Source organism: Carassius carassius, chromosome 39 (genome assembly GCF_963082965.1).
Source record: "Carassius carassius chromosome 39, fCarCar2.1, whole genome shotgun sequence".
Lineage (NCBI taxonomy): Eukaryota > Metazoa > Chordata > Actinopteri > Cypriniformes > Cyprinidae > Carassius > Carassius carassius.
In genome coordinates this window covers 19,105,144-19,223,860 of record NC_081793.1, presented here as the reverse complement: position 1 = coordinate 19,223,860, position 118,717 = coordinate 19,105,144, and the positions used below count along the sequence as shown (strand labels likewise).

At 36.4% G+C, this 118,717-nt stretch overlaps 10 protein-coding genes and 1 long non-coding RNA gene across 20 annotated transcripts; 3 read left to right on the top strand and 8 right to left on the bottom strand.

The window, feature by feature from the left end:
• Positions 1-2,468: 2,468 nt before the first annotated feature.
• LOC132121084 (gamma-aminobutyric acid receptor subunit pi-like) lies at positions 2,469-20,907 on the bottom strand. Its single transcript, XM_059530265.1, has 10 exons — positions 20,682-20,907; positions 16,361-16,438; positions 10,454-10,554; positions 10,131-10,198; positions 9,325-9,542; positions 8,870-8,952; positions 5,510-5,647; positions 4,950-5,102; positions 4,058-4,251; positions 2,469-2,948 (listed from the first exon to the last, which is right to left on the bottom strand). The coding sequence occupies exons 2-10, from the start codon at positions 16,411-16,413 to the stop codon at positions 2,613-2,615; spliced, it is 1,344 nt and encodes a 447-aa protein (XP_059386248.1). The 5' UTR covers positions 16,414-16,438; positions 20,682-20,907; the 3' UTR covers positions 2,469-2,612.
• A 21,082-nt stretch (positions 20,908-41,989) lies between these two features.
• Positions 41,990-48,736, bottom strand: LOC132121564 (vertebrate ancient opsin-like). Of its 2 annotated transcripts, none has more exons than XM_059531085.1 (5): positions 48,259-48,734; positions 46,757-46,967; positions 44,877-44,994; positions 44,447-44,686; positions 41,990-42,499 (listed from the first exon to the last, which is right to left on the bottom strand). In XM_059531085.1, exons 1-5 carry the CDS (start codon positions 48,605-48,607, stop codon positions 42,239-42,241), a joined length of 1,179 nt encoding a protein of 392 aa, XP_059387068.1. In that variant the 5' UTR covers positions 48,608-48,734; the 3' UTR covers positions 41,990-42,238. The 2 variants fall into 2 exon arrangements, with proteins under 2 accessions (XP_059387068.1, XP_059387069.1); XM_059531086.1 differs by lacking the exon at positions 41,990-42,499 and adding an exon at positions 43,391-43,674 and having other exon boundaries at positions 48,259-48,736.
• A 5,059-nt stretch (positions 48,737-53,795) lies between these two features.
• On the bottom strand, positions 53,796-64,609 carry LOC132121563 (galanin peptides-like). Of its 3 annotated transcripts, none has more exons than XM_059531084.1 (6): positions 55,536-55,878; positions 54,876-54,959; positions 54,734-54,788; positions 54,561-54,650; positions 54,270-54,323; positions 53,796-54,161 (listed from the first exon to the last, which is right to left on the bottom strand). In XM_059531084.1, exons 2-6 carry the CDS (start codon positions 54,957-54,959, stop codon positions 54,103-54,105), a joined length of 342 nt encoding a protein of 113 aa, XP_059387067.1. In that variant the 5' UTR covers positions 55,536-55,878; the 3' UTR covers positions 53,796-54,102. The 3 variants fall into 3 exon arrangements, with proteins under 3 accessions (XP_059387067.1, XP_059387066.1, XP_059387065.1); XM_059531083.1 differs by having other exon boundaries at positions 53,798-54,161; positions 55,455-55,878; XM_059531082.1 differs by lacking the exon at positions 55,536-55,878 and adding an exon at positions 64,480-64,609 and having other exon boundaries at positions 53,799-54,161.
• On the top strand, positions 60,152-61,223 carry LOC132121083 (CD59 glycoprotein-like). Its single transcript, XM_059530264.1, has 4 exons — positions 60,152-60,201; positions 60,288-60,354; positions 60,590-60,721; positions 60,882-61,223. The coding sequence occupies exons 2-4, from the start codon at positions 60,300-60,302 to the stop codon at positions 60,977-60,979; spliced, it is 285 nt and encodes a 94-aa protein (XP_059386247.1). The 5' UTR covers positions 60,152-60,201; positions 60,288-60,299; the 3' UTR covers positions 60,980-61,223.
• LOC132121562 (zinc finger protein 668-like) lies at positions 62,529-66,849 on the bottom strand. Its single transcript, XM_059531081.1, has 2 exons — positions 66,704-66,849; positions 62,529-64,742 (listed from the first exon to the last, which is right to left on the bottom strand). Exon 2 carries the CDS (start codon positions 64,730-64,732, stop codon positions 62,801-62,803), a length of 1,932 nt encoding a protein of 643 aa, XP_059387064.1. The 5' UTR covers positions 64,733-64,742; positions 66,704-66,849; the 3' UTR covers positions 62,529-62,800.
• LOC132121561 (zinc finger protein 62 homolog) lies at positions 66,816-74,811 on the top strand. 2 transcript variants are annotated; one of them, XM_059531079.1, is made up of 5 exons: positions 66,816-66,959; positions 67,561-67,718; positions 68,940-71,823; positions 71,934-73,025; positions 73,102-74,811. In XM_059531079.1, exons 3-5 carry the CDS (start codon positions 69,152-69,154, stop codon positions 73,991-73,993), a joined length of 4,656 nt encoding a protein of 1,551 aa, XP_059387062.1. In that variant the 5' UTR covers positions 66,816-66,959; positions 67,561-67,718; positions 68,940-69,151; the 3' UTR covers positions 73,994-74,811. The 2 variants fall into 2 exon arrangements, with proteins under 2 accessions (XP_059387062.1, XP_059387063.1); XM_059531080.1 differs by lacking the exon at positions 67,561-67,718 and having other exon boundaries at positions 66,817-66,959.
• An 815-nt stretch (positions 74,812-75,626) lies between these two features.
• On the bottom strand, positions 75,627-80,356 carry LOC132121560 (uncharacterized). The gene is made up of 5 exons (XR_009426279.1): positions 80,099-80,356; positions 77,861-77,965; positions 77,218-77,355; positions 77,072-77,124; positions 75,627-76,977 (listed from the first exon to the last, which is right to left on the bottom strand). It is a non-coding gene; the product is annotated as an uncharacterized LOC132121560 (long non-coding RNA).
• Positions 80,357-81,766: 1,410 nt separating this feature from the next.
• On the bottom strand, positions 81,767-92,718 carry LOC132120985 (E3 ubiquitin-protein ligase BRE1B-like). Its single transcript, XM_059530190.1, has 21 exons — positions 92,696-92,718; positions 91,441-91,584; positions 91,046-91,213; positions 90,639-90,969; positions 88,843-89,034; positions 88,598-88,719; positions 87,974-88,120; positions 87,562-87,636; positions 87,045-87,164; positions 86,685-86,864; positions 86,461-86,596; positions 86,042-86,163; positions 85,439-85,701; positions 85,015-85,132; positions 84,756-84,905; positions 84,425-84,637; positions 84,074-84,199; positions 83,846-83,986; positions 83,652-83,753; positions 82,238-82,914; positions 81,767-82,087 (listed from the first exon to the last, which is right to left on the bottom strand). Exons 1-20 carry the CDS (start codon positions 92,705-92,707, stop codon positions 82,738-82,740), a joined length of 3,039 nt encoding a protein of 1,012 aa, XP_059386173.1. The 5' UTR covers positions 92,708-92,718; the 3' UTR covers positions 81,767-82,087; positions 82,238-82,737.
• Positions 92,719-94,450: 1,732 nt separating this feature from the next.
• Positions 94,451-98,885, bottom strand: LOC132121559 (phosphorylase b kinase gamma catalytic chain, liver/testis isoform-like). The gene is made up of 10 exons (XM_059531077.1): positions 98,731-98,885; positions 97,888-97,991; positions 97,634-97,809; positions 97,495-97,549; positions 96,887-96,952; positions 96,601-96,764; positions 96,380-96,470; positions 96,134-96,287; positions 95,914-96,039; positions 94,451-95,703 (listed from the first exon to the last, which is right to left on the bottom strand). Exons 2-10 carry the CDS (start codon positions 97,980-97,982, stop codon positions 95,458-95,460), a joined length of 1,173 nt encoding a protein of 390 aa, XP_059387060.1. The 5' UTR covers positions 97,983-97,991; positions 98,731-98,885; the 3' UTR covers positions 94,451-95,457.
• Positions 98,886-100,340: 1,455 nt separating this feature from the next.
• Positions 100,341-104,878, top strand: LOC132121558 (chromobox protein homolog 1-like). 2 transcript variants are annotated; one of them, XM_059531075.1, is made up of 6 exons: positions 100,341-100,522; positions 100,985-101,042; positions 102,165-102,339; positions 102,412-102,562; positions 102,736-102,830; positions 104,719-104,878. In XM_059531075.1, exons 2-6 carry the CDS (start codon positions 100,997-100,999, stop codon positions 104,861-104,863), a joined length of 612 nt encoding a protein of 203 aa, XP_059387058.1. In that variant the 5' UTR covers positions 100,341-100,522; positions 100,985-100,996; the 3' UTR covers positions 104,864-104,878. The 2 variants fall into 2 exon arrangements, with proteins under 2 accessions (XP_059387058.1, XP_059387059.1); XM_059531076.1 differs by lacking the exon at positions 100,341-100,522 and adding an exon at positions 100,537-100,852.
• A 3,768-nt stretch (positions 104,879-108,646) lies between these two features.
• LOC132121556 (endoplasmic reticulum membrane sensor NFE2L1-like) lies at positions 108,647-117,563 on the bottom strand. Of its 5 annotated transcripts, none has more exons than XM_059531070.1 (6): positions 117,370-117,563; positions 115,655-116,507; positions 114,843-115,070; positions 114,589-114,678; positions 114,041-114,199; positions 108,647-110,219 (listed from the first exon to the last, which is right to left on the bottom strand). In XM_059531070.1, the coding sequence occupies exons 2-6, from the start codon at positions 116,204-116,206 to the stop codon at positions 108,852-108,854; spliced, it is 2,397 nt and encodes a 798-aa protein (XP_059387053.1). In that variant the 5' UTR covers positions 116,207-116,507; positions 117,370-117,563; the 3' UTR covers positions 108,647-108,851. The 5 variants fall into 5 exon arrangements, with proteins under 5 accessions (XP_059387053.1, XP_059387056.1, XP_059387054.1 ...); XM_059531073.1 differs by lacking the exon at positions 117,370-117,563 and adding an exon at positions 117,021-117,337; XM_059531071.1 differs by lacking the exon at positions 117,370-117,563 and adding an exon at positions 116,813-117,002.
• Between the last annotated feature and the right edge of the window lie 1,154 nt (positions 117,564-118,717).

Sequence of the window (118,717 nt, the reverse complement as noted above, 5' to 3'; positions counted from 1 at the left end):
AAAACATTATATTACACATTAACAGTTCATTTACATGCTGAAATCCAAATTTGACCAGTCAATACAGAATTTAAGAATGTATTATAAACTACTATAAAGACTGCCAAGGAATGTGCATAAACTGTGTAATCAGAACAAACTGTTATTTTCATTTTTGGAAGGAAGTGCTTATGTTAAAACACTGGCTTTTTGGCATCAACATCAGCACTGACAACATACTATCCTAAGGGCAGTAATATGCTGCAGTGACAGATGTATTGCCAAGTGTGTCTTTCTGTAGGATAAAAATACATTTTGGAAGATTTCAGAGAACTGGACTCACCAGTTAGAGGCAGTAGGACTCTTAAGATGCCATTGCCATTGATGGATTTTGTGGCAGGACATTACAAGCATTCGCTAAATTACACATCATTATTTGTTTTTGTACAGTACAGAGAAACATGGCAGTTACATTTTTCAAAATGTTAATAAATGTTTCCAGAGAGTATTGAGCACTGGTAAATGTGCAAAGTAACAACTAAAATTATTTTTTTAATCAAAATGTTTAAACATGTTCTGTCATGAAATAGATTACTTTAAAGCCAGTCTTATGGATTATGGAACTATTTATTGTGTCCAAATCTGTGGAAACAGATGCAGAGCTCCTCATGCATGGAAAACAACATGACCTGTTGTCTCTCTAACTATTGTATGCAACTTTCATGCATTATTAAAATAACAGTATTAATAATAAATATTATCTGGTCAACATCATTTGCAATATTCAGTCAGTATATACAAAAACAAAATGCTTCTTGGCAAAGTAATATTGCCTTTGTAATTCAAAATCTCAATGCAAATTGAGAACATAAAAATATCTGTACAGCTCGAGCACAAAATATATTCACCTATAAGTATGACATTCACAGTAAAATAAAATATTTACCCACAAAGGTCAGGTGAATAACATGTTCTTGAAAAAGGTCATACAAACCAATTCGCTATGACATATTGATAACAAAACATGTTGACAGTGGGGAAAATGAACTGCAAACTATATGCAAATACGAGCAATTGACATTAACAATGCATAAAAATCTGCCAAGAAGTCTTGTAAATGTCAGTGTTGAATATGCCATTGGCAAATTTTCACATCAATGTTTCAGTTTTTGCATTTTCACAAAATAGTCTGCTATCAAAAAAGAATGTAGTGCGGTTCTTTAAGGAACAGTTAACCCAAAAATTTAAATGTTCTCACCCTCCGGCCATCCAAGATGTAGATGAGTTTGTTTCTTCTTCAGAACAGGCTTGGAGAAATTTAGCATTACATCACTTGCTCTGCAGTGGATAGGTACCGTCAGAATGAGAGTCCAAACAGCTGATAAAAGCTTTCTCCAGTGAAAAAAGATGTCTTGTCTTAATCAAGCAGCAAAAAAAGTCCAAAACAGTTGACTTTTTCACTGGAGGAGGCAATATTATTGGATTATGGATATATTTTGGCTAAAAGCGATGGTTTAAAGTTAAACGCCTTAATGATGGATTTGTTTCTCACAAACATGCATCTTAACTGCTGGACTAGAGTTGTGTGGATTATGTCAATGTTGTATCAGCTGTTTGGACTCTCATTCTAATGGCACCCAATCATTGCAGAGGATCCATTGGTGAGCAAGTGATGTCATGCTAAATTTCTCTAAAGCTGTTCCAGTGAAGAAACAAACTAATCTACATATTGCATGGCCTGAGGATGAGAAAATTTTCAACATATTTTCATTTTTGGGTCAACTATTTCATTAATATCCAAACTTTAATTAAGTCAGAGAGCTCAGATCAGATAAATGCATTCCATTGACAAAACAAAAATAAATTAATAAATACAAAAATATACAGAGGAATAAATAAACAATCATGCAAATAATACATAATAATTCTATCCCTAAGAGAATATTCCCATAAATCACAAGGGGAAAATTAGTAAAACCAGCTTTGTCCTTGGTTGGCAGATGATAATCAAGACATACCAGTACTGAATTTGCAAAAACCATATAGTATATGCCACAAATATATATAACTTGTGAAGTCAGATTGCAATTATGAACATTAGAAATACATTAAATCTTTGGTCCAGTTACTATTACTATAGCTGTCAAACATGCTGATGCAAATCTGATGTTCAAATCATAAATTAAATATTATTATTATTTCCCCCCAACTTTCAGTTTTTATGAATTGCTTATGTTTTGTTACTTGTGTGAATAGCTTTTGTTTTTTTTAATTGTTGTACAGATGTCATAAACTCATACTGCAATTTACAGCTAGACTGATTTTGTTGCAGATTTAAGTTAATCTAAAACTCCATCTGAAAATGAAGGCCACATTTTCCTGACACATAGATGTAGATGCTTCTTTAAGGTATAGACATGTTACCAATATATCCAGATAGTGAGTCCGAACTCACTCAGATCCTGCATACCTCAAGGAATGACACATACACAGTCATACTCGAGTTGAACTGAAATGCATGCTGACATGTAAGAGTAAAAACCCTTAGGTAAACTGTGACACAAAAAGGGAAACACATACAGTGCAGTACAGTACATTACTATAGACCCCTCGACACACAGACGGCAGGAGCTTTAGAAGTACAAGTAGTATGTCCAGTAGAGGAGGTTGATCATGATGAAGGAGAGGGGGAAGGTCCGCCTTGAGTAGTTGTCGATGTAGTGTGGGTTTTCCACTTTGCAGCAGTACAGACAGCGTACGATTTGGCGTGCCGTCGACATGCACTTGGTGCAGCGGGTCTGTGGCTGCGAAGAGCTGATCTCCTCCTTACTCTCACTGGGGGTGGGGTTGCTAGCGCTACCCATTCGGGACAGCATCTCCTCACGTTTACGGGCCCGCAAAGCGTGGCTGCCAATGGAGTTGACGATGCCGTTCATCTCATTCTCACGCTCCTGCATTTCCTGGCCATACTGATGCAACAATGAGACGTAAATGTGTTTGATTTATTGTTATGATTATGGCAACGGTAATTATATAATTGGCCATTATGTTATCATTACTATACTGCAAAAAATAGCTTTTTGAATTTATTCAATATTTTTAAAGAAATAGTTCACCCCAAAATGAAATTTGCTGAAAATGTACTCACCGTCAGGCCATCCACGATAAAAATTCATTTTTGTTTTTATTTCCTCTGAACAGAAATTTTGCATTAAATCACTTGCTCACCAACGGATCCTCTACAGTGAATGAGTGCCGTCAGAAAAAGCCCAAACAGCTGATAAGAAACATCACAATAATCCACAAGTAATCCACACAACTCCAGTCCATCAATGAATGTCTTGTGAACTAAAAACCTGCCTTTTTGTAATAAATCCATTATTACAACGTTTTATTTATTTAATCATTGTTTACGGCTAAAATGCAAATCCTCTATCCATAATATTGCATTTTTCAGTGACATCTGTCGTTAAGTGATGGACTGGAGTCGTGTGGATTAGTCATGTATTACTGTGATGTTTCTATCAGCTGTTTGGACTCTTATTATGGCACCCATTCAGATGATCCATTGGTGAGCAAGTGATGCTAAATTTCGATGAAGAAACAAACTCATCTACATCTTGGATGGCCTAAGGGTGAGTTAATTTTCAGCAAATGTTCTTATTTTGGCGAACTATTTCTTTAAGTGAAGTGGTTTTGAATATTCTTCATATTAAAAATATATTTTTAATTAGTTAATGTTTTTTTTTTTAGATCAGCTCAATTATATTCAGTAGATTCTAATATATTCAAGTAAGTGTTTTGAGTAAATGGAAAGACCTGTTAATGTTGAAGAGCAAAAGCTGGAAATTATGTGTCACTGCAGTGACATTTGCACATCATAAACTTCTCATTGAGACTTGATACATTATAGTTTAGTACATTTCAGTTAATGCAGCAAAAATTTATTAAACTGAAGCAAACTTCAATTTTGCATACATTTAAATGGAATGAACAAAATAAACTTCTATAACAACTCTGTTGCTATATGTAAATTTAACAAGCAGCATAAATAGTTTATTTTGATAAAGGTTCTTACCATATATGCATTGGCAGCGTTTGGCTGGTGTAACGTGCAGAAATGTGCAACTGCGTATTCAATCAGAGCGCCAAAGATAAAGCTGAAGCAGATGCCCAGATACACATCAATGGCTTTGATGAAGCAGTTGGCATTGGGTAAAGAGGTGCGGGCTCCCATCATCAGGGTGGTCATAGTTAAGACTGTGGTCACTCCTGTGAGTTAACGACAAAAAGTATTGAGTTATTGTTGAGTTCTTGAGTATTGGGTTATTGTGGTGATGAAGAGAGTATGATGTTATATCAGAAACAAGCTATCACTTGACAACAGTGTTGCATAAGTTATTTAGATGAAAAAGCAAATCCAGATCCACTACATGTTGATAGAGTAATGGATTATGTGATCTGAAACTATAAATATAAGAACAAAATCTGTTCTTTTGCTAAGTGATTGAATCAGCAAAGAACACTAACTAGAGATAATGCTTTACCCCCTTTGATTTCAATAACTTTTTATATGCTTCTGCCTGTCCCAAAAAGAATGAGATAAATAAATCTTGTGCGGTAAGATTTTTAAAATGTTTTTGAAAGAGGTCTCTTATGCTCACCAAGGCACTTTATACTGATCAAAACAGTAATGTAATGAAATATGATTACAATTTAAAATAGCTGTTTTCTAGTTTAATACATTTCAAATTTAATTTATTCCTGTGATGGCAAAGCTGAATTTTCAGAATTTTATGCAAAAACTTAAGTATAAATGAAATCTCTTTTAGAAAAAATAAATATAACTTATGACCCCAAACTTTGAATGATAGTGTAAAGGACCTCTGTTGAGATTGGTGTCATACTGAAGAGGTGTTGATATATTTTGATCTCATGTTAATGTGGTAACGATTGCATTTTGATCCTACCTATGCAGATGCGAGCAGGTACTGAAGATTGACTGATCCAGAATGAGACCCAGGACAGGACCACAAGAGCACTGGAAGGCACGTATGTCTCCAGAATGAAATATAAGATGCTCCTCTTGAGTTTGAAGTGGAAAATCAACTTTGGGTAATTACCTGTTACATTATTAAAGAGAAAGTAAAAACATCAATACAGCACATAAAGTATCCAGCATTAGGTGTGTGCCTTGTATAGTGTAGTAATACCGATAAATGTTGACCTTGTGGGGACATTTTTTGGTCCCCATGAGGAAAAAAGCTTATATAATATAAAGAATTAAGTTTCTGTAAATCTAAAATAGCAGAACGTTTTGTGTGAGGGGTAGGTTTAGGGTTAGGGCAAGGGGATAGAAAATACAGTTTTTGAAGTAGAAAAATCACTAAGTCTATGGAATGTCCCTACAAAAAATAGAAACCTCTGTGTGTGTGTGTGTGTGTGTGTGTGTGTGTGTGTGTGTGTGTGTGTGTGTGTGTGTGTGTGTGTGTGTGTGTGTGTGTGTTTGTGTGTGTGTGTTTGGACATACCAGTCTCATAAACGGCTTCAGATTCAGAGGTGTAGTGATCCTCAAGGGTGTACTGAGCCAGATGTAAATGATCAAGACCGCTAACTGACTGGTTTCCTCGTGTCCAATAGAAAACCACATCTTTCACATTATATCCCCCTGTGAAAAACATAATATAAATCGAGGAGACGGTTATCACTACATAATAAGTAATTCCAATGCTGAGCGCTGTTATATTTCCACCAAAATACACTTCCTGTATACAACAGTAAGAAAGCATTTAATTACCACTAATTTTATATGCAATGCTACTAGAGGACTATACTGTAATATAGGCATTATCATAACATCAATAATTCTGAACAGATAGTTCAATCATTTATAGGCTAACTTGAAATGTTAATGTATGTGGGTTCCCTGAAGAAAGTTGCTAAATAAGGACTGCAACAGTTACATCCTTGTTAGCCATTTTTTCTCTCTCTCTCTTAAAAAAAAAAAGACAATTACACAGTTACATTTGCAAAAAGCAGATAGAAAATGAGCATGAAATGCAAAATAATAAGCCGAATTAAGGTTAAATACATATCCATTTTCAGATGCAGAACATCAAAAAAATCTGAAAAAAGTTTTAATCAAATCATTAAATACGAGAAAATGTTTTTTGTTAAATACATTTGTCACTCTTTCTTATTTTTTGATGTGTTGTTGTAAAGTCATATTATAATATAATATAATATAATATAATATAATATAATATAATATAATATAATATAATATAATATAATATAATATAATATAATATAATATAATATAATATAATATAATATAATATAATATAATATAATATAATATAATATAATATAATATAATACTGTTTTGATCTACTATTCGTTTCATAATGTGATTTTTGGTGAACTGTATTAAAACTAGTTACGGTTAGTTTGACGCACACACATCAATCAATCAATCAATCAGTCAATCAATAATATAACCCTAAGTAGAGAAAAATAAAAAAATATATTGTCCCAATTTTTTAAAGTGAGAACTTTATATTTTAAACACTGAACTAGGAAATGTCCCCAGTTTCCATTTCAGAAATCTGGTCACCAGGGTTTTTTTCTCCCTTATAAACTAAGAAAAAACTATTTAAAAAATGTTCTCCTGGGTTTTAGAGCCACTAAATAAGAAGCTCTATTCTTACAGCATTTTGTATTTATATATATAATATATAATGTGCACCTCAAGATGGCACTGTGTCATGCACAGTTTAGTATGAAAAGGCGATATCAAAAAAACAAAAAAAAAAAAAACCTTGCTCAGATTAAATATCCGCACCTCTACCAATCTAGAGAATAAAACATTGTGAAATATGCTGCCATGATTCACCCAGCAATTAGTTATTTCATCAGACAAGAAGCACATACTGATCTGTGAAGAGTAAATAACAAGCTGTCAGATTTTTGAGATTTCAGAGTTTTTTTTAAAGCTTGTGTTGCCAAGTTAACTTTGTTTAGGCTATAGTCAAGTCATTTCAAGTCACCTTTATTTATATAGTTCTTTTAACAATACAGATTGTGTCAAAGCAACTGTAGTATCAAATAGGAAAATAATGTGTCAATGCTAAAGGAGAATAGAAAACATTACATTTTCCCTTAAAGGCAGTTCATCATTGAATTCAGTGATTAATTAACATGCTGGTCCAAGCTGGTTTATGCTGTTTTCATGATGGTCTACAGTAGCTGGCTCATTCGTCTATTGCTGCATATTGTGCGAGTTATCTATCCGGTATTGCCAAAAAGCACATACAGTAGAGATGCCAGTATCCAAAACACACCGTGTGCTGGATACCACATGTCTCTTCAGCAGGGTCCTTGTCTTTTGGTCCATTCAACTGGCCAAATCATCAATCAGAGGTGACAGAGTAAATTTTGAAATATTTTGAATGACTGCTGCCTTGACTGTCTTACAGTGGCTTTAATTCTTATGTGTATAAATAATATAAAACCTCTTTAATATTCATACATGCCAAGCCAAACACTCACACAGCAGTCTTAGGTGAGTGAGCAAATACAGAAGATCTTGAATGCAGATTAATTTTTGTTGTTCATGCTGGTATTTTCAGTAGAACTTGACCCCTGACTGAGTCTGGTTGCTCCTAAGGTTCTTTCCTCCATTCTGTCACAATGGAGTTTCGGTTCCTTGCTGCTGTCACCTATGGCTTGCTTAGTTGGGGACACTTAATTTCCAGCGACATCGTCAACTTGATTGCAAAGATATTATTTAAACTGAACTGAGATGGATGATGACATCACTGAATTCAGTGATGAACTGCCTTTAACTGAAAATGTAATGTTTTCTATTCTCCTTTTTCATTTACACACCATTTTCCTATTTGATAATGTAAAGTTGCTTTGACACAATCTGTATTGTTGAAAAGCACTATATAAATAAAGGTGACTTGAAATGACTTGACTATAGCCTAAACAAAGTTAACTTAGCAACACAAGCTTTAAAAAAAAAAAAACTGTCTGACAGCTTGAGTTATTTACTCTTCACAGATCAGTATGTGCTTCTTGTCTGATGAAATAACTAATTGCTGAGTGAATCATGGCAGCATATTTCACAATGTTTTATGCTCTAGATTGGTAGAGGTGAGGATATTTAATCTGTGAGCAATTGCTTTGGTCCCATATGCTGTGTGGCAGCCCTTTAAGATACATGCAAGTTTCAAGCCTTTTTCTAAATTTGTGTAGTACATGTGAAATATTAATTTCACTAATGATAGATGTTCCAGGTGTACACACCATAAATATCCCTTAAATTGTTAAAAATTAATCTGCATACATCTGCATGCCGCATGCTCACTCACCTAAGACTGCTGTGTGAGTGTTTGGCTTGGCATGTATGAATATTAAAGAGGTTTTATATTATTTATACACATGAACATTATGTTAATATGTTGCATTGATTCTGAAGCCAATGTAAGACAGTTAAGGCATCAGCCATTCAAAATATTTAAAGGTTTACTTTGTCAGCTGGTGTTTAATCCGCTTGATGATTTTTCTATATATTTTTTATTATATAAAAGAATAAGAAATATATATATCTCAAATTAACTTTATGAAAGATAGAATTTTAAGCATGTTATAAATTATAAATACCAGTATATTTGAAGCTCTACAATGAGTTTTTAATATTTCAGAATAAAACAAAATAATCATTACAATATGATGCATTTATCTGATATGGTTATTCATAAAAATGCAGTCATGTGAAGCCTAGGCCTAGGCTAAATTTTGTGACAACTTAATTACTAGTGAAAACACACAGGGTTGTAAATATCTTAACAATCTGTATATAGAAATATTATTTGAGACCTACAGCTTTCAAGTTGAAGGGTGCACGTCTGTCTGTCCATGGGATATTTGGTTAGATCCATATTGCAGGCCACCGTAGTGGTAATTCTAGAGAAATAGAGAGAGAGAAAAAAAAAGATTGATGTACATGAGAGAATGTTGGTGCTTATATAACGCTGGAAATCAGCTCACTGTCTGTGGGTGCTCCTTTCAAGCTTATTTTTAGTGCCACCTGCCCATCTGTACAAGCTTTGAGTCCCTTGCTGCCGCCTCTATTCTTACCCTGTTTTCTGACATCATGAACTCTTCCACTGGCCCATAACTATCCCTGCCTCTTTCTAGCTGTCCTCTCATGCCCTTATCCCTCCATCAACTCTCCAGTCAGTCCTTTAACAGTAAACCCTTTCCTCAACAATCTCCTTTCATAAGACCCAGTAGCATCTGACTGTAGAACAGATCCGGTGAATGACACCTCACTACCTCAGGGCATACAGCACAGTTCCGTTGGGGAATATCCGGATCAGTCTGTTTTCGACAGTGATGTCATGCAGGAAGGATTTCTTGGAATCCACAATGAACGTATCAGGGACCCAAAGGAGCTCTACCAGTCTCCCATCCAGACTCAAGCTCTTATTGCCATCAAAACACAAGCGTTCGTCTGTCCAGCGCTGACGAAGAAAGATGGTGGCCGTGTAATCCTGGGGAGATTGAACAGAGATGCTCATTACAGATATGTGCACCACAAGCTAAGAATTACATCATAAATTCAACTTTTATATAACTCTGTTCAAAGATCAAAGAGGCTCTTTAAAATATGGGCCAATGATGTGACACTTTTTTTCTATTGAGATAAAAAAGGAGCATTAAAATGCAATTTATACAGACAATGACTTGAACACATCTCTTCTTTCTGAATTACTATTAATTTGGAAGTTTTTGTGGTGATTAAAGTTTGGTGTAAATTATATTGGTAATAAATATATTATATTATACTATAGATTAAACGTGTATTTAGAAAAAAAGATAAGGTGAATTTTATTCAGAAGGGTATATGCATTATATATGTATAAAATATATAGAAACAACATGAATAATTAAATGAAATTTCTAATAACTTGGCAATTATTTTTATTAACTCCGATACAAATGAAGAATTTGTCACTGACCCCATGCTTTCATATTAGTTGCATGAAGAAAACATTTGCAGAAAAATGTGGAATATGTTGTGATAGTTTCGTAATTTTGAAGTAATATTTAGATGCCGGTGTTTTGTAAGATTATCATACCATGTTGATTTCTGATATGGTGTCTATGCTGGCGATATCCAGACTCATTCCTACAGTAACAGGCCCATCTGAAAAAAATTAAAACAGCACGCACTGCATTCACTACAGAGTGATAACACTGCTAACGGAGAAAGACAGCAGAAAAAAGGGCTTAATTTACATGCGTTACAAGAGTGGACTGCATCAACTCAAACCTGGAGCGTTTCCGCTGAGTTTACATTTGTTTTAATTGCTGTTGTTGATGATAGGATATTAAGATAAGATAAAAATCCACTTATGCAAGATAAATGTTTGTGTAAATGTAAAAGCTTTGATCGTCATACTGCCAAAGAATGGCCTAAGGTACTTGTTGTATCCCTTCATCAGTTTCTGAATGGTAGGAGGCAAGATCTCCTCTGTGTTGGTGACAGAGCCATCCATGCTCCTGTAAAAACAGCAGAACACAAAACACACAAATAAACACACATTAAGCACTGCGCAATTCCAAAAGTCAGTGCAGAAAAGCAATGTTACTTCCACCAAGCCAAGGCATGTTTTCGACTTAATTGCCGATAACTTATGGCCTAGATTTGAAACACTGTGTATTTTTAGATTTCATCTTTTCTCTCATTAAAGCACTGCGGCTCACTGTGGCGTGTGCGATTTGAACATCCTCAGTGATGGTAGAAGCACTGTGTTCTTTCCCGCAGAGCAAAGTCTCTGTTTCTACAGTGTAAAAGGCCCATGAGCTTCAGATATTATTCAGCTTCAGGGTAACAACACCACAGAGCACAGCAGCACTTGTAGGAAATACTTCAAGAGACGTCTAAGGGGAAAAGAAAACTGTTTGGTTGGCACTACACAATATCCTTATGAATATTCTAGAATGAACAGAAACTAGGACTGTGGGCCAAGCACAGGAGGAAGACAGTGGTACATGTGGATTTTTACTGCTTCTCAGTGCAGCAGATCTCTTCCGTCCCTTCTGTAGCTCTCTCAGACGTCGCCCTTCCCACAATATTCTTCTTCTATAAATGTATAAAGTCTGAGACCACACTGAAAATCTGAGATTCAAAAAGGACATAAACTTAAGCTTCAGGCAGTTGCAATGAGGCAATTAGAGCATTAAAACGTTCTGATGTAACAGGATTAGGAAATATTTAAGATTCTGCATTATTTTTAGATCTGTAATCAAAGTAGATTTGAATTATTGATAAAGTGACTGATTTATCCAATGTTTTTTCACTGTATCTCAAGATGCTCTTTGGATCTTTCTCAAACTATACTGGAACACATCCTCATCAGATTTCACATGCAACTCAAGAGCTGTGGTCAGTGAAATATAGTATGAACAAATCAAAATCATGTTAATTTTGTTCACAATATACGGTTCAAAAGTGCTTGATATGTTTTTTTTTATATAAATTAGTTCTTTTTTCAGTTATATTTATTATATTTCAAATAAATTATGTTTTTTTATTATTTTTTTTTAATTATCACTGTCACTACAAAAAAAATATTAACGAGCAAAATTGTTTTCAGCATTGATAAGAATAAGAAAAAAATAAGATAAAAATAAGATAAAAAACATTTGTATTAATAATCTTTAGAAAGATTTCTAAAGGATCATGTGACTGGAGTAATGACTGCTGAAAATTCAGCTTTGCATCACAAGAACAAATTACATTTTAAACAATTTTAAAACATTTAAATTGTAATAATATTTCACAATATTGCTGTTTTCCTATATTTTGTAATAAAAATAAAATGGAAAACGGATATCAATAATCTCACAATGTTACTGTTGTATGCAATATATTTTTCTTTCAAAAACATTCAAACTATTTGACTGCCCCCCAAATATAATTAGTAATAATAATAATAATAATAATAATAAACAGTATAATGAAAATTCCATTCTGTATTGACTTAAACCTACAATTGAATAATTCCAAAATCAGGTTTGCCTCAAATAGAAACACTCATCCGAAACTTTTATATTCAACCGTATCCAGGTATGAGACATTTTTACCCAAATGATGTACAGAATTATGCATGCTAAATCCACACACATATTTGTATGAAGAAAAAAAGGGACTGGGAAAGATCAAAAGAGAGGAAATGGGACAGATGGTGAGAGAGTGTGAGAGACAGACGGAGAGCTTTAGGTCATTGATATGATCACTTCTATTATTACTCTCATTAAACTTTTAATAAAATCTAAAAGTATAATTCAATAAAACAATAAGTGAACTATGCAGGTCACTGCCTCTATATTAACCCCTATAAACACATGGAAGGCTGTTGGAAAACATTTTCAGACACATCTGATCATGTTCTGCATCACTGGAAACTTGGTAGAAAAATACTTTCTACAGCTGGAAAATACAGCAAATATTTCAGGTTGCTTTTCTAGATGAAGTCCGACTCCACGTGCTTCCCGTGATAAAGTTGAAGTGTGCAATTTTTTAATGTTACAATATTTTCTCCTATCTCAGCTTAATAAGCATAGACAGCTAAAAGCAAGCCACTTGTATGTTGTTTTCGTAACACTGTCTTCTGAGGTATAGCCAATGCTCTGTTTGTTTTAGCATCCCAACACAGCAAAATTGGCACAACCAATAATATGACTTTGGGGGCGTGATCTGACAGTCTGACCAATGGCAAACAGTCATAATTTTTGAAATTCTTTTTGGAGACACCAGTGGCACAGAAATTACACACTTCAGCTTTAATCATCCATGCTAGTCAGGAAAACAGGACAGGGTCTTTACCTTTGGAGACTCCGTAAACCTGTAACTAAAGAACAATTTAGTATTCTGTCATGCAAGGAAAACAAGTAATGTGGGTTAAATAAGAAATAGGGATATCACCAAAGCAATGCTATTTGTGTTGTTTTATCTTATCACACAAGCTGTGTATTTTAAATAAAAACAAAACTTATTTTAAATGAAATTAAACAGTGATTATATGCCTGGCTTGTCTATTTAATAAGACATTTTTAGCATTAAAAGGCAACCCTTTGTTTGCTGCCCCCTTCAGGCTGCCCCCTGAAGTCCAGTCATGTGTGAGGAAATGCTGGGTTACTGGTCTGTGAAAGCTGGGTAGAGTTTTTCGCTGCTGAATGTGGATGTTGATAAGCATCCTTCATACTCTCACAGGCATCTAACATCATATTGATATATTTGATACAACATGCTTTGACTCTTAATGTGAAATAGAAATGTGTTTGCAAAATATTTTACTTCGATGTCCAAACAGATCGCTCTTTTGAATAAGATCTTTTACTGAACAGATTGAACCATTTTACTGAATTTTAATGAACAGGTTGAATGTAGCTCACTGAATCGGACTCTCTGTGATAGCAGTTCAGAGACTCAGCGAAACAAGAGTTAGTTTTGTTTTTTCAAGAACCGGGATGTCATTATGTAAAATTTCAGAATGTGATCCGAAATAATTCTTGATAAAATAAAACCTGAAAAAAAAAAAAAAATCCTCTACACATTTTCTTTCTTATTTCTGAACCAACACTGAAACTAAATCCAGCCTGTGTCTCTGGTGTTTATGCTGACTGACGTGTTGTGTATGGAGATACAGGACTGTCTCCCCAACTTTTTCTGCTTTGGTCCACAGAGACAGTTTCTCAAGCTTGTATCAACTCCATCTCCCCATCTACACACACCAGTATGAGATATGAGCCCCAACATCGCAAACTCTCTCTTTGAGAGTATCTGGGTGCTCTTCCCCAGCACTGGAATATTAAACTACTCCAGAAAAAAAAATATATATATATGTAAATATATAAAAAATATATATATATATATGCGCGCATGCCGGGCAATTCGTTTTTTTGAAAATAAGAGTTCAGAGTAATCACTCTGATCTCCTTATGTGGCTTGGATCTAGTCTGGTTTACCCAGAAGTATGTGTCAAAGAAAATGAATGCTTGCTGTACTGCGGGTTCATGCATTAAATATGGCTTTTAAAATAGATCATTCAGCTGTGTCTTTCATCTACAAAACAGTCCTACAGTTTATTTATGTTTCTACAGATCTCTGCCAACCGATCAATAAAATAAAACTTTAATCATGGGTAGTTTGTTAAAATATAAATGGTCATACTATAAATATTTTCTGTGAGGTCCAATTAAAATGTTGCTACATTTTTCTTTTGCCAAATAACATCTTAGTTTTTTGTGCCCATTTCAACCTCTCCCTGAATCTTAAAATTAAACCGGCATGCCAAACACCACTTTTCTTTGCCAAATCCTAAACTCTCCAACATTATCACCATTTCTGCATAAGCGACTTTTTTCATCATTTACAAATTTGGGCAATGGCAGATTGCATATAGGCTTATTTCCAAAAAATACATGGGTGTAAGGAAAGCATGAGAGACGCATTGAACAGTCATTGAATTGGGTTGACAAGTCAATTATGCGAATCATTTTAATAATTTTTGTAAATAGTAAATGTAGTTTAGATTTAGTTTGTTTTTTTATGCACTTTATCCCAATTACAAGAAACATTCTCAGCTAAGGTTTTGTCCAGGTTCTCTCAAAGTATGAGCAAACATTCTTCCAGTAATGTCAAACAGTTGTTCAGAGTTATCTGTTTTTTAATGTTCTTAAATGTTAACACAATAATGTTAGTTATACATTGTCTATGGAATGGAAGTACAGTCTAGGGAGTCGTGGCCTAATGGTTAGAGAGTCGGACTCCCAATCGAAAGGTTGTGAGTTTGAGTCCTGGGCTGGCAGGAATTGTGGGTGTGGGGAGTGCATGTACAGTTCTCTCTCCACCCTCAATACCACGACTTAGGTGCCCTTGAGCAAGGCATTGAACCCCCAACTGCTCCCTGGGCGCCGCAGCATAAATGGCTGCCCACTGCTCCGGGTGTGTGCTCACAGTGTGTGTGTTCACTGCTCTGTGTGTGTGCATTTCGGATGGGTTAAATGCAGAGCACAAATTCTGAGTATGGGTCACCATACTTGGCTGAATGTCACTTCACTTTTTAATCACCCAACAAGCTTCATCAGCATAAACATGTATGTTGATGTGATGATCGATTCTTTCCAAGTTGCAGAAATACTGAACTGTTTTTGCAGCTAGGTTTAAAAATAAAAATGTCTTGAAAGTAAGTTTTGAGTTCTGAAAGTTACAGTATGATTTCATAGTACCTCAAGCTCTTTTATCTCAACATGACATGGCCCCTTTAAAAGCCACCTAAACAATATTGGGTCTATATAGAACTTAAACCAGCCGTTTTAGATTTCAAACAACAAAAACATTACAAGTCCCTCTGCAAGATTAGGCCTCCAATAACGCATCCTTATCTTCATGTGCTAAGCTCTAAGAACCCAAAGAGGAGGTATGGCTCTTGTTGTTGTGGTTTGTTATGTGATGGAAGCTGAATTTTTGGCCAAACTATATGTACACCCACCAAAGTCTCCCTGCTTGCCAGGAAGAGAGACTGGAGATTGGAGGGGAAAGGAGGACAGGAAGGGGGTGGGATAAAGCAGATGGTGAGGTGAATTGATGTTGGCACACTTCCTCAACATCCCCCTTTGATCTTTTGAGTCGTCCTGAACAAGTCCTACATCTTCCCATCAAATTTCAAAGGTCAAGCCAGAATACCAGCATCAATGATGATATGCAGCTCACTAAATGGAAATTGCCTGAACATGTCTGAGTGGTGGCCGTTCCAGTAAATCAACTTGCTTTGTCTCTACACTGTCACTTGTAATCACGTTAGCATTACAGCTACTGTAACACTGCATGAAAAGATAAGCTCAAACAGGCAATACAGAGAGGGTACACTATACAAGCGCTGTTATTTCAATCTGTAACCCATAAATCAACTCCGGCGGTCTCATTCAGGCGCACCCAAAAGTCTATAATTCCATCCTTCCTTTAGCTACACTTCTCATCAATCTGACATAATCCAGTGTGAATGGATACTTAAGGCATATAGTCTTTTATTTGCTGCCAAAAGAGTAAAACCAAAATTATACCCAGCTGGTCATATTGGCAAAAACGTCATTCCGAAAGCTTATCACCCGGGAGAATTTGTTGACAAAAATGGGTTTTCCGATTTTACAAAGTCACTACTGAAGTGAATTCACATCCTACAGTCAATATAACAATAAACAGTGTAAGATGCAGTCATACTGTATTCAGCTAGTCATATGGCAGTAATGAATGTAGGAATAGCAAAAGTGAGTTATTAATAAGCCACCAGGAGTTTCTTACCTGCTGATGAAAAGGACGAGGAGCATAGAGCCCAGAGAGCTACAGAAATGCATGGCTGCTTGAGCGTTACACGTCTGACTGAGAAATGAGAGACAAAGAATGGAGAGATTATGTAGAGATTCAACAGAATTGTACACAGAGATTAAGTATTACTGATACATTTCACAGTTAGAACAAGCGCTCAACATTTGAACTTGTTGAGCTTGGCAAAATTAGGGTAGGGGGATCTCCATCCACCTTAAATGTTTCTAGAGACTGATTAGTGACAAAAATATACTACTTACTAAAGTTTTGGTTTGCGTAATATGAGAGGTTACGACCTCTCATAAAAATATCAGCTCAGAGGGAAGAGATCTACGTAGCATAAACAAAAACAAAGAAATAGCTAAGTCTGTTCACTCACTCACTCCCAACAGACGTCACAATAATAACGAACATACCAACCAGGAACGAAATTATACAAAACAGACAACAACGAACAAAGAAGATAACTAAATACAAATAAAGAAACGCTTGTTTGCTGGCTAGCCCACAAGATCTGTCCATCTCCTTTCTCCTCCTCGTTGACGTTTATACCGTATCAATCAGCCACTCAAATCACGAACACGTGCGTCCACCTAAGAGAGAACGAGGTTGAAGCATATTTTCAGGCTTTTGAGCGTATAGCTTTAAAATGGTTAAATGAAACTTGGTCATTGATGCTGCAGTGTAAGCTCACGGGGAAGGCACAGGAGGTGTGCGCGTCGTTATCTTTAGAGGAGAGCGTTCAGTATGATGCCGTAAAAAATGCCATCTTGCGTCCATACGAGTTAGTGCCAGAGCACTATCGGCAACGTTTTCGTATGACTAAAAAATCTGCCTCCCAACAACATTTTACTCCAAAAATATATTCTTGACCATATCCCTACACCTAAACCTAACCTTAACCATGAGTAATCCCTAAAATCAGAGGAAATTAATGACATAAATGAATGACACTGATGTACAAGCACCAAACGGTGATGTTAAGCATAAACTTCACAAAATCTATAAAATGGTTCTTCAAATCTGATTGGTTAATCACAATGTTGTTCCAGGGACAACAAAGATGTTGTCCCAGGAACATGTCTCACTTGGTAAAATCAGGTTCTGCGCAACAAGCGGCTATTTTGGCCGATGAATGCTTTGATGCATAAAACTACTTTTGTTAGATCTTCATCGGAATCATGACTTAGTTCTCAAAAAGAAAACGAAGTTTGCCATATTGATTCTAAAGCGTTATATTGATTCTAAAGTGTTCAAAAGTTCTTTTGTGTTTGAGGGTTCTGTGTCTTTGACTGGAAAGGGTGATGATCAGCGCGTGGTGAAAATCTTGCGCGATACAGGGGGATCGCAGTCCTTTGTGTTAGCAGATGTGTTACCTTTCTGCCCCGCCTGTCTCCCCTCGCGATAAAGATACATTTAAAAAGTGTGGCTAAGAATAGCTCAAAGCATACTTTAAGAAGATTTTTGAGCTAACCAGTGAATATATGGAAAAACAATGTACAACTGTGAATTTAAATAATTTCAAATACTTAATTATTTGTGAAACATTTGTTTATTGAAATCATTAACCTCTGACCTGTTCATATAAATTTAACCATTGAATATATTTACTCGGATGCAAAATCCCAGATCACGGAGTGAAATAATCCCTTAATAATGTTTAAACGTTGGAATCCAGTTCACTCTCATAACCGATATTCTCAACAGAAACTGTGAATTTTTCCAGGGAATTATGTAAAACCACTTTGTGATCACCAACTACACAAAGACGGCAAGATAAAACAGTGTAAGTAGTATTTAGGTTTCAAAATTGTTCTCATTCCCCTCATTCTTGAATACCGTTCATTTGGTTCTGAGCTTTTCAGCCTTGTAAATAGAGCTTTTATCTGGCCCTATATTTCAGAGCTACTTTTTATCTTCTTGATGTCTATTTTGAGCCTTGATGGCAAAAAATAGTCTGTTATTTTTTGCTCAGTCTTCCAACACCAATGCAATCTGTGTGCAGCTGTGACGATGAGTTTGAGACAACAGACGTCTGCCCAGAAGCCTGTGTTCATAAATACACAATGTGCAGTAAGAAGCAAAAATACTTAAATTCTGCTTTGCATGGGTAGTGCTGTTGAAAGCAGTCATGTAGACATGGCCAAACAAACACAAAACTGTCATATTGTTAACATGAAATGTCTTATACAATATTTATTTTTTTAAAGACTATATAAACAAAAACACACTGAGATCTTCTGAATGTTCTTCTATTCTGTCTGTCAGGGCTATTACATCCAGATTGCTCCACATACAGCAACTGATCAGTACATTTAATTTAATTGTTTATTATTTTGAACACTCCTGTCTCTTTTCTACTCATCAGCTTTTCATGGTGGATTGTGATGGAGTCAGGTAGCACAATAAGAACCCCTGTTCCTGACAATGGTAAAGCAAGTTATCATGAGAACGTATTTCTGATGTAAAAAATACAGAAAACGTTTTAAAGGAATAGTTTACCTCCAAATAATGTAATTCCAAAACTGAATGGCTTACTTTCTTCTGTGGAACACAAAATAGTTTTTTGTTTTTTTTTGAAAACCATTTAGAATTTTTTAATAGAAGTCAATTGGGTTTTTACAGATGAAACAATCTTGATGATAAGATAATGATGACACATCTTTATCATCTTCAAGAGTGTTTCATCTGTGTAGACCCCGACTTCTATTAAAAAATTCTAAATGGTTTTCAAAAAACCTATTTTGTGTCCCACAGAAGAAAGAAAGTCATTCAGTTTTGGAATTACATTATTTGGAGGTAAACTCCAAACCTCTTTAAAAAAATGTAAATTATCATCTTTTATAATACTCCACAGAAGAAAGAAGTTCATACAGGTTTGGAACATCATTAGGATAAATAAATGATGACAGAATTATTTTTAGGTGAAATTGGCACATAATCACTTGGAGAAAAACTTGATGTCTCCTGACTTATCTGTATCTGAACACATGAAAAGTGCAGTCTTCCCACACACATATACTCTCCTCTCTGTTGTGGAAGCTGTTCTCTTCACTCTTGTCCCATCCCTAGTGGTTTGTGAGTCAGTGGCTGCTCGAAGGATCCTGATCTTAAGACTGAGGTGTCACTCATTAGAGTGACAGAAGACATCTCCCATGAGGTTTAGACCTTGACAGGAAGGACCGCATGGGAATGGTACACTGGACATTTTTAGCAGCCTTCCCAGGAAACCCAAAAGGCCTGAAGCTTGGAATGCTGTGGTGGTCATCGGTATTATGTATTTGACCATTTTAATTGACTTATTTCTGTTGAATGAAAGTTTTTTTTTTCTATCCTTTTTTTTTTATTTATGATATCTTATACCCCCTTTTTACTTTTGAACGAAAGTATAATTATAAGACCTGATGGCTGGTTCTTCATTGCACACCTTCTTGCTATATTGACTTCAAACACAAGATATCTCAGCGAGAATCTAGGTCAGTGAATGACTGATTTCTGTATCTTGCAATGGCAAGGTCCAATTACTGTTCTTTGACTAACTTAAAATATCCCAACAAACCTTTATGTCACTTGAAAAGGTCAATATAATCTCAATTGAAGGGCCTTACTTTAACTCAGACAGTTTTTGGATGCTGATAACCCATATGAGCGGCAGAGCAGGGTTTTATATATATATATATATATATATATATATATATATATATATATATATATATATATATATATATATATATATATATATATATATATATATATATATATATATATATATCACACAACTAGTTAATCTAACGTATTATTAATATATTGATTTTTCTACATAGATATCATTCATAGCTATAAAGCATTATTATGAAATGATATTTTATAATTTATGCCATGATTTAAAGTAGAAATAAAGCATGGTCATATTTGTTGCGTTTCTTAACTTAGTTTTAAAACTGAAATGGTTCAATTTGATCAGTACAACTGTTATAAACACAAACACAATACACATACAAACTATTCGCATTAATTATAAGACGCAATTTAAAATTTATTATAGTAACACAAATCGTCTTCTAGGCTACAATATAAAAGAATTGTATTTGAAACGGTTTTCAAAATCACGTGATTTAAACAACAAACACAGTTTCGTTTGTTTGTTTGTTTGTTTTTTCCAGTAAACGATACATGTTAAATATAACCCTGCAATACATTGTATAGTCCCGACATTACATGTTTTAACATCAAAATATTTTATTCAAATTCATAAACGTACATCACATGACATATGACTCACTGCGTAGGTACTTACATTTAAATCCGGGCGATCGCTTGCATTTCTAAAACGCTTAGAATATCGAATCACTCATCTACATATGTTATATCGGTTGTAAATCCGAGCCATTTAGTTCTGGGAAAAGGAAGACGTGACTTTCAGCGGTTTTCCAGGCGCTGGAATCCGTCAGTGATGCGCAACTTCTTCACAGCAGTCTGTCTAAACTACTGGTTGCATCCCAGACACATTCTGCGCTGTGCTCATAGGAGAAGAACCTATCATTGATGATTCAGTGGTGATTGGAGGGAACAGGCTTTGGAAAATGGCACATCTCACGTTTTGAAAATATACATTGAATCACAGTGGAATGTATTTATCACATAGCCACATCATACTACTTAATCTCCATAGGATATTTATGCCACATGTAAGCAAACCCTGTCTATCATCTCTTTATATATATACTGTGTGTATATATATATATATATAACATGCTCACCCACTTACTTCTGGCAAATAAGAAATGTTTGACATTGCATCATACATAGATTATACTAGAGCACTCTGAATAATGTGGTATTGAGTGCAGAAATGCATTCGCTTCTTCTAGCAGGTTGTTATGGCTGGATTCTGAAATTTTGGGGAATACTCCAGTTCCAGCACCCACGGAACTGGCAGGTCTTCATAATAAACCCGCTTACTGCTGCTCTCCAACATCTTACTGCCAACAGGCACATAGATCTGATTGTAAGAGATTTTCTTTTGAAACTGACGGATGTTTTCGTGGCATATTTCAGAACGGAAAATCTGTGTAGATCATTGTACGTTTGGCTATATGTTATTGAAGTTTTGAGAAGGTATTTAACTAGCTAAAAAAAATCTCAGAACTTATTTGTGGTTGAAAACAGCATGTATTCTCAGATTTATCTTCATCAAGCACCTGCAAATCCATTGTTGCCGAAGCTAATTGACTGCATATCCATGCACATCAGCATGTTACCTGTCAGATCAAACATTACACAAGATGCATTCAAAAAGGGTCCTCCCACAATTCTGCAGAATAAAAATTGTTTCAGGGTTGCATGCCAAACGCTATGCTGTTCCTGTCCAACAAGTTCTCTGCTCGCTCATGCAAATATAGACAGTGAAGGCTTCCTGTAACATTCCCACTCAAGACATTTAAATATGTCCTTTAGTGTACCAGCCCATGAGAACAGAACAGAATTGTGAGCCCATAAGGGATTTAATTCATTATTCAGTATTAAGCATGACTTGGGACAAAAACTAAATTACATTAAAACAGACAAGACATGTCTGTTGTAAAATTTAATGGGTGGCAAAATAAACAAAGCCATTTGCACATTATCAAACTGAACAAAATTCACAATCTTATCTATAACGGAGTATTCGTGCAAAAAAATCAGGTCATACTATGTTGAATATAACTAAAAATGTCAGTGCTTTAATAAACCACAGTGGTATGGATTAGATCAACCAGTTTTGATCTATTATGTTGTATTGTATTGTATTGTATTGTATATTACCTGACTAATAACTGGAATTAAATTACTGATTTATTTGTATTTCTTGAAATAACTTATAACTAATCCATACATATAACAATCTGGATGCTGCCAGTGTTCTAAACCAACATTATCATAAACTCTTATGTTTCTTAAAAAATGCAAGTCAGCGTTTGCACAGAGTTTGTAATGCTGTTTACGCTGTTGATCTAAGTAGTGATTGAACAGCAAAATAGATGGAAAATGATGAGCCGTAGTAAAATAAGTGTGGTGCAACTTAAATAGCAAAAAGAAACTTGAGCAACAACTACATGAATTATTAACTGTCCCCGCTTGAGACCTGTCAAGAAGAGAGTGAAAGAGAGGAGGCAGAGAAATGGCATTTAAAGCTCTGCCAAGGTTGGCTGACATTGCTCAATCAACATCTACAGCACTCTCCTAATGCCATCGTCTCAACAAGGCAAGACCGGTCTCTAACATAAGCTCACATGAGGCTTGAAAGTAAACTGTCAGGCACTTTGCAATCTAGTGCCGCCCACTCTCATCCTGGCAGCTTCTTGGAAAGCCTGGAGTCCATGCCATGCACTTGATCCCGCACCATTCTCTTGACAAAATGTCAGCAGCATCCCTGTTGCTATCTGTCCACTCAAACCACACCTGGCAATTTCTTTTATATTGGAGGAAAGGAGTTCCAGGGAAGGTGGAAGTTTTGGAGCTGGAAGCCTGTGGCTGAGCGTATAGAGTGCGGAGAGCAAGAGCACCATATGATAAAGCCTCCAGCCCAGTACTCACACGTATAGGGTAAAGAAACTCAGGACTTACGTAAGGATATGACAAAGCGAGGGCTCTCGCTTGGGCCTCTGAGTAATATGAATCAGGAGATGGCAGGAGTTTTCAGGAGAGTCTGGAGCCGACATTTCTGTACTGGCAGCAGTGCCCTGAGTATGGAGCTGTTTGTGACCCATCACCGCTACAGCATCAGATGACAGGATGCACTAACACTGCCTCATTCCCTGTCCAGCTCCCAGGAGGGATGAGCTTATGAAGCGGTTTACATACAACGCTATACTGGCTCCACAAATACTTCACAACAACTAGCTCACTACAAAAGGGAAACTGATGTGAAATGATGTCATGTCATTTAACGGCGAGGGAAAATGTATCAAAAGCAGGGGTGGGGGGTGTATAGTTCAGCATAAAAGAAACTCACAGGAAAGCTAAAATGACAGGTGACAACAATTACTGTACAATGTAAAACAGCACATAAAGTGGATGCCCTCCTACTCTTGCTTACAACATTAGCCTCAATAAAATCTAATTAAATAGCTTAAACATCAACAGCAGCATTTCATCTATTTCCTTGTTTTTTTTAGAAAAAGAAAAAGATGATTATGTAAATGATAAGGTCTATCCTTGCAACACATTTAAAAAAAAACAGAATATATATATATATATATATATATATACATATGTGTGTGTGTGTGTGTGTGTGTGTGTGTGTGTGTGTGTGTGTGTGTTTGTTTTAAATAAGTCTCTTATGATCATAATTTATGTGATATAGTGAAAACAGCAAAACAAAATTACTGATATGTCAGCATTTTACAAAATTAATTACAATGTTTAATTAATTAAATCAAAACTGTCAAACTAAATCGATTAATATATTTCTCTCTCTCTTTAGGTACTGGTGAATGAGTCTGTCTATTTGATCAAACAGTTATGTGTGATAGGAATTATTTCTTCTGCTCATTTGACCACAAGCCAAACTGCTGTAAGTAATACAGACAGTTCTCACCTAAGATGCCCCACTCACAGTTCTCATTCATACAGATAGAGCAGAACTTGCCAGACACCATGAAAGAGACAGAGAAACATAATTTGGAGTTATTTCACACTAAATCTTGGAGAAGCGGTCATACTTCATTGTTCCATTGTAGCTAAACAAATAGCAATCCCAAATACAAGTGTATTCTAAACATAACTGCAACCCACAATTGTATATATATATTTAAATATTAAGAAAAGTCTTCATTTTTTACACAATCAGAAACTCCGTCTGTCCATTTTTTTTTTTTTGCCCGACTGAGTTAAAAAAAAATCCTGTGATATCAAATAGGGTTAGGGTTTACTGATATTTCTTTGGAATTATGCCTCAAGAGATTTCAGATTTCCCAATAGCAAATTTACCTTTAGCCTGGCCCATTAACTACTTAAGTCCAGGGGGGAGTTTAGCCTTTTCATAGGCTTTAAATTAGCAAAAGAAAAGTTATCATACAAGGTTCAGTGGTTTCCACAGAGCTAACGGGCCCTAATTCATTCATTCAAGTCTAATGCAACCTGGTCTTCTTCAAGTAATTGTGCAAAAGTGACACTTTATTAATCAAAACTCTGTAAATTTGTGTGAAAAGGAATAAAAGGTGTCTGAGTTTTACATCCTCTAGTGTTCATTTATTTATTTATTTATTTACTTATTGGTACATATTTCGCGTCTTGCTAAAAAAGTGCCCCCAGGTACGTTCATGCCATGGGACCAGGTAGGTTTAATGCTAAAGGGCAATAATTGCTTTCACAACCTATTATAGTGTAGTGGAGCATTTTTAGTTGATCATTTCACAACACAGTGCATTTTCTTCTGAGAATGATGAAGTTTATTTACATCAGCCACAGGGTGAGATTTATCCAGTCTCACATCTACATTATCATCAGTTTTCACACCTAATATTGCTGCAGACATTCAGATGGCCCCAACAGCAGAGGTTTGTAAGAGCTGAAGTTAGCAATTTTTTCGATGTTAAAATATTTTCTCCTATGACAGCTTAATAGACAGAGACAGCTATAAGTAAGCCATTTGAAGCTTATTTTCTCAGAAAAGACTGTAAACACTGTGTCTCTGTGACTTGATCGCAACATGTGATATCACTGTTTGTGAAGTATCCAGACCCACCCTACAAGCAACATAATTTTACCTAATGCGTGAGCCTGGGCGGGACTATGTTATTGTCTGACCAATTTAAAACTTTTACAGTGTTTATCACCACGACAACCGTCTGTGTGTCAGAGTTGAACACACTTCTCATGTATCCTGCTTGTAGCAAATGAAAATATAATGTATCTGAAGCTGTAATTAAATATTGTGCAACAGTGCATATTAAATGTTTTTTGTTTTAAATGCAGCTTACTCATTTATTAAAAGGAACCAAAGAGGACACATACACAGTTACTTGTTTGGTTTATATAATCCTTTTAGGCTTGTAAATGTATAATTTACATTTCATTATTTTTTCATTTTCATTTAAGTTTGTAGTTAAAATAACTGAAATAAGTGTATTTTAAAGTTTAGAATTAGACAGCCTTTGGCACACAGGCTTACACTGAAAACTCATCAGTGGACGTTCCTCCTCATCAGTATAGGCTATATTTTTCTCATTCTCACTAATTCAAGTTTTTATATGAATGAATCTCTGAAGGGTGCAAACTATCTTCAGAAAAGTTTCGGTGACATTTTCATTTTATCTGATAAAGTAGAGTAAAGTAGAGCGCAGCCCTGCTTTGTTTACAGTCGTTACCGGGGAAACTGATGTATATCTGATGTTCCAAAAGTGCTTCCTGCTGGCAGAGAATGAATATGCATTTTCAATTATCCCATCTGCAGTTTTTGTTCAGACCAATGCGAAAATCCACATACACAACCCTGTTTTAAATTAATATCATAATTTATATTTCAGACTTATCTATCTTATTTAAAAAAAAAAATAATAATCTTTCAAAAAGATTATCTTTTTATAATTTATTTTGTTTTTGTGAAAACTGTAAATCAATTGCTATTTCGTGGTTTACAGCAAGGCAAGGCAAGGCAAGTTTATTTATATAGCACATTTCGTACACAATGGTAATTCAAAGTGCTTTACATAAAAGAAAGTAAAATAGTAATGAAGAAAAATAATAACAAGAATAAAACAAGCAATTTTAAAACTTTTAAAATTATTAAAACTGTACTTATTTAAAATGAATTTAAAACAGTAAGAAAATGATTTTACATTAAAAAAAAAACAGTGAAAATATATATTGCAATCAGTTCGGACATTGCACAGTGCTCATTCAATAAATGCACAGCTAAACAGATGAGTTTTAAGTCTAGATTTAAATGTGACCAGTGTTTTAGCACATCTGATCTCTTCTGGAAGCTGATTCCAACTGCGGGCTGCATAGTAACTAAACGAGGACTCGCCTTGTTTTGTGTGAACCCTTGGTATTTCTAACTGACTCGATCCTAATGATCTAAGTGCTCTGTTAGGTTTATATTCAGTGAGCATATCTGCAATATATTTCGGTCCTAGGTCATTTAGTGACTTATATACGAGTAAAAGTACTTTAAAATCAATCCTAAATGTAACTGGAAGCCAGTGTAAGGACCTGAGGACTGGTGTAATATGCTCATATTTTCTGGTTCTAGTCAGAATCCTGGCAGCAGCGTTCTGGATGAGCTGCAGCTCTCTAATGGTCTTTTTGGGAAGGCCGGTGAGGAGCCCATTACAATAGTCCACCCTGCTGGTGATGAAGGCATGAACAAGTTTCTCCAAGTCTTGGCTGGAAACAAAAGATCTAATTCTTGCAATGTTTTTTAAATGATAGTATGCTGATTTAGTTACTGCTTTGACATGACTATTGAAACTAAGGTCTGTCTCCAGAATCACACAAAGTTTCCTGACTTGATTTTTAGTTGTTTGACCCCTAGAGTCCAGGTATGCATTCACCTTGAACACTTCATCTTTGTTTCCAAATGCAATGACTTCAGTTTTTTCCTTGTTTAACTGAAGAAAGTTCTGGCACATCCAACTATTAATTTCATCAATGCATTGGCAGAGGGAGTCAATTGGGCTGTAGTCATTTGGAGATAAGGCTAGGTAAATCTGGGTATCATCAGCATAGCTGTGATAGGCAATTTGGTTCTTTCTCATTATTTGACTTAGGGGAAGCATATACAGGCTAAACAAGAGCGGTGCAAGAATTGACCCTTGTGGGACTCCGCATGTCATGGACGTCCACTTAGACTTATGCTCTCCTAGACTCACATAATAACCTCTCCCTTCTAAGTATGACCTGAACCATTTGAGTACCATCCCAGAAAGCCCGACCCAGTTTTCCAGTCTCTCTAGTTATGATCGACAATGTCAAACGCAGCACTGAGATCTAGCAATACCAGCACCGATATTTTGCCAGAGTCACAATTTAAGCGAATATCATTTATTATCTTAATGAGTGCTGTCTCTGTGCTGTGATGCGGTCGAAAACCAGATTGAAAATTGTCCAGGTATCTATTTGAATTTAAGTATTTGTTCATCTGATTAAAAACTACCTTTTCTATAATTTTGCCTATAAAAGGAAGATTAGATATTGGTCTAAAATTGCTCAAAATGGTGTTCTCAATATTGCTCTTTTTCAGGAGGGGCTTAACAACTGCATTTTTTAAGGAGTTTGGAAATGTCCCAGAAAGAAGTGAGGCGTTCACCACCTCTAAAAGATCTGTTTCTAAGCAGTTAAATACTTTTTTGAAAAAAGATGTGGGAAGTGTGTCAAGATAGCAGGTTGACGATTTTAGGTGCTGCACTATGTCTTCCAGAATTTTGCTATCAATTGCTTCAAAAATCGACATAGTATCTTTTTTATATTGTGGCCTAATCTGTCTGACCTTTGCATTACTTGAGGATGTGCTAATCGCCTTCCTGATATTGATTGATAATGTCTGAGAGCATTTCACTGGGAATCTGACTTGGGGGGTTTGTCAGTCTCTCAACAGTGGCAAAAAGAGTACGAGTGTTATTTAAGTTACTGTTTATAAGGTTTGAGAAGAAATTCTGTCTAGCTGTGGCTAGTTTCACATTAAAAGCATGAAGGCTGTCTTTGTAGATGCTATAGTGAATTTCAAGTTTTGTCTTCCGCCACATCCGCTCTGCTTTTCTGCATTGTCTTTTCATAGTCTTAACTGCTGTTGATCTTCTCCAAACTGATTTCTGTCTGTTTGTTTTCTTTCTGATTATTATTGGAGCAATATCATCAATAACATTCTTAACTTTTGAGTTGAATGAATCAAGGAGAGTATCAACAGAGTCTGCAGAAATGCTTGGTGTTAAAGATATAGCCTCCATAAATAGTACACTTGTGTTCTCGTTAATGCATCTCCTTCTGACAGAGACCGATCTAGATTCAGTTGTAGCAGAAAACAAAATTTCAAAGAAAATACAGAAGTGATCAGATAGTGCAATGTCCTTAATAACAATGGATGAAATGTTTAGACCCCTACTGATGATTAAGTCTAGAGTGTGTCCACCTTTGTGTGTGGGTCCATGCACATGCTGAGTCAAGTCAAAAGTGTTTAGAACCGTTATCATTTCTTTTGTAGTTTTGTTAAATAAAAGAAAGCCATTATAAAATACATAAAAAAAAAAATTGGATACAACTGTGAGGCATAATTGTGCAGCAGCAAGCATCACATCAAAAAAGGCTGATCTAGGTAAATGTGTTCAAATATAAAGGGTCCAATTCCTATATTTTGCCTGGGGCCCCCAAATCACTGGTTAGGGCGATTTTAGCCTATATTCAATTAAATACTGTATTCCACATTTCTCCTTTAAGCCTAGTTTTAGGTTTTGATCAGTGTGTTAACCCTTTGTTAGAGCACTGTGAACCTACCTGTAAGAGAATAGTCTTCAACAATTACATAATGGGAACATCAGCACAATAACATGCACTGGCACCCGTCCAAGTCTCTTGATTTAATTTCAAACAGATTTATTCATTTGCTAAGAATTTTTATTTGGAAGGGAGTCACGCTGAACTGGTGTAACATCTCTGTTATATCAGCTTGGCAAATCATAAATTCAGGTATTCACTAATGCTTTTAGCAGTATTTTTATGAGTGAATTAGTGTAATCAGATTAGTTAGTAATTAGTTAGAAAAACAGACACATTGAATTGTTTGTGGAGTCAATTTAGCTTTGATAGATGAATAACATTTCATGAACACCTAGTTTAATGAATAAGCAGGATAAATGGTTTGTTTTGGATATAGTGCTCAATTACTGTAAATGTATACAATAATTCTTGCACTGTTTAACATTGTGGAAATGCAGGAGACACATCACATTGCATTAAAGTTCCACCTCATTCTTAATCCAGACCATAACATTTCCCTCTGGCACATAAAAACTAAAGCCACTGTTGACCAAATTTTTAACTATCAAAGGGGTTCATAAATATGAATGACACCGCATTAGCTAAATTGCCATAGATGTAATGTTACCATCTCAACACCAGGTCATTATCACTGTACTATTGAGATTTGGAGTCACGACTGGCTTTATGATCTCAACCTGTTCCCAATTATGTGTTTTTTGTATATGTCTGCTTCCTGCTGTATACAGTTTATGTTATTTCTCATCCTCTTCATTATATCCCCAGGCCATTTCTATGTCTTTCTCTCTCTCTCACACGCACATTCCCAATGGAGAACTTCAGACCTTTTCTTCTAATAAGGCTAATGTGTTTCGACACGATGTACAGGCTTCTACTCCAACCTCAAAAAGTGATTCCTCGCTAGGGTTTTTATCTAAAACCATGTGGGCCACATTGTTTCAGTGCAAGGAAGCAAATTTCTCATAAATCGGGGTAATCCACATGCAATGTGACTGGGCCTTTCTAAGTGCCAGTTCAGGAAAAAACAGGATTATGATCCACTCAAGAAGCCAGCAGTGCTATCGGCTAGTCATATCACACCTATAGGGTCTAAAGTGGATTTAGAAATAACTTTTTTACCAGACCCAATATCTTTTTTTTTTCTTTTCTTTTTTTTTTGATGAAGATGATGACTGACTAACAATTTCTTCTTCAGTAATGCACATGAAATGAAAAATTGTGAAAATCTATTTTTTTTAAATCTATTTTCTATCTCTATTTCTATCTATCTTTTTTTTCTAATAAAACCATTTCTAAGCTTACTTCATAAAAGTGATACAACAGAATAATCATCTGCTCAAATGAGCATGTAATTGTCCTTAAATTATGTGTCTTAAGTGATGTTGTAGTCATGTTTTTAATATAACACCAATAAAGTTTGAATCCTTCCTGACAGTCACTTTATCCGTGTTTGTTTGGATCAATTATGTCAGCAATATCATGGTATTACAGGATTATAAAAATTGCATGGTTTCATGCTACGCTACAAAATTATATATTTTGTGGGTAGAAAATAAATGTAAGGCATTATAATGCCTCAAGTCAAGTCTGTGGGCTGAAAACTATATTTTGTTGACATGTTGTAATTGGAATCCATCTGTATTGTAATTTTGCCAATAGCTTTAAAAATGTGACATGAAAATTTGTTTTGCTTACATTCATTTAGCATAAAAACACTGGTACTGGGTAACGGCTGTACATCAAGCATTAAAAAGCACTCAATCGTGCTATCAAGAAAAACAGCAACTGCCTATATTAGTTGTGAAGTTCATTAAAGGGATAGTTCACCCAAAAATCTAAATTATGTCATTAATAACTCACCCTCATGTCGTTCCAAACCCGTGATACTTCCTTTTATCTTTGAAAGTTTAAGATATTTTAGATTTAGTCCGAGAGCTCTCAGTCCCTCCATTGAAACTCGTTCACGAGTCAAGAACCGGTTGCATCGGTTTTCGGATCACCAGTAGTTCTTTCGGACAGTTCGATTCAATAAACCGGTTGAAGAAAACGGTTCACCGGTTCTTTTGCACTCGAAGTAATGGCGTCATTGGCGATGATTGTCCTTGATTCAAGCCTTCAGTTTACCTGGGCTCATAACACTAGCACAGAATCAGTTCGGTTCAGACGCTCTGTGTGTCAGTCTGCTTCACGCTGAATCACACATGCACAGTATCATCAGCTCCTCGGTTCTCGAATTGGATGCGTCTGACAGAAACGGTTCTTGACTCGAGAACGAGTCAGTCTCTTGTTCGTTATCTGGCTCGGCTCGGTGTTCATCTTCAGTTCTATTTTCACAGCAGTTCAGTCAGTGTACTGTTTGAGTAAATGAATTACTCCAGGATATTGGTTTGTTTTAACTTAGAGGGACTGTCAGCCACATTAAAAAAGTTAACAGCTTAAGTCATTTGTGGATTAATGCGTATTGGAGACGCGAACCGTTTAAAACGATTCAGTTCGATTTGGTGAACTGGTTCAAAAAGATCCACTTACATCGAATGATTCGTTAATTTAGATTTTTGGGTGAACTATCACATTTGGTCATATGCACCATATGACCCTGCAGCACGTTAGCTTATGAACAAGCTGAGTGAAGATTAAGCAGCACCAGAGAGGTGTAAGAGGCCATTCCATCCCTGAGGGCTCAGCGCTTTGACTCAAACCCATGAATCGCTCTGTGTCGCCCCCGCCACCCACCCCTGTTCTCCATTTTCAGTTTCACACAAACATACAAAATACACAGACAAGGTTTTTTTTTACTAAAAACCTAGTATGCCCACACAATATAGGGCCTTCACATCCTTTGATTTAAGAGTATGGTTTTGGGTAAGCACATCACAATGGGTATTTCCTGCATGACAAGATGCACTATGAATGTTTTCCTTACATATATTGCAGTGGTAGCACATCCCAGCAGTTTTTCCCTCCTGCCTGATTAGATTTGCTTAGACTCGAGTTGTAAAGATGACAGAATTAACTTATGGTATCTTAAGCAGGTAGGTCAGATTGATTTTCAAAACAGGTGAAACAGACACTGAGAAAAACTTCCATCTGTTAATACTGACTGTCAGAATCTGTTAATTTTCATTTAGGGCATCAAATTTTGCCACTGTCATTAATTCTAATCTGTGAATTATTTATCACAGTAATGTTAGAGTGTTAGATGTATGTTATGTGCCGGATATACCCTTGAGCACTTCCTTTTCAGCAGTGCATTTTCAAAAAACAAGGTAAAAAAAGAAGTATAAATGGTAACTGCAGCTGAACCTCACTGTGGGCATGGTGATGTATTGAGCAAGCCTTTCCTCTACAGGCAGTGAAACGCTTTGATTTCATGATTCAGTGACTCATGATGCATTCATTATACAGCAGGAGTCAGTGTGTGGTTATTGAAATTGAAAATGGTATGATTTTTGAGCATGTAACGGTCTATTGTGCAATAATAAACATCTGAGGGCAAATAGGATAAAGAGATCTGTCATTTTGAATTTCATTTCGAGACAGATAGTCGACGCAACTATGGCATGCTGCAGAATGAAGCTGAAACGACATCAGTGAGTGTGATGTAACAGTGCACTCTAGTGGACTCAAAAGAGGCAAAACCAAAAACCACATTCAAACAACCTTAAATTAATTTAATATATTATTAATATTAACATTAGTATTAATGCTAATATTAAATAATTATTGTTAATTAATGTTTAAATAATTATGATCAAAATTGTTTTAATACTGAATAAAAATGTTAGATTTAGCTGGGAGTTGCTGAGATGAGTCCAATGCAGAACAACTTGTTTATGATTTATCTGCACACGACCTTAATTAAAAAATCATTTTACTTGCGTCTATTACTATTATTGTTGTTGTTAGATCTAATAATCACATTATTAAATAATAACTATTATTATTATATTTAATAATAATATAATCATCATTGTAATTATTGTAATAGTAAATACAACTTTAGAATTCTTTTTTTTTTTTCAATCCCATAAAGCACTATATTTGGCACTAAAATTAAATGACAATTATAACTAACAAAAAATAAACATAATAAATGTTGCATTAAAACAATGACAAGTAAGAATAAAATTAAACTGAAAAATTCCCATGAAATGGGACGCTCGTTTTATTAGATTTTTCGCTTTATTTCGTTTTTCACTTTAATGCCTAATATGAAACTTTGTAGCTAAATTTGTTGTTTAGGACATCAGAAACATATTTACACAGATTTGATGCTGTTATGGTGAAATATATTTTAGCTGTAGGTGTCTTGTATGAGCTTATTTTTTGAGCTGATGACCTCAGTCTGTTGAAGTAAAGAAGAAAATCTTAACCTCTTTGGTCTCTGGAAGTCCAGTATGATTGGATTAAATTCTGGTTTACAACAGACCAAATTCTATATTAAATTCTGGTTGACAACCAGAATTACTGCAAAAACATGCAATGATAAAGGGGTGGGAGGTGGGGTATATATGCATCATTATAAAGCAAAAATGAATGGTAGAATTTGCAATTATGTAAGGACTGGACAGGCAGAGAGTAATGAAGAGACCTAATATGAAGTTATCTTTCCATCCCAGACTAATTTACTCAACAAACACACTTTGATGAATTAGCTTTGATCGCACTGGTGTTTGTTGTTCTCTCACCCTTTGGTCTGCCACTGACTTTCAAATACTACAAACAAGTTGCCAAATCACAGATTTCCTGGTCAGGAAAAATTCAGAAATGTCAACCTTGCCTTTAGATGTAGGCACCTTAAGACTATTTTCAAATGTTTATTTATTTATAAACCTTTTTTGAAGCCAAGACTATTCTTTGACCTCTTCAATGATGATGGTGTTGATATATGCATCATCAGCACCACAGACTAACATCGATACTTATTCACAGATCTCTTCATGCCAATGCTGATTCACGTCCCAGCCAACCTCATTACAATGTCTGCTTGTATCTCCACGGGATTCTAATCCCATTTCTTTCTACATTTTTAAAGTCCACAATTTGGAGCTAATTATCCCATAGAGGAATTGCCAGATTGTGGGTAGGAGGAGAAGTTGTTTTAAGTCCTGTGTAGGAAAGACCAACAGAGGATTGCAGAGAGAAAAGAAAAACACAAGCTATGTAAATTATATTCCTTTTGAAGCAGAGAATGGATTCATTACTGAGTAAATCATAAAAAAATAAAAAATAAATAACACTGCAGGTGTCAGGATGCATTAATTTCTTATCACATCATCATCCATTCAGGTCACATTTTAACACGTACTGTCATTATTTATTTTTTAATATTTTAATTTTTTAGTTATGATGAGGGGTAATTGAGTTGACAGCAAAAACAATGTCCTCTGTGACTTCCTCAGCAAAATTCAATGAGAAGCTTAGAGCTTACCTTAGAGAAGGCTATTAATATTACTTTTATTTTGTTGATTAATATGTACTTTTTTAACTGGGCATACTATTTTTTCTCTCTGGGTGGGCATTTTTGTTTAAAGATCACATTTTATTTTTTTATGGATTAGAATTGCCATATGTCTGTGCAGATCTGAAGTTTCATTTTATTCATATATGACATTTCTGCACAGATTAAAAAGTGTGTTTATATAATAGGACTGATGTGCTTTTCCTCATGTTGGGATCCCTAGGGTTGTTTCTGTGCATACAAGAGGTTATTATACCATAAAGAGAAAAATAAACAAATTCTTAGGTTTAAATATCTTATTTGTTCTGCTTTGAGAGCCATCAATTTTCTTATAAGGCAAACCGGTTTTGTTTAATTTGGTAAACCAACAGTTTGTAGGCAATATAGTCTGCAGTCTCATGTAAAACGCTATCTAGATTCTAGACTCTTAACAGACATTTTTTATTTTTGTGAGTCTCAAATCAATTTTAGAATTTCAGACATTTTTTAAAATAATGTTTTCCTTTTTTCAAATGACAAATAGCATAGCACAAAAAAATACACATATATGACATTCCAGTACCTTCTAACGTAAGAGGAAACTGCAGAAAGTAATTCATTTTTTCAAGTGAGCCCTAATGCTGTTTGTGTAAACATCTTGACCTCGTGAGCAAGCTAAGCCTGTTCTTATCACATTGCTGTGGAGATTTCCTATTAGCAGTGCCCACCAAAAAAGTTCAGCATGCCTGATGAATTCTAACTGCAGAGCACCTCATGCACTGCAGAATTCTATAATAAGAAATCTTGAAATTCATAGTCCGAAGCCTTCTCAGAAGAATACAAGCTCTGAAAATTACCATAAAAATGAGACAAAGACATGGACAAAATTCAAAATACCACAAAAAAAAAACAAAAAACAAAACTGAGACAAAAAAGTTAGATTATTTTAATAGTAAATTAGCCAGACATGTATTTCCATTCATACTGTATTTATGTGTTTTGCGTGATATTCTAACTTAGGGAACAGCATCACTATCAGTCAAATCTGACCTGGCAAAGATTTTGTTAAAAATAATTAAAGCTATCGAAGAATCTTTTTATGCTTGTAAAGCTGCAATGAAAAACCATCCAAAAAGGTTTTGTTTTTTTGCCAGCAAATTTATAAGTACAATATAGCTAAAGCTATAGAAAAGCAGTATGAAAACCTACAACTTTGCATTATGGGTAAGCTATTAATTTCACAGTGATAAGATCTGACCTAATGTTGCACAGCATTGTTAAAAAATAACAAATAAATAATTAAACTGAAAACTAGGTGGATATATATATATATATCTTCTGTCTTTTATATATCTTCTGTCTCTTTCCATCACTGGTTAACACTCATACACAAACTATCCCTTGAGGATAGTGACATGAATGTTTATGATGTTTATGTCACATAAAAAATGTATGCTATAGGGCATGATGTATTCACACAGCATGTGCTGTTTTAATGACTGTATCAAAGTCATATTTTAAACCCATCTACTTTAATCTTGAGGCCTTTGTAATTGTCATTGATCACAAAGAATTGTGTGACATACTAGGAATAATATTTAAAATTCATAAGGCCAATCGAATGCCTTGGAATGCCTGCTAATGTTTCAGGGGAAAGGTACTTTGTTCAGAAGGCATCTTTGTTCATGCCCATGCCACTTTCATCTGCCATATGATTTATTATCCATTGTTAACAAAATTTGAAAATGTTAAGGTTGAAATACATTTAATTAATACGTTTAGCTCAATTCAAATCTATTAATAAAACACCTTCCTTATTTTACCATACGCTCGGAATTTAGTGAAAATGTTTTCTTTGTTGCTAAATAGGTAACATAGGATTTAAAGGAATGGTTCACCCAAAATTAGCTGGAAATTTACTGGCCATCCAAGATGTAGATGAGTTTCTTGTATCATTGGAACAGATTTGGAGAAATTTAGCATCACATCACTTGCTCACCAATGTTTCCAATACAACAAATGGGTGCCATCAAAACAACTGATGTTCAAACAGATTGAAAAAAAAAAAAAAACATCACCATATTCAAAAAGTAATTTACATGTCTTAAGTCCATCTATTAACATCTTATGAAGCAAAAAGCTGCTTGTTTGTAATATACAAATTCATTATTAAGGTGTTTTTAAATTAAAAATGTTGCTTCTGAGCAATCTATCCATATGATTGCTTTCTCCAGTGAAGAAGTTGTCTTGTCTGAGTCTTAAGAGAACTATACACAGATAAAAGGACAGAGTAAAAACAATCTAAAACAGCTCTGAACAAATATGTTTGATATGGTTTTGATGTAGTAGGACAACAGGGGATGGATTTTTTCACTGATGGAAGTGTTATTATGGATTATTCTAAAATCAGTATAGACTGGACGTTTGACCAGATGTGACAGTTTAACATTTATTACAAACACACAGCTTTCATAATATGTTAATGATGGACTGGAGTTGTGTGGAAAACTTGTGGATTATTCTGATGTTTTATCAGTTGTTTGGACTCTCATTCTGACGGCACCCATTCATTGCAGAAGATTGTTGAGTGAGTGATGTAATGCTAAACATCTTGGATAGCCTGAGGGTGAGTACATTTTCTGCAAATTTTATTTGGGGGGGTGAACTGTTCCTTTAGGCCAAAACTGTTTACCTCCTCTGATATTTCACTTTATGAGTGAGATCAAGCATGGTGGTCCTCTGCTGATGAATCTGTGATCTGATACTGGGTTCATCTTGTTACATAGGGTGTTAAAAAACCATGGCCAAGAGAAATTGAATTCAGATGTTTTTTGCAGGCTGATGTTGAAATTGTGATTCTGAGCTTATGGAAACCTACAGTGCTTTTTTTCTATTTTATTTAGTTGACAAGGACATTGTACATTAATAAAACATTCCTTTAAATGTACCAGAATTAGCCAAAGGCTATTTTACAAGTCACCCTAAAAGAAAATGTAATAATAATAATAATAAACATACTAGAAAATTTAATAATGGCATAGTACAAATCATACAGTAGTCTATTAAAAACAACAGGATAAAAAAAAATGCAAATAAGATACAAACAAATTATAGGATAGCAAATATAAAATTCTAGTGTTGACAAATCTGATTACTAATTAACCAATTCTTCAATTGAACCCTAATGCATAAGTGTCTAGATCTCTCATAGTTGTCAGAATAGTATTCCATTCTCGTGCAGCTTTGACAGAAAAAGCAGACTGACTAAAATTACTTTAAGTGTTATGATACAGTCTCCTCTTAATGCACCTGTTGTAGAACGATAAATCAGTTGTTCTAATACTAACTAACTGACCAAGAGGGGGAGAAGATTTTATACATCAAGCATACATTTGCATACCTAATCATGTATTCCCAACTTAACAATTATGTTTTCAGTATTGGTCAATGATGATAATATGCGGATTTCTTATCAAAGACTTTAATTGTACGTTTGTATAAGGACTCTAATGGTTTTAGAGTCACTGAATTCGTCTGAGACCAGTTGGTTAAACAGTAAGTCATGGGAGAAATAACCATAGAATACATACAGTATACAGCTTAGCTGCCTCTAATGACATATAAACTCTACTTAAAATTAAAGAGATTAAACGTAACCTGCTTACAAACCTTTTTACATTGAACTTTAAATGTTTAAAAATCAATTAGTATTCCCAGATATGTATATTGAGGCACTGCCTGCAGCCTCACTCACCCCTTACACGGAAACATCCGTCTCTTTAACAATACTGTTAGATTTAGAGAAAAACATACATACTGTTTTTGACACATTTAGTTGCAAGCAATTCTCTTTTAGCAATGTCAACACATTAACCATAGAATTTGTGAGTTCATTTGTAGACCCCCTTAGATTTTTCACTCTTTGTTATATTGCAACCATTTGCTAAAATCATTTAAGTAAATTTTTTCCTCAATGTACACACAGCACCCCATATTGACAGAAAAACACAGAATTGTTGCAATTTTTGCACATTTATTAAAAAAGAAAAACTGAAATATCACATGGTCCTAAGTATTCAGACCCTTTGCTCAGTATTTATTAGAAGCACCCTTTTGATCTAATACAGCCATGATTGTTTTTGGGTAGGATGCAACAAGAATTTTCACACCTGGATGTAGGGATCCTCTGACATTCCTCCTTGCAGATCCTCTCCAGTTCTGTCAGGTTGGTAAAAGTTGGTGGACAGCCATTTTCAGGTATATCCAGAGACGCTCAATTGGGTTTAAGTCAGGGCTCTGGCTGGGCCATTCAAGAACAGTCACGGAGTTGTTGTGAAGCCATTCCTTCATTATTTTAGCTGTGTGCTTATAGGGTCATTGTCTTGTTGGAAGGTGAACCTTCGGCCCAGTCTGAGGTCCTGAGCACTCTGGATAAGGTTTTCATCCAGGATATCCCTGTACTTGGCCGCATTCATCCTTGCCTCGATTGCAACCAGTCGTCCTGTCCCAGCAGCTGAAAAACACCCCCACAGCATGATGCTGCCACCACCATGCTTCACTGCTGGGACTGTATTGGACAGGTGATGAGCAGTGCCTGGTTTTTTCTCGACACATACCGCTTAGAATTAAGGCCAAAAAGTTATATCTTGGTCTCATCAGACCAGAGAATCTTATTTCTCACCATCTTGGAGTCCTTCAGGTGTTTTTTAGACGTTTGGGACAACCAGAACCTTTCCTAGAGCTGGCCGTCCAGCCAAACTGAGCTATCGGGGAGAAAAGCCTTGGTGAGAGAGGTAAAGAAGAACCCAAAGATCACTGTGGCGGAGCTCCAGAGATGCAGTCAGGAGGTGGGAGAAAGTTGTAGAAAGTCAACCATCACTGCAGCCCTCCACCAGTTGGTGCTTTATGGCGGAGTACCCCGACGGAAGCCTCTCCTTAGTGCAAGACACATGAAATCCCCCATATAATTTGCTAAAAAACACCTGAAGGGTTCTCTGGTCTGATGAGACCAAGATAGAACTTTTTGGCCTTATTTCTAAGCGGTATGTGTGGAGAAAACCAGGCACAGCTCTAGGAAGGGTTCTGGTCGTCCCAAACGTCTTCCATTTAAGGATTATGGAGGCCACTGTGCTCTTAGGAACCTTAAGTGCAGCAGAAATTTTTGTAACCTTGGCCAGATCTGTGCCTTGCCACAATTCTGTCTCTGAGCTCTTCAGGCAGTTCCTTTGACCTCATAATTCTCATTTGCTCTGACATGCACTGCGAGCGGTAAGATCTTATATATACAGGTGTGTGGCTTTCCTAATCAAGTCCAATCAGTATAATCAAACAGCTGGACTCAAATGAAGGTGTAGAACCATCTCAAGGATGATCAGAGGAAATGGACAGCACCTGAGTTAAATATATGAGTGTCACAGCAAAGGGTCTGAATACTTAGGACCATGTAATATTTCAGTTTTTCTTTTTTAATAAATGTGCAAAAATGTCAACAGTTCTGTGTTTTTCTGTCAATATGGGGTGCTGTGTGTACATTAATAAGGAAAAAAAATTACTAAAATGATTTTAGCAAATGGCTGGAATATAAAAAAGAGTGAAAACTTTAAGGGGGTCTGAATACTTTCAGTATCTACTGTGTATATGTGTGTGTGTGTGTGTGTGTGTGTGTGTGTGTGTGTGTGTGTGTGTGTGTGTGTGTGTGTGTGTGTGTGTGTGTGTAAATTACTGTATAGTCCACATACATTTGTATATTAATGTCAGGACATGCAAGATAAAAATCATTTATATACAAATCATACAGTAGTATATATATATATATATATATATATATATATATATATATATATATATATCTATATATATATATATCATAAAGCAGTGGACCCAAGATAGTTCCTTGCAGAACACCAGTTAATGTACCTAAATGGTGATTTTGTACTGTAACACACTGAAATCTATCTGACAGATATGACTCTATCCAGTTACGTGTATGTAATGATAAATTAAAACAAGATAACTTAGACATAAGGATTCTATGATTAACGGTGTCAAAGGCTTTCTTTAAATCAAGGAACATGGCTCCAACTACACCACCTTTATCTAAGAAAGTTTTTATATTTTCTATAAAAAAAAAACTATTTGCGGTTTCTGTTGAGTATTTTGCCCTGCATTGGATGCAATGAAAATAAACTACTACTCAAGTAACTGCTAGTCTGTTCTGCAACTAATTTCTCCATAACCTTAGAAACAGTGGGTAAAATACTAATTAATCTATACTTATCAATAGAAAGGGGATCTCCACTTTTGAATACTGGAACAACAATTGCTGACTTCCAAACAATTGGGACTTTTCCCTTAGAAATAGAAAGGTTAATAACTTTAGTAATATGTTTAATTAGTCGAACTAGTCTCTTTGAGTATAATGACATCCATACCATATTTATCTTAAGCTCTAGATGATTTAAGAAATATAATTGTTCTCATAACATCAGAATTACTAACAGGCCTTATTCTAAAAACATGCTCCACTGTTGAGACTGGACAGACATTAGTATGCGCAGGTGGAAAACAATAAGTAATGGTATCTATGGAATCAACAAAACGTTTATTAAAAATCTCTACCACCTCAGCTGGATTGTTTAAAGATTTTCCCTTTACTTTAAGTTCTAGAATTTTTTCAACTCTCATCTCAAAGATTCTTTGTTATTTCAGGTTCTCTGTGTGATGCAGTAAACACACTGGATTTGCTTAAGTTCTACTTGTAGTTCTTTTTTTCATTTCTGATTCACAATGTGCCTCTTTCTTGAACATTAATACCTAGTGACCACTCTGGAAAGTTATTGCAAGTTGTTTTATTAGTGTTCTACAACATTCATATGTTTAAAAAAAAAAATTAAAAATCATATTCATTGAAATATGACACCAAATCTAAATGACTCCAAGACATTGATAAATAAATACATACGCAAACATTACATGGCATGCCACAGACAAACATCGATATCAATACTCAGTTTGGACAGAAATTGTTGGCAAACACCAAACATTATGGGCTAATAAGACATTAAGACAGTTCATTCAAAATCACAAGCACTCATATACCAAAATTTGATCACTCTTCCTTCAATAAACCTCTCAAAATAAAAGACTGAAAAATCAACAATAGACAATAAACTGAATTGTCAGAAGATCTTATTTCCATGAGATAAGGGACATTAATTGCATGGTTTATTTAATAAACTTTATTACTTTATTGCAAAGCAGATAACACTGCCAAAGCAGTCTGACCCATTAGTTCACTAAGCCTAAATGAATTGTTATGGTGTCATATACAGCAGCATGTTAGATTCTGAGATATGTAAACATGCACTAGAATGACTGTCTTAGGTCAGGTTTAGATTTTGAGACAAAGAGCAGCTCATTAAAGTTGATTTCAAAACAGCAGACCAATCAGAAGAAGCTATGGGTGGGGCAAGTGTCCCAAGCTGTAGGCTGGTGATTATTTACATTTTCAAAAGCAGCTAATTTTATTTCTGCTGTTTGACTATTTGTATTATTATTCTTTTTTTTCGGTGCTTGTCTCATAAAAGTGCCTGTGATTTGATTTAAGAAAAAAAAAAAACATCTGCACTGGAACTAATGTGTAATCAGCAATAGAGTAAGAAAAACAAATAACATTCGTTCAGAGGACAGTATGGAAATGTATTGCCTGCCTCCTTCATGTTTATGTAAGGTAATAATGCAATACTGACAAGTACACACATTGAGACCGCAAATCGCCACAACATAAAGAAATACGAACAACAAAGAATATATGAAAAAGCAAACAATAAATTCTAACATATGCATTCAAACAGTGGTAACGACTGCAGGATTTATGCTTTAGTTAGACAACAGGTTAGACTAAAGGTATACATTTATTTAGTCAGACTACCCTTTTTCTACAAAGAACACACTCGACTATCTGATAAAGAGAGCTGCTTTGGACCTTCATTCCCACTTTGCTCCGACTCTTCCTCTTCTTCCTCACTCTTCTCCATGTTACACATGGATATGGGCACGCGAGCAGCAATGGTGGACATCTCTTCAAGGTGACTCTCTGCTGTGGCAGTGATGGCTCCTTTGTTTGATGTCTGGTTCAGATTGGTGGAGTCCAAATTGGTGACATTTCCTTTAAACATCTGGATCAGACACTTCCTGAACTGAGAGAAAGAGTGTACGTTTTAGTGATCACAGATCATAGTCATTCCACACTGAATTTCCTAAAGTGCTATCAAAGAAATCCCCCACACACACACACAGACAAATAAAATCAAACGAAGTTTTAATTATAAGACTATGCTCAAAACACAAAAGAAAATCTTTGATTAATATTTCCAGTCTCTAAGACACCATGGAGAGATTTATTCTCAGTATTTAAAACTTTGCACAACCCCTGCATCGAAACGAAGAAAAGGTCATTAAGCAAGATGTACTCTATGTAAATACAAGGACATTTTGACCTTAATTAAAGATGATAAGGTCATGAGAAGTAAATATATTCATGTCCTCAAGGTTTTGGTTGGACCGGATGAAAATGAGGTACCCTGGGTAATACAAGTTACTCTCTCGGTCAAATTTGTCATGCAGAGAAACACTACAGTCGGTATACCTTTACAGAATAATACAAGCAGAATGTACAAAGCTGCACTTATCTGAAATGGAAAGTTACAGTAATTTTTAACTGCTTATATAACAACATAAGCTGCTGAAATGTTAGATTAAACACATAATAACTCTTTACAATAATGTTCATTTTGTTAATATTAGTTAATTAGATATTATGAACTAAAAATGAGCAATGCTTCTACAGCATGTATTAGTCTAAGTAAATGTTCTTTTACAACTAATACATTTTAATATTTAATTTAGAAAATCTAGACAAAATCTAGCAGTACATGTTCTATTTCAGATCTATCAAATCTATATTCAATCCATTTCATAAAAGACTGACAATAACCTTTGCATTCTTATTGAATACACCAAATAACAGCAAACTTCAATAAAACATGTCTATATGTGGCATGTTCATTTTTGTAGGATTCTCCATGTACTCAAGAGCTCTTGTGATATCCAAATACAATGCAGCATTACTGATGCTATATGGTTAAATAAACCATCCCTATTCTCACTCTCGAGTGTTTGTTCTCATATCTCTATAATGTAGTCTGTCTCTCTCTCTCATGTCAAAGAGATTTGAGACCCTGTAACCCTTGACCTGAATTTATTCTGGGAACATCTGGGCAGGAACTGGGTTAGTTTTGGAAGATGTTTTGGAAGATGTGCACAGCTCAAGGGGTCCAGCAGCCTCCGCTCCAAACCACCTGGGACCCACATCCTAGGGGTGGTCATCAGAGTCACATGACTACAAACGACACACTACAGGGACACTGAGGAGAAATTTCCCTCTACGAGCTTAATGTATGTAGCTTAATGTACGTCAAAGAAAAGAATGTAAAAAAAAGAATGAGATATCATGGATCAACTGTGCAGACTGTATTGCCCATAATGCATAACTACTCTGAGAATACAGAATAAACCACTGTTTGCCCAGGACGACAAAGCAATCACAGCAACTGAATTGTATGACCTAAGACCTCTTCTAAGGAAAGCTAAAGGCACCCAAACATTTCCTGAGGTGCATTTGTAACTCGAGATAGATAGATAGATAGATAGATAGATAGATAGATAGATAGATAGATAGATAGATAGATAGATAGATAGATAGATAGATAGATAGATAGATAGATAGATAGATAGATAGATAGATAGATAGATAGATAGATAGATAGAATTTTTGCATTCACCTACACATTACATAAAAAAAATTACTTATGTGTTCAGGTGAGTTTGTTGTTTCATTTTATGTTATATATGCCATTTACGAGATTCAGTCTTTGTTGCTTTTCTGTCTGTATTGATTGATGACATAAAAACACTACAAATCGATTCTTAATATATCAAATATAAAACCCTATCATCACATTTTTTTTTTCCTCAGCTCGGCACCCTAAACTTGTAAGTTGTTCTTTTTTTTTTTTTATATATATAAAATGTGTAAGTGATCCGAAAATGACAAGGAAGACAAATGGCAAATTGCAAAGATGTACCTGCTTATTCATGAAGACATAGATGATGGGATTGTATACAGCTGCAGTCTTTGAGAAGAAGGCCGGTATTGAGCCCAGGCGAGGATCAATATGAATTGTGGGACAGGCAATGACAGTAATTGAGAATGCTGCATATGGTGTCCATCCAACCATGAATGCCACTATCATTACAATGACCATCCTCGCCACCTCTCGGTCAGGCTTACGTGCACTACCCAACCTTCCATGAGTGTTCGATACCTGTTAAACATATTAGAGTTCTAAAATTAAACTAAATTAACATTCAATGTTATTGTACAATACACAACCAACAACCAAACCTTCTTAGCTGTTTTACCAGTTTTATTCAGTTTTTGTTCTTTATTCATTTATATCTAAATATCTGCTATAAAGCAAGTAATGAAAATAAAGATAAGAGTGTTTTACTAACCTTTCTAAGCTTCTGCATAAGTTTACCATAGGAGATAATGATCACACCGAGAGGAAGGATAAAACATGTAATGAAAAAGGTGATGATGTAGGTGTGGTCGTAGAAATCAGTCGAGTACCTTAAAGAAGGAAAACAGAGACTTCAGACCTCATCTTATCTTTCCTTTATGTCATCATCTTACAGGTACTTTTCGTGTGTTTGAGCCAATGGAAAAATAAATAATAAATTGGAAAAATAAAATTTACAAGTGAAAAGTACATGAACACTACCACAAAGTCATAATTATGATTGGGAAACTTTTCTTTAAATCCCAAGTTTCCAAGTTGGGGGCATGTCAGTGAGAAAACATGTCAGCTGCATGGGTTTGCAGCATCTGTATTGTTTTGTTTTTTTTCTTGTGTAATTTTGTTGAATCTGTATTGTTGAAATGAAATTTTTTTAAATTTACAAGAAAACTAGCAAAGTTGCATGTCTAGTTTACCACATAATATGATGGCACTGTACTATTATGATAGAATCTAAACGATTCTATTTACAGCATCTTTATAAATTAAATAAAAATGTACAAATTAAAAACACCTGATGCGCATTCCTTATTAAGAGTTCCTTTTTTGTAGAAAAGGTACATTGCCATCTTGCTCCAACTAAAGTGACTTGAACTCATTTGATTTTACAATTTTAACTTCCCAAATAATAAATTCATACTTCCCAGGAGCAGGAGGACTTGAACACACCATTTGAGCACAAACATTAGTGTGGATAATAATGCTTAGGCAATCAATTATGTACTAATCTTTAACAGTAAGAGCACATGCACATTTTACACTTGCATAATATGCTTTGGGTGCTTTGTGAAGTGCTTTGTTCGGTTCAAACTAACATTGCAACAGAACAATTGAGAAATAAGCACCTGTAAGCTCAAAGCAGTTTCAACATTTGGATAAATTAGACTAAATAGACAACAAAATTCACTGTTTTGCTGTCAGAGATCTCATCTGCAGAATCTACATTACTCTAGTGAGCATCTACATATGCCCCTCAACAGTAAAAAAAAAATTCCCCATCCTTGGTCTTCTCTGTGTCACTTTGCATTCCCTTATTTAAATGTTTTTGCACTGTTTGTGTTCCAAGGCATAAGCTAAGCCACAGCCACAAATGTTTTGTGCCAGTCTCTTGAAGGCAATTTTTCAACTGATGGCTGCATTGCATCAGCCTTGGGTTTATAAGTGGTTTCTTTTTTTTCTGTCATGGTATAGATCCAAGATGTAGATGAATTTGTTTATTCATCATTATAGATTTGGAGAAATTTGGCCTTACATCACTTGCTCACCAATGGATTCTCTGCAGTAAGTATCACTAATCAACACGACCTGATGTGTAAAGTCAAAAGTTCTGTGTAAGAAACAAATCCATCAATGCGTTTTAACTGTCAAATAAAGTCCATTCTCCATAATAATGCTTCTTCCAGTAAAAAGGTCTATACCATGTTGTCCGCTCACATCAAAATCCACCAGCATTTTTTTTTAGAATGGTTTAAGCTGTTTTCCCTTTTAAATGGTACTTTTGTAAATGGATCTGTGTATATTTCTCTCCTGATTCAGACAAGACCTTTTCACTGGAGATATATCACAATATAACACTCAAGAAGAAGACTTGACTTGAACTCCTTGTCTTTCTCCAAATGATGCCACTTTAAGGAACATGTGCAAGGCACATTAGTATTCATCAACAGCATCACATAACTGTGGATGTTGTACTGTTAATACATGTCCATGACAGAGAAAGACAGAGATTGAAAGACTGTGAGCGAGAGATGAACAATATTGGATACAGAGTGAGTACATGACGGTATATTTAGTGAAATAGTATTGTGAGCTCACCAGTTGGGTTCACAGGTGGTGCCAATTTTGCTGACCGTATAACTGTTCCAGCCAAGAACTGGTGGGATTGTCCAGATGAACGAGAAGGTCCAGACAAAAACAAGGCCCATCGCTGCGTGCTTGCCTCCCAGCCGGACATTTTTCAGAGGACGACAGATCACAAAATATCGCTCAAATGCCAAGATTGCCAAAGACCACAAAGCCACAATCCCTAGAAACCAAGAAGGTACACCTATCATTACTGCACTGTGTCAGTGATTTAATATGTACCTGTACTGAAATTAAACAAGAGATGAGAACAGAAGTTCTGCGTAACTTCGACAAATAAACTGAATTTATTAGATTCCAGCTTGCTTTTTAAAAAATCTGTTATTTTACATTAAAAGCAATGAGCATCATGGGAAACAAGAACTACTAATGGATGTGTTGGATCAGTAATGAAGATACAGAGAGTCTGGGGAGGAGATGAAGAGTCTTTTATTACTGTTGCTTACTAGTCCAGTGTAAGATGAGAAGTGGCCCATGAGAAGAGAAGAACTGCAGGGAGGGGGCAACTCCTCTAAATCAAATAAAACCCTGATTACCTGATTGCAGGTAACTAACTATGGGAGCCATTTAGCCACCACATAAGAATATATAAATATATATATAAAGATCATGCTTTGGTGAATCACAGTTATAAGATAAAATTTCAAAATGATGAGATAAAAAGTTGACTTTTCTCATAATGTCACATTTATGATTTACCAAAGTAAGTTTTTTTTTCTTCTTATGTAGAATAAAAGGGCTGATTAGTCAAACAAAAACAACATGCACAGAATCAGGGCTCTGCAACTTTTCTGTCTTGTTTTAAAATTTACTCAGTAAAACCAAATTTTCTTATATTACTGGTACTCCATATTTACAGATGGTGTAGTAATGGATGGATGGATGTAAAACGGATGAAAATGTATCACAATTTACTACAGTACCTATAGTTTAAGTATTTGCTGTAAAACCTCAGTAACCATAGATTTAATATTGTTTTACTATAGTAACATTATTTTAACCAAAAAAACAAACAAACAAAAAAACATGCCAATAGAAATTATAAATAATCTGCAGGAAGAAAGAAATCCAATAGTGAATCACATCTATAGAGTTAGTCACTGTAACACATTTTTAACATAGTCTACAAAATTTCCTCTATATTGAACGTTACTAATAAATATACTAGGATAATTCCTGCTAGGTAGTAAAAAAAGAAATAAAACTATTATTTAAAGAATAAAACTAGAAAAAGCACCAGCAACAAGTGGAATAAATGCAATAGAACTTAATGGTAAAAAATATGCAATTTGTTACCAGTAACAAAGGCTGTCACTGGGAATTTCTAATAGCAAATTTATAATTACTAACAAGTGAATGAAATAAATTGTATTAGTAACATAAAATATGTAGGCTACTACTTATTTTAAAGTAATACATGTTGCACGTCTTGGTATTGTTATATAATAACTCACCGAAAAAAGTGACAGCGAATCCTTCAAGCACACACGCCCAGACGCCCAGGAAGAAGTAGCCTCGTGCATTAGTTAGAAAACTTATAGTGCCTCCTGTCAGTGAAACTAGAAAATCAGCAACAGATAAATTAACAATGATGTAATTCAGCGGTTTCCTTAAATGTTTGAATCTAAACGTCACAAGCATAACGGTGAAGTTCTCTGCTAAAGACAGTGAAGTCACTATGAACATCAGACAGGCGAGGAAAGTGTAATTCCAGGGCGCAACAGACTTGAGGGGACCCGAGAACGGATCGTCCGGTGTGATGATGTCGGTGGACTCGGTGACAAAAGACCCAAACGATTCCATAACAGCGATTAGGGTTGGGCATTGGTAAAAAAAAAAAAAAGATCAGGAAAAATCATAAAATCATCACTAGGGTGCTTCTTGAAAGTCCAAGACACATGTTTTATACTTACAGACACAGAATTTGCGTAATGTAAAAAATATGTCAGTTTTAAACAAAAATTAAACACTCAATAAAAAAGTATGTTCTATACGTCTTCTTATTATTTATTTCTTTATTTATTTTCTAAATAAATACTAATAAATAAATAAATAAATATTCCAATCTTTTCTGGTAAAGCAATCCACTTGAGGAAGCAGAAGTCCAAAAGAGCGCCTTTGCGTCACAGGTCCGCTCCCTTTGCGTCCACAGTTGAGCATAAGTATGTTCATGCTGTTCTCCTTTATATCTACAGTCCGTCAGCATGGCCATCTCAATCCCTCGAGGTAATGAAATAAGTCTATTTCCAAGTTTACCGAGAGATTTCGGAGGGGCGTCACGCGCTTTACTCTCTTAAAGGTGCACGCAGTCGTTTTTTGCTAATGAAAAGTTTTACACATACAGTACCTTTGAAAAACTGTCATTAAAATAATACACACTCACATGAGATGAAGTCTCCAGGTATATCACTCTTCTAGAAAGAGATAAAATGGGGGGGGGATGCTATTTTATTTTAAATGGAGCGGTTGCCTCCTCATGGGTACCTCCATATTTATATCACGTGACCAGTTGTGTCATTACAACCAAAGTTGCATAAATGAAGTATGCAACTTATAGACATGTGCACTCAAAAACAAACCTCAAAAAAATGGCTCTTGAGATGTTTTAGAATGGTTTAAGCGGTTTTCCCTTTTAAATGGTACTTGCGTAAATGGATCTGTGTATATTTCTCTCCTGATTCAGACAAGACCTTTTCACTGGAGATATATTTTTCACTGCAATATTACTGATTGAAGACTCAGCTGGAAGCAAAGTGTCTTGAAATGTCTTGATAATGGATTTGTTTCTTACAAACATGTGGCTTTTCACCTCACAAGTCATTCATTGATGGACTGGACATGTGTTGATTACTTGTGGATTATTGTGATGTTTTTTAGCAGATGTTTGGACTCTCATTCTGAAAGCACCCATTCACCGCAGAGGATCCATTAGTGAGCAAGCAATGTAATGCTAAATTTCTCCAAATCTGTTTTGATTTAGAAATAAAGTGAATCTTTTTAATCTCCTAAATATTTTGACATGGGAGATTATTTGATGAAAGCATATCAGAATGATCTTCTCCTATAATTTCTGGAATGTCTCCTTTTCCTGCCTCAAACTGACAAGAGGGGAAATACAAGGAGTGATTTATCTGCTACAAGATTAAACCGCATGATTAGCTGTGCAGAATTAATTAAGAAATAATTAAGAAAAGTAGGAAAATGCAAGAAACTGAGATAATATCCAATACACGTGTCTTGTCTATAACATTCCTTACTGCCGTTCCTCTTCAGATACTTAAAAACAATACATTACCACGTCCCTTGTACATGTAATTTTTGCATCATATGAGGATTGATCATCAGTGCAGCATACAAAATTGATTTAGTTCAAGGTCTTAAAATTAAATTGCACAAAACCACAGGCATGACAGAAAATAAAAGTGCTCATTTGTTTAGACTAATTGCTACTTTCCTGTAAAGAGATGGTCAATTGTTTGTGAGCAAGTTTTTAAAGGGGTCATATGATGCGATTTCATGTTTTCCTTTCTCTTTGGATTGTTACAATCTGTTCGTGAATACATAAGATCCCTAAAGTTGCAAAGACTAAAGTCCCAAAACCAAAGAGACTTTATAAAGTTAAGACTCGTCCACGGCCTCTTAAAACGTCTTGTTCAAAAACGCCCCCACATGTCTACATCACGATGTGGGAAGATTTGCATAACGCCGCCCAAATGTTCACGCAAAGAAAGAAGGCATAACTTTGATTCTCTTTCTAGTATTGTTGCTGCTTCCGCCATGTTGTGGAGATTCTGTGTGTTTCGGTTTGAAAGCGAAACTACTATGTTTGGTCATCCAAAAGAGAACACAACTAGAAATCAGTGGTTAAGTTGTATTTACAACACGGTTCCAGAAAAGTTTAACCCAAATATTCAGATGCGTGCAGTGCATTTTACAGAGAACTGTTCTGAACCTTTGAGAGTAGCCTACAATGACTCGATGTTCTGACCCAAAGTCTGTCAGTATGTTTTCATATTTAAAGAATTTGCCACTGATGATTCAAACGCGTTTTGTAAAAATCAACTCGTTTCAGGAAAGGCAAGGCATAGGGGAGAAACAATAATGTACATTATGTGGAAAATAATGTTGTTGTTTTTTATCTTAAACTGCATAAAATTTCATTACACCAAATACACATAATAATGCTCTCTTTTAGCAACATCATATGACCCCTTTAATTAACTTGAGTAAGGTGCATCTAAGTAGTGCTAGGTTGCTTTGAGGATGGGTCGTTCTCTTTGAGGATAGATTATGTGTGTGTGTGTGTGTGTTTCTGCCTTAGTCATCAACTTTATTGATTTCCAGTAATACTCATTTCAGTCCGTGCCTAGTTGCTTAGTGATGTGCCCAATTGAGTCATACGGATCTCTGGACCTTTTAACACATCTATCATCATGGGACACGTCAAGAAAGCCGTCTGATTTTTTTTTGCACAGCTGCAGATTCTTTGTGGCGGTGGCATTAAAATGACCCTAGTCCCGCTGAGCAGTTAAACATTCTCATTTACCTTGGACCCTCTTATCAGAATTCTGACTCTGGCTCAACATTGTAGATGACAGGCTGTCCATCATATAAGCACAAGCTAATTAATACCAGCACTTTTCAATCGTGGCATTACCGTGATGCTCTAGTTAATGGATTATTGTGATGTCTGGAAGAGTGATTTATTACTCTCTTATTTTCTTTTATGTTTTCACCTTTTTTTGTGGTGGAATTTATTTGACAAGTGGTCTGCTAATTTTATAGCTTTGCAGTTGTCACATAAAAAAAAAAACAATTGAAGATTAATGCAGAACATGGTACTGCACAAGTCTAATGTAACCTTTATAAATCCAAGTGTCATTTGAGCAAAAGCCATATTGGAAATGTGAGCGAGCTGAGTGCAAAAATTTCTGTAAACACAGTGATTGTCAGTCAACCTTTTCCACCAGAAGCATTACACATACAATCCACAGTTGGTTGGCCTTTCTACCATGAAGTTGAAAATGTCAATCCATTTACCAGGAAGTCGATTGATTGAAATCTTATCTAGTGAATTCCTGTTGATTTAAGAAAAGGATGTAAATGCAATGTTTGAAGTAGTTCTTGGGAAAATGTTAAGAGCTCATGTTGTTATAATTACCATGTTGATCTGGACAGCCATCCTTCGAGGGACCCCATCTGCCCCCCATGCCCCTATTCGCCCCTTCCCATCTGCCTCATTCTGCCCCCAGGTTTCTTCTGACGTCGCTCTGTAGCTAGACAACCAAGTTAGAACCACTTCAGAAATGGCTGAAGCTAGTTTAATCATAATAATATACATTGCCATTTGTGAAACACTTGATTGTGTTGGTTTTACACGTTGGTGTGACATGCCTCTGCTATTTTTAACAGTATTTATTATTTATTAAGTATTATGCATGCAGATTTATGACCTCATATTATTTGAGAGATTATATTAGTACTTTTAAAAAGTACTTTATACCATACTACAATTTAAAATAAAACTAAAGACAACGTTGTGACCAGTGTTGGGTGTAACACGTTACAAGTAAAGTGAGTTACATACTCAGATAACTTTTTCAAGTAACTAAAGTAATGCATTACTTTTAAATTTTCAAGAAAATATCTCAATTACTTTCAAATAAGTAACGGCAGCTACTTAGCTATTGGGAGTAAGTGCAAAGGCAGAGGCACTTCCTTCAGCCTGAGGCTTGTTTATTTCACATTAGGTGTGAAACAGCCTTTACAGTTGCCAAAAATAAAACTTTTTAATTCAAATTAAATAAGCAAGCCTGGCTCAGGTGACAAAAAGTAAAGCAGAAGTAATAAAAATAGCTTCTCTAAACCTTTTGTATTCTATCGTTTTGTTTTCTTTTTATTTATTATACAATTAACAAAAGCAAAAAAAGGCCTCTAACACTAGCTTGCTCAATTCTTTTTCCATTCTGTCTGTTTTCTTTTTATTTATTATATAATAAAAAAAAACTTGCTACATGTACTGTGTTAAGCTAACTGAGACTTTTTATAGCACTTGCATATTGTTGCTCTCTTGATGATTTTGATTGCTTCCATTGTACTCATTTATATAAAGCATCTGCTAAATGACTTAATGTAAGTAAATGTAACATATTAAATTACATTCCATTAAAAAAATAAATAAAAAATAACTAAGTGATGCAATTAGTTCCTTTTTTATGGACTAATGCGATGTTGTAAAGAATTATTTTTAAAAGTAAACTTTGCCCAACACTGACTGTGACAGTGAAAAACTTACAGACCTCAAATATACACTTTTCCTTTTTTATCCCTATAGATTTTAACCTCACATTTTGATCAATTTGGATAAAATAAATTATGGGTTCCTTTCGCTTCAATTAGTTCAGAGTATTGTGGTGTACAAAACATATGTATTGACTTTTATTTTTTTATTTTATTTTATTATTATTTTTATTTTTTTGTCTTTGTCTGGTTGTTGGAAAAGCAAAGATCAGCAGATTCCAGGGCCTCAACATACTTTCGTTCATGCTTTCCCCAATCTCTCTCAACAGCTGTGCTTTAGTATTTCTTGTAAATAGTTTATATTTTTAAAATATTTAGATCAGAAATTATTTATTATATTTATGTTCATGTATATTTATTAAAACAAACACATTTTTTTTTTTGCGTCTATCCAAATCTATAACACAACATCCTTTTAAGAGTATTTCGCTTCCTTTATCTGTCACTAGATGGCGCCATATGCTTTGTTATCACATTGCAGAATATTCTACATTTTACATCAACTGGAACGATATCCAAAAACACTTTCATCACTCTGTACGCAATCGTAATCACGAAATCTGATCTGAAAATACTTTCAGTTTTTTTACACTAAGGTGCAGATTCACTTCATAGCCATATACACACAAACCACTCAGCCCTTGCATGGTTCATTTTTGGTCACATTTTTAAAATGATTCTCTTACTGTGTTAAATCGCTGCACCATGATTACCTCAATTTCCTTTTTTAAATGGAATAGCCTAAACGTTAAAGGTTTTTGAAAATATTTGTCATGAAGTACTTTATTTGAACTCTGAAGCAGAAAATTATGCACGAACAATGGTTCAATTGTAAAGTGGCAAGAAGAGTCAAATCTGCATGATTCATGAAATATTAATCTACACATTTGACCAATTTGAACTACTGGTTAATACATACAAAAATAATGATAAAAAAGGATCAAATGCAAAACAGTATTAGAGGGCAACTGTTGAAAAGCAGTAAAACAGATATATTGTTATTGCTTCATATGGCCACTCATTAAAGAGCCACTGAAGTCTTCAGTCATTCCCATTTCTGAAATAGAAAAATAGTACTTTTACTTGCCAAGAATCAAATACATTTTATTGAGTTACAAGAAATAAAAGGAAACAAATCATTTAAACTATTATGTATGTAATTCACCTTTTAATTGCAGATATGCCAGATGACCTAGCAGTGAGAGAAGATAGGAATCATCTGTGGAAAAAGAAAATAGACTACTTTAGTAAAAAATTATTATTGTTACTTTTTAAAAATACTAGGAAAAATACTAACAAACTGAATAACCAAGAAAGAATCATATTTAACAATGGGACCAGATAACAAAATATTAATGTACTAACATTTTGGATTATTCCTGAATATAAATAGAGTTTAAGGTTGTAAAGATAACAATAATAATAATAAGTAATTATAAATGCTTTAAGAACTGACTGTATGAAGATGCTGGTAAGCTTGAACTCTCATTCCACATGTCTCTTTTTCCCGTAGCTCTGTGTCTTACATTAAGACTTCTGTAAGCATCTGCAAGAGAACCACACAACAATTGCAATAAAACTAATATTTAATGTACTTTAAATATACTTTTGTGAATGCCATGAACTTACAAGGTCCTAGTAGGTACCCAGCACTGTTCAGAGTCCATCCCTTCTTCTCTGGATTCTGTGGAATGAACAGAGAAACCCATGAAAGAGATGATGAAAAAACAAACAACTTGTTGAGCTTCAGAAGAGGCAATAGAAGATGTACCTTGAGGGCCATGCCATGGATCCTTGACATATGTGCAGTTAAGACACAGAGGGAGATACAGAGTAAAGCACAACTTGTCTGCATCTGTGAAAAAGACAGTAGACTACATGTAACATACATCTTTATGTATTGTAGAAGAAACAATATTAATTTAAAAACGCTCCTAATTCATACATTTTTACAATTGTTGTTGTATTTATAGGATTTAAATAATTTTTTCAACATTTGTTAAAAGTAATTTGATCTTAAAAATAGCACTTTGTTAGCATCCTCCTCTGATTTCAATAAAATCAGAAATCAATCAGAAATTACACTCCTAAAAAAAAATGGAGGTTATTTTTTGGTATCTATGGTTCCATGAAGACCATTAAACATACATACAATCTTTCCTTTTCACAAAAGATTCTTTATTGCAAAAACGACCTTATAGAACTTTTTTTTTAAAGGTGTATGCATATAATTGTTATTATTTTAATCAATTGTATCTTTGATATAAATCCTCAAGCTGTAACTTAACAGACACAATTCTAAAAATATTAAAGTAGTTAAAGCATTAAACACAACACAGATAATACTTACCTTATAAGAGGACAGATGCTGTTTATAAATATTTATTAAAAGAAATAAATGAATTCCAGAAAAAAAGAGACAGTCTGTAACCTTCTAATAACAGGTTTGCTGCAGGTGTGTGTCTGAATGAGGGACACTATGTCTTTTATACACCCAGCGGCATATAGCATATTAACATAATGAAACTCTATTAGTACAACGGTCATTTGATCATTTCTCATAATTACTGGTGCTGTTTAGCGAGATGAGAGAGAGAGGACAGATGGAAAATGATGAGACAGAATTAGTAAGAGAGTAAGGTAACGCTGTACAGGACAGGAGGAGTAATAGTGCCAAACATATTGAAACAAGCAAACAAACATAGATAGAGTGTAGATCCATCTATCAATCTGTGTGTCTGTCTATCTATCCCTCCACCTGTCTGTCTGTCTATCTATCTATCTATCTATATCTATCTATCTATCTATATCTAAATCTATCCCTCCACCTGTCTGTCTGTCTGTCTGTCTGTCTGTCTATCTATCTATCTATCTATCTATCTATCTATCTATCTATCTATCTATCTATCTATCTCTCTAAATCTATCCCTCCACCTGTCTGTCTGTCTGTCTATCTATCTATCTATCTATCTATAGGATTGTGTATCTGATCAAATGAGATAATACTGAAATCCATTTCATGCCATGATGATCTTCTCCATTTATTAACAGAACTTTGCCCTAGATATAATTACAGCACCTACTGCTCCTTTCCATCCATTAACAGGGAAGCCCTAAAACATTCCACCTAATTATCTACAACTAATTGTGCTAAAGCTGCATTTGGGCATGGTAGGGGGAACAGGCTGACCAGGAAGCGTGTTGAAGCAGGGAATGAAAGCTGAAATTTCAGCCTCCTGTGGGAGGTATAATGGTGACCTCAGATGAATTAATCCTGATCTCTGCCTCTGTGTTTAATTTTTATGCACCCATCTTCTGCTAAGAGCAGGTCAGCTCTTATATGTGACATAATTTATTTTGTCCCCTCTCAGGAAGTTAATGCATATAGAAATAGTTGATAGATGAAATAGATGAAAACAGATACTTTTTTATAAATGTCAAATCTATTAATTGTTGTAAATCTTGCAGCCAGTGAAAAACACGGAAACATCACAAAATGTAATAGCATGACATTTATATACCTTGTATTTCAAAATAAATGCTGCTAATTCAGAGGAGGAAGAGGGGAGTATATGGATCTAAAATGTGTAAGAGTGTGACAAGGGTTGATATTTTATTCATGGTGGGTGTTCTGTACGTCTGCTTTTTGCTGGAGTTGCAAAGATGCTTTGCTCACAGACAGGACCTCTCAAGCAATACAATAATTCAGAATTAAGAATTTACATTACGGACTCTGCCCAGTTTATTTAAGGTAAGTTTACATCTTTATTTCTTATGTGAAACACTATTAAAATATTTTGAGAAATGCCAGTTAGATGCTGATTATATAGAAACGTTGTTTATCTAAAACCTTATTTTCCCGAGAAACCAGTTATAGAGATTTTATTGCAAAAATGTTTAATATTATCAAAAACAATTCTGGCTACAGTAACATTATAAAATTTGAAAATAACTAAAAACACTGGCTGTTTTCACCATCATACAGGATGTAGACCTAAAAAAAATAAAATCGAAATTTACATAACCACTGACGGATGTATTGTCAAATTTTCATAACAGCAAACAAAGCACTTTTGTCCCATTTGCTAGTGCTTGAATAGTTAATGACATTCCTGGGTAAAACGATAGCTTTGGTTTTGTTACCATAGGCAAGGAAATACGAGAATACAAGACACTTCCTGTACCCTGTTCTGTTTTTTAACAAAAACATTCTTATTCAGCTCTCAGGATCACTCCTCTTATCTATGGATACTACTTTCAGAGAACAGCATTTTCAGTATGTGTTAAATTGCTTTGAGTGCAGAAATCACAATGCTATTTTGATTCTCTGTTTGTTAATTATTATATATTGTGAACTATTAAAGACTTTACTCCACATCTTTTACAGTGACCTCTGCTCCATACATTTCCATCTCTCTCTTCTCTTACTTCCTGATAATCAGTGGATCTGTGACCATGTCATTAGGATTCTTAGGATGTCTAGGTTCTCTGAAGAATGTGAAATGTCTGCTGGCAACTGTGAGTCTTCATAGAAACGAAACATGATGGGACATTTATGTGATTAGAGACAAACTTTTATCTTAAAAAATATCGTTTTTGTTAGGAGAATTCCTAAAATGTTACGAGCTTAGTTGTCACCAGCCTCTTGGGAATTGCGCATGTTCTTTGTACAGGTTTTTGTAATACAAGAGTACATTTATCTTCTCCACTCAGCTGTAACAGTGTGTTAAAATAAGCTTTAATTATCTGCAGTATTTTACATTGTTCACGGTTCTTCTCGCGGCTCAGATAGTGTTGTGGGGTTCTTTTCTACACCCAGATGACTGAGGTAACTCAAGCGTGAGAATAAGAAGTCGCACCCATTTTGGTGTTTTTGAGCTATATGCCTATAAAGCTTTAGATAAAAGCATTAATTGCCAGAGGTGTACCCTTGTATATGCTATTATATCATTAGAACTTTAAAGCAAACTTTGACAGGTATATTGGGAAGTTTGAAACAAGATATCACCTCCACCATTATATCTCCACAGGCAAAATGCTGTGGTTGGCATGGAGAAGAAGATTGAGATGACTCTATACCCCGTTCCCGCTACAGCATAGGCAATGCCACTGTTAATGCAACATATGAAATCAAATATCCATTTAAGGGTAACACATGTTTCTTAGATGATATCCTTTCAAATCACACCCATGAGATTTTTGAGCAGGTATAGGGTTTCAGTTTCTACCCAGTGATTATTTTGTAAATTGTGCTCCAACATAACATACATGACATAGCAAATGTATTCCGGTTGAGCCTCTTTTTTTCTCTCTCTCAAAGGGTTGCAGTGAGAATATAAAGGAATGGCTGGACGAAAATCTTCTCATAATTTTGGTAGTTATTTTGGCTATTTCTGTGGTGGAGGTAAGCAAGCTGTCACCAAACACTTCAGACCCCACTCAGAAAATCCTAATAACTATAACCCTATAACTGTCCAAACTTAGAGTTAATGAGAATAAGTAAAATGGTCACTTCAGTGGATATGCCTCGTATCTTACTGTTGCCTTAATTGCACACACCACTGCTGCCCTAGAGAGTCAAATGACAATCATGTTCAGCTGTCCAGGTCTCAGTTTGTGACTAGTGTAGTGTGTCTGAGTGCTTAATGTTTGCATACCGAAATAATGTCAGTCATGTATCACCCCTAAAGTCTGGAATAGACTACACACATTTTAAATCTGAACACATTTTGAAACACTAGGCATCATACACTTGCCAACTTTGTACGGTTACAGACAGGCACAGCGCCAGCACTAAGGGGGTCTAGACCAATATGTGGGGGTGCTAATAAAAATAAATTATATTGATGACGTCAGAGTTACTTTATAAAGAAATTGGGCTAAACCGGGGCTATTACAAATTCTGATGGGGTTATAGCCCCCCTAGCCCCAGTGTAGCACCGTCACTGGTTAGAGAGAAAAACTGGACATCATTCACTAAACGAATGAGGATCACACACTGCCAGATTAACTGTATTCCAGCCTTTTGTATTTCAGGAGTTTATTTTGAAATACTGAGTGAACATGATCCCACTTATTACACGGCTCCTTACCAAAACATTTATATGTGGACATAAAATATTGCCTCAAAATTATTTTAGAATCTTATCAACTACAAATCAAATGGCTTAGTAGTAAGATAAACAACACAACAGCATTACAATCAGTCACTGTGATTTAAGATTGCATTAGTAAGAGAGATCAGTCAAATTAGTTACATTTCATGGGCCGAAAGGATCCTTTGTCTGTTGTCAGTAGTGAAGTGATATAGCCTATTAAGCAAAGCTCACAGAGAAGTTACTTTCAAACCCAGCAAAATTCTGATTTTGATTGAATTCCAGCTGGGAAGAATTAGTTAAACAACAGTAAATGTGACGCACCATATAAATATTTATTTTCAGTCATTCATATGTGTCTTTTTCATATTATTATTTTTGTTATTCAGATGTTAGTAATTTAGAGGATATAGACATTTATTTCATGATTCTCAAAATGCATGTGACTAAGAATGTTCTTGTTTGTTCGGTTTAGCCCTGGGTGAGAAAATAATATGGGTGGGACAGTATAATATTTCACAATTGTTGTGCACACAAAGCAAATGACCTAAATATTGAGGCAATGTGTGCGATACTGTTCTCATACCATGTCTTTTAGATGTAAAATATTAAAACTCAAATTGTTTTTAATTCTATGATGTTTAGGTGACAACAAGAGTTGCACACTGGCTTTTAAAAATGTTTACATTTAATTAAATTGTATCATTTTAAGTAAATTGTGTTAGTATATAAATACACTTAAAAAAAACTGTAATACAACTACTGTTGCTAAATGAAAATAAAACAGTGTATTTCTGCATGAAGTTGATTTTATGTCATAACCCCAGCATTTATGTGTTATTTAAACTGAGGATCTAAATGGTACATGGGACACATAATACCCCATAGCAAGTTATTGTTAGGGCAGGGAGGAGGACAGCACACTTGTTATCAGGTATCATATATATACATGCTGTATTCATTTCCCTCATTAATTCTAGAGCAACACTGCAGACTAGGAAGGTAAGAGAGATATTGTCAGACTATATTTACAGTCATTTTAGTCTATATCATATACTTAATCATTCATTATACTTCATTACTGTCAGTTTGATGAAGACATGAAGATGGGATCCCGCACATTGGTTCTGATCTTGCTTTTAGGTGCTCTCTGTGGTAAGTGGGAAAGAATTTTGACCTTTTCCGAATCACTGTTCTTATAATATGTCTATAATACACTTACAGTAAACTGGTTATGCTTTTTAAAGTATTTAAATCACTTTACATATGATATGCATGTTAATATATATATATAATGTAAGATCATTAAAGTATAATGAATTCAGCACACAAAAGCATTTTTTTTTGTATCACAATTATAACAAAGATTTCACATTTTTGATCTTATTAGTTGCACAGGCACTGAAGTGCAACTACTGCCAGAAGATTGACAGAGACAATCCCACCTGTGATAAGATAGAGGAGAAAGAGTGCAGCAGTGGTTTTGATAAGTGTATTACCATCAAAATGCATCCTCCAGCTTGTAAGTTGACCATATTCTTTTCCTCAGATGTTAAAACTGATACAAACAGGATAGATCCTTATTTAATTTATATTGCATGTGTAAACTGAGATACAGGTGCATTAATTGAAGGAGTGCAATGATTCATAGTATTATTTAATGTGTGCGTTTCTTTTTGTAGATGGTGAGGTGCGCAGATGTGCAAACACTAATGAGTGTGATGCTCAGGTGCCTCCTCAGGTTGAGAAGGAGTGCTGCAACACAGACCTCTGCAACTGATCTGCTCCATCCACCAAATGTATTTTACAGTATGATCTGTGATAATCTTATGCTACTTAAAATGCGCAAACCATGCAGCATACTATCATTGTTATTATTTGACTTTAATTTAATATATAGGTAAATGTAAGTAGAGAGTAATATAAAGAAATAAAATCTGGCCAGCAAAACAAAAAACAATGATTCTTTTTTTTTTCTAAAACATTTGTGTGTGTGTGTGTGTGTACTATAAGAGCTTTGAAATGTACAACAATTAAACTCTAAAAACAAAACTGCTCAGTAAGCATTCAGACAAAAATAACTTCTCACCCAGACCAAACAACAACAACAACAAATGCAGACACAGAAACACCACGCAGTGCCAAAGAAAAATTTCCTTGACTATTTTTGTTCTTGCTTTGTTTGCAAAGTCAATTCAGTTCCTAACATTCATCTGTAAGGCAAAAAAAAATAAAATTATCTATAAGGCCATGCTTGGTCTTTTGCCATCCTACATCTGTAGTTTGATCACAAGGAGAAGTGTTGGTCTTATTCATTGCGATCAAATGATCACTTGCTGCTCTTTGTTCCATTTGCCTGTACAGAACTGGGAAAAAGGGCTTTTGTCTACTCCGCTCCTTCTGCATGGAACTTTTTGCAAAAAGACTTGAAATTATCTGAACAACTTATTTTTAAATAAAATATAAAATAATAATAATATATATAATATACAGATGCCTTAAAGGTACTTAATAGTGCTTTTGTTCAATCGGAACCTTTTCTTAACCATCACAGAGATAGTAGCATATTTTGTTTAAAGAACATGAGCCCAACATAACTTAGGTTTTGTGTGTTTGTCCAGTGTTGAAGTTGTTGTAATTTTTGAACTTCACTCACTAAATAGCCTGCAGCTGTATGTGTCATCAAAAATGGTTTGTCACATTTATCCACAGTTTTTTTTCCCTTAACATGGTTAATACAAGGTCTCAAGTAGTTTTGTCCTGTATTTGTCTAAAATATCTATATTAAACTCACTTCAAGTGTAAAATGTTTACCGCTCACCCCTTCTTTAGATGATTTTCCAAACTGAATTTAAACATGTTAATTTAATGGCATACTCTACCACTAGTTAGCATTTTTGACACTTTTATTTTTAAATAATACTAATTTAATTACAAATTTAACTATTTCCCACATGTATTATAAACAAAATAAAGGCTTCTTTCTTTCACTATCTATGCCTACTCATATTTTTAATTGATCATTAAAAAATAATGAATTATAATAAAAAAAAACAATTGCAAATATTTTCTAAAGACAGTCATATATTTGTGTCAAAAAAACTAGATTAAACATTTTTAAGATCATAGAAAACAAATTTTAAATCAATGTGTCCAAAATTGTGAATGGTATTATACATGAAACCTTTTTCAAATCATATTACACTTCACCAAACTGTCAAAAATACATGAAGTACAATGGACCCTTTTCACAAGACCGAAAAACTAGAAAATGTGAAAAAGGTCAATTTTGCTTTAGGACACAAGAGAAAGAACAACAAGAGACGATATTGTTTAACTGTACAGCATAAAACCATTATATTATGTAATTACAAAAACTTAATTACGGTCATATTTTCCACCACAATTACTGGCTCGTTGCCTTTAAAAAACACTCATATAATAACAGCTGTTTAAACTTCAGAAGGAGAAAAATGAATTGATTTAAATGAGATTTTCAGGCTTTTTGCAAGATTCTCTTTGTTTTGTGAACAGAACAGCAGTAACAAAAATGTGAACATTGCTCAAATGTTCAAAGCAGCTGACACAGTCAGCAACAAGTTCAGAGCCCCTCTTCCTTGTCTATATACATATGGGCTGGCATCGTCTGAAATGCCGACACCGGCACAGTCACCGGAACAGTCAGAGAAATAGAGGTGGGCTCGGATCCTGACGGTGGCGCCTGCAGGGGTTGGCTGTGCACTATGTCTGTCTGAGGCATGGAGGATGAGGACTCAGTGTCGCGGTGGGTGCGCACATGCTTGCGTAGGTAGGCAGCGAAAAGAAAAGCCTTTCCGCAAACATCGCAGCAATGCGGCCGATTAGTCGAGTGGATGCGCTGGTGTTTACGAAGCCCTGCTTTATTCAGAAAACCCTTACTGCACTGGTCACAAACGTGAGGACGTGGCTTGGGGTGCAGTTTCTCGTGTGCTTGCAGTTCAGCCAGCTGAGCAAACTCTGCCTGGCAGGTCACACAAACATGTGGGCCGACATGCAAAGCTGAAACCACAGAATCGGACGGGGGAGAGACAGTGTGAAGGCTGGTATGGGCCTGCACTTCCTCCCATGTCCCGAATATCATATCACAGTGAGAGCAGGAGAACTGGGGAAGGGTGGGAGGAAACATCTGAGCCGTTTCAGGAGTGACCTGGACCTGTAACGGTCTCTCGGACAAGTGTGTCCTTTCATGTTTGCGCAAACTGGATGACACAACAAATGACTTGAAGCACAGCTGGCATTTGTAAGGACGCTCCCCTGAATGCACCCTTCTGTGTTTGTTCAGACTTGAGCGCTCCGTAAAGGACTTGCCACATTCCGTGCAAGAAAAAGGCCGCAGCCCGGAGTGAACTAGCATGTGGCGACGCAGATCCCAAGAAGCGACGAAAGCTTTATCGCAACTTTGGCATTTGTAGGGCCGCTGACCTGAGTGCACACGCTGATGCACCGCAAGGTCTGCTGGCTGCCGAAACCTCTTAGTGCACTTGTCACAAGGGTACGGCTTGAATCCTTGATGCGCCCGTTGATGTCGGCGGAAACTAGAGGGATCGGAGAACATCTTGCCGCACTGTGGACACAAGAAGGGTTTTTCACCCGAGTGGGTACGAAGATGGGACTGGTATGAGGACAGCTGAGTAAAACCTTTGCCGCACTCTTCACACTGATACGGCTTGCTCTTGGAGTGGATTCGCAAGTGGCACGCCAAAGAGGACGACCGGGAGAAGGCTTTGCCACAGTCCGAACACAGAAAAGGCTTCTCACCCGTGTGCGAACGCTCATGGTTCTTCAAGTCCTTCAGCTCCGTGTATGTTTTACCGCACTGGCCACATGAATACGGCCGGTGGCCTTGGTGATTACGCCGATGCTTGCGGAACACCGAAGGGTCGGCGAAACTCTTCCCACACTCGGAACAAAAGTAAGGCTTCTCCCCGGTGTGTGATCGTTGGTGTACTTTCAGTTTGGATAGTGTGGGATAACTCTTAGAGCAATGAGGGCAAGAATGAGGCCTTTCACCACTGTGCTGTGTCATGTGGATACGCAGGCAAATGGCCTGCATAAATGCCTTGCCACAGTCAGAACAAACAAACGGTTTCTCCCCTGTGTGTGAACGGCTGTGGTTGCGTAACTCCGTTGGAGTCTTGTAAGCCTTATTGCAGTGTGGGCACTGAAACGGACGCTGAGCAGAGTGGGAGCGCTGATGCTTGGAAAGCTGCGCACGGCTGGAGAATGTCTTTGTGCACTTACCACAGGTGTATTGCTGCGGTTTGTCTTTACCATGTACCGACAGCTTGTGGCTCTGTAGAGCTGAAGAGCTGCTAAAGACCTCTTGACAGGTCGAGCATTTAAAAGTGTGCAAAGTTTTTGGTGGTCTCCCTTTGCCTCTTCTTCTTGGAGGTTGTTCTGATGAGTTGTCTGGTTCCTTGTTGAGCTCAGTCTCAGAAGGCGGAGGTGTATACTGCTCTGTGGTTGGTGGACTACCTGGATGAGGTGAAGCCATCCTGATGATGCTGGAGAGAACAAGATACACAATGAATACCTTTAATTTGTTTTAATTTAGAATTAAATTTACTTAATTTACTTAGTTATTATTCCACTTACATTTGGCAGATTCATTTGTATATACTTGTATTTATCATAATTTACATTCTCTGCTGTTATATGTTACTCTTTTTTCCAATTTTATTTTCATTCTTTTTCAGGAACAATATATTACATAAATGATAATAATTACATTAATTTTTTTATATATATATTAATTATCAATCTATAATAATATTGTATAATAATAAGTATTATTATTGTTATTATTAGCCTATTATTTCTTTTACTTGACCACTGACCAAAAACATTTGTTTTTAAATATATTTTTCCCCCTGTCATTTAGTATATTTTGTCTTATGACAATGGTGGCAAATTTAGGTTAACACAGATTTATGTAAGAACAAATATTGCAGTAACTATCATATTACATTTGGTGTGCTAAACTATAGAGTACATAAAAAACTACTATGTAGTATTTTGGCAGAAACCATGTTGAATATTTTATAAAAGAATGTTAAAGGGGTCATATGATGTTCCTAAAAAAATAGCATTGTGTATTTGGTGTAATGAAAAATGTTTATGTGGTTTAAGGTTCAAAAAACATTATTTTCCACATAATGTACATTATTGTTGCTCCTCTATGCCCCGCCTTTCTGAAATGTGTCGATTTTCACAAAGCTCATCGTTCTGAAAAGCGAGGTTTGCTCCGATTGGTCAGCTATCCAGTGTGTTGTGATTGGCCAATGTGTCCCGGCTCGACAAACAAAACCAATAAAGACCCATTACAAACGAGGATTTTGTTGCATCCAGTGGGAACATAATTACTTATTATAAGGACTTACACTGTCTTTTTACGCGTTGTGTTGCATCATGCCGCATAAAAATAAAACCATGCCTGCATTTGAAACAGAGAAACGAGTTGCTACTCTACAGGTGCTACTCTACACTGCTTAAAACTCGCGTTTGAATCATCAGTGACAAATCCTTTAAATATGAAAACATACTTACAGGCTGTGAGTCAGAACAGAGCGCAATGTAGGCTACTCTCACAGGTTTAGAACACAGTTCTCTGTAAAATGTGCTGCACACATCTGAATATTTAGGTTGAACTGTTCTGGAACAGTGTTGTAAATACAACTTAACCACTGATTTTTAGTTGTGTCCTCTTTTGGATGACCAAACAAAGTATTTTGGTTTCGCAACAAAACACACAGCATCTGTCTCCACAACATGATGGCGGCAGCAACAATACTACAGCGAGAATCAATTACGCCTTCTTTTTTTGCGGGTACATTTGGGTGGTGTTATGCAAATCTTCCCACACAGTGACGTAGTCATGTGGAGGTGTGTTTAAACTAGGTGTTTTAGGGGAGCATGGGCGAGTCTTAACTTTTAAATATAATATCTCTTTGGGTTTGAGACTTTAGTCTTTGCATCATTAGGGATCTTTTCTATTCAAGAACAGCTTGAACTGCAAAGAAAAAGGAAAACTTGATCATATGACCCCTTTAATTCGCTGGGATGGGGCAAGCAGCACAAAATGGCGAGCATTAGGACCTCAGGGACAATAGGGAAAAACGCTCTTCTTCTCAAAAGGAAGTTGGCATCTGAGCTGCTTGTGTACAAAACTGAATTACATTGCGATGTTAAAAGAAATTAAACATAACGACCATGACCAAATCGAAGCAATGCAAATGCAACACAGTGGCAATTCAAGCAGCTAATGAACATGTCTTTAACGCATACAACTACTCTTTTATTTTGCACTATCACACAAAATGGCTGGCTTTAGGACCGCATGAACACGCGAAGCAATTTGCAGTCGGACGCTTTCTTGGACGCTTGTCACTTCATCATAATCGACGCATTTTTGTGGCCGTTTTTTATATCTTTAGTATGCCTACAAAATGTGGATTACGTTACGTACCTTTTGTGCTATCAGGAGAGAAGGGTGTATCTTTGAGAATGAATTTCAAATCGTTCAATCTCAGGAGAAGAAGAACGGCGGCTTTAGGACCACGACGAAATTATCAAGTGAACGCCGAGATGTGAGCCTTCATGACTTCCTCACTCACCACCTGGGAATGCCTACAAAACGATCTTGAGTTTTTCTTAAATTAAGAAGCTTTCAAACATCTGCTGTGTTGGTGTTCTTGCTGTGTTTCTACGGACTCCAGTGCACGGTGAGTGGGGTGAATGGGGAGGAGAGACTGAGAGCCTGTGGGAGGAGAGATATCTATCGCTTCAATGTACGTGGATGTGCAGTTGTTCTGAGTATATAGAGTTATATAACAAAATCTGAATAGGCTGAAAATAATGGTGCGGTTAACTGTCTAATAATGTGTAACTGTGCATTTGCAAAGGGTTTATTTTAAGAGTGGACAAATACTGAGCATTTTTAACAATGGAAGCTGTTATTTACATTAATGACAACATTAAAGAATAATAATAATAATAAAAAGAGGCTTCGAAAATATAATGTTATGGGCGGAACAAATTCCTAGAAGTTCTGATAGCAAAATAATGTTTCATTGTGTTTAACTTAACGTTACTTATAATATAAGAGTAGCGATTTCTGTTTGCATTTGTGGCGACAAAACTACAACATTGTCACTAGTGAGCAAACGTTTTGCGAAAAGCGGGACTAAATTAATCCATTAAATTATTCAAATAATTGTAAGAGGGCTTGAAATGATATAAGTAATGTTTAAACCAGACTGTATAAAAACAGGTTTAAACTAACGTACGGACTTTTTTCACTGATGCACATTTCCTATTTCCTAGCAACAAGAGCAGGAAGTGAGTCGAGTGGGATGGGGGTAAAAGACAATTGGTAGAAAAGAAGGACGAACACGCCCGTCCGTGTTCTAAAAAAAAAAAAAAAGTGAACGGAGTGTCATCATTACTTACACCAACTTCAAACAGCGAGACTGCAACATTCAGTATGTATATTACTAGCGTCATTTTTTTTAGTATCAGTAGGTTAGTTTTAGCCGCAGTTTCTAGCCGCCAAATGCTAACTAGCTCGCAACGGGATGGGATGCTACAGTCTTTCCCAAATAACGCTACATATTTTATTCCGTTCATCTCAAGGACAGTTTGTGTACAGTACTAATTTAGACTACGTCTAGAGGACTATTAAAACTATCAAATCAAGATTGTGTCTGTGTAGCTAACTGTTAGGCTAATTTACCGGGGAAGTGTTTACCGTGTCAGCAGAGCTCCATTGTGTGAGGCAGTCTGTCATCTAACTGCTGGAGCCCGTGAGGTGATCCTTCATGTTGTCCATTCATCTGTAGAAATTCTATCTAAAATCCATTATAGTTAAGAGATGCTTTCAGATCCAGACAGATATGCTGTATCAGCATTTTTTTGTAGAATGGATATAAAAAAAGAATAAAATATGTGAGACTGAAGGTTTCGTGATTGATGGTAAATAGGTATGAATGGATATAAAAATCAATGTATGTACTTTGTTTTTTATATAACCTCCAAGTTGGTTTAATCATTGTTTGTATAAAAACGGGTGTTTTTGTACTATTAATGAAAACTTTTGTTATGTGAACATTCGAAAAATTGTGTATAAAAGGGGCAATTCACCCAGAAAAGAAAAGTCATTATTTATCCTATGAAATCCATCTTATTTTGTCCCAAGTTCTGGTCCCATTTTAATTTTAATTGATTAAAATGGTAACAATAATAGAGAATCTGTTTTAACCTTGTCTCAAACTCATATTTACTCACCCTCAGCCCTGTAGAAGTTTCTTCTGTTCTTCTAACAGCATTAAAGGAGATGTCAGGCAGAATGTCCGCTTCAGTTAGCATTTACTTTTATGACATTTTTAGTCCATACAATAAAAGTGAATGTTGACTGAGATTCAATATGTAAAGAATATCAGAACATGAGGTTAACTGATAGAACCATCAGAATCCTCAGTTCTAGAATAATTTTCTCTACAAATGAGAACAGTGTTTTATTGTAAAGTTTTATTGTTAGAATACTTCCTTTTATTGATTTCTTCATTGGTTATGTAAACTCAGAGCTTTTTGTCTAGACTTAGTCACATTAGAAAGTAATGTTAATGTTAGCTTTTTATCATTTTCTTATGCATCTGCCCAGTGCAAACGTAATGCTAAATAATGTATGGGTTTTCCTGTTACAGATTTCATCCAGTGTCTGCGCTTGCATCATCTTCCCAATGACGTTTTTCCAATGGAATGGAACAGATGGTATTGTCAGCTAATTTTTTGAATGTTGCTTTTACAGTCAGACCTCTCAGAACGGGCCAATTTGATAATAGCTAGGACAGGTGTATCCCTCACACTCCTTCAAACTGGCTCTTGTTGACATTTCTTATTATTATACTATACCACTATGGCTATGCAAGAGCCAGGCCAGACCAAAGGCTTTTTGTGTAGACATTGTGGTGTAGTATGTGCAAGCATGCCCAGTCTTTTGGAGCATACAGAAACTTTTCATCAGTCAGAAGAGGAACGGAAGTTCAAATGTGTTGAATGTGGACGAGGCTATAGGCATGCTGGCAGCTTGGCTAACCACAGAAAAACACACGAGGTTGGCTCTTTTCAGTGTCATATATGCTCCAGGAAGCTCTCCAATGCATTGGCTCTCAAAAGTCACCTGCGCATCCACACATCTAGAAAGAAATATTCTTGCAAAGAATGCGGAAAGGCTTTTCGTCTTGCAACTCAGCTGGTCACCCATCAAAAGGCTCATCGCAATAAAGAGTCTCAACTCAGGACAAAGGATTCTGCAAATAGTCTTATTGAAAGTAATTATAAAGATGTTGAGTTGCTACAAATAGATGAGATGGAATTTGACATTATACCAGACTTGCAGCCAGACATGAAGCTAAATATTGCTCCAGTGAGCAGCCTTAGTAATGGTGCAGTGTCAGAACACATTTCAAATTCCACCACGGAAAGTGACATGGCAGCTGAAGATGATGCTGGAGACAGACCGTTTAAATGTGACTTGTGTGACAAGACATACAGACATCATGGCAGCCTCATAAATCATAAGAAAACTCATCAAATGGGAGTATTTCAGTGTCCAGTCTGTTTTAAACGGTTCAATAATCTTTCTGCACTTAATAGTCACCAGCGAATCCACAGTAAAACACACGGTCGTCTCAGTGTGCAGACCTCTAAAGCTGCCCTCACAGACTGCAAGCAAGAACTTGCCCCTCATGTTATGCCACAGAATGGTAATACTAATATAAATTTTTGTCATCTTTGTCAGGTTGCTTTTGCTAATGATGATGAGTTTCAGAATCATATCCTGTTGCATAACTCCTCCTCTGTGTCATTTGAGCTCCCTACCAACTTGTCAGAGGAGCACAGTTTCTCTTACAATGATAGTGTTACTCATTCTCCAGAGTCTAATCCTTATCCCCCCTCTAGTGACACTCCACCATTGCCTCCGTTACTCGATAAAGCTATTGATTATGACCAATCAGATGGGCCATTGGAAAATGGTCATATTTATCTACCCAACTCTTTAGATGAAAATCCATTGACTCTGCATGCTCAGGGACAGCCAATGGCTCTACCATCAGAAAACCTCAACCCTGATCATTCAGCACAGGGTACTGATAACATCAAAGTAGAAGATGCTGACAGTTCTGATCGCCGATTCAAGTGCAACATCTGTGGGAAAAACTACAGGCATGCAGGCAGTCTTATAAATCACAAACGATCGCATCAAACCGGGATCTTTCAGTGTTCCATCTGCCACAAGAACTACCCACATTTGGCAGCTCTACGGAGCCACCTTCGGATCCATAAGGGGAGGCCCACATCTTTTCCTGCTAGTTCTGAGGGTGACTGGCTTTCCTCAGAACCCTTGACGCATGAGAACCAACAGAACTGTTTTCCATCAAATGAGGAAGATGTAAGTGGAATATTAGACCTTTCTCAGGACCTGATAGATTCTGTGCAGCATGAATCTGATGAGGAGCATGTGAATGAGCTGAATGCTACTGAATTTCATGAGCAGTTTGACAATTCCTTCTCAGATGAGCACCTACCTCAGGATGAACACCTCATGGAGAGGCACATGTGTGCTGACTGTGGTAAGACATTTACTGATATTGCAGGAATCAAGTCACACATGTGTCCCCTCCTGAACCAGCAGTATCAGACCAAGATGAATGACTCACCCGGTCACATGGACTTTCACAACACAAAGCATAAACATTTCATAGGAGAGTCAGGTGAAGGTGTTGGTCATGAAGGACATGACAGCAGTGCAGCAGAGGCCTATTTTAGACCACAGACCTTTCATGACAACATTCATGGGCCGTTGAGTGAGAGTGAAGCTAAAGCTGAATGTGAAGATGATGAAGAAGAGGACGATGGAGAGATGTATCAGTGCTCAGTGTGTGGGAATCACTATACTAGCATGTGTGCACTGCGAAGCCATCTCAGAGGTCATACTCAAACTCATGCGGCACCTTCAGCATGTGGCCCATCATCCTTGTCTTCGCTAGAGGTCAAGAAAGATGAAATTAGTGAAAATCAGCAGGGTGACTGCAGTCTGATTATCTGCAGCACTTGTGGAGAGAGCTTTACAAAGAAACAGGAACTACAAGCACACCAGCTGCTGCATAGCAATATGGAAGGTAATCCACAAGAACAATTTGTATCCAACCACCAGAATGAGCTCAAACCAAAAGTGGAAATCGAAAGTATTATCTGTGGGAAATGTGGCATAAGCTGCAGTGATATTTATTACATCAGTAACCACAACTGCACAGGACAACGAGATGGACAAGTGGGGGAGAAATGTGGGGAGAAACCGCTTCTTAGAAGTACATTTCAACAAGAACTTTTGCAGGAGAGTTCACATGATGGAGAGCGTCAGTACAAGTGTGACCAATGTGGTCGTTCGTACAGACATGCTGGATCATTACTCAATCATAAGAAGTCTCACAAAACTGGAGTGTTTCGCTGCTTTGTTTGCCAAAAGCGTTTTTATAATTTGCTGGCTCTCAAGAATCACCAGAGAACACACTTTGATGTTAAAAAGTAAGTGTTTAAAATATATGTTCAAATTAAACCTCAAAATTTGATTGCTTTGAAAACAAAAGTGATTGTATAAGATCATAATAAATCTATAAGTTATTTTTCTCTACCAGGCATAGATGCACAGAATGTGGGAAAGCATTCAAAATCTATAAACAACTATTGAACCACCAGAGGGTACATCAGGAAAACAAGGCTAAGATTGAAGAGCTCAACAAACAAATCCAGACACTCATGCAGGTGAGTGGGAATGCCTCAGGAAGTGGAATGCAGGAACTTAATTCCAGCAGAAAGAGAATGAGCAGACGCCATAAGCTACGGCAGACCTCTAACAGTGATCAGTCTAGCCAAGAAGAAGAGTGCCAGATGGGAGATCCCAGGGACCCTCGCCCTTTTGTCTGTGATCAGTGTGGGCGAAGTTATCGGCATGCAGGAAGCTTAGTCAACCACAAAAACTCGCACAAGACAGGTGAATATTATTGTGCTTTGTGCAACAACACTTATTCCAACCAGCTAGCAATGAAGAACCATTTACGAATACACTTTTCTGTCAAAAGACACCGCTGCCAAGACTGTGGAAAGGCCTTCAGGGGAAACAAACAGTTACTCAAACACATTTGTTCAGCCAATAAAAGAAATGCAGCAGCAAGAGGAAAGGTCAGGGGCCAGAAACAAGAAAAGAATTTGACTTGCAAGCAGTGCCATCTTGTATTTCCAGATACTGAACTACTTGAAGGACACACCTGTAGCAAAGAGATTGCCCCTGATTCTGTCCCCCCAAGAGATGTAGATGGTGACGATGATGCAGACCTAGAAAAAGAGGAACGACCATTCAAGTGCAACATTTGTAGTCGCAGTTACCGTCATGCTGGGAGCTTGTTGAACCATAAGAACACTCACAAAACCGGCCGTTTCACCTGCTCCTTCTGTGCCAAGCCCTTTTCCAATCCCATGGCTTTACGAAACCACACACGCATTCACACGCAGAAAAAAAAGTATGTCTGTCCTACTTGTGGTAAAGCTTTCCGTCTCTCCAGCATCCTGTACAATCATCAAAAAATCCATGCACGGGATGTAACTCATTACAGCTGCCAAACATGTGGCAAAAGCTTCCAGGGAAAGTCTGGGCTAAAGAGACATCGCTGTTACCTAAATGGTAATCCAAACTCTACTGTAAATCAAGATGGCGTGGACAAATGCTACACGTGAGTCATTTCTTTTCTTACACTTTTTTTTGAACACCTATCCTTCATCTGATGCCAATCTTTTACTTTGTTACAGGTGTGATCAGTGCGGACGCTCTTATAGACATGCCGGTTCCCTTCTCAACCACAAGAAGTCTCATTCTGCTGACCTCCTTCACTGCACTCTCTGCCTCAAAACATTCATGGACCCTCTGGATTTAGAGAGCCATTCTCAAATGGCTCGCCACTGCTGTCCAGATTGCGGAAAAACCTTCTGTGAGCTTGCACACCTTCAGAGCCACATGGAGGTGCATAGTAAGGGACTCCCCTATTATTGCAACATGTGTCAACAGAACTTCCCAAACCTGGCTAGTTTTCAGCAGCACCAGGAGCTCCATGGCAGCTTGCAGGGGCAGTCAAACCATGAGCAAGGTGTGCAGATGCAGCAGGATTTAGGCTGGGACTCGGCACTAGACCAACAGATAGGAATTCAGAGCCTTCCTAAGATCGATTCAGCCTTCAGCCGAGCGTACGGATTCCCTGAGCCTCAAGACCAGCAGGAAAGTAGCAAGGGACATGAGAAAAATCATGTGTGTGAGCACTGTGGGCGCACTTACCGCCATGCTGGTTCGCTGCTCAACCACAAGAACAGCCACAAGACTGGTTCCTTCTTCTGCTCGGTCTGCCAAAAGGAGTTCACCAATCTCATGGCACTGAAGAATCACCAGCGCATTCACACAGAACCCAAACGCTATCAGTGCCTGGAGTGTGGCAAGGCCTTTCGGGTCTCCACCCAGCTTATCTGCCACAGGCGCATCCACACCAAAGAGAAGCCCTTCTCCTGCCTCCTTTGTGACAAGCGTTTCTCTAGCAAGTCCAACCTTCGCCACCATCAGAAGATGCATCAAAATACCCAACAGACTTATGAGTCCTCCTTCAACATGGATGATAATGCATTCGTGGGACTGGGTATGGACCCTTTCCTCTAAGGCCATGCCCCAGTCTTGTCGCCCCAAGGAAAGATTTCAAAACAATATTATATTGCAAGACTCTTTCTCCACCTAAGGCCCAAGGCCAATAATCGTACAACATCAGGTTTTCTGCTGTACTTGTCTAGATTGTGTCACACACAGATGCTAATCTCGGCATGACTTGCCTCCTTTACTGTTGTGTTTTTAAATATTGTTCTTTAATGGACACTTAAGACTGGCATTGATAAGATACTACCTCTGGCACGGACAGTAATACTCTAGACAATTTAGGATAAGTGACAGTGCCTGTCAGAGACCATTTTAGATTTTTATTTTATTTCACTTGTTTTGTGTCCCCAAACAGTGCACAAATTGTTTGGTACTATGATAGGTCTCAGACTGAGTATTTCTGTCCAGATTCTTACCTAGTGATGCCTTCAAGAGCCTGACCAATTATTTGGCATAATCGGAGGGGGAACAAAACAAGCTGTTATGATTGTTAAAGGTATTATAGGGATAAAAGGATACATGCTATCCTTCTAATTATGTTTGTATTAAGTGCTTCCATATTTTCAGGATATCATACTGCTCATGGTAGATGTGCTGTAATCATCGTCTCATTAAGACCAACATACTCTTGATGTCCCTGCAGTTTCATAATGGATGACACTGGTAAGGCTGTTAAACAGCAACCTTCACTTTAGGCCTGTCTTGTAGAAAATCATAAAGATATTTATTTAAATAGAACTATTTATACCTTATAGTAATATTTTAAATGTAAGCATATTTCGTGTCTTTAATACTATTACATGTGGTAGACATTATGCATGGTATATAAAGTGCATACTTTTCTAGTAAATGTTTTATGAAGTGGAAGTATATTCAAGATTTTGGAGCACAAAAACATTAATGGGACCCCAACCAAAAAAATCCATAAAAATCCATGATCGGTCAGGCTCTATTAGGGCAGGAATTCACAGACTAAACTCTTCAACAGTTTTTTTTTTTTTAAATGCTCAGGTCTCACTTCTTACTAGATGCAATGTAAGGAAATACATTTAGCTTGATGCTTCTAGCATCAAGGCTTCTGTGTCTGTCTTTGATGCCAGACTAAATTTCAATGTGCCATTTCATATCACCATGTACTTGGATTAAATTATTTGTAAAACGGTATCCTATTAAGGCCTATAGACAGGTGCTTACTGATTATCTAAGAGTAGAATTTGCAAACCTATATGTATTAATGGCTTCAGTGCATTTGACAAAACTTAAACTGACAACTGAGACTCCCTATAATCAGTTGTGTGTATCTTTAATATTAAATATTTATTTTTGTTCACATGATCAATATTTCTCTTTCTCAAGTAGTGACCTTAATTAGCAGATGATCTTTAATCATTGCGGTTGATACCCTCACTTTCTTCAACTGAATAAAGATGATATAATAAGTGTGTTTTTGCTTTCATTTTTAGCCTTCTTGTATTTTATCTTTTACACTTGAATTCCTTGCAGTACATTACATGATTATTTTAGAATATGCAAATGAGTAGATGGTTTTATCATTCTGTTGTCATATTGTTTCTTCAAGTGTGAAGACTCCAATTTAGATACTTTAAGAACACATTTAGGAAAGAAAACATGAAATGACAAATACAGTACATTGGTTGTCTCTTTAATGCATTAAAATGCATGATTTCCTCTGCAGTCTGTTGAGTAATTGTGAATGAGTAAAGGCACACCACCATCTTTACTCAAGACTGTGACAGTGCTGTGCTGTGCATGCTTCACAGGTTTATGTTTATCAAGATTCTGGACTAGCTTCTTGATCTTTCTAGATTGCTGACAAACACTGCAGTGGTGAGGTACATAAAGTATTATTGGGAATTGTTGCATAAAATGTGCTTAGTTTTCTAGAAAAAAAAAAAGACAATTTCTTTAAGCAAAATATAGTTTCTGGGTTGAAATTTGTCAGACCTTTTTTCTCACAGGTTCTGTGAGATTAACCCTTTACTCTTGCTAAACATGCTTGAAGTCTTTCAAACAAGTTAATTTCATTACTCCTCAGCATCTGCTGCATATAAATATGTACATTTCCTAATGCCCATAGCCAGTTAAACACATATTTTACTAAGATGAAAAGATAAAACACGAGAGATTAAATGTATCATGATACATGTACGTAAATATCACACTAATCTATCTAATCTCTTATGCGCATAAAGGTAGGAAAACTAAGATTGAATCCGACACCTGCGGCTCTTTTAAAGAATCTGTTTATGTCAGCTGGCGACTCTTCAGGTCATCGACTGCTGTGTTTTGGCTGGTCTTCAGTGCCTCCACATCTCCATCAATGCCATAGACAGGATGCTGAGCCAGTCAGTGTCAGAATACTGTTGTACAAAGGGCTACATCTATACAGTGCGTAGTATTCCAACACTATAAAAATAGATAATTAAACTGTACAAAGATAACAAATACATTCACATGGCTATGTGCCATACTAAGTCTGTTTAGAAGGCATATTCGTGTAAAAAAGGATAATCTCTAAGTCTGCTATGTTAAACTAGCTACGGTTATTTGTGTTTATCATGTTCGCAAATTTAACAAGGAATATTCAGGTGGAAATGCATCTACGGTGCACTTTTAAGTGTAACATGAATGGCCACAAATTTGTGCAAAAACAGTGTAACTAGCATTTTAGGGGTTCCAAAAAAAAAGGAATATAAAATATGCTATCTTGCTGTCTGTAGGATGCAACTTAGCACCTAAGGCTTGCAAACCTATTCTGCACAGTGGGTGACAAGGAATGTCTCAGTGCAGCTTTATGTGCATAACCATTTGCTATACATGACATAGCCTACTAATGAAATAAATTAGACAAATCTGATGCTACTCATAGAACACTCTGTGGTTGAGGTACCAGCCAGTGTTTCACGATCCGGAGCATTAATTCACTGGAGTAACAGTCCGTTTTCATATGCTGTCAGCTTGAGTTCCATGAGCTGTAAACATTCAAAAGATTGCATTTGAACAAAACTAATTTCCTTAATGCATTTTGAAGCATCCTAAGAAGTGTTGCATTTTTTCAACCCTTACCTTATGAAGAACCTATACTGGATAAAGGGGTCCTGTTGTCTCTTCAATTGGTTCTGAGTTGTGGAAAGAAAAAGTTGAGTTAGTTTCGAGTCCTGCTCTGAAATAAGAGTGTTGTTAAAAAAGATGCTGTAATGTTAACATCTCACCACGTAAGGTCCTCCTGGACCTGCACTGATGTACTAGAACTCCTATGAGCAAGGCTCCACAAACAATTACAGCTGCCAGGACAGATAAACTGGTAATTGCTGCCACCCTCCAGGAATCCGAAGCCTCTGAGGGTGGGCCTTAAAAACACAGGACAATGTTACTGGAAGATCTCCAGCTCTTCACATAATACAGAAAGAATCTGACCACTCCTTTTCTGTACGTAATCTTTGACCTATTGCAAAAGCATCTACTTGCAATGCATTCTCATGAGTGTGTAACCTTAGCAATAGTGATGGGAATATCAGACCATTTTAATGACTTGAATCAACAAAATTAACATTTTTTTAAATTCAAGTTATCTTGTTAAAATTTAATTCCCCATTGTCATTCACAGTCTTTGAAAATAGGAAAAATAAGCTTACTTATAAGCACTAAAAGCCTATGTAGGCTGACATTAATTTTAAAGTAGGCCTAGGCTATGCCTCATACTATTTAGGTGCAAATAAGGTACAATCATGTAGGCCTACCTTTAGTTTTTGTATATTAGGGTTACCGCCTTAGTAACAGCTTTTTGTACTTTTTTATGAGTGTTCGTTAACTATCACTTTTATTCATACCAACTGTTTGATTGAATATACTCACATGTGTCACATGATGGGGTTTTCGGGTACTGTTTGCATATATAACAAGGTACACATTGTGCGACGTCTTTGTTCCAGAATTCGGAATTCAAACAAAGGGCTGAACCTGCCAAAATTGAACAAAGAAGCACACACACAAAAAGGTGTCAAATAGCGGTAGCAAATTACAGCCAAAAAGCTGACAAAAACAACTTCCCCGCACGCGTTTCCTGGTAACTTGGGGTGGGTTCGAGGTTTTGCACGTTGGTAAATTACTACTGAATAAGAAGATCCAAGAGCTTTCTTCGCCCTGCCTCTATTTTCATATGAAATGAGATGGGAAATTCCGTTGAAGTGATGAGGTGGTGCTCTCTCGGGGAAACGGTAGGCTATTACTCATGCTCTGTGTGCGTAAGCAAGTCTGAGCTCGATCACGGCCAGACTATGATGCGGCCCGAGTGCATGCAAAGTGTCCTACTGCGAGAACTGAGGACATGGAAAAGCGTCTTCAAGAAAACTAATGGAGTCATCAGTGAAAGCTGCGGGGCTTACGGTTTGTCTTCCGCACATGCTCGCACTCAGGGGAGGTATAAGCTACGTTAAAGGAAATAGCGGAAAGGCAGGTACCACAGAGAGTCTTTCACATAAACAGCTGCGGTCTACATATGATTAACATCTGCAAACTAATCAGCCACAGTACTCTGTGACGTGACTTCTAGAACACCGGCAGATTCTAGACTTCCTCTTGATTTCTCATCCTTGTGAAGTGCGGCGCTACATTTATCCCTATCAAATGGCAATTATTAGTCGGAGCAACTTAATTAAAATAAATAATAGTCCAAATTGAATTTCAAATCTATTCTTGACAAGTTGTGTGCAGACAACGTATGGCCCTACTGCTCACGTTGATTTGTAATCTGATATTGGCCCGGCATTATAGCCTAGGCTACTGTATTAAAGAGTCACTGAAACGTAAAGATCTGCATGTTTATGTCATATACATTAAAGCACATTTAAAAACAGATAACTTCAGGAAGTAGGCTATATTGAATCAGACCTCAGTACATTTTTATCTCATGTGGTGAATGTGGGCAGCTCATCCAAAGGTTAATTCATACATGCTATTGAAATCACAGTCCTCACCACTGCGCCCTTGAGCAATAGTAAAATATCAAAGCCTTGTATATTTTATCCTGCACACCCTAGCAAGATAAATGATTAGTAAACATCAGCTTGAATTTCAGCCCCCCAGTGTCAGTAGTTCTCAAGCTTTGTAATCCAAGGACCCCTTTTGTCAAAGTTTATATATTTGAAGGCCCTCCTCACAGCCTGGGGTTCCCTTTCTTGTACTTCTACTGAAATGACGAGGTGCCATGTTTTACGTGCTTTTAAAATGAACATTAATTAGGGTTTCATTAAAATCGTGAATTGACAAGGGTTTTATTGATACGTGAAAAGTTCTTTGTTACGAAAATGTTTTTTTTAAGAAAAGTAATATAATCAAATAATTAAAATGTTAATCATTATTAATTATTCTAATGAAAAGAAAATATGAATAAAAGTGTCAGTTTTGTTTACATATGTTGTATGCTGCACACAAAAAAATTGCAACTAAGTTGGAAGTGTTTGTAAGGCCCCCTAGTTGGCCTGAGGCCCCTAGAGAACCACTACAGTAAATTTTTGATCTAAGCATTTTTTGATGTGCATGATTAAATCCATAAGACTTTAAATCTAATTTCCTCGATATAATGTAACTTTGTGACATGACATGACATGAATCCGTTTTCTGTCTGTATTAAATCACTGCTTCACTAAAGCCAGTGAATACAACAAGGGCATATGGGCACTTTCCAAGACATTGCCTACGGCTTTTCCATAACAGACAATGCACTTTTTTTTCATCCCTAAACTGTTCCAGCAGTAACATACACATGCCAAAGTAACAAAGACATTACACGCTTCATGTTCCTCGTGGAAAGCTGAAGCCTCTTGTTCACAGCTGGGCACAATACAACCCATGGAGCGGGCGGGAGTGAAATAAGAGCATTGGAATGCGGAACCGGTGGGAACAGTAACTGGTAAAGGAAGCGATTACGAATGAATCAGTTTAACTCCACGTCTCTCCATGTTCACAGCAAGAGGACAAATGAGACATAAAGGTTGGGACTTTTCTCACCAGCAGAAAAATACATAACAAACATCACACATACGCTCTGTTATAACATGGGGATATTAAGCAAGTAAATGGGAATATACTTACTTTTATCCGCGTTTATTCCATGAATGAACGTGGCGATCAATAGAGTAATCCAATGGAGGCAACGCAACATAGCACCGGTATCCATTGAGCCTTATATATATATTGAAATCCCACAGCGATTTCAAAAGATTAAAAGCCACAAATAGGTTTCAAGCATAGCAAAATCGGCGCTTGTGAATGATCCACCCCACACTTTCAGCCTTGTTTTAATAGCGCCCACACCCACGCGTTGGGTTCAACTCCTCTATGAGTCATTTCCTATGTAACGTTACTGTTCTGAGATTCTGTGGCTGTATCTCAAAAGCTTGTGGGCTGTCTATGTAGACAGCGTTTAGGGCGTCCGCAAGACTTAAAATTGAGTTGAGAACCGACATCAAGATTTTCCCAGCAAACAAAATATGTTCTAACGTTTTACTAACGCCCACTTTAAGTCATGAAACATTCTGAATGTTCTCCGAAGTTCTGTTTTAAAAGTTTCACATTGCATAATGGTTTTTATTACTGTTCCCATGCAATGCGAATATTAAGTTAAAATTGCGACCATTTCCTGACCTAAGACACTCTTCTACCAGTTCTTTTTTTTTTTTTTTTTGGTAAATCAAACAAAGCCCGACTGGTACTACGATATTTCAGTGAGCCGCTTCTTTTAAGTGAGTCATGCGTCCCGTTGCTGAACTAAAGACACACTGCCTATTCTTATTCTTTATAGTGAGTCAAAAACAAATCGTGATTGACCAGTCTTTTTCATGCAAATGAAACGTTTCTCTTCGTGAATACAAAACATTTATGAATGTCAGACTGCTGATGGCATCTACTAAGAATTTCTAAATATTCTTCCTCAAAAGTAATAAAAGTACTGTTATTGTTGTTACCGTTAAAGATCTGAACTAGTAAAGAGGAAGCGGAATTGTTATTTCTTTATAATGCCCCAAAACGATGTCTAAGCAGGCAACTCGCTAGGCTTTGAAACACGGCCCTAGAATCTCTGTATTCACAGCACGAGTGGGTAACCTTGAATGATGGTAAACGCACAGAGCGCCTGTTCTCTGACAAGAATTTCGGTTTTACTTTCAAGAGCTACATTTACGTGAAAAAGCCAAATTCTCTAGTAATAGGGAATATCCGCCATTATAATATTGATGGTCTTGTTGACGTAAGGAGTTGATGTCAGACCAATCAAGAAAACTCCTTAAATGAATAAACGTTTAAACCAAGTCAATTTGCGAAAAGAAGTACTTTTTGTAAGAGCATGAACTAGAGACCCCAGTCTCCGCGCACAGAGTATGTTTGAGCAAAATAGGCACATTAAAGTCACCACACCCAACTACGTAATTCACTGTCTCTGGTCCAAGGGAGCAAACAACAGTTCAGTGTTTGGCAGACACACAACACAGACTGAGAGGAAAAGCAGTACAACAGTTATTAATACGATCAGAACTGCAAAACCATGGGTAGGGGGAATGACATTAGGTCAATTGCGCAATATAATGAAAAACATTTACATATATATTCCGGGCAAAAATTTGCAAGTAAAAAAAAAAAAAACGCGGGGTAGGTTTTATTTTCTCCCCAAGACTGCTTCCCCAGTGATCCTTTTCTAATAGTATGCAACTCTGCATATCTAAACCATCTGAAGTTACTAAAGACACATGCATTGTGCAAACTGGCAGACAACATATAGATTGCAATATTACATTTGTAAAGTCCAGTTTCAATTTATCCTTTTGCACCAAGTACAACAATAACATAACCATTAAAATTAAAAGCCAGATTCATCTAGCCAATCAATCTTCAATGCAAAATACATTGCATAAATTTTGTCTAGGTTAACATCAAAGCAGAGAGCTAAGTTCACAAATAATTGTATCCAGTTTTTATTTTTTGTGAAAAAACAGTTATTGACATACATTGATGATATATCTGGTATGGGCACTGTATGGTTTGGTAAATGGTAGGCTACCTACTGAGAAATTGTATTCATTAATATATCTTGGCCTCTAAAGTTGATTTGTGTTTTGTCTTTTTAAGATCACTGCACCACCATCAATGCTTCTAATTTAGCAGCTCTCCTCTTTCCACCCAGTACTCATCAAATCGGTTCCTTAAGGGGGTTCACAATAACAGTGTCACCATAAAAACTGACTGACTGACTAACTACATTACTAGATAGTGATACTGTATGACTCAGATAAAGTCATAATTGTCAAAACAAAACAGTTTCTTTTAACTTTGAATGTCACTCATTCTGTGGAGTTATGACATTTATGATATAATGAAATCTGAGCGGATACAGATAGCTTTCCTCTTTTTTTCATGGTCATTCAACAAAATGCATGTAAAAAATAAAATAATAATCGCAGTACTTTAAAGAACAGACAAAATGTAAGAGACAAAACTCAATGGATTCCTCTGCAATGAAGAAGCACTGCTTGCATGCTGCAGACCACGAATACTTCACAACTGTTTCCATTCTGGCACTGTCTGTTTGGTCACAAGCACCACCTATAACAGATGGGAGTGAAAGTGGCTCCTTAGAACATTTTAAAATACCATATTATGGTAATATTGTGCTTCAAGACCACTTTCATCAGTTCTTTTCTCATCCACTTTTTTCAGTCCATCAAAAAGTGCACACTAAATTAGGTGATGTAGATGCGGTGGAAGTCGTTTGCTCCGAATGCAGCATTGCATTTGGGGCACTTCCTCTGGCGAGTGTCGTAGCGAGTCTTCAAGCATTCATAGCAGAAGACGTGGAAACACTTGGTGAGGACAGTCTCCTTATCTCGGGTATTACAACAGGGACAACGTAATTTAGCCTAGAAAGGGGACAACAGATAAGGTCAGCCACAAATTATACAGTATTAATTTAATCTACAAGGCATTAAATGTGTGAAATTAATTTTTATAGACACTTTAACTTTGCCTATAACTTTTTTTTTTTTAAAGGATGAGTTGGACCAAATAGTACAGGAAAAGCAGACAGCTAGCGGCCAGCACACATAGGAAAAAAAAAAACCCATCCCAGTTGGATTCCTCAAGATGTTGGCTGAAAGAATAGCCACAGTGTGTAATCTACACAAAGAGTGGCTACTTTGAAGAAGCTAAAATTATGTGACAGTTTAACCTAGTTTGGTCACAAAATGTTTCCCACACTTCCATTTGTGTTTTCATAACTTTGATGACTTCATTATTGTAAAATTGTAAAAAAGAAAAAAAAAAACGAATGTTCTTCACAGTTATTTGATCAAATAGAGTAAAATATAGAGAAAAAACATATTGTGAAATATTATTACAATTTAAACAATTGTTTTCCATTTGAATACATTTAAAAATGTTATTTGCTGCTCAATATTTTTGGGGAACCCGAGACACCTTTTTATTCAAGACTATTAGATGAATATAAAGTTCAAACAAACAGCATTTATTTGAAATGGAAATCTTGTTAAACATTACTGTCTTACTGTCACTGTCGATCAATTAAATGCATTTGCTGAATAAAAGTACTCATGTTCCCAATCTAAAAAAATAAATAAAACCTGAAATTTTGTCTGACCTTATACTGATTAATTTCTTCTTGCAGAATCTCATCAGCATCTGTGTACACCTCAACTTTCTTCTGTTTCTCCAGCTTACGCCGCAGTCTGGACAAGTCCTCCTGAAAAGAACAGCACAGTAGAAGAGTTTTCACACACATCGTTCTCACTTATTTGTATCCCAAACTTTTCTACAATGCATGTGCCCATGCACCTGTGCTTTCTTGAGGTTGACGCTCTCCCTCTCACGGGCAGTGCGGTTGTCTAATACTGAGGCTTGGATTTCCCTAAATTTGGTCTGAGTGTGTTCCAGCTGTACTTTAAGGTCCTCGGCCAACTGGGCCGCCTCCACTGCCTGAGCCATTGTGCAAAAAGACAAGCATTAAAGTCATGGTTGTCATGGACATGAGAACAGAGGTGGGCATCTGTGATCTGGTTTTACCTTGCGCTTGTTGAGCTCCAGGGCTTGAGTGCGCAGCGCCAGCTCCTTCTCCAGTGTGGCTAGTGTGCTCTGCAGGACACCCTCCTTTTCTTCTAGTTTTTGCACTACCAGCAGTTGAGCATCCACCTGGGAGAGAGTTAAAGTGCGGATGACAATTACATCAGTATTTTTAGGAGATACCTTTGTGTGCAAACGCTGCCTGCAAGCTTTCAGGTGTAGCCCGAGTCATCGCACTTTCCATAGAGCCCACTGACTAGTAGATTATAAAAATGTTTGTTTTGCACATTCATAAATTCACATGTGGGTGCATGGTGATTGTTTGACAAATTTTTGTTTTGTTTTTTTGCGTACCTGGGTTTTGAAAGTAAGCACTTGGTCTGCCAATTCCTCTTTCTCCTCGCGCAGAAGCTTGTAAATCTGGTTGGATTTGATTCTTTCACTCATAAGTTTGAAGTTGGCATCATCTTTCTCTCTGAGCTGCTGCATGAGTCTGCTGTTCTGCTCCTGCATGTCTTCAAATGCCTGTCCTGTCACATCCATCTCACTCAGCAGGGCCTCTTCCTCCTGAAAGTTCAACACGGGAATCAGTTCATCTGCTTTTTACTATCAGTTAATCTTCTACAGAGGCTATAATCTAGATTTATTCTAACACAAATGTTGACTATTTTGTTCAACTAGACACCTGTTTAGTAGCAGACAATTTTTTCTGCAAGTGTTCAATGGTCTCCTCGGCCACACGGATCTTGCGGAGAGCATCTTCATCTGCCAGCTTTTTGCTTTCCTTTCTTTCCCTCTCCTCCAGTTCCCGCACTCGCTGCCTCAACTCTTCCACCTGCCAAACAATGTTGATGTGAGCATTAAGATAAGGACCACCCCAAGTGAATTGCATGTTAATTGTTTCGTCACACAGAAACACGGCAAATCTTAGTGGGTTCACATACTTCTGCTTTGGACTTCTTTTCTGCGGCCATAAGTTGCACTTTATCTCGCTGCTCCTTTGGGGCTGATTTGTACATGTCTAGCAGTAGTTTCATTTCTTTCTGAGATTCCTGAGCTTTTCTGTAGACATGATCCAAATGATGTGTAGGAGAGGTGACTCAGATGTGAAGTTCATTAAATGCTTTACGATATGAGGTGATATTACAGTTGCCCAAAATAGAGAACATTAAAATACAACACAGAAAGTGCTTTCAGTCTTCAGGTTTATATTTAGTGTTTGTGTGAGTGTGTATACAGTGAAAATATCACCAACTTTTAAAATAATCCCATTTTGTTGCTTTGCAGCCTGAAATGAAGACTGTATACACACACACTTTAATTAAAATAAATGTCACTTGCTTTAATCTAGACTGAAATGAGACATACTTGAGCTCTCCTCGAAGCATCTTCAGTGTGTCAGAGTCCTTCCTTTTCAGCTCCTCACTCCGCTGTCTCTCCCGCTCTCTCTCTCGCTCCCTCTCTCTCTCTGCCTCCCTCTCTCTCTCCCGTGCCCGTTGCCTTTCCAGCTCTCTCCTCCTCTCTTCCTCTTCTTCCTGGTCCTCATCCTCCTCTTTCTTAACTTCCAGTCCTCCGTCACCCACGCTTTCTTCCAACACCAGTGCACCTGCATCTCCACTCTGGCACTTCAACTGAATAACAACAGGAGTGACTTAACACAGAGAACAATTTAGTTAAACTGTAATCATTTTGAAAACACTAACAGCCCACATATGCAATAACACGTGTAGTTAATGGAAGATTAGCTAGTAAAATGTATTATTATTTTTCTTTACAACAATTTAAAAATGATGCTTTTGCTGTTTGAAAACAAGCTATATATTCTTTCATAAACGTGTGTGTGTGTGTGTGTGTGTGTGTGTATAGATAGATAGATAGATAGATAATCATTGTGATTGAATGTTTCCACCTTAAATTTCTGTTATCGTGGGAAATCAAAAAACTGTCAAAGGAGACCAGCATGAGCAATACCTTGTTTATTTCCATCTGTGTCTCACAAAGTTTCCTCTTATATCTCTGCACATCACCTTTCAGCTGATGATTATGGTTTTGAAGACTGCTGATTAAATGTCTCATTTCTCTGTTTATTGGGCCTGAAGTGAATGAGAGAGAAAATATTTTAAGAAAAAGTCAAGAGAGAGATAGTGATTCTTATAGTCATTCAAATAACAGTGGCAAACGTCTTGGTTTGTGATGCTTAGTAAAACGTAAACCCCAGGCAAAACAATGAAGAGGAGAAGTGATGACAGGATACACCACCCACACAGATTTCCTTGCTACAGCCATGGTTACTGTAAAACAAACGGGCCTTGGGAAATTCACTAAGGAATCCCACCTAACCTTAAAGGCGTGACAACCAAAATGCAAATCACTTGTATGAGTGATGCTACCTGCTTGCTCATTGGCTGCAAGATTCTGTTCAAACTCGATCCGTAGCATTTCATATTCCTTGCGCACCTGGGCCAGCGTGTCCTCTAGCTGGATGACCTCAGTGCGTAACTTTTTCTGAAGAGACAGCTCATCACTCTAGAAACAGAGAGAATGACATTCAAACACTCAGAAAAAAACATATTCTGATAGAACTATAAGAAATCTGTCCTGTCTTCTCTCTTACTTCCATGTGCTCTATCTGCCGCAGGTGAGCGTTTTTGGCTGTAAGCAGCAGAGCTCTGGCTTCGTCCAGCTGGGTCTTCACACTTAGAGACTCATTGTACAGCAGAGAGAACTGTGATTGGAGGCACTTGTACTCTGGTGTCTCCTTCAACACATCCTCTGGTATATTCCTCAGATCCATCTACAGAGATACAGAGGTCAGTAATGCATCATGAAAAATAAAATCCCTTTGATATGCCCTCACCCAGCTTCAACAGGAACTACGTTGAGACATGAAAGAAAACTATTCTCATCAAATAATGCAACGGGGTCATTACTGGGAAGTTTGAGATGATGTTGTATTATCATTAAACTCTAACACCTTTAATTTCTCGCTCTCCCGAACAGCTTCCTGTAGCTCTTGCTGGAGTTTCTCAAGCTCTGCCATGCGGCTGTTGGCAAGTTCTTGGTTCTGCACCAGTTCGGCATTCAGAGACTCGAACTGAGAAAAGAGAAATACTTATTGGACAATCTGACGTACAATGACACTTGAATCAGGTCAAAATCATTGCAATAAACATTTTAGTAAAACTACATATAGACATTTGTAAAAAAAAAAAAAAATAAATAAAAGTTTTAGGTTACCATTTTTGAAGGACTTTAAAATATTAAATGGAAATGAAAAATATTGCGTTTGCAACTAACTGAAATAAGTTGAAGTACTACAATTCCTAAAATGTAAAATTAAATCAAAGCTAGATAGTTAAAGCCAAAAACTAACAAAAATGACAAATAGCGCATAAAATGACTTTAAAAGAAACATGAAAAAAGCTAATTAAAAATATTAATACTATAGTAGTATGCAAATAATACTAAAATACAGCTGTTTCCCAGTTTACCTTCTGTATACTTAGTGTGATTTGACCACCTGGTAATCCACCTGAACTGCCAGTGGCATGGTAACCGGTGTTAAGCTGATTTGGGAAAAAAATAAAAATAAATGAATACATGTTCAAGAAATCAACAAAACAAAATACATTTTAACAAAATTATTAATACTCCCCATATTCAAACCACAAAAAGATTAATGTCACTGCATAATAAAATGTATTGACTGTATATTTTGCCTGTATGTTTCTCTGCTTTACTGTGTCTACTGTAAATGACAGTTCCTGCAGTACAGTTTCCTTTCCAAAGGAAGTACTGATAGACATGCAAACAACACGATTACTATGATAATGAACTGCAAAAGAAATGTATTGCATGAAAGAAATGAAACTTATTTTCAGTTAAGATGAAGAAAAAGCCGACCTGCTCCAGAGCTTCTGCTAGGTGTTTATTCAGCTTCTGCTCTCTCTTACGAAGTTTTTCAATGTCCCACTGCAGATCCTCCACAGCGGTTTCCATCTCAGACACTTTAGTCTCTGAACTTGTAACTTTGTCAATCAATTCATTATACTGTGGAAGCAAACACACACACATCTTTAAAATTGGGATAGGCAGTTTTATACTGATACTTAAAAGTTTTTATATACACTTCCGTTCAAAAGTTTAGGGTTGGCAAGATTTATTTTAATGATTTTAAATATCATATGCTTACAGAGCAATTACTTCAGTCTTTAGTCACATGATTTAGTCACGATGATTCAAATAAGTTGATATTGTTCATAAGAAACGTTTCTTAGTATGATTCAATGTTCAATATTTTTTTATGGAAACCATGACACATTTTTTCATAAGTCTGTGATTAATAGAACGTTAAAACAAAAACACCATTTATTTGCAACAGAATGTTACTGTAAAAAAAAAAGCATTTACTTTTAATCAATTTAATGTGGATACATTAAAACACTGATCCCAAACTTTTGAACAGTAACATTAACATTTAATCAATATAAATAGAATAAGGTCAAATGAAACTAGGTAAACAGATACCTCCAATGACATTTTGTGGTGTTTCCCTTGAAGGGAGTATGCAAGATCTTGCAGTCGATTATGTTCATCTAGAAGTGTGTGGTTTGTGGCAATAAGCTCTCGCTGACTATCATCCTCACACACTGACAAGAACAAAGTGCAAAAATTTTATTTAGTGTTTGCAAGCTAAAACATTTAAAGATGCTTTTTCTATAATAAACAGTTTGTGCTTTGAGAATCACAAAAAAAATGAATTCTTATTTTACCAGCTGACTGCACTCGGGTACACAGCTCATCAATGGTGGTATGCAGACGGTCAAATATGCAGACCATACAGGCCACAGCACCCTTGCTGAACTGCATCCTGTCCTGTAGATGCAGTGTGAGCTCCTCCTCACTGCTGTTATCCAGAGTGGCCAGGAAAGCCTTTGCACTCTCGCTGAGAGGTGGTGGAGGAACTTACAAAATAATAATAAAAAAAGACCAAAAACAATATGAATGTGGATTGTAAAAGCTGCTATGAACAGTTTCTGTGTGGCCTAGCAGATAACAGACACAAGATGCATTAATGTTTTACATTTCAATTTTGATCCTTTGTTAACCATGTAAAGCAGGAGTCACCAAACTCGGTCCTGGGGGGTCTGTGTCCTGCAGAGTTTAGCTCCAACTTGCCTCAACAAACCTGCCTGGAAGTTTCAAGTGTAGCAAGTAAAAACTTGATTAGCTGGTTCAGGTGTGTTTGATTAGGGTTGAAGCTAAACTCTCCAGGACACCGGCCCTCTAGGAATGAGTTTGGTGACCCCTGCTGTAAAGACTGAAATGTGAAATACTAATAAAAAACAAAAAACAAATCATTTCTAAAATAATTTGCACTTGTTGTTTCTTGAGTATCAGATTTGATACGTCAGGATTTTTTATGGCTTATAAAATATGATAATATGTGGATAAAGAATACATACTCGAGGAGGTAAAAAAAAAACACACAAGCAAAAAATATGCAATTTGTTGCAGACATAAAAAGATAAGATGGAATTCTGATTTCATCCTTAACTATTACTAATAATATAAAAGTTATTCTAACGTTTAGTTCATAAAAATTTGTACAAATTTCTCAGCAAAAAGACACATCTGCCATGACCAGAAAAGGAAATTTTTAATAATAATAATTCATTACATTTATATAGCGCTTTTCTAGGCACTCAAAGCGCTTTACATATTCTGGGTGTATCTCCTCATCCACCACCAGTGTGCAGCATCCACCTGGATGATGCGACGGCAGCCATAGTGCGCCAGAACGCCCACCACACACCAGCTTACTGGTGGAGAGGAGACAGAGTGATGAAGCCAATCAGCAGATATGGGGATTGTTAGGAGGCCATGATGGTCAGAGGCCAATGGGCGAATTTTAGCCAGGATGCCGAGGTCACACCTCTACTCTTTTCGAAAGACATCCTGGGATTTTTAATGACCACAGAGAGTCAGGACCTCGGTTTAACGTCTCATCCGAAGGACGGTGCTTGTTGACAGTATAGTGTCCCCATCACTACACTGGGGCGCTAGGACCCACACAGACCACAGGGTGAGCACCCCCTGCTGGCCTCACTAGCACCTCTTCCAGCAGCAACCTAGTTTTCTCAGGAGGTCTCCCATCCAGGTACTGACCAAGCTCAGCCCTGCTTAGCTTCAGTGGGAAACCGGTCTTGGGCTCCAGGGTGATATGGCTGCTGGTTTTAGTATTGTATTGTTACTTGCTAAAAAAAATTTTTTTTCAATCAGACAACAGAAGCATGCAGTAGATTGAGTACAACTGTTTTTTTCCCCAGCAAGTTTTGAAAATGTGCATATCAATATGAAACAGTAGGCTTTACAGGGTTAATATGATAACTAAATAAACTATAAATATCAACATGATATAAAAGCAGTTGTACTCATTCTACAACATGTTTTTGTTGCTTGATTGACAGTATTTTTTAAGCATGGTAACAACCTTTTGTACAATTCTAAAAAAGCTTTATTTTACATATTTGTAGATATATATGTACATAGTGAATTGGAGTCTAACTCCTTTCATGTTTACCGGGAATTCCATCCTGCACGGGTTCCTTCTCAGAGTCAGGAAGCTGCTGTTGCTGCTCTTGCTCCTGTGTCTGTTCCTTTTCTTGCACTGTTTGTTGCTTTTCTTCTTCCACCGCTTCAGCTGAAAGTGGAGGCTGGGGGAGACCGTCCTCACTTTCTATTGGAGCTGGCAAAGGAGCAGAAGGTTCAGGAGCAGATGATGGGGCTGCAGCAGGAACCGGGACGTCTGGAACAGGAGGGGTGGCAAGGGTCTGGACTGGTGTTGGGCCATGCTTAGGCTCCACACGTTGCAGCAGTTCATGGATATTCTCCTCAAGCTGTGAGAACAGAGTGTTCAAATATGCCTGTCTTGCTACTCATTTTATGTGCTAAAGCAATAGAATAGTGACGAACCTGAGTCCAGCAGCGGTTGACAATAAGCAGTGTGGTGTCATCAGTTGCCTGCCTCTTCTCCAGCTTCTCAATCTTCTCCCTCAACTCATCCTCCAAAGCCTGCCTTTGTTCAAGGCATTCACAGAGCTTCTTGTTCTTGAACTGAATAACCTTCATGTCCATCTCCTCCTGCAAAAGACAATTTGGGGCAAAATTCCAGAAGCTTCAACAGACAATGTGGAGAAGTCAATCTTGTTTACAAAGGTTTTCAAGGTTGTGTCAGAAACATATACTAACATTGAAAAGTTTGGGGACTGTAAGATTTGTTTTAAAAGAAATTAATACTTTTATTCATTAAGGATGCAATAAATGGATCAAAAGTGATAGTAAAGTCGTAATAGCAACATTAAACGAACCGTAGAAGAAACTCCTCCAATGCGGATGGGCTCGATGAGCGTAGTGGTAGTCTTCTCCTCTTTCTTCAGCTTTTTTTCAGGAGGGCCAGGGGGACTATCCCCTCCTGAGGGGCGCTTCCCACCCCCTGCACCAGACATGCTTCCCTACAAAAATTACTTAATTTTAGACTCAACTTTAAAGATTATTATAATATCATTAAGACCTTAATCACAGGCAAATTATAGGTAGGTAGATAGAATTATTAAACGTCTCTTTTAAAACTGTCATCATATACTCACCCTCATGTTGTTCCAAACCTGTATGACTTACTATCTTTGGTGAAATACAAATTGGAGGTGTCAGGCACAATGACAGCCTCAGTTATCATTTAGTTTCATTGTGTGGAAATAAATATGCAGTTTAACGTAAATGATGGCTGACAATGTCACTTCTAAACATTTTGCACAACATTTCCTTTTGTGTTCTACAGAAAAGCAAGTCATGCGGATTTGTAATAACATGAGGGTGAGTAAATGATTGAACATTTCTTTTTGGGGTGCACTATCACTTTAAGTAAGACAGCTAACGTTATCAGTTCTGATATTATCAAATAAGACACTGTAAAGAGATTTTGCATAGATAATATCTACTTAAGTGGCCTAAAATTGGCTTTACATAATCAATATATTACTCTGTTCTCCCAAAACTAAATGGTGAACAATAATGAGATGATTTACACGGAAACAACTGTCACTTAACTCATGAATTTGAGATAGTCTGATATATTAATGCTGGCTAACGACGGCGAACTAATTTTTACTTATTGGATCTTTTTTATAATGAAATAAAAAATAAAGACGATTTAACAGTCATTTGAACCCTATCACTATTTTTTTTTAAAGTAAAATATTATACATTAATTTCAAGCGACCATGGCGCTTTGAATGAAGTTAGCTTCGATGCTAGGTGAAGCCAATCAAGCGAGTTACAAAAAAAACAGGCCTTTTTTTACAGTAATAATTTTACAGTGTGTTATAACTATATGTCATAAGCAATACGACAACGTTTTAGCTACCTCACTGTTACAAATGTCTATAAAAATATGTCTGTGTTAGTGATTTTCTTTGCAACCACAAACAAACCTCCACTCCAGGAAAACAGGAAGAACATGAACACTGACACTACAGGAAAAACTATTGTCTATCAAAATAAAAGCGAGCGTGTATAGACAGGCCCTCACGTATGTTGAAACGTTTTTGTTTCTAGCACTCATACCTTTTTGGACATTTGTTGTGATCACAGATGCATTTGCTCGATTGAGCGATTTAAAAAACGTATGGTTGTGCACTCTTTAGTGCTGGTCTGATAGATTACGTCACTTCCGCAGGGTGAAAATAAAAGTTCTCAAACAAACGTTTTATTTTTAATTAATTTATTATTTAAATTAATAATAAATATTATTATTACTAATATAATTATTAATATAAGTATTATAATTAATAATTACTACTAATAATTGATGAATGAAGTTAAGAACATTGAAGGTATTACATGAATGCACATTGTTTGCGTCTTCTCTAGGACTGTGTGTGCCATGCATTATTAGCCTGTGATGTGCATTTTTCATTATCAAACTGCACATCAGTTTAACACAGGTGAATGGAGTTAAGTGTATTAATATAATTTTGCACAAGGAAATTTAAACATTATTTCTTGTCAACTTTTCAGAAACACCCCTCAATAACACAGATCACTGTATCCATTGCCATTCAGTCAGTGTATGAAAATATATTGTTTAAAAATTTGGGGTCAGTAAAATTTAGTTTGCAAGAAATTAATACAGCTATCCAGCAAGGACACATTTTGATCAAATTGATTGACAGTAAATATGTTTATAATGTTTTCAGTTCCAAAAAAACTCATTAGTTCATTTGTTCAACTTTCTATTCATCAAAGAATCCTGAAATAAAATCTGTAAAAAACCTATTAAGCCACACAACCATTTTTATCACTGATAATAATAATAAGAAATATTGGTCACCAAATCAGAATATTAGAATAATTTATATAAAAATTATCATGTGATGCTGAAGACTGAAGTAAACTAAATTTTTGGCATCATATGAATAAATTACATAAAAAAATAAAATAGAAAACGTTTGAATTGTAGTGTGTTTCATAATATTACAGTAGTTTAGATCTTATATCTGCTTAGAAATACGTTTTGGAAACCACACATAGCTAATATTTTGTACACAATTCTCTTTTTGTTCTCCCCCCATTAAACACACAGACCTCCTTTAAGTATTGATCTTTTCAGCTCGGAACAAGTGACACAAAATGTATGAGGCTATGAATTTCTCAGGCCAAATACTGTGTGCAAATATTAAAAGTATTAACTTCTAATTTCTGTTAACGGGAAAATTAACTTTATGACCTCTTTCACTTGCATGGTAAAGGTACAGTTTGATATATATTCTTGTCATATATTGAAATACCTGAAATATAGAGGAAACTTCACAATCTGGTACAGCAATGCACACCTGATTAAATAAAATATATCTTTAGTATACAGCTGAGAACTGAAGCCATGTACGGTCAATTGTTGTTCAAAGAAAGTATTGCAGATGGTGAAAGAGAAACTGAGAGGGAGACGGAAAAGGATGAAGTTCAACAACTAGAAGTGAAGACAACAGAGACAGAGAGTCTCGAACAAGGTACTAATATATTACAGTTTATCAAAAGGTATAACTCAATTCTTTATGTAAATATGACACCTCCAAAAAAAAAAAAACTAGCATCAGCTATAAAGATCTATATTTGTTAGTTAAAATCAATGTATAGGATCATCCATTTCAACTCCTGTTTGACAAATTATTATAAAAGAAATATGTAAAAAAAAATTTATCTAACAGGGAGAGAATTTAATATTATATATAATAATTAAAATATAGAAATTTGAGGGCTGTTGTCCACAAAACACAAATCAATCAAGGAAAAAAAATACAATGTTTGCCTTTTTTTTCAGAATTTATTTTAGTAATTTAGAAAACCTGTAAAGATAAGTTTACCAGATTTTTAAAACCGTGATTACATATTGTTTATGCCAGACTGCATGCTCTGATATGTAATACTCACTACATACAACAAATAAAATAAATGTATATGTATGTATATATTATATTTTTTTCCCCACAAGGGTCTTCTCTAAATTCTGAGCTTATTACCATAGTTTAAAAGGAGATAAAGTGATGCGTTTGACCTGTCAGCTACAGCAACAGCTCCAGGACAGTGCTGATCAGCTTTATGATGCCATTACTAAACTGAAGACAAGCATTCAAGTGAAGAAGTAAGAAAATATATCCCATGTCTGAAAACCATTAATTTCAAAAGCAAAAACACACAAAATACAGTAATTATATATATATATTATTCATATATGTGTAACTATTTAGAATTAGTACAGTACCTTCATGATGAATGGATAATGTCTAGACAACTGTGATAAAGGCAAAGAGTGGTAAAACATATTTAAAAGATAAAAATGAATAAAACCAGTACACACAACTCTCAGTAGGGTTACACATCTGTAATGCTATGTTTCAAGTATGTTATCTTTTGAATTGAAAAGCTTAAAGTCCACTCCACATTATTAAATCTCCCTTGTCCATTTATGGTTTAGTCTTCAATATCCCGGAATTGTTTTCAAAGCATACGAATGATAATAAATGCAAATACAATCTGCTTTGTGTCAAAACCAATCAAAGGCTAGAGAGCTTGAACAGGAGATGAGCTCCGTTAGGTAATTGTAAATCCAAGAAATTTATTTTATTTATTTATTTTCTTATCTCTTCATATCAAGCTGGTCCATATAATACGCAATATCAGATGATACCACCGATATGTTTGTGATAAAACTTACATTTAAAGAACGTAAAATCCAGTGGTTAAAATGAGGTCACATGGCATGGTGCTAAAATTAAAAAGCACTATAAATGGACAGACGAAGAATAGCTTCAGAAACAAAAACATGCCCTTTAGTTTTCAAGGTCTTCAAGGCCCAGTAAAATGATTTTAGCTGTGTTCTGGAATAGAGCAGCTCGGTTCTGTTGCTCCCCTTTCTTGACCCAGTGTCCATATATGCGGAAAGCACAGCCGTCGATCAGCTTGCGCACACCGCGGATGGAATAAGGGTCTCTTGCTAGGAACTCCTTTGTTAATGGTCTGGCTCGGTAGTAGCGGCTCTGCATTCGTATACAGGCTAACACAGTCAAGATCAGGGCCTGAAAGTGCAAAGAACAGTTTTTAATTACAGCTGGAATTACCATTTTATGACTGTTGTCTAGAAAAAAACAAAACTAAGTCAAGACAATTATTATTATTTTTTTTAAAGTAATTTTCACAAATATATTTTTCAACATTGGTAACAATAAAAAATGTTTCTTGAGCACTGAATACTTTTGAATGGTTGTGTATAAATGAAACACACACACCTTAAATGTCTTCCTGGGGCTAAAGAGCCGCACTTCCTCCTTTTGGTACTGACGGAAGAAAGGATGAGCTAGAGTTTCTTCGGCCGTGAGGCGAAGAGTGGGTTCCACCACTAAAAGCCTTGAGATCTAAGGGAGTTTAATGCACATATGGGTACATTTCTTAATATTAGCAATTAGCATGTGTATGTTGTAGGTTGAGAGAATGCTAAGAGAATCTCACCAAGTCTTTGACAGTGTCAGACCGGTCATCCCACTCTGGAGAGCTAAACTGGTATCGGCCTTCCATGATCATTCTCAGCATCAGCAGCTGTTTGCGATGCCAGAATGGTGGAGACCCAGCAAGAAGCGTGAACATGATCACACCACAAGCCCACCTGTGGGAAAACACGGAGCAAAACGAAGAACCCATGTGACACAAAGAAAGGTTTAATAAGGTTTAATAGCAGAACTGAGCTTATTTACTCACAGGTCAACCTCTTTCCCATAACCCTCATGTGTCTCATCCATGGAGCACTTCAGAATCTCTGGTGCCAGATATCCTGGTGTTCCACACAACTCTAACAAGGGAAATTGAAAAAGACCAGTGTACAAACAATGTATGTTTTTGATGAAAAAACAAATCTGAAAATCTGTTTTGATTTGCCGCTGTGGGAAAACAGGGTTATTTTATTTTATTTTATTTTTCACCTCTTAGTTTTTCATCAGGCCCCAGTTGGACTGAAAAGCCAAAGTCAGAAAGTTTAATGTGTCCCTGGTCATCTAGCAGAATATTTTCAGGCTTGAGGTCACGATGTATTATATTTAGTGAGTGTAGATACTGGACAGCCTCCAGAAGAGCACGCATCATACTCCTAAAAGCGAGAAGAGATTTGCAGGAAATATTTGCAGCAATTTATGGTATGAGGAGAACAGTTTGAACTACCATAGAAACATAGGAATAGAAGCAAGGTCTGAGAATAAATTAAAAACTTACCTGGTTTCCTTTTCACTGAGAGTCACTTTTTCAGTCAAGTAATCAAATAGCTCTCCTCTCCTCATGCTGTATAAAAAGTTGTGTGCAAGATTACAACATATACAGTACTGTTTAAAAGTTGGGGTTTGCTAAGGTACAAATTAAGGCTGCAGTAATTTGGTTAAAAATACAGTAAAAACATTAAGTTAAATATTATTGTAATTTAAAATAACTGTTTTCTAGTTTAATATATTTTTTAAAATGTAATTTATTCCTGTGATGGCAAAGCTGAATTTTCAGCAGCCATTACTCCAGTCTTCAGTGTCACATGATCCTTCAGAAATCTTTCTAATATTCTGATTTGCTGCTCAAGTAAATATTTCTTATTATAAATGTTGAAATGTTTGAAGAAAACATGATCCATTTTTTTCAGTATTATTTAATTATTAAACAATGAAGAAAAACATTAATTTGAAATACAAATCTTTTGTTAGTTTAAAAAAATTATATTTTGTATTGCATCCTTTCCTTAAAAAACCCCCAAACTTTTCAAAGGTAGCGTATAACAATATATCATTTTATATATATATATATATATATATATATATAGAAAGAAAATACATACTTACAGGTCAAATACCAAAAATATGAATGTTGTTGACTCATAAGAATCAATCAGTGTAACTGAAAAATGAGCACAAATAAGGTCAGTTACTACTCAAAGGATTCAACTGATGTTCAAACATTTGCAGTAAAATTCAGACTCACTGATGGATTGGTGGCCATTCACCAGATTGAGCACATGGATCTCCTTCAGTGTAGAGCTTTTCACCTCCTCTAACTGCTGTTCTGTCATTTTCTCTGCAGTGATCTCAATGATCTTCACCGCAAACTCCTGCCCTGTGTGTTTGTGTACACATCTGCGCACCACACTGCTCACACCTCTGCATAGGGGACAGTTTAGTTACAGACATCTCAATAAATCACATCAAAACACTTGTTGAATCCAAAAAAATACTCACCTTCCAATCACCTCTTTGGCATCATACTTCTGATAAAACTCTTTTGCCCCGACCCAGTCGGGCAGCTCATCTCCAACAATGATATCGCGAGTCATTCTGATAACCTAAACCAGACACATTTATTTACTTTCAATGAGTGAAGAGAAGGTATGCTATGTTTGCTTCTTCTGTATTAAAAATCTTGATTGCCCAAACAAACACACACACACACACACACACACGTATATGTATGTGTGTGTGTGTGTATATATATATATATATATGTGTGTGTGTGTGTGTGTGTGTTAATATTACAAAAATAAACTGATTAAAAAAAATATTACTTAAGCCTTATTTTTATCTCCAGTCTATATTTTGTGGAGCAAAATAGACATGCAGTAAACTGCACGTACACAAAAAGTACGCGTGTACGAGCATGTGTGGTTGGGGGTTGTGTATGTTTGTGGTGACATTAAGGTTCAGATACGTATACAATCAGAAATATTTTCAGGGATAGTAATTTATTATAGCATGTTATTTTAGTAATAAATATCGTTAATTAATTGTTAGAACGGACACATGCTTTCCTAGTTGCCATTTGTTTTCATTTCAGCCCCAAAAATTTAAATATTTTGAATAAATATATCCTCTTGTCTGAAGCAAAAAGAAACTGAAAATAATTCATGTATAAAAAGATTAAGCAAACTTGCAGCTTGCAGGCTTATCAGCGTAATCATGCATGAAATAACAGCAAAAATTGTAGCGATAACTGAAAACAGTCTAACTGTTGTGGAAAATAAGTGAGCGATCAATGACCTCATCTGCGCTCTTGTCCCAACCCAGAAAAGCCGAAAGTGTACTTACAAGCACTTCCACAAAATCAAGCGAAGTGCACAGCAGTCTGACGGTTCAGTGTTTTCAACTGACCGGCTGAAAACATGCATTTAAAGCTACCGACAATACTGCCATAGCACTGTTGTAAACTTTTATAGAGCTCCCGGGAAATGTCAACAACACCCCCGTCGAGTCCATAGACAGTAAAAGAAAGCTCTTCTCTCGCTGCCTTGTAAGTGGTGCTGCTATACTGTCGTCATTCATCACTGCCGCCTACAGGGTGGAGCATTGTCCTGGCTTTACCAAAATAAATGTAAAAAGATGTGGCAACAGTTATAAAACAAAACGGGATTACATATGACAAAAATGAATAGTAATATTTAAAACATTTAATCAGACACCAATTATAAATGTAGACTAATAAAAACTGTTTTATTGTACATAAAGTGGGTTGCCTCATGGGGCCCAACATGCTGAGATCCCATGCTAAATTCTTGGAAGTTCATATTTATGAGTTGCTAAGTCGATGTCAGGTGCTTTCAAATCGCTTTGATCAAAGCAAGATGGTGATGCAACCTTTCCTACATAAAGCTCAACAAGATTTTGTTCAACTCTATACTTAGAAAATGCTGAATAAAGATGCATATTGGGTGTGTTTGCTTTGTTTTTATTCAGTTAATGAAAGTGCTGTAAATTGAATCATAATGATTTATTACTATGATATCTTGTACTGGTTAGATTAGAAAGGTTCATTAAGAAAATGTTTTGATACACAATCTCTATGGGAACCCACAGATTGAAAATGCAAACAAACTGTTGCTAAACTACTAATATAAAATCAGTTGGAGGAAACATACCAATGAAAAATAATGGTAAGGTATGCCAATCAAAGTGCACAGCCAATCTTCTGAAGGGATGGACAGATTGGGTCCTTGATTTATGTGCTTTTCATTCTCTCATTGAATGTTCTGTCACTATGCTGACTTGACCGTCATTTCCATGGGCACCACACTCACTTCTATGGTCTTGATACAGCCTACATAACATCATCTCTTTATAGTTTGCCAATAAAAATGCAGAGTAACAGAAAAAACCAGTAGACCCCTGATCTGGTCGTATTTATTTATTTGCTTATGACATATCATCTTAACTCTACAAAGACTACATATAAGCTAAATATATACCACGTAAAGGTGTATTTAGAAATACATACAGACATTATGGATATCACATGATATTGACAACAAGTACTGCATCATTCACACAGAAGCAAAGCAGCATCAGCATCAAATCTTTTAGTATGGCTTTTATGCAGCATGTGTAAAGGGTTGCATGACAGAGTAGGGCTGTTTTAAGCCTGAAGCCCACATTTTCACACATTCCCTTCTGAAATGCATGAAAGGAAGCTAGAATATCTGCAAACCGTGCACAGATGCTGCATCTCAGCCAGATGTCTCACACATCTGCTTTGTTGAAGCAACATGGGAGAGAAAGGAATGAGAGGAGAGGAGGATTTCAATGAATAAAGTAGAAGATATTAGGCTGTACGGCTAGTATTGTTCAAACCCAGTCATAATTCCATTCTCCAAAAGATCTAATAAAGCAAATACACTTTTTATGGTTAGAGCAGCTATGGAGATTATTACTCCGGAAGTCACCATTTGTCTCCTCTCTTTTACGGAAGTGGGCGTGAATAACTGCCACATCCAGCAGCATCACATCATCGCAGTATACGTCTGTAATTAATCACTGCAACCTATTTATTTCGGATTTAAATACATGCAGATCAGCTTTTTTTCATCTTTATCTCAGCGAGATACAAGTAAGTGCGTTTGTTTCGCCGTACCGCCGTTGTACGGGCTCATGCTCATAGTGTGTGTTGTGGTAAAATCGCGGCGATCAAACGTTCTGCGGCAAAGATGCAAGATGTTTTGACCACAGCAGACTTCGAATAGCATGCTTGCGCACTCTAAAACAACACGGAGGAACATAATACAGTAACATACCGGCCTAACCATCCCATCGAGCACAGCAGTTAAGCATGCAATGTATTTATTCACAATGGGTTTTGTCGCGCGCGCTGGCCTGCAGTTGCAAAGGCATAAGTGTTTGTCATATTATGCATGCAGATGTGTACAGCTGCATCCCTTAGGTAAACCAACACACGTTCAGATGAATTTAAATTTTTACATGTAATATTTGTGATCTATAGGCTGTATCTCGTAGACAGTATTTTTGTATTTGTTTTATCCGTATTAATAAGGATCTCTCTGTATATTTCCAGCTGTTGGGAAATATGAGCCAAACGTCAGAGCCTTCAGCTGATGTTGCTGTGACTGAAGGTTTGGATTTTTTATTACTTTACACTGGAAACCATCAAATTTCGCCAAAATACCATAGTTACAGATATTATTTGTTAAAAGAATAATATATTTATGTGACCTTTAATCCGAGTATATAAAACGCGTTTCTAATCATTTTGCTTAAAGGGTATTACATATTCGTTATCAGTGCTGGGTAGTTTATTTACAAATTGTAATTAGTAACATTTAACAAATAACCTGGACGTTGTAAGGTTAGTTAGTAACGTATTCTGTTAGATTACAGATTTAAGGTAATGTAGTCTTATCTTGTTTATCACATAGATTTGAATAGGATTATTTTTTGCCATGTTGAAAAAAAACCATATTCCAATTCTTTAATATTAACAACATATAGTGTATTAAAAATCATTTTTCCCTAAACTGGGATTTGTGATTTGGTATGCTTTTACAATAAAAACGGCACTTAAACATTAAAAATAGTAATATTTTTATATTTGGTTGCCCGCATGTCGGTGTGACCATTAACCAACATCAGAGAATTGTAAACATGAAAATGTGTTGTTAAATGATTTAAATATTAATTTATAGTCCCTGGGGAACTATTTAAATATTTTAAGACAAGGTGATGTGTGAATAATATATATATGTATGTATATATATATATATATATATATATATATATATATATTTAAAAAGTAATTGGTAATCTGATTATAAGTATTTTAAATCTTAATGTGAACTAATTGCAAGTACTTCAGATTATCCAGATTACATTTAATCAGTTACTACCCAGCAATACCCATTACTTATTCACCCTCATGCTGTTTGAAACCTGTATGGCTTACGTTCTGTTGTGGAACACAAAATGAGTTGATAAGGAGAATGATTTTCAAATGAATGTAAATGATGCGGTAAATCTGTCAGCCTCTAACATACTGCACAACATCAAATTTTTCTATATAAATGGCTGAAGTTTTGTTTTTGAGTGAACTGTCCCTTAAAATTTTTCATGGCAGTAGTTGCCGGTATCAAGTTATCAAGTCCACTATTTTGTTGTGGAAACATCTGTAGTATTTTGACACAAACTGTGGTAAATGATTGTATGTTTATGTATTTTTCACCCACCATTCATATATCCAGCTCCAGTTTCTCAGTCTGAAACCAAGCAATCACCAGCAGCGAAGAAACAAAACAAAAAGAAAGCGGAAGAAGTGGTGGAGGAAGAAGAAGAGGAGTATGTTGTGGAGAAGGTTCTGGATCGGCGTGTGGTGAAGGGAAAAGTGGAGTATCTCCTCAAGTGGAAAGGCTTTTCTGAGTAGGTGGAATTCCTGTGAATTTGATTTTGTGTTGAAAATCCTGGTGTTTATCTAATTATTTTTTTCCTCAGCGAGGACAACACCTGGGAACCAGAGGAAAACCTAGACTGTCCTGACCTCATAGCAGAATTCCTCCAGTCACAGAAAACGGCTGAATCTGGAGGCAAGAGGCGGGCAGAGTCAGACGGAGATGGAAAGGAGACTAAAAAGCGCAAGGATGAGGTAAGAGCCATGAAGATCTGAGGATCTGAGATGTCTACATCATTTCATGTCTATAAGCTGGTCAGGAAGTGTCTTTAAAACAGTAGAAAACCAAAAAACAAAAACAAAAACAAAAAACAACAACAAATTGAATGGCCTAAACAGTTTCTTACATGCCATCTCTCTTAATTTAGCCTGAGAAACTCAGAGGTTTTGCACGTGGTTTGGATCCTGAGAGGATTATTGGTGCTACAGACTCAAGTGGAGAACTCATGTTCCTCATGAAATGGTTTGTATGGAAATTGTTACCCGTAAGAAACAAAACAAGTATAGGATTAGGGCGACAGTTCCTGAGCAGCATTAGGAGAGACTGGGGGCAATTGTAACACTCAAAATTTCTTCAAAGTGCATCTATTTAACATTGGCTCTGCATGAGGAAAAGAAGCGTGATTGTATCACTTAGTTTTTTTCTTTTGCTATTTAGTGTTTTGATACCTTCAAATTGAAACTATATCGGTCAACTGGTTAAAAGTTAATGACAATTAAAAATGTAAAGGTAAAAGGTAAAGGTAGCTACTATGCAACATCACTTATCACTTCTCAGGTCGGGAATACACTAAAGTGAATATTGCAAATGTTTAAGAAATGTTACTTTACCATCGTTCAAAAGTTGGTTCAGTAACATTTATTTATTTTTGTTGAAAGAAATTAATAGTTTTATTCAGCAAGGATGAATTAAATGACTAAAAAGACATTTATAATGTTACAAAAGATTATGGTTTTAAATAAATGCAGTTTTTCAGCGTCCTAAAATGTTTTTCATGATTTCCACAAAACTGTTAAGCAGCACAACCTCTTTTAACACTGATAATAATAAGAAATGTTTCTTGAGCACCAAATCAGCACATTAAATCATGTGACACTGAAAACTGGAGTAATGACTGTTGAAAATTCAGCTTTGGATCACAGAAATAAATTACATGCTAAAAAGAATAAATTATATAATAAAAACATTAAAGAAATTAAAATAGAAAACATAAAATAGAAAATATTTATATATTTATAAAACAGAAAATGTAATATTTCACAATATTATTCTTTTTTTGTGTATATTTTTGATCAAGTAAATGCTGCATTAGTGTGTATAAGAGACTACTTTTAGAAACATAAAAAATTCTTACTGACCCCAACCTTTTGAACAGTAGTGTGTCTTGTTTTAGATGAAGTTTTGGCAGATGCTTTTAGCTAGCAAACAGTGTATTTAAGGTATACATGGTTTATGTGATATACTGTACAAGTTTATGCATTCCATAGGAATGGAACTCATGACCTTGCCATTACTACTTGCTATATTTTTGCTTGATTTCTGTAAAATGGTTTATTTTTATTATTACAATTGCCCCCACTCACTGTTAAAGGGGTATTTCATCATTTACTCACCTTCATGTTTCGTGGAACACCAAAAAAGGGTTTTGTGAGACATTGAGACCATTTTTGGAATATATATTTTTTGTGTTCCTGCAGAAAAAAGAAAATCATACAGGTTTGGAATGACGTGAGGCTGAGTAAATTATGACCACATTTTCATTTTTAATGTGAACTATACATTTTAAGTGTGGCCATTCACTTACATTCATACATACGTGAACGCGAGAGAGTGGAAATGCAACCTTCATCTTCATTCTGGATGCTAAAGTTCAAGTTTGGTGAACTCTGACCTGCACATTCATACAGCAAAAAAGACATTTGACCAAACATCACAGATTGATTTCTTGGCTCAATACTAAGAACACAAACTTGCTTTTGAATTATGTTTTCTTTATTATAAACAGATGTAATCATATCCTGTTGCCAAACTTCATTGCCAGGTCAAAATCAATTTCACATGCTTGAAATGTAATCGTGCCCTTGCAATCACCTCCATTACGGGGACAATTGTAATGTTATTGACATCAGGTATGGAATTGTAATATTATTATGTTTACATTATAATAATATTAGACTTTTTGGCACATATGCCAAAAGATGGCTGGTACAGTATATATTGTCTTTTCTGTGAGTTGAAGGAAATGTAAATGTTACAATTGCCCTCAGTTTTCTCTACTCAAGAAATCCATCTCGGATGAGAAATAGCTGATCAATATGTTAATGTTGTCTTTTGTATTTTTGTATTACAGGAAAAACTCTGATGAAGCAGATTTAGTACCAGCCAAGGAGGCGAATGTTAAGTGTCCACAAGTGGTCATCTCCTTTTACGAGGAACGCCTCACCTGGCATTCATACCCCACTGAAGAGGAAGAGAAGAAGGATGACAAAAACTAGACAAAAAAAAAACAAGATGTAAGGGACAGTCAATATCAGTCATGGCCATTGATATGCTTGTTTTGTTCTCCGTTTTTATTTTTTTAAAGATGGCAAAGGAAAGTTGTCAAACAAATTTGTAAAAAATTGCAAAAGTATAAACTGTAATCTGCATAGGTTTCAGCGTATTTTAAGTTGGGCACCGTTTCCATAGATTAAGCAAATAGAACACTGCTGTCTCAGTGTGCTTAACAGGTGACTTTGCACATTTAATGTACTTTCCATGCTTTCTATTGATGGGAACGTTCAGATCATGTTTTGAAGGAGAATTACAGTCTGATATTCATAGATGTGTAGATTCCAGTGTTTAGTCTATCATACTGGGTCGGTTTCATTTAATGCTGTAGCGGTCTCAAAAAACGTCTTGATGTATTCCACAAATCTTCATTTTATGTATATATAACTAATGTTAAAGTATTACTGCCTTAACAGATTATTGAGAAAAAGATTTTTTTATACATCTGTCAATGCAGGTGGTCATTGAACCTATGACTGTATCTAGGCCCATGGTAAAAGAGGTGTAAGATATAGGCCTTGTTCAACGTTCGGAACTGGCTTTGATACGATTGGTTTTATAAAGACATGCCAGCAGCTGTTAATCTTCAGTGTTTGTTTGCCCATGAAGTGTCTGGTCTCACCATAGGTGCTATTTGTGAGTCAGCCCCATTGGATATTAACAGTCTTTCTTGACATTTGTGTTTGTAAATATGTTTGCCATTTCCCAGCACATCAGTATCACTGTGTACAGTCAGCTGAAGTTTGGTTTTTACTTTGATATTCTTGTCTTATTACTGTCACACAACAAAGTAGAAGAACTGTAACATTTGTTCTCCTGGAGACATTTCAAGTACTTTATGTTCTAAGCTTTAACGATTGTGTGCTAGTTTTGTTTAACCATATTATTATTGCATATTATCAGAGCATTTGCCAATGAAATACCATTTTCAAAAATAAAAACCTTTGTTGTATTTCTGTCAAAACTGGTCAAACTTATTATAACGTATTATGAGGTCAATGGGCAATACTTTTAATCTTGGTAAATTATATTATCTAAATATACTGGGATTCCCTTCACAATGCCTGAACTAAGACATTTACACTACTATTTGAATTGGGTTAACAAGATTGTATGTATGCATTTAAGAAGTTAATACTTTTATTGAGCAAGGATGAATTAAACGGATCAAAAGTGACAGTAAAGACGTTTAGAATGTTACAAAGTATTTGTAGTAAAAAAAAATGCTGTTGACTTTTGTATTCATTGTACAAAATATTACGCAGCACAACCACTTTCAACATTGGTAAGAAATGTTTTTTGAGCACTTCTAAAGGATCACGTGTTAGAAAAAAAAAAAAAAAAATCAGTGAACTTATGAAGGATCATGTGACTGAAATAAATTATATTTAAAAATATATTACAATAAAAAGTTAATTTAAATTCAAATTACTGTTGATTGAATAAATATTATGTTAGTATAACAAACATCTTTAAAAAACATAAAATTATTACTAATCCCAAAGTTTGTATTTTAAACATTAAACAAATAAAAATATTTTTTTATTTTATTTATACTATGCTCATTTATATTAACCTAGATTAATGCTGTAAAATTGCAATGTTAATTTAAAACAAATCACAAATTAAAGTGTTGCCCCACAAAGAATACCATTTTACCAAGAATTGAGAAGTGAGCAGCACACTGAAGCTGATATAAGCCAAAAATTGTGTTTTTGCTAGCCACAAAGACAAAATAATTCATATTTATATAGATATTATGAGTTTTTCCAGTATTACCAAATACATTTTATTTTGCCATTTGTTTATAATCACAAATCTCTTTTTTTTTTAAATATATATATATATATATATAAAGGAAAATCAAGGAAATGAAACAAATGTTTATTATAATTAATAAAAGAACAATTCCAGATTGCTAGCAAATCTCTCAACATAATTCATATAGGAATACTCTGAACAGGCAAATTCAAAGAAGGTGCAAAAAGGCCTGGCTGAACCAAGCAATTAGGACAAGAGACATACAGAACACAAATAATTTACAAACCGAACAAGATGAACAAAAACAGCAGTGCTTAATGGCAAGTAGTTATGACATTGTAACAGGGATTCAAGGTTCATCTAAGTGAATGAATTGCTCGTCCTTTTTCATTATCTCTACGCCAACTACGCAAAGTATTTGTAACCAGTAACATAAAGATTGTCTCTTTTCCATTTCTGAGACAAAAAAAACTATCATGTCTTGCATATTTAATCATGTCACACCAAAACAGACACTGACTGTGTCTCATGGTGCTATATGAACAGTGTAGATGAAAACAACAGAGAATGACAGAAGTGGATGAAGATGAACATGTAAATGTAACATGTAAATTAGACATTCACACCAGTTTTACTTTTTTTTTCTCTTCTTTCTACCCATTCATTGATATGTCAGCGTATAAGGTCAGCTGTATCCTCAGGCTGCAGTAAAGCACAATCCAGTTGGTTATTGGCACAAGCTTAAACGCTTTAATTTGCCAGGAGACCATTCATGGCTTCACTCAATTAGCAATGAAGGTACTTTTAATAACAGTAGTGTATTGGGTAAAAGAAAAAAAGTCAGGTTCACGTCACATCAAAGCTAAGACACGGGCCCAGCTAATGAGAAGTTGTAGTTTAAATGCAATAATGACCTATGCCTTCTACTATTTGTATATTTTGGTGAGAATTTTATTCCTTTTTCAAATGACAGTACAACTGTAACAAAAGCATCTCTTAAAGTTCCTCCACTGCAACAGACAAAAGCCACTAAGTTGCACTAGCAACAGAGCATTTTGAACTGTAACAAAGGCTAAACATTATGAACTTTAAAAGCAAATGACTCTGTTCGTTTCAATTAATCCTGTATTCCAAGACACACTGGACTCAATCACATGATTCAGGAACAAATTTCACTGATGCCACTCAGGTGTCTATGTCTGATGACTTATTAAAGTTTATGCACATGGAAGAGAGTTAGATTAAAAGCTGTCAGGAAGGCCTGAGAGACCCTTTCTGCAGCAGTAAAGGAAAAAAGCTTATAGGCAAACTACAGTGTTGACTGACAGTGTTGCAAAGGGCACAGAAGCTGATTTATTAGTAATAATGCAGCGTGTTTCCATCCTCCATCTGTACCTCCAATGCTTCTCATCAAGCCAAAGCTAAATTCAAACTCACTCTTTAGTGGTATTTGTTTTGCTGTCCCTAGTTCTTGGCAAATGGCATTGACTCTCCAGGGAATTTTCAGGTGAGTTTGCAGTCCAATAAGACTAAAACTTTTGTTTTGTTTTTTAGTGAAACGCGAATTTGGGTCCACGGAGTGACATGGATGATTCGTTATTGGAACAAGACGAGCACAACACAACCTTTGGTTAGTATTGGCATGCCTGTAGTTTCTTTTGGCTTCACTTCTAGCATTCAGTAATCTCTTTTTTTTTTTACCAGCTCTCAGCTGGATCTTCCTCACCCACCATTGAAATCCCAGGATACGCACAAACACACAGCATGGGCTAATGCTGTATATGTAAAAATGTTTGCATCCTCATGGTCAATGTCATCTTAGTATGGTGTATTATTGTTCTTTTAATTAAGAACATTTGGTTGGTGTCCCTCATGACCTCACGTTCTTGACAGTTCTTTCAGTTGGCTTCAGAAAGTATCCTGTTCGCTCTGATCTTTTTGTACATCAATGAGAAATCAGTACTACATACAGCACGTCTGCTTTAATGCCACTTTCAGGAGAAAACTTCTGAACCAAAAAGGAACAAAGAAAACCCAATTCAGGAGGAGTAATCAATGATGCAATTTTCTTCTCCTCGCTAGAATCGTTTCAAAGAAAAAGGCGTCCTTTGCCTTTCGAAATACTTTGTATGGTAGTGCCTTTGCAAAAAAATAAAAGGGCAACAGAGTTCCTCACTTCTTTTTGTCCTTCTGCTTCTTGTCAGGCTTGTTGCGTTGTTCTGTGGTCATGTTACGAGGCATGAGGAGAACGCCATCGGTGCCGTACTGCAGAAAGTACTCGCTGGCTGAGTAGGGTCTGCCTTCCTCATCCCGCAGCTGTGCGAACAATTCCTGGGAAAGGCTCTGAACTTTCTGCTTCGTCTGTCTGATGCACTTACAGTATTCCATCTTCTCCTTCAGCAGCTGAGCCTTTTCACGTTGCAGGTCTTGCACGCCCTCCTCGAGCTTGAGGATGGTGTCTAATTTGCGTTTACGGCAGTTTTGTGCCGCCATTTTGTTCTTTCCACGGCGGCGGATGTCACGAATGAGTGAGAGCTGGTCCTCATTGAGATGGTGCTTGGCCAGAAGCTCATTGAACTCCTCGACAGGTAGGTTAATGATCTTGTCATTGGAGAATGGGATGTCCATGGCCCTCGCCCTACGTTCATCACGGCTAGACTGCCTGTCAATGAAGTCTTGTGGTGACTGGAGCTTTGTCTGCTGCAATTGCTTGTCTCTGCCTTTCTTGCTAGAAGATGTGGACATTTGAGAGCGCTCAGAGTAGGAGGATGCCAGTGGTAGATTGTAGGTGTGGTTGTGATTGACACTTTCCAAGTGTGGTATGCCATGGAACTGAGAGGGGTCTTGGTAGCTCATGCGGCACAGCTTGCTATACTCCGGTTGGTAGCCCCCAACGGCTCCTTCCTCTGCTTCTGCTGTGGCCGCCTCTGAATCGGTGCTGTAGCCAACAGCTCCTTCCTCTGAGAATGTAGCCGAGGTGGATGAAGAGGATGCAGCTGATGAGCAGGATGTCTCCGAGTTGCTAGGAGAGGCTGGGCTATGGCTGGAGTCCAGTGAAAGACCTGAGTCTGAATCAAGCTCATCCTCGAGCTGAGAAGCCTGGTCTTGGCTGAAACCCTCTTCCATTGCAAGGTCTAGCAGGCTAATTTCATCCAGCATAGACTCTTCCAGCAGGCTGGAAAATGGATCTGGCAGCACCGGAGTGGTGGTTAGATTAGTTGTACTGTTTAGAGGTGGTGGGAGAAAGAGACCGGTCAAGTTAGTAGCTCCAAAGGTTGAATTGATGTTGGAGGAGTTGCTAGAAGAAAGCCTGACTAAGGTAGGCCGCTGTACCATGGTAGAATCCAACTCGGGGTTGAACAATGGGGGAAAGTCCTGGCTGCAGCTGGGAAGCGAAGCCTGGTGCAGACTGACATCCTGGTTAATGAGAGTGGACGGTGGAAGTCCAAAACTTGTGGCTGAGTCGGTGGTGCTGGCATTGTTGTTATTGGGGTCATTATTCATGGTGACATTTACTGCAGTATTGTTCACCTCCATGTCCTATAAAAAGAGGTACTAAATGTTAGACTAAGTTTAATGGTGTGATCCTCATGACTATTATCCAATATATTCAATCACTCAAACAATGACTTTGATATATATTAATTTATAAACAGGACTCAAATTGAGGGGGGATGGGGGGCTCCACCTTGTTGGAAAAAAGATAGAAAAAAGCATCTCCTCTGTAAAACCACCATCGCCCTTTACCATCCCTTTTTAGATTAACAATGCTGTGTATTATATAGGCCAAACGTATTCACAAATTGTTAAATGTTAAGGTGATAAAACATATGTGCCCTGGACTACAAAACCAGTCTTAAGTTGTCGGGGTATAATTTCAGCAATAGCCAAAAAAACATTGTATGGATCAAAATTATCTATTTTTCTTTTATGCCAAAAATCATTAAAATATTAAGTAAAGATCATGTTGCATGAAGATATTTTTTTAATTTCATACCGTAATTATATAAAACTTAATTTTTGATTAGTAATATGCATTGCTAAGAATTCATTTGGATAACTTTAAAGGCGATTTTATCAGTATTTAGATTTGTTTGCACCCTCAGAGCTCAGTATTAATGAGCTGCGTGCAAGCTCCCGCATGGTTTCATAATTTTTTGCACAACTTCTGACGTTCTTAAAAAAAAAGACAACATAATAAAGTATGATATTTCCTTGATTAGAGTTTAAAGACATTCCCCAGACATAACCTTACAGTGCTGCCATACTATGTGTGACTGTGAGGATGAAGGACAAAACTGAGAGAGAGAGACGAGGCATGCGTTCCATTCAGAAATAATCACCCTGTTCTAATTCACATTAATATGTCAGTGATTTGCAAAAAATTACCTACTGATGGTTTTAGTGTCATATTTATTTATCCATGAGAAGCCTAAACAAGCACAAATACACACTCAGCAAAATATTAACTATATTGTACTATAAAATATATAGATTTCCCAAAACAAATTTATATAACTTTTGTCAATATTGCACACCATGATGTTGAAATGCGCTGTTTTATTTGAACAGTATGCTAATATTTGTTAAACATTTAATTATTTACTGTATTGTTCATTGCAGAAACTACCTTTAAAGAGTAACTAAACCCTAAACCAACTTTTTTTAGTTAATGATCTATAAGAATGGGGCTTTATTAGTGCTGTTCATTGATTCGAGTAACTTTTTTGCCATTTGAGTATAAAGTGTTTTAATTCTACAATCTATGGTGTAAAAACGTCTGAGTGCTGCCCTCTTCAGGTTGAACGGTGGCTACTGCAGTTGATTTTTCCTATTGGATGTTGTGGAGGCAAGTGACGTAAGCGGTGGCAGGTGACGTAAGCAGTTTTCAGCTCACCACGCCCCTTGGTACGAGCTACCACGCCCTTGGCAGTATAAAACCATCAAAATCACTGTAGTGAGTCAGGAGCTGGAATTGCGAGTATTGGTAACGACCAGGATAGACTATTATAGTATCTCTTTAGCATAGGAATTATATAGTTTAAATCTATATATTTAAATCTTCAAGTTAGCATAGATTTACCTGTATTTAGTACAGTGGTCAGGATGGTACGGAAGTGTATTGCTAGTTGCGACAGCACTGCTGGACTGCATAGTTTACCAGCAGACTTTAAAATAAGGTGCCAGTGGTTGCACGCACTTGGCCTGGAAGACCGCAACTTCCCGCCAAGAGCTGGAGTGTGCAAACTGCATTTTACACGGGATTGCTTCTCCAATGCAATGGAGGTGGAAATGGGCTTCTCCACACAGCTCGCGCTGAAAAGCGACGCGGTGCGGGAGTTAAGACCGCAGTTTGAGCCAGCGGCTCGAATTGATATGAACAGACACCTCGACACCTTCAGGTGAAAGTGGGGGAGAAAAGTCCTCTACTTCAAATGATCGCTCTGTTGCAAAGCTACTTGCGTCACTAGTCACTCTCCATTTTAGCGTCTCTGACAGCAGCTGTCAATCAATCTGTCACTGCGGGTCTCAGGATCACGCCGCACTCGCTCAGCCCCGCCCTCGGTTCATCCCCTCTATCTCCGCTGTGCTCTGCCCACTTTTCAGCATTTTTCAAATATTGCCAGTGGGTGGAGTCAGGCTCTGAGCAGGGGTTTAGTTACACTTTAATGCATACGTTCAATGCATACCTCCAATGCATATAAGTGTGTATATGGTGAAACCCTGCACCTAAATAAATGGTGGAAAGACATTAGATGACTCCGACTCCCTGATCAGAGTACTGAAGTGGTTAACACCATCAAAGAACCGGCATTAGTGGGGCAGTCCCCAACAAATATATTGACGTGTCAGAAAAATCAAGGGAAATTTGATTTCTCAGTTTATGACCCCTTTAAAACCAGATGAAATGGCACTGACAAAAAGTATATACACTGTGCGCAATGATACAGTTCAATCTACAAATCGCCATCGAGCATGGATTTACTGCAGTAATACTTACTTATTAATAAGTATTGGCAGAAATGTGGAATATTCATATTAAATATTATTATATTATTAATATAGATAAATATTAAAGGAGTAATGGCAGATAATTACAATATATACTTTTTTTTTTTTATTAAGCTATAGCGTTTGTGCATTCATACCAAATTTATTTAGACTACTGTTTTCCATTCAGATACCTAGTAACCAGGTAAAAAAAAAAGATACACAGTATATATAATAATATTAAAGGTAAAGGTTGTAGGACCTGCCACGAGAGGGCACATTACCAAAACAATAAAAATCGCGTGGTTTGATGACGCTAAGAAGGAGCATGGAATGATGCGATGTATTGTCTTCTACCCAACCACTGACGGCCATCAATCAGACGGAAAGATAAATCATGGATTAAACGCGAGTTCAACGATTTGCGCGAGTAGATTACATACAAAGTCAATGCAAAGACGCGATCCTTGTGCGGGTCTAGAGACATGATGTCCCGCATTTGGCGGGACATAATAATCTTGTCGATCGTTATAATAGCATACGTTTTCTGTCATCAAAACAACTCACCTGTCGAGTAAAACACAAGCGAGATCGGCATCTCTTTTTAGTTGAAGTTTGTTGCGAAGCTACTTCCGCATTTGTCCATGACACTGTTGTCATGTGGTTTCTACGTCAGTAAAGGCGGTAACAAAGGGTAACTAACGTCATTGACAGGCAACTGCACTGCCCCGTGTCACTGTCTAGAATGGGAATTTTCTCATGATTTACGAGTAGTTGAAAACATTAGAGATATTGTTAGTAATCAGCTGGATAAAATATATAACACTAGCCTAGTGGTTTATATTTTACTGCAAAAATCTTACAAATTGTACCTTTAACATTGCAGCCTGCACTACAATCTGTGCTGAAGATAAGTGTCATCAAAGTCAGGCAACACAAACCTTTTTATGATTTGAAACAATCATCACTCATTAGAACAGGCAGAAACTAAGAAAAAAAAAATTCTATTAAGATATTTATTTTGTTAAAGAACAAAAGTGTAAAGAATTAAAAAAACTTGAAGAGTTTGTCATACGCTGACCATAAAGAGTTTAAAAACATAATTAATGGTTTGGTTTCTACAACTTTCACGTAAAAATCTTCATTTTAAATTATTTATCTGGATAGATATAGATATCAACTGATATGAAAAATGTTATAGTGATAATTTTTTAAGCCATATTGCTCAGCCCTAATTCAAGGTTTAAGGAAAATGATAATATCCTTTTAAAATGATATTTAATTTGATACTATTATAACCACTGTCACTGAGCAGAGTATTAGGTGTATGTATTCCCTTCACTGACTTTGAATGCAATAAATTCACAAACCTGCAGTTCCATTATGGACATTATGTCCTGCCACTGCTGCTCCAGGTCTAGTGGTGCATCAGACTGTGACAGAGGGGCTTGTAGGGGGATCCCTTGTGATGTTGATGGCGTCTCCTCAGTTGGAGCTCTAAGCTGTGAGGTGGATCCAGTGGTCTGGAACTAAAGAAAGAAAAAGACTATATGAAATGACAATCAAATACCGTATTTTCCGTACTATAAGGCGCACCTTCAATGAATGGTCTATTTTAGAACTGTTTTCATATATAGGGCGCACCAGATTATAAGGCGCATAGAATAGAAGATACTGCAGTCAAACATCAAACATTTGGTTTGCGTTATGCATCCACTAGATGGGAGCTGTGCTAAAGGGAATGTCAACATTTTGACAGAGCGCTTTGATCCATATATAAAGCGCTCCGGATTATAAGGCGCACTGACGGTTTTTGAGAAAATTAAAGGCTTTTAAGTGCGCCTTATAGTGTGGAAAATATGGTAAAAAAAATGCCAAGTTTTAATTGGTAATGTAGCATGAATTTCCATGTCGCTACCTCTGGCTCTTCTCCAAATGGAAAGGTGGCCTCCAGAAGCCTCAGACATTCCTGCAGGGATAATGAAGTCTGAGCACCAAGACTGGTAAGCTAGGAATAACAACAAGAAATGTCCATGTAATTCCAAGGTGGACTTAAAATCACATATCATCTACAGCTTACCACCTTTTTTGAATAATCTAAAATCATTATTAACCGAAACCTTGCTGTGCTCCTCACACCTCCCTATAATCCTAGCACATTACAGCACATACCTCCGTAGGTATTCTCTCTCCTGTCTCTCCATCAACATGAGTTAGGCTCTGCACTGCTTGGAGATTAAGTCCATTTCTCCAGCTTTCCTCTCTTCCACCTGCCTCTTCGTTTTCTTTATTAGGTTTATCAGCCTCATTCTCCTTCTGGCGACTGCTATAGTTAAATACTTCTCGACCAGCACCAAGGTCAATATCCTGCCTCCAAAGGATGTCTATGAGGTCAATGTCCTAGAAATATATCCGTTAAAGGGGAGTGTCATAAAAGGTCTAAGATTACAGAACATCATTAGATAATTCTAATTAATGAGGGACATGATAAGGATTGGTCAGCTATTATTTTGCTAATTGTTCCAAGCATGTATTCACAAATAAATCACAAAGGAACCACTTCGCTATCAAAATATTAAATGCTACATATTCTATTAGTGACCTTTGCTGAAGATATTACAATCTCTGTTTGATTCAGTGTTCTATTTCTACCACATGTCAAGCTGTGACATTGCTTGAAAATGTAATATTAACATTACTATTTACATAAAAATATTAACATTAGCACAGCTACCTAGTTTTTTAAGAGATACACAGCTCTATCGATGAGACCACACCCTGTCCAGCCTCTATTGTAAGGCTCATAATGTAGAGTAAGAAAACTACTAGCTCACATACAACACTCTTAATAGCCACTATGCAATATGCTTAATCTAATGGCTAGATATAATAGCATAACACGGTTCTCTCTTTGAGGAAATCAAATATGAACCAATGTCAATCTAATTACAGTAGGCTAAGCTAAAAACACACAGCTACTGTACCTCTTTGGAAAGGTCGTCGCTGCTCTCTCTTTCCCCTTGCTCCTGACTGTCCTCAGGGGCCACGGCTCCCAGGCTGTCCTCTCCGCTGAGGCTATAATTGGTCTCAGAAGCACTGCCAGCCCCTCTCATGGCCGAGGCTTCGGAGTTGTTCACGTCCTCCAGGCTGCCCCCATTGTCCAGGGCAATGCTGGGGCCGGACTGACTGGTTGCCGAAACCACACTCTCAGGGTCACGATGCACCAGCCAGGCACTCAGCTCGGTGCTGGGCACACGCAGATGATCCAGGGAGCGCACCTGGTTCAGAAGCCGACGAGTGGCGAAAAAATGGTCCAGGTCCACACTTTTAGGATGGATGCCATAGCCGTCCAGGGTGTTACGGAGATTGTGGAACTGCGTCTGGGTGTAGGCCGAACTGGGGCCCAGGATGATCTCATGGAGTGGGGGGAGCTGATTGTTCAAATAAGTGTCCAAGTCCAGCCGTACCCCAATTAGACTCAGGAGGATAGTGAACTGAATAAGACCCTCTGTGAAGTACTTTTTCAAGTAAAGCATTTCTTTGCAAAGGAACAAAAAAGAGAAACCTCAAAAAGGAACTAAAAAGCAAAAACGAAAAATTACACACAAACAAATGTCAAACCCACTTAAGGTTATGGTCAGCCTCGTGTACGATAAAAAAATCAAAAGCAGACACAGGAAAAAAGGATGCTCGCTTTGTTTCACAGTCATGTGCTTCTAATAAACTAGGGGTGAAGATAAATCCTCTTTTGTTGTCTTTGAAGAAAGTTTTTTTTTTACACCCAAATTATATCCAGGTTATATATTTGTAAGCATGCACTTTCAAAGTTCACCAAGCCTGCATAGAGAGAGAAGAAAAAAAATTATAATATACAAAATTACAATATAATTATTAGCAATAAAATTATAAATTTTCCACTCGCAAGTAAATTGCAAAACTTCAATTAAAGCTTAATCAGTTAAAGAACATCAATGATGTTTGCATCATAACCTAGTATAATACATAAATTGACTTTCAAAATAATAACGTTAATACGTCCAGACTTATAAAAGAACATCAAAGTGTTTGCAACACACCATAATCATAACAATATAGTGACAGTTTTGTTGTGTGTGTAATGACCTCCCACCACATACACCCACCTCACAATCACACCCACCTCAATCCATCCATCCCTGTAACCCTCTAATAACCAAAAGTACGCAAAGAAATCGCTCATATTCGCCACCAATAAATTGCAGATCGGTGACTGAGCTTCGGCCTAATGTCATTCACTGCCTACATTCATCTCCTCCTACTCAAACCCCATCTAAAAACAATTTATTTGTCCAAGCACTGTGAAGTACTGACCTCGTACACTTCCGCTATCATAGCCGAGCAGTCCGTTAGCAACAAGTGGCGCAACAGCCTCTGATTGGCTAAGATATTAGTCACTCATTTTTCTCTGCGCTACAGCCAATAAGGAGGCGGGCCCTGACAAGGCTCTACCGGGGACACTGAATTACTAATAACAACTTTATTAAATACCCAGTTCTTGTCAATTGGTTAAACCCAACCGTTCAAAACGGTTCCTTCAGTTCAAGCAAAGCTGTCTTTTGCATTTGTAACAGCTGCACTGAGACACACTGCCACATTCGCAATTTCGAAAGCTAACTTAGCCCGCTAGCATAGCATCTAAATAGTCCGTTTTCATACTTACTCAGGAAGAGTTTACTGAAAAATGACTCCGAATGCCTCTAAATGCATACACAGCTACTGTCATCAGTCACTTCTAACTAACTACACACTTATTCCCTTAGATCTCTATATGTTATCACTCCCCTCTCGCTTTGAATGGCCCACCATGACTTGCAGAATTACCTCTTGCCGACAACTTGGCCGAAACTGAGGCGCTGAAACATGCTGCCACTGCGCATGCGTAGAATATTCTAGCACACATACGGGATGAGATCATTCATCAAAATCCCCGGTTGTATACAAACTTGTAAATGCAACTTTTTTTAATAGCATAAAAACTTGTATCTGTCTATTTAACTTCTATTAGTTGTCGCACCTTTACTTTTCGTCACTTTCTTAATGCTCTCCGTGGGAATACAATATTGGCAAATTTGCAATATTCTACCGTACAGAAAGCACTAAAACAATGGCCAGAAATGTTCTTATACCGAGAATAATAAATGGATCATGCTTTATGACAAAAAAAGTAATGTCACACTTTTTAATCAAAGTAAATTTCCCATTGGCACATAAAGTCCAGGCTTCATTTCTGCTGACGTTTAGAAAAATGCATAGCGTTCATTTCTACATTTTTTGACCTCAGTCCAGGCCCGGATTGGCTAATCGGGAGCACCGGGATATATATATATATATATATATATATATATATATATATTTATTATTATTTTTTTTTACCGCAGCCACACTCTTTTTATTTATTATTTTACCACCGTCCCACTATTTTTTATTTAATATTTTTTATTTAATATTTTCTCGCAGAGTGCAGCCTGCAAGATAATGATGACTTGATTATCTGTTGACTCCCTAGGCCCGCCCTCAACACGTAACCTTGCAAGTTGCTCAAAAAAAAAAAAAGAAAGAAAAAAAGTGAGATGAAAATGAATAACAGAAAGCGCAAATGCGGCGCTGAAAAGTCCAGAATAAATAAGAAGAAAGCTTTGGAAACTGACGCGGCCAAATGTTCTAAGCTGAGCACATTCCTCATTAACTTGATTCTACATATTAAGTTGTATAAATACATATAAATATATATAAAAATATATATAAAAATGTAACCTTTTACATTGCTCTTTTTTATTTTCATTGCTTACATTTTACTCAAGTCGCTTTGGATAAAAGCGCTTGCTAAATGACTAAATGACTAAATGTAAAAGTAATTAAGCTGTCACATTCAAAGCGCTTGCTAAATGACTAAATGACTAAATGTAAAAGTAATTAAGCTGTCACATTCAAATTCAAATCGTTTAACAAATAGCCTCATAAACTTTTAAACATTAAAGCAGTTATGAAGAACACAAAATAGCAAACAG

Coding starts and splice junctions, on each gene's coding strand:
- LOC132121556 (XM_059531070.1), bottom strand. CDS start 116,206: ATGCTTTACTTGAAAAAGTACTTCACAGAGGGTCTTATTCAGTTCACT. Junction 114,679..114,842: donor GAGAGAGAATACCTACGGAG/GTATGTGCTGTA, acceptor TGTTATTCCTAG/CTTACCAGTCTTGGTGCTCA. Junction 110,220..114,040: donor TGTCCATAATGGAACTGCAG/GTTTGTGAATTT, acceptor CTCTTTTTATAG/GACATGGAGGTGAACAATAC.
- LOC132121564 (XM_059531085.1), bottom strand. CDS start 48,607: ATGGAATCGTTTGGGTCTTTTGTCACCGAGTCCACCGACATCATCACA. Junction 46,968..48,258: donor ATTCGCTGTCACTTTTTTCG/GTGAGTTATTAT, acceptor CTTGGTTTCTAG/GGATTGTGGCTTTGTGGTCT. Junction 44,995..46,756: donor ACCACCTGTGAACCCAACTG/GTGAGCTCACAA, acceptor TCCTTCTTTAAG/GTACTCGACTGATTTCTACG.
- LOC132121561 (XM_059531079.1), top strand. CDS start 69,152: ATGGCTATGCAAGAGCCAGGCCAGACCAAAGGCTTTTTGTGTAGACAT. Junction 71,824..71,933: donor ACACACTTTGATGTTAAAAA/GTAAGTGTTTAA, acceptor TTTCTCTACCAG/GCATAGATGCACAGAATGTG. Junction 73,026..73,101: donor GGCGTGGACAAATGCTACAC/GTGAGTCATTTC, acceptor ACTTTGTTACAG/GTGTGATCAGTGCGGACGCT.
- LOC132121083 (XM_059530264.1), top strand. CDS start 60,300: ATGAAGATGGGATCCCGCACATTGGTTCTGATCTTGCTTTTAGGTGCT. Junction 60,355..60,589: donor GCTTTTAGGTGCTCTCTGTG/GTAAGTGGGAAA, acceptor TGATCTTATTAG/TTGCACAGGCACTGAAGTGC. Junction 60,722..60,881: donor CAAAATGCATCCTCCAGCTT/GTAAGTTGACCA, acceptor TTCTTTTTGTAG/ATGGTGAGGTGCGCAGATGT.
- LOC132121562 (XM_059531081.1), bottom strand. CDS start 64,732: ATGGCTTCACCTCATCCAGGTAGTCCACCAACCACAGAGCAGTATACA.
- LOC132121559 (XM_059531077.1), bottom strand. CDS start 97,982: ATGACTCGCGATATCATTGTTGGAGATGAGCTGCCCGACTGGGTCGGG. Junction 96,471..96,600: donor GCCTGATGAAAAACTAAGAG/GTGAAAAATAAA, acceptor TTCCCTTGTTAG/AGTTGTGTGGAACACCAGGA. Junction 96,288..96,379: donor TATGGGAAAGAGGTTGACCT/GTGAGTAAATAA, acceptor GTTTTCCCACAG/GTGGGCTTGTGGTGTGATCA.
- LOC132121558 (XM_059531075.1), top strand. CDS start 100,997: ATGAGCCAAACGTCAGAGCCTTCAGCTGATGTTGCTGTGACTGAAG. Junction 102,563..102,735: donor CTAAAAAGCGCAAGGATGAG/GTAAGAGCCATG, acceptor CTCTTAATTTAG/CCTGAGAAACTCAGAGGTTT. Junction 102,831..104,718: donor CTCATGTTCCTCATGAAATG/GTTTGTATGGAA, acceptor TTTGTATTACAG/GAAAAACTCTGATGAAGCAG.
- LOC132121563 (XM_059531082.1), bottom strand. CDS start 64,512: ATGGTAAAGACAAACCGCAGCAATACACCTGTG. Junction 54,789..54,875: donor TCCATGGCATGGCCCTCAAG/GTACATCTTCTA, acceptor TTCATTCCACAG/AATCCAGAGAAGAAGGGATG. Junction 54,651..54,733: donor TGGGTACCTACTAGGACCTT/GTAAGTTCATGG, acceptor GTTCTCTTGCAG/ATGCTTACAGAAGTCTTAAT.
- LOC132121084 (XM_059530265.1), bottom strand. CDS start 16,413: ATGCATTTCTGTAGCTCTCTGGGCTCTATGCTCCTCGTCCTTTTCATC. Junction 10,555..16,360: donor CTCGTCCTTTTCATCAGCAG/GTAAGAAACTCC, acceptor CTGTTTTTACAG/GAGCATGGATGGCTCTGTCA. Junction 2,949..4,057: donor ACGCTGCCAATGCATATATG/GTAAGAACCTTT, acceptor TTGTTGCATCAG/TATGGCCAGGAAATGCAGGA.
- LOC132120985 (XM_059530190.1), bottom strand. Junction 91,214..91,440: donor TTGGAGGAGTTTCTTCTACG/GTTCGTTTAATG, acceptor TGTCTTTTGCAG/GAGGAGATGGACATGAAGGT. Junction 84,200..84,424: donor TGCTTACTTTCAAAACCCAG/GTACGCAAAAAA, acceptor ACTCTCTCCCAG/GTGGATGCTCAACTGCTGGT.